Below are 144,179 nucleotides of genomic sequence, written 5' to 3'. Positions count from 1 at the left end.
TCTGGTCTCAGTATTCCCTCCTTTCCCTTTCGCTCTGTTGGTTTGCTTGGATGTGCTTGTTGTTTGGGCTTGTGTCCATTATTTGCCTTTCTCTTTTTCAAATTCTTCCTTAGTTTTCTTCTTGTAGTTTCGAGCGAAATGGCCATATCCGTGACAGTGTCGGCACTTGAAGGGGAGGTGTTCATAATCAAGTCCTTGTATGTGAGACCAACCAGCTATGGTTAGCTTGATCGCCTCGGGCAACCCTATCTCCAAGTTGACTTCGACACATATTTTGGCACACGAGTATTGTTCTCTCCTTTAAGCCCTATCAATGTATTTGCTTAGTTTGTTCTCGGTGGTTTCCATAGATTTCGAGTTCCAGCAATGAAGAGGGAGGTGGGGTAACCTTACCCAAATAGGAACGGCCGAAGGAATATCCTAGGAAGGATCAAAGTCCGGCTTCCATTTATTTAGATAAAGCCCTTCGGGGCCCATGAAATATGGATTGTTTCAGAAAATAAGGTCTCGATCTTCAGCTTGGTCGGAGACAAAAACATAATAGCCTCTGCTTACAAGATGATTTTAGATTCCTTTAGAGACAATGAGGCCTCTAGTTTCACTAGACCCATCCATCGATAGTTTTGGGAGAGGGCCAGAGGCCCGTAAATTGACCAATGAGCCCGTGTTCTGCTAGGTTCAACGCAGTCTGGCACAGGCGTTCCGCAGGCAGTTCAACAGAGGGGATGGGTTTGGCTTTCTTTACAAATTTCTGCAGATTTGGTTTTTCTTTCCTCTTGCCACAGGAGGCTACCAGACGTTTGAAGGCATTGATCTCAGGAGGGAGGGGAGGGGGAGGGGCATTGATCTCAGGACGGAGGGGAGGGGGAGGGGCATTGATCTTAGTTTAGTTTGAAAATCCTATCCTCATTTATGCTCCACTGAACACAACACTAAATGCTAAACAAAAAAATGTTGAAAATAGTTTAGTTTCAAAAAATTAGTATTTACAGACAGCGAAGTAAATGCTAAAAATAGAAAACGTTTAAAATAGTTTAGTAGTAAATGCTAAACTTAAAAAAATTCAAAATTGTTTAGTAGTAAATGCTAAAATAAAAAAATTTCAAAATAGTTTAGTAATAATTTATAAATGTTCAAAATAGTTTAGCAATAGCTGCTAAAAATAATGGGCGTGGAGTATGTCTTAAGGCTGCATCTGCCTTAAGACTGCATATGCTTGGCTAAGAGTTTGTCTTCCTCTGAAGTAAAGAAACAAGTTAACAACCTAAAATATAGATGCATTGGCCTGAGTGAAATCCTATCCCCTTACAGACCACCAGTTGGTTATTCCACCCCATAGGCATTGGTTGGAGTGAAAGCCCATCCTCTTACAGACCACCAGCTTGTTATTCTAGGTGGCTTGGTTCTCCTTGAATAACCGGGATGAGTCATCCTTCATTCCTGGATAGCGGCCAAAGATGGTTGTCCTCACTACTAGTTTGACAACTGAGTTGTGATAGATTTTCCCACCCTTGAAAACAAACTACTAAAAATAAAAAGTGTTTAAAAAAGTTTAGTAGTAAATGCTAAAAACAAAAAAAATTATGCATTTCCAATTTCCTGCATCTTATTCAGGATCTCTGCCATTGAGGGTCTGTTATCCTTGTTTCTTTGTAAGTAACGATTAGAAATTTCGATCATTTGCAACAGTTTGTTCCTGTTATCACAGTCAAGCAAACTTCGATAAAAAATTTTCATGATGTTGTTCGTTTGTCTACTTTGACAACCACTGTAAGTGCGAACTAACAGAGCCTCTATTCCAATTAGTGCTTTTGTAATTTATTGTAATTTAATTATGGCATCTTTTTCATTTATTATAGTACCTCCCCCCAACTAAGGGATGATCGTCCTTGGTCATATTGGGTCATGTCAATTGAATTATCAATCAAATCCATAAATTCGATTGGGGACATACCTGGCGACTTACCTTGGCGGAGTAACAACAGTAGAGGAGTAACATCATCGAAGGAGTGACAACACCCGAAGAGTAACAACACCGATTGAATACTTGGCCAAAATTTCCACAGAGTAACAACACTAGAGGAGTAACAACACCAGGGTACTTAGACAGAATGACCATGGAGTAACAACACCAAAGAAGTAACAGTATCGGGGTACTTAGACGGAATCACCATGGAGTAACAACACCAGAGAAGTAACAACACCAGAGGAGTAACAACACCAGGGTACTTAGACGAAATCACCATGGAGTAATAGCACTAGAGGAGTAACAAAACCAGGTTACTTAGACAGAATCGCCATGGATTAATAACATCGGGTTACATAGAAGGAATCGCCATGAAGTAACAACACTAGTAGAGTAACAGTACTAGTGAAGTACTTAGAGTCACCACGAGCAGAGTAACAACACCAAAGGAGTAATAACACTGGAGGAGTAACAGCACCAGTGATGTACTTGCAAGAAAAATATTGATAATGTAGTAACAACATTTTATTATATATATATATATATATATATATATATATATATATAGTATTTCTTCTTTCTTTTTTTTAGATCAGGGGTGTAGAGGAAGAATCCCCTACACTAATAGTTTCAAAACTAGAGTTATCAAATAGATATTTAATAAAGGAGTCCCTTGAAGCTGGATGGTGATATAATCTGAGGTGATGTCCATTCATGATCAAAGGAGTATGTCCCCCATCAATTTTTATAATTCTAACAGTCCCATTATCAAACACCATGTCAACTTCATATGGTCCCATCCACTTGGAGCAGAGTTTTCCCTTAAAATCCTTGAATCGAGAATCATAGAGAAATGCAAAATATCCTCTTTGAAACACCTTTTTCTTAATGAATTTATCATGCCATTTAGTTCATTGCTACCTGGTGGATCGCTCAAAAGAGTCTTCTTGAAAAGAACTAGGGTTGTCTATCAGCTTTTTCTTTTTGATCATTTCTCCATAAGAGAGTGGGGATATGGTGCCTGTTGGAGAGCCATGGGTTTCCTGCAGGGTTGTGTCTACACAAGGGATTCCTGAGGTGGCTACTCCAGTTTGTTCCTGAGATCCTGAGTTTATTTCTACATCTGCTATTTGTTCAATAAATTGTTGCACCTCTCCTTCTTCAAGATCTGGTTGGTTTTGATCTTCTGGAGGGTTTAGAACAGCAAAAGGATTTGTTGAAGTGGTGGCATTTGCTGTGGCTTGAACTTCATGTAGTCTCTTCCCAGAAGAGGGTCCTCCGTTCTCAGTATTCCCTCCTTTCCCTTTCTCTCTGTTGGTCTACTTGGATGTGCCTGCTGTTCGGGCTTGTGTCCACTGTTCGCCTTTCTCTTTTTCAGATTCTTCCTCAGTTTTCTTCTTGCAGTTTGTAGCGAAATGGCCATGTGATAGTGTCAACACTTGAAGGGGAGCTATTCATAATCAAGTTCCTGTGTATGAGACCAGCTAGCTACGGTTAGCTTGATCGCCTCGGGAAACCCTATCTCCAAGTCGACTTCAACACATATTCTGGCACATGAGTATTGTTCTCTCCTTTAAGCCCTATAAATGTATTTACCTAGTTTGTTCCCAGTGGTTTCCACAGATTCCAGGTACCAGCAATGAAGAGGGAGGTGGGGTAACCTTACCCAGACAGGAACGGCTGAAGGAATATACTAGGAAGGATCAAAGTCCGGCTTCCATTTATTCAGATAGAGCCCTTGGGGGCCCATGAAATATGGTCCGTTTCGGAAAATAAGGTCTCGATCTTCAGCTGGGTCGAAGACAAAAACATAATAGCCTCTGCTTACAAGATGATTTCGGATTCCTTTAGAGACAAGGGGCCTCCAGTTTCACTGGACCCATCCATCAATATCTTTGGGAGAGGGCCAAAGGCCCATAAATTGACCAATGATCCCGCGTTCTGCTAGGTTCGGCGCAGTCTGGCACAGGCGTTCCGCAGGCAGTTCAACGGAGGGGATGGCTTTGGCTTTCTTTACAAACTTCTGCAGATTCGGGTTTTCTTTCCTCTTGCCACAGGAGGCTACCAGACGTTTGAAGGCATCGATCTCAAGAGGGAGGCGAGGGGGAGGGGCCCCTCCAGCATCCATGCGGGCAGAACTCGAATTTTGGTTGCTGCTTGTTCTTGCCGCTCACTCTTGTTGTTCACTATTGCTTGTTCTTGTTGTTCATTCCTTGTTGTTCACTCTTGTTGTTCACTCCTTGTTGTTCACTCTTTCTATTCACTCTTGATGTTCACTCTTGTTGTTCACTCTTGTTGTTCACTCCTTGTTGTTCACTCTTGCTATTCACTCCTTCAGTGGATGCAAAGTCGAAACCTGTAAGAACCACCTGCAAACGAGACAACCTCCCGTGAACGAAACCCTCCTACGCCATGGAAACCAGACCTGCAGGTTGCAGAGCGCCACTGTTAGGGTTTGACCAGAAATAGATTTGTTCAATATTTTAAAAAATAACTCTAATTCAAATATATATATGTATATGTATATGTATATGTATGTATGTATATATATATATATATATATATATATATATATATGTGTGTGTGTGTATATATATAATTTAATTTAATTTAATTTATAATACTAATACACTCATTACATGATATGAGTTTCGTAACTCCTCATATGATAATGTATTGACAAAACAAAAGAAAGTCACAGAATTATCCAGTTCTAGTTCACAAATCATGAAATTATACTTGTTCATAGTAAAATCTTAACCTATACGAATTAAAAATAGTTTAGTTTGAAAATCCTATCCTCATTTATGCTCCACTGAACACAACACTAAATGCTAAACAAAAAAATGTTGAAAATAGTTTAGTTTCGAAAAATTAGTATTTACAGATAGCGAAGTAAATGCTAAAAATAGAAAAGGTTTAAAATAGTTTAGTAGTAAATGCTAAACTTAAAAAAATTCAAAATAGTTTAGTAGTAAATGCTAAAATTAAAAAAATTCAAAATAGTTTAGTAATAATTTATAAATGTTCAAAATAGTTTAGCAATAACTGCTAAAAATAATGGTTGTGGAGTATGCCTTAATACTGCATCTGCCTTAAGACTGCATATGCTTGGCTAAGAGTTTGTCTTCCTCTGTAGTAAAGAAACATGTTAACAGCCTAAAATACAGATGCATTGGTCGGAGTGAAATCCTATCCCCTTACAGACCACCAGTTGGTTATTCCACCCCATAGGCATTGGTCAGAGTGAAAGCCTATCCTCTTACAGACCACCAGCTGGTTATTCCAGGTGACGTGGTTTTCCTTGAATAACCGGGATGAGTCATCCTTCATTCCCGGATAGCAGCCAGAGATGGTTATCCTTACTACTAGTTTGAGAGATGGTTGTCCTCACTACTAGTTTGACAACTGAGTTGTGATAGATTTTCCCACCCTTGAAAAAAAAACCACTAAAAATAAAAATTGTTTAAAAAAGCTTAGTAGTGAATGCTAAAAACAAAAAAAATTATGCATTTCCAATTTCCTGCATCTTATTCAGGATCTCTGCAATTAAGGGTCTGTTATCCTTGTTCCTTTGTAAGTAGTGATTAGAAATTCCGATCATTTGCAGTAGTTTGTTCCTGTTATCACAGTCGAGCAAACTTCGATCAACAATTTTCATGATGTTGTTCATTTGTCTACTCCGACGATCACTAAAAGTGAGAACTACCAGAGCCTCTATTTCAATTAGTTCTTTTGTAATTTATTGTAATTTAATTATGGCAACATGGGTAATAGTTTGATGTTTCTCATGTAAAAGTTGTAGTCCTCGAATAGATCTTTCTAACGAGGTATTGTGCGTGTCAAACGAAGATCGTATGCCAAAGTTACGACCCCGGGAAGTTGATGTACCAATTTACCCAAATGGGGCCCATAGTTTGGCGCTTCATCTCCTAGGGTTAGGTTTTTGGATGTTTAGGGTTTCCCATTGTTTCTCAATAATAAATAGGCCTTTGATCCTCATTGTAACATAGTTCAGAGGCATGTAGCCACCACATCTCTTTTCAGAGAAAAGCTACCATTGTCCGAGCTAGTATTATTTCCATTTCTGTTTATATTTCAGTATTTTACATTAATGAAATGAAGTATCATTTATGTTGCATCTCTATATTTATGGTTATTTATGTACTTTATTGCGTTCTTGCATAAATCTGGATCAAGAATTTTTACTTTGACTTAGTAGTTGTAGGCTTGGTGCATGTTCGATTCTTCTTTGTGAACTAGGCTTGAGATGTCATTTGCAAAATTTACATCTCAACTTTCCAAGGTAATCAATGCTTTCCTTCTCTTACACAACATTTAGAACTAGTGATTGTTGTAAATGTCACGTGTTCAATAAATTTCATTTATTTGCATTTCACTGGATTGGTATGGTGAATCTCATCTTGTGATTCACACCTCATACCTTAAGTGTTTAGAAGTACTAATGGAAATATTATAGGTATAAGTAAGCGCAAGCAATAATTGTTTTATAAATATCTCAAAAGAATATCCAATTTATTATAGTTTTCAACAATTTAGGATTGAAGTAAATGCATGTGAAAGACATATTGTTTGCAAAGAAAGACTTATATATGTAAACAATGCAAAAGAAGATGAATATTGTAAGTAAACAATAAAAAGTCACGTAGGATTCCATAGTTTTTCTTGTGACGTCTGTATGTCCACTCATGAAGAATCATTATGAATGCAAATATAAGCCTGCATGCAACTAAGTCTCCAATTAGTTTCTATAGATAAGAGAGGCCATTTAATTAATGGACAATGTTATTCCATATTTTTTAATACACATGGAGATTTCCTAGACTAAATAGGGAGAAACAATTACCAACATATGAATATGGCCATACTTTCCATCAAATTAACATAACTGCCTAGCTTAATTTGGTGTTTGATTTCATATTGTTGTGGGTGTATTGGTTCCAATTTTCTACATTGGCTCAATTGAGTTGGAAAGTTATACAAGTGGATGAATATTGTGGTGTTCAGGAAATTTGTAAATACGATATGAAATTAAGGTGCCTTATTTAGGACTGGGAGGGAATTCTAAAATTTAAATTTAAGCATACAACTATGGGTTTGAATTCATTTGAAATCAAACTCCATTGGATGGATAGAAAGTAATTGAACTTTGATTTTTTTTCATGTCTTTTGGTAACAGTGATGATGTATCTTTTGTCTTGAAGGAGGATAAGGACCTTCCATGGGTATCAAAGTTCCATAGGCGATAATGTATCTTTTGCATTGAGGCAGGAATTGAAGAAAGAGGAGAACAATAACACTGGAGTGGAAAATGCAGAAAGAGAAAGAGATGAAAACCGGTCTAGTGATACCCTTAAAGCCAATATCCCACATGAGACACACACATACAAAATGATGGTCAAGTTTTTAAAGCTGGTAAATCCACCTGCAATGCCTTGGTAACATAATGATAATGTTTTGAAGTCACAAAACAATATTTCACATGTAAATTGTAGTCCAACCAATATTAAGTTGAAAACTCATATTATAATACTTGACATTTCATATAATATAATTTTTGGTTTAAATTAATTTATAGTTGTACTAGTTATTACTTAGTATTGTGATTAACACATGTAACTTTGTATTTTCATATTAGATGAACATGCACATTGTATGCCATTTTTTTAATTTAGTCACAAAATCATATTAATTAATTTGTGTTGATTAATAATGAACACATAAAATCAATCTAAAACTATTAAATTAGTAGTTTATATTGATTAATCATGAACACAAATAAAATGAATATACAATGACTAAATTAGTCATTTATAATGATTATTAATGAAAGTAAATGAAATGAATATAAACTACCAAATCAATCATTTATATAATGAATATGAGACTAACAAAAAAGGATAAATGGTTGTTGTAAATGATAAATTTGTGATTACAAGTGACGACTAAAATTTACATATATATGACTATTAGTAACTAATTTACAGTATCTTATAACACAACCAAAATTTAGTCATGTTTCTTTGGTTGTTAATTTGTTTCAATTGATGCCTAAAATTTACATATATATGACTAATAGTAACTAATTTATAGTATCTTATAATGTGACCAACATTTTGGTCCAATTTCTTTGGTCATTAATTGGTTTTCTCAGGCAATCATGTAGTACTATATTTTTTGTGTATTTGGTAATTAATTGTGACAATTAATGACCAAATTTATGACTAAATATACTACTAGATGATAAAATTGAGACAACCAATTAATGATTAATCTAAATATGACTAAAAGTTGGTTGCGTAATAAGATACTGTACATTAGCCACTAATGGTCACCAACTGAAAAATGGTCATTTATATGCACATTTTAGTTGTGTTTTTAGTAACTAATTATCCATTTTTTAGTAGTATAGAGACCAAAAAGGACGCAAAATTGGTTGAAAAAGTGGACGTAAATAATGGTGCAACATTTGACACATAATTAGACACAAAAAAATGGTGCAAAATTGGTCATAAAAATAGCACAAAATTGGATGTAAATTGGGATGCAATGTTGTATGCAAAAAGTGATGCAAAACTTTTTGCAAAAACAAATGCAAAAGTGGATGTAAAAAAGATTCAAAATTGAATGTAACATTAGATACAAAATGGGATGCAAAGGTGGACACAACACATGGCTTAATATAGGATGCAAATATAGATACAAATTTTGATGCTCAAAGGATGTAAAATTGTATGCAATAAATGGTTTTAAAAACGATGCAAAATTGGATGCAGCAAATGATGCAAAATATGGTTTAAAATTGGATGCAAAAAAGGGAGACAAATCAAATGTAAAAGTGGACATAAAAAATGGTAAAAAAAAGATGCCAAATTGGACACAAAAATAGATGCAAAATTTGGCGCTAAGTGAAATTCAACATATAATGCAAATATAGGCACCAAAGCTGATGCAAAAATAGATACAAAAATAGGTACAAAATAACAAGCAAAAATTTGCGTAAGAGTAGATGCAAATCCTGATGTGAGACTAAATGTGAAAACTAGCACAAAATGGATGCAAAAAAAGGCAATAAATTGGATGAAAAATATGGTGCAAACTTGATGCAAATGATGGCACGAAAATAGAAGCAAAGAATGGCACAAAATAGGAAACAAAAAACGATGAAAAGTCGATGCAAAAAATTCACAAAACTAAAAGCAAAATCTATCCTAAAATCAAATACAAATCATGGTGTAAAATTTGATGCACAAAATAATGCATAATCTAGTGTTAAAAAGGATGCAAAATCAGCGTGAAAAGGATGCAAAATCAGGCACAAAAAAGGATGCTTTGAAAAATGTACAATAGATCCAAATTTAGCATGAGGTTTCTCATCCCAATTGTAAAAAAAATGCACTAAAATCTAAATTATGCTCAATCTTATGCAAATTGCCTATTTTGTTGTAGTGTTAAAGATTAAGAAAGAACTAAGCACATTGATATCCATTTCCATTTCACTAATAAGAAAAGACTAAGGAAGACAAAAGCACATTGTCATCTATAAATCACATTTAATTGAGGATCATGGATTAGGGTACAGATTAGCACATAGCTATCCAAAAAATATTAAGTAATAGCATAGCACAAATAAGGAATAATAGAGATCATGTTGAGATTGATAAGGAAGAAAAAATTACATAGATATCCATTTGGATTTCATTTTGAGTTGTGACTAATAAGTTATAATAAAGCAGGTAGCTATCAATTTCCATTTCACTCATAAACATAAGAGTAAGCAAGAATAAATCACATAGGTACAATTTTCCATTTCATGTCACAAATTAGGAGAGACAAAGGAAGAAGAATGCACATAGGTAGAATTTTCTATTTCCTGTCACAAATTAAGAGAGAGAAAGGAATAAGAATGTAATAAATATGCATAATTCCACACTAAATAAGAGAAAATCACATAGCTATCCATTTCTATTTCACCAATGAGAAAATATTAAGAATGAACAAAGCATAATGATATCCATTTCCATTTCACTAATAAGCAAAGACTAAGGAAACGAAAATCACATTGCCATCTATAAATCACATTTAATTGAGGAGCATGGATTAGGGTACAACAAGGCACATAGCCATCCAATATATATTAAGTAATAATATCACAAAAATAAGGAAGAATAGAGATTATGTAGACACTAATAAGGAATAACAAATCACATAGCTATCCATTTGGATTTCAGTGTGAGATGGGACCAATACGTTAGAACAAATCATGTAGTTATCAATTTCCATTTCAATCATAAACATAAGAACAAAGCACATAGGTAGCATTTTCCATTTCATGTTCCAAATGAGGAGAGACTAAGGAATAATAAAGTAGTAAATATCCATTAATTCCACATTAAAGAAGACAAAAGCACGTACCTATCCATTTCCATTTCAATAATAAGCAAAGACTAACGAAGAGAAAAGTGCATTTCCATTTATAAATCACATTTAATTGAGGAGCATGGAATAGGGTAAAGCAAAGAACATATATATCCAATAGAGATTATGTAATAATAAGAGAACAATTAAGTAAGAACATAGATTAAGTTGAGACTAATAAGGAATAACAAATCACATACTTATCCATTTTCCTTTTAGTTTGAGCTGAGACTAATAAGTTAGAACAAAACAGGTAGCTATCAATTTCCATTTCACCCATAAGCATAAGAGAAAGGAAGAACAAAGCACATAGGTAGCAGTTTCCATTTCATGTCATAAATGTGGAGAGACTAAGGAAGAAGAATGCAATATCTATCCATTAATTTCACACTAAAGAAGTAAAAAACACATAGTTATCCATTTCCATTTCACCAATAAACAAAGATTAAGAAAGAAGAAAGCACATATATATCCATTTCCATTTCACTAATAAGCAAGGACTAAGAAAGAGGAAATTACATTGCCATCTATAAATCACATTTAATTGAGGAGCATGGATTAGGTTAAGGAAAAGAACATAAATATACATCAAATATTAAGTAATAATAAGAGAAAAAAACTAGAGATAAATCCATAGCTAGGATGAGGTCCAATAACCAGAGCCACAAGTGAGAGCTAGTGCTAAAACTAGAACTATAGCCAAGGGCTAGAATCATAGGCATGAGTTGAAGTTAGAGATGTAGCTAAGAAATAGAGTCAAAGCCACTTTTACTAGGTTTCAATATCTTTTCATAAGATTTTTCTCAAAGGAAAGTAAATTTAGCTTACAGGTATCAAAGGGAAACCAAGTAAAGTGATAAGCTCTAATAGAATTACAAAATTTCTAAAAAAGTGACACCAAGGTGTAATTGTGCAATTATGTTCACTGTATTTTCAAACATCTATATCCTCTATTCCAATGGATCTCTAAAAATTACTAACAATCATTCTAAGGTATTTGTAGAGATTCCTAATTGTCTTCCAACTACACGAGATCATGACCATGTTATTCATTTGCAACTTGGAAGTGTACCACCTAACATTAGGCCTTATAGGTATCCACATGCACATAAGAGTGAGATTAAGCGTATGTTTAGATAAATATTAGAGGTGAGCACTATTCAACCTAACCAGAGTGATTTCTCTTCACTAGTGGTGATGGTTATCAAAAATTATGGTTCATGGCATATGTTTCCAGATTACAAATAGCTCAACAAAGTGACAATCAAGGATAATTTTCTATTCTTGTCATTGATGAATGATTAGATGAATTGCATGGAGAAATTTTCCTTACTAAGTTTGATCTTCATTCTAGATATCATCAAATCATAATGAGGGAAGACGACATTCCCAAAACAACCTTTAGAATACATGAAGGTCATTATGAGTTTTTGGTTGTCATTTAGACTTATAAATGCACCTTCAACATTTCGAAGCTTAATGAATTCTTTTTTAAACCCTTCCTTATAAAACCTATGTTAGTATTTTTTGATGACATATTAATCTACATCAAATCTTGGGAAGTGAATGTACAACATGTTGACAGGATCTTAACACTACTGGAAGAGGAAAAAACTATATGCAAATCCTTCAAATTATGCCTTTGGCATGTGTATAGATTACAAACAACTCAAAAAAATGATGGTTCATAGCATATGTGTCTAGATTACAAAAAACTCAACGAAATGACAATGAGATATAGTTCATATTCCTATAAATGATGAATTATTAGATGAATTGCATGGAAAAATTTTCTTTGCTAAGTCGGATCTTCATTCTAGATATCATCAAATCATAATGATGGAGGAAGACATTCCGAAAACAAACTTTAGAAAACATGGAAGTCATTATGAGTTTTTGGTTATGCCATTTAGACTTGCAAATGCATCTACAACATTTCAAAGCTTAATGAATTATATTTCCAAATCCTTCCTTAGAAAACCTATGGTAGTATTTTTTTGATGGCATATTGATCCACAACAAATCTTGGGAAGTGCATGTACAACATGTTGATAGGATATTAACACTACTTCAAGAGAGAAAAAATTGTATGCAAATCCTTCCATTTGTGCCTTTAGGGGTTCAAGAAGTGGAATATTTGGGTCATATTGTATCACACGAGGGTGTCAAGATGGATCCTAACAAAATGAAAGTTATGAGGTAATGACCAATTTCCAATACCCTAAATAAATTAATAGTATTCTCAAGATTGATAGGATATTACTCTAACAAATTACCGCAAGTGTTTTAAGAATCGTGGTCAAATGGTATCAACTCTAATAAAATTTTTGAAGACATTTTCTTGAACTAAATAAGTAACCAAATATTTTGAAGAACTTGAAGAGACTTTGTGTACAATTCCCATCTTGGCGACACACCTGACTTAACAAAAACCCTCATTGCAGAGTGTGGTGCCTCATGCCATGACAATAATGTTGTTTTGATGCAAGAAGTAAGGCCCCTTGCCTTTGAAAGTAGTGAAATTAAAGGGAAGAACTTACTTAGACCCTATATTAAAAATAAATGTTAGCCAAATGCATGAGTTAAGAAATGATGTCCATACCTAATAGAAAGGCAAATCAAAGTAAAAATAGATCAATAAAGTTTGAAGTACTTCTTGGAGAAAAGACTATATTCATAAGAGCAATAAAAATGGGTCAAAAAGATGTTTTATTATGACTTTAAAATTATCTACTAAATAGAAAACAAAATATTATGGCAGATGCACTCTCAAGGAAAGAGGAAGACAAAAATGGTTTACCATGCACTATATCAATTCCATAGTATGTCTGGGTGGAACAAGCAATGATAGAATGGGAGAAAGATGAGAAGATATGCAATATCATTTAATAATCACAGGTTGAAACAAATGCTATAAAAAAATTATGTGAAAAAATATTTTTTGTGGTATTAAGATTGCTTATACTTTTGTAAAAATATCAACTAAAATAGAGGGTCTTTTTGCAATTACATACTTATCATCTAGGAGGACATTCAGGGTTCTTGACGAAAAACCATACGATCAAGAAAAAATAATTGGAAAGGTCTTAAATTAGATTTGCAAGATTTTGTGGTGGAATTTGTGGCATGCCAACAAAATAAGGGAGAGATATATGGATAGAGGTTTTTGTAAGTATATTTATTTAGAGATCTATCTTTTGAATTCCTCAAATAAAAAATTTTAATTGTTTACGTGCTTCGAACCAGCTAATGTGGTTCATCCTCAGGACGATTAAATAATCAAGACCCTAGAACTCCTTCAACCATCATCCATACCAAGTAAGTGTTGGGAAGAAGTTTCAATAGATTTTATTACAAATTCACCCAAATCTTAAGGAAAAAGTGTCATTATGGTAGCAATAGAATGAATGACAATGTATGCCCATTTTCTCTATATTTCTCATCCCTTTAAAGCATGTACAGTGATAGTAGCATTCATGGAAAGAGTACAAATGCTACATGGAATACCAAAGATTATTGTAAGTGAAAGAGATTCAATTTTCACTAGAAATATTTGGACATAATTATTTTCTTGTTTGGATACTCAATTTAATAACAACTCATCTTAGCATCCTCAATATGATGAGAAAACTGAGATTGTGAATAATTGTTAAGAAGGATATTTATATTTCTTTGCATATGATAAAACAAAACCCGTCACCATTTATGGACCTTTATGGATATCATCCTCCATCCATCTCATCAACCTTGAAAGGGAATATAAGGTCTCAAAAAGTAGAGAGAAACATACAACACCAACAAGATGTTCTCAAACTATTGAAGGACAACTTGGTTATCATACAAAATAGGATGAAACAACAAATAGATGAACCTCATAGTGAAAAGGGAATTTGAAGTGTGGGATTGGCTATTTGTGAGACTACAACCATATAAATAGATGCCCTCAAGAAAGAAAAAAAGGAAAATAAATTAGCACCAAATTATTATTCTTTAAGGAAATCTATGATAATATCCTAGTCCAAGATATTCTACCAAAGATTAATGAAGAAGGAAAAATAATATTAGAACCAAAAACAATCTTGGAAACAAGACTAAGTAGCTAAGAAATCGATCAATTATTAAGTATATCATCAAATAGAAAAACCTACCAATGGAAGAAGCTACATGGGAAGATAAGTTGTTCATGTAGAAACACACATGGATAGTCAAGTGTTGAGGAATAATAAAGAAATAATTATCCATTAATTCCACATTAAAGAAGAGAAAAACACTTAGCTATCCATTTCCATTCAGCAATAAACACAGATTAAGGAAAAACAAATCACATAGATATCCATTTCCACTTCACTAATAAGCAAATACTAAGGAAGAGAAAACCACATTGCCATCTATCAATCACATTTCATTGAGGAGCATGGATTAGGGTAAAGTAAAGCACGTAGCTATCCAACAAAGACTAAGCAATAACAAAGCAAAAATAAGGAAGAACAAAGATTAAGTAGAGACAAATAAGGAAGAACAAATCAATAGATATCTATTTTGATTTCAGTGTGAGATGAGACTTATAAGTTAGAACAACGTAGTTAGCTATCAATTTCCATTTCACTCATAAACATAAGAGTAAGGAAGAACAAAGCACATATGTCGAATTTTCCATTTCATGTCACAAATGAGGAGAGACTAAGGAAGAAGAATGCAATAACCACCCATTAATTCCATACTAAAGAAGAGAAAAGCAGATACCAATCCATTTTCACCAATGAACAAATATTAAGAAATAACAAAGCACATAGATATCCATTTCCATTGCCATCTATAAATCACATTTAATTGAGGAGCATGGAATAGGGTAAAGCAAAGAATATAGATATCCAACAAAGGTTAAGTTATAATAAGATAACAAATAAGGAAGAACAAATATTATGTAGAGACTAATAAGGAAGAACAAATTACATAGCTTTCCATTTCCATTTCAGCGTGAGCTCAGACTAATAAGTTAGAACAAAGCATCTAGCTATCAATTTCCATTTCACTCATAAACATAAGAGTAAAGAATAACAAATTAGATAGGGAGAATTTTCCATTTCATGTCATAAATGAGGAGAGACTAAGGAAGAAGAATGCAATAAGTATCCATTAATTCCACACTAAAGAAGAGCAAAGCACATAACTATCCAGTTCTACTTCAACAATGAGAAAAGATCAACAAAGAACAAAGCACATAGATATCCATTTCTATTGCACTAATAAGCAAAGACTAAGGAAGAGAAAAGCACATTTCCATTTATAATCACATTTAATTGAGGAGCAAGGATTAGGGTATATCAAAGAAAATAGGTGTCCAACTGAGATTAAGTAATAACATAACACAAATAAGGAATAACAAAGATGAGAATAATGAGTTAGAACAAAGGATATAGCTATCAAATTCCATTTCACTCATAAAGATAAGACTACAAAAGAGCAAAGTAGATAGGTAGAATTTTCCATTTCATGTCACAAATGAGGAGAGACTTAGGAAGAAGAAAGCAATAACTATCCATTAATTCCACACTAAAGAAGAGCAAAGCACATAGCTATCCATTTCCATTTCAACAATGATAAAATATTAAGGAAGAATAGAGCACATAGATATCCATTTCCATTTCACTAATAAGCAAATACTAAGAAAGAGAAAAGTGCATTGCCATCTATAAATCACATTTAATTGACAAACATGGATAAGGGTAAAGTAAAGCACATAGCTATCCAATTAAGTAACAACAAAGCACAAATAAGGAAGAATAGAGATTATGTAGAGACTAATAGGGTAGAACAAGTCATATAGCTATCCATTTCCATTTCAATGTGAGATGAGACTAATAAGTTAGAACAAAGTAGGTAGCTATCAATTTCCATTTCATTGGTAAACATAGATAGAATTTTCCATTTCATGTCACAAATGAGGAGAGACTGAGGAAGAAGAAAACAATAACTATCAATTAATTCCACACTAAAGAAAAGCAAAGCACATAGCTATCAATATTCATTTCACCAATGAGCAAAGATTAGAGAAGAACCAAACACATAGATATCCATTTCCATTTCACTAATAAACAAAGACTAAAGAAGGAAAAAGCATATTAACGTTTATAAATCACATTCAAATTAAGAGCATGAATGGATTAGGTAAAGCAAAGCACAAACTATCCAATAGAAATTAAGCATTATCGAAAACACAAATAAAGAAGAACATAGATTAAATAGAAACTAATAAATAAGAGCAATTCACATAGATATTCATTTACATTTCAAATAAGACTGATAAATTAGAACAAAACAGGTAACTATCAATTTCCGTAAGAGTAAAGTAACAGTAAAGGGAAAACATAGCTAGCATATTCCATTGCATTCCTCTCTGCCACAAGTATGCTCACGGATAGATTGTGAGCATCTTGACCACCTTCGTCTTTTAACTCCAGTGATTCTCCCTCTTCCTCTTATTTTACAGAGTGATTATCTTTATTGTAATTGAATTGTATCTGGGCCTATCTTTTATTATCAGAAACTTTATCAATATCATCTATATTAACATTGGAAAATTCTCGCCCAAAGTTTTAATGTTCTAAAATTTCCAACATTATTTTAAGGAGATTTTTCAGATTTTTCAATATTTTTAAAAATAACTCTAATTCAAATATATATATATATAAGAATTTAATTTATAATACTAATATATTGATTACAATATGAGTTGCGTAACTCTTCATGGAAAGAGTACAAATACTACATGGAATACCAAAGATTATTGTAAGTGAAAGAGATTCAATTTTCACTAGAAATATTTGAACAAAATTATTTTCTTGTTTGGATACTCAATTTAATAACAACTCATCTTACCATCCTCAATATGATGAGAAAACTGAAATTGTGTATAATTTTTTAGAAGGATATCTATATCTTTTTGCATATGATAAAACAAAAGGTGTCACCATTATGAACCTTTATGGATATCATCCTCCATCCATCTCATCAACCTTGAAAGGGAATATAAAGAACTCAAAAGTAGAGAGCCACATACAACACCAAAAAAATGTTCTCACACTATTGAAGGACAACATGGTTGTTGCACAAATTAGGATGAAACAACAAGTAGATCATCCTCACAGTGAAAAGGGAAATTGAAGTGGGGGATTGGCTATTTTTGAGACTACAACCATATAAACAGATGCCCCTCAAGAAACGAAAGAAGGAAAATAAATTAGTACCAAATTATTATTCTTTAAGGAAATATATGATGAGATCATAGTCCAAGCTATTCTACCAAAGATTAATGAATAAGGAAAAGTAATACTCGAACCAAAAATAATCTTGGAAAAAAGACTCAGAAGCTAAGAAATTGAGCAATTATTGAGTACCTCATCAAATAGAAAAACCTACCAATTGAAGAAGCTACATGGGAAGATAAGTTGTTCATGCAGAAACACTCATGGATATTCAAGTGTTGGGGAAGAATAAAGCAATAACTATCCATTAATTCCATACTAAAGAAAAGAAAAACATTTAGCTATCCTTTTTTTTTCAGTAATGAGCAAAGATTAAGGAAGAAAAAAGCACATAGATATCTATTTCCACTTCAGTAATAAGCAAAGACTAACGAAGAGAAAATCACATTGTCATCTATCAATCATATTTAATTGAGAAGCATGGATTAGGGTAAAGTAAAGCAAATAACTATCCAACAAAGACTAAGCAATAACATAACACAAATAAGATAGAATAGAGATTAAGTATAGACTAATAAGGAAGAACAAATCATATAGCTATCCATTTCAATTTCAATGTGAGATGAGACTCATAAGTTAGAACAACGTAGGTAGCTATCAATTTCCATTTCACTCATAAACATAAGAGTAAGTAAGAACCCCCCGATCGAGGTGCGGTAGGTACAAAGCAGTGATGGCAGGTGAGGTGGGTGAGGTGAAAACAGACACCCAGCTGGCTCGAAGGGCGGACGTGGAAGTGGATCTGGTGTGAGGCCATGAGTGCAGGTGGGGCAACAGACAGTATAGGGCTAAGGTAGATGTGGACGAGAGCAGAGGTGAGAGACGACGAACCGGTGTCAAGTGTAGGAGCGGGAAGGCAACAATAGATGGCAAGCGGTAGGGCAGAAGGAGTAAGCCCATGGCAAGAGCAGCCGACAGTAAGAGTGGAGTTATGAAAGGAAATTATGGCAGTGTCAGGGAAACCCCATCCCGAGTAAACCGAACGAGGGAATGGGCGGCAAAAGGAGGATGAAGGCACGTGGAGTGTCCTTCGGATGGTAGGCGAGGCAACTGAACAGAGACAAAAAGGCAAGAAAGTTAGGAGATGAGGCATTTGCATGCAGAGTGCGAAGGCAAGATGTGCTGCAGAAGGTGGTGGAAGTGGGATGGAGGACGTCATGCTACAACTGAGTTTCGTCGACAATATTTGGTATATTATCTCGGCTCCCATTCTAGACTGCCTAGCAAAGAGGATTACTAGTTAATGGCTATGGTAACTCAGGACTCAGAAAGAGTAGAGCCTGTTTCTTCTGGGGCTCTAACCTGTTAACCTGGAGTGATTTTGTCTGGAATGTCATTGGGGTGAGCAGGTTCAGGAACTCTGTAATGGTTCTCTAGGTAGAAAGGTCCCGAGGGACTGTGGCCCACTGGGACATCCTTTGGGTTTTTCACAATGGAGGTAGAATGAAACCTGTTGCACCAGTATGGTGGAGTCTGTGGTCTGGGAGGGAAGGAGTTATTGTCATGGGTGGGGGATCAGTTGCCTTCTTGGACCCAGCAACAAGGCTGCATATTTTCTGACTCAAGCCGAGCCCAGATTTGGCCTAAGGCCGCGGGTTCAAAGGTAGTATTATGGGTAGCAACTAGGATAGGGAAACAACAGGGAGAAAATCCCAATCTCACCCCTCTAATGGGACCCATAATAGGGGTTCCTACATAATTGTTCATTCTTAAAAGCATTATCTCATTTGTTGGGGTGGGGATAAGCAGGGGGGAAGAAACTTCAGTGGGGAGGAGAAATGAAGAGACCCCGTGGGAATTGGGAAATTGGGTTCTTCAAAATTCAACAAAGAACCATTGTAACGAAGTGGAGGACAGAAGCCTCAATTTCCCTGAGGAGGAAGGGGGGAATTCGGGCGTTAAAGAGGGCCACTACAATTCTCCAAGCCAAGAGTGATTAGAAAAGCTCGGGTCAGAGAAGCCTATGTTTGCTATGTTCAAAATAATTTTGACTTATAAGGAATTTTCACTAGTTTATGTTTTAGGTAATATAACTACCAGAGTGCAGCGAATCCCAGAGTATCGGAACTCATATAGTGCTCCAGCCCAGGAATAAGGGAGCAGCCCGGAACAGGTGAGCCACCCGAGAAAAAAGGAATTAAGCTGGAAGGAGAACGGGATGGAAAAAGAAGGAAAAGAGAGGAAATAGAGGAATGGGCAAGGTAGGAAAAAAGACGAAAGGGTTGGAAGCAACCTCTAGCAGAGGACCAAGTAAAAGAGGAAGGAAGACCGGGAAAGAGAATATGCAGAACCTGATAAATGTGTACGTGGTTGGCACATCGCCAGAGGTGAAAGCACAAATATCCGAGTGGGAGAGGGAGCTAAACGATAGTATAACAAATCAGGAAATCGAGGCAGAAGAATGGGAAACCATGGTTAAAAACCCCGGAATACCAGATGACGTCAAACGATGTTCTGGCAAACAATTCAACAATACTGGGTTATGAGGAATATCTTGGCCATAGCAATGACATCATATAAGGAACGAGAGGAACCAGAGGAGGTCAGACTAGCTGAGCCTAGTATGAAGGATCTCCATAGGGAGATTGTTGTTTTCCAGATGCAATTGTATTGAAACAACCTCACGGTGAACAAGATTGAACAGAGCATACAAGACACGAAGAGAAGTGAAATCTTGGGATCTAGCGCGAAAACCCCAGCCCTGCTGGACTCATCAGATGAATGAAGCAAGTCTTCAACTAGAATTTTGTTTATATGTCGGCTAGCATTTACTATTTTAATTTGAATTTTATGGTAGATAAAAATGCCAATGCAGCCTGGATCGTCATGAATGTAAACAGGTGGCCAACAGACCTGGTTTCCTGTGGGCAGGTTGAGGCCACCTGCAATTTTTGTTAAAGATATACTTATTTTCAAAAAATATTAATAGAAAAAGGATCTACCAAGCTTACACTAAAAAAAAAAGAGTAAGGAAGAAGAAATCATACAGGTAGCATTTTCCATTTCACGTCACAAAAGAGGAGAGACTAAGGAAGAAGAAAGCAATAACTATCCATTAATTCCACACTAAAGAAGAGAAAAGCATATAGTTATCCATTTCCATTTCACTAATAAGAAAATACTAAGGAAGAGAAAATCACATAGCCATTTATAAATTACATTTAATTGAGGAGCATGGATTAAGGTACAACAAAGAACATAGATATCCAACAGAGATTAAGTAATAATAAGAGAACAACTAAGGAAGAACATAGATTAAGTAGAGACGAATAAGGAAGAACAAATCACATAGCTATCCATTTCCATTTTAGTGTGAGTTGAGACTAATAAGTTAGAACAAATCGAATATCTATCAATTTCCATTTCACCCATAAGCATAAGAATAAGGATGAACCAAGCACATATGTAGCATTTTCCATTTCATGTCACAAATGAGGAGAGACTAAGGAATAAGAATGAAATAACTGTCCAAAAATTCCCTACTAAAGAAGAGAAAAACACATAGCTATCCATTTCCATTTCACCGATGAACAAAGATTAAGAAAGAACAAAGCACATAGATATCCATTTCCATTTCACTAATAAGAAAAGACTAAGGAAGAGAAAAGAGCATTGTCATCTATAAATCACATTTAATTGAGGAGCACAGAATAGGGTAAAGCAAAGAACATAGATATCTAAAAAAGATTATGTAATAATAAGATAACAAATAAGGAAGAACATATATTAAGTAGAGACTAATATGGAAGAACAAATCACACAGCTTTCCATTTTGATTTCATTGTGAGCCGAGACTAATAAGTTAGAACAAATCAGGTAGCTATCAATTTCCATTTTGCTCATAAACATAAGAATAAGGAAGAACAAATCAGATAGGTAGAATTTTCCATTTCATGTCAAAACCAGGGAGAGACTAAGGAAAAAGAATGCAATAACTATCCATTAATTCCACACTAAAGAAGAGAAAAGCACATAGCTATCCATTTCTATTTCAACAATGAGCAAAGATTAACAAAGAATAATGCACATAGATATCCATTTCCATTTCACTAATAAGCAAAGACTAAGGAAGACAAAAGTGCATTGCCATCTATCAATCAAATTTAATTGATGAGCATGGATTAGGGTTTATCAAAGCAAATACGTATCCAACAGATATTAAGTAATAACATAGCACAAATAAGGAAGAACGAAGATGAGACTAACGAGTTAGAACAAAGCATATAGCTATCAATTTCCATTTCACTCATAAACATAAGAATAAGGAAGAGAAAAGAAGATAGGTATCATTTTCCATTTCATGTCACAAATGAGGAGAGACTAAGGAAGAAGAAATAAATAACTATTCATTAATTCCACAATAAAGAAGAGAAAAGCACATAGCTATCCATTTCCATTTCAACAATGAGATAAGATTAAGGAAGAACATAGCACATAGATATCCATTTCCATTTCACTAATAAGTGAATACTAAGAAAGATAAGTGCATTGCTGTTATGAAACTAGCTCACAAAAAGATAGAAAAGATAGTTGAACGCCTTAAAATTCAGCCGCTTCAAGGGGGCAACCTCCTTTACATTACACAAATGAATAATTCTTAGATGATTCAAATGAAAAAACCTCCTTTCTATATATAAGAGTCTAAGGGGTCACAACATAACCAAGCCGACCTAACAATAATAATATAAAGGCACAAAAATAACAATAGAGAGATTCTATGGGGCACAATAATAACAATATGGGGACAATGGGGGCAAAACAATATTAATAAGGGATACAACTACAATATTAATGGGGGCATCACTAGTATTATAGGGACCTAACATGCCCCTCTCCTTCAAAAACGTGTTGTCCTCAACGCTTGAGTAGTTCTGGATGCTTCTGTATAAAATTCTCATCCTCCCATGTGGAATCTTCAGCGGATAAGTTCTTCCACTTGATGAGATACTCTGAAATGGATCGATTTCGTAGTTGTCGAGTTCTTGTTTCTATGACTGCTTTCGGTTCCAATATAATTTTTCCTTCCTCGTTAAGTTCTGGAAATATTGTTTGAACTGGGAGCTTGTCGCCTATAACCTTCTTTAAACATGAAACATGGAAAACTAGGTGCACTCGAGAAGCTGCAGGAAGCTCCAATTTGTATGCCATAGTACCAATATTTTGCAACACCTTGTACGGACCATAATACTTTGGTGACAATTTGTTATCCTTCTTAGCTTGCTTGAGGGACATTTGTTTATATGGTTGTAGCCGTAGGAATACCCAATCACCTACATCAAAACTTCTTTCACTGCGATGTTGATCTGCCTGTTGTTTCATTCTATTCCGCACCAACACGAGGTTATCCTTTAAGAGTTGGAGAACTTGTTGTTGATGCTCGATGTGATGTTCCACTGCTTGAACCTTAGAATTTTCTCTTAAATATGATGTGATGGATGGTGGCTGATATCCATAAAGTGCCATAAATGGGGTCATTTTTGTTGCAGTATGGAAGGAAGTGTTATACCACCATTCAGCCAGAGGCAACCATTTGACCCATTGTGTCCGTTTATCAGATACAAAGCAACGAAGATATCCTTCCAAACATTTTTTTACTATCTCTGTTTGCCCATCAGATTGCAAATGATAAGATGAGCTATGAGCTAACTGAGTACCAAGACAAGAAAATAATTCTGTCCAAAAATTTCCTGTAAAAATGGGATCTCTGTCACTTACAATAATCTTTGGGTTTCCATGTAGCTTTTGAATTGTTTCCATAAATGCCGTAGAAACTGTACTGGCTTTAAATGGATGTGATAATGCACAAAAGTGTGCATACTTGGTAAGTCTGTCAACTACCACCATGATGACACTCTTTCCCTCAGACTTGGGTAAACCTGTGATAAAATCCATTGAAACCTCCTCCCAACGTTGGCTTGGAATGGATAAAGGTTGTAATAGACCTGGTGTCTTAATTGTTTCAACTTTATTTTGTTGGCATACCAAACATTTCGCCAAAAACTTTTGAATATCTGATTTAAGGCCATCCCAAAAAAATTCCTTCTTAACCCTGTGGTAAGTTTTTAAAAATCCTGAGTGCCCTCCTAAGGGAGAAGTGTGCAATTCCAGAAGAATCTTTTGTTTGAGTTGGGAATTCTTACAGAGGTATAAGCGATCTTTGTACCATAACGAATCATTTTTCCAGCTAAATGTATCAGATGTACTGGAATCTTGTTGTAACTTTCGAATAAGTTCCCACACTTCTTCGTCATTCTTCCATTCCTCCCTTGCTTCGTTTATCTAATCTGGTTGGATAATAGAAATGGCACACAACAATGCTTCCACATCCTCATCCTTTCTTGAGAGTGCATCTGCCACAACATTTTGCTTCCCTTTTTTGTATATGATTTCAAAGTCATAACCCAACATCTTTGTGACCCATTTTTGTTTTTCTTCAGAGGATAATCTTTGTTCTAAAAAGTATTTAAGGCTATCATGATCCGTTTTTACCTTGAAGTGTCTTCCCATTAGGTAGGGTCGCCATTTCTTAATTGCATGTAGTATTGCCAACATTTCCTTCTCATAAATAGCTTTGTGTAAATACTTTCCCTTGATTGGACGACTTTCGAAAGCAATGGGTCTTTCATCTTGCATTAAAACAGCACCAATTCCATTTCTGAAGCATCACATTCCACAATAAAGGTTTTTGTGAAGTCTGGTGTAGCTAAGACTGGTGCTTGGCACATTGCCTCTTTAAGATATTCGAAGGCCTTTGTTGCTTCTGGAGTCCATGAAAATGGATCTTTCTTCAACAATGTTGTTAGAGGTGCTGCTATTTTCCCATAATTCTTAAAAACTTGCGATAATACCCTGTCAACCCGAGAAATCCTCGCAAATGCTTTATGGATGTGGGGATTTCCATTCCTTAATGGCTTTAATTTTGCTAGGGTCTACCTTAACTCCTTCATGAGATACAATATGACCCAGATATTCCACCTCTTGTACTCCAAAGAAACATTTGGATCTTTTTGCATATAATTGTTTCTCCTCCAATAGTTGTAGCACCCTGTCAACATGTTCAACATGATCCTTCCAAGACTTGTTGTAGATTAGTATATCATCAAAAATACTAACACAAATTTTCTAAGGAAGGGTTTGAAAATGGAATTCATCAAACCTTGAAATGTAGAAGGTGCATTGGTAAGGCCAAAAGGCATGACCAAAAACTCATAATGACCCTCATGAGTTCTAAATGTTGTTTTCGGAATGTCTTGAGTCTTCATTCTGATTTGATGATATCCTGAACGAAGATCTAACTTGGTGAAGTAAATTGATCCATGCAATTCATCCAATAATTCATCAATGACAGGAATGGGAAACTTATCTTTAATAGTGAGCTTGTTGAGCTCCCTATAATCCGGACACATGTGCCATGATCCATCCTTCTTGTGCACCAATACTACTGGAGCAGAGAAAGAACTTTGGCTAGGTTGAATTATACCAGCCTCAAGCATTTCTGCAACCATACGTTCAATTTCACTCTTTTGGGCATAGGGATATCTGTACGGCCTGATGTTTGGAGGAACACTTCCTGGAATGAATAGCATGATCATGATCACGAATAGGTGGGAGACCTTTGGGAGTCTCAAATACCTTGGAATGATTGTCCAAGACTTTTTGGAGATCTGGAGAAATAGATGATTTCAATGTGGAAACATCTAGCAAACATAATTGTGCAATTACACCTCGTTGTTCCTTTTTTAGAAGCTTTGTCATACCGTTAGAGCTTATTATCTTTCCTGGTTTCCCTGCAATACCCCTTAATTCAACTTCCTTTCCTTCCACATAAAATTTCATGAAAAGTTCTTGAAAGTTAAAAGCTATTGTACCCAAGGATTGTAGCCATTGGACTCCTAGTACAACATCAACACCTCCCATTGGAATGGAAAGCATTGGGCTTTTCAATACATATTCTCCCATGGATAGCTTGATATTATGGCACTTTCCAGAGCAATTTATCGTTCCTCCATTTGCAACCATCACTTGACACTCTGGTGCTGGATATAGGAAGCAATTCAATTCTTTTGCTATCTTACAATGAATAAAATTGTGGGTACTTCCTGAATCAATCAACACTATTACCTTTTTCTTCTTGATTTGTCCTTCTATCTTGATGGTTTGAGGAGTGGTAATTCTAGCCAATGCATTACAAGATATGGTTGGATTCATTTCTTCTTTATCTAGGCTTTGTTCCTGGAGTATATCCTCTTCTTTTGACCTTTCTTGCTCCTTTTCTTCTTCCTCTTCACAATCTATGTAGAATAATTTCTTCTCAGCACACTTATGACCTTTAGTGTATTTGCTATCACAACTGTAACAAAGCCATTTTGCTCTTTTTTCTTCCAATTGTTGTGGTGTCAACCTTATAGGTTGTGGAAGGCTAGGGGCAACAACACTTCCATCTTTATAGTTATGAGTGGTATGCTTTCTGGTTGCCATAATTTTGCTTTCCATTTTTCTTGCTAACCTAAATGCCTTCTCTAATGAATCAGGTTCCCAAAGGCGAACATCATGTTGGATATTATCCTTTAAAGTCCCTATGAACACATCAATCCTATGGTCCTCTGGAATATTTTTCACCCTTATGTTTAATTTTTGGAACTCCTCAGTGTGCTCCATTATTGAACCCTTTTGTTTGAGACTTATCAATTGGCTAAAAAAAATGTTGCTTTTTGTATTCTCATAATGTGTTGTCAATTCTTCCGTAAAAATTGCCCAAGTGATAATTTGTTTACGAGAGCAAAGCCATTGATACCATACAAACTAATTTGGTTCCAAATATAAAGTTTCAATATGTACCTTTTGTGTATTTTGCACATTATTGAGATCAAAAAATTGCTCCATCTATAATATCCATGTTGCGGGATCCTTACCATCAAACTTCCTCATATCGATTTTTGGAATATGGTGGGTCTTCGATCTAACATTAGAGTCTATGGAATCATGATTAACATTTCTTTTGTTCTCAACATGAGTTTCCTTTACTACCCTTTCACTATTAGTGACCATTTCTTGTAGCAACTTACTCAATTTTATCTTCAATTCTTCCATCTTATCTTCCATGCCATCCATTTTAGCGTCCATGCCATTCATCTTAGATTCCATGCCTTTCTTTAAACCATCCATCTTAGCTTCTACACCTTTTTGTGCAAGTGACACTTGTTGCACTTGGTCTCATAATTTTGATATATCATGTTGCATTTCTTCCTCTTCTTCATGAGTCATGCTAGAGCTTTCAGGTTGCTTACTAGGTGTTTGCATTTTCTTTCCTCAGGGCATCAATTACTGATAATAATGCTTTACTATGCCCTTTGAATTCCTTCAAACTAATTTTTCAAACCAAGCTTATGCAAAAATTTAAAAAGAACTACACACCTTTTTTCACTTTGTAGGAGCTTGATATTGAATCTAATGTATCTCTGTAATTTTGGATCATCCAGTTCTGAAATTGTGACCTGTAGTAGCCCTCTACGTCCTCTTTCCAATGCCACCAGTCTGATCCAAATTAGATTCTCCAAGGAAGAGTTATGCACAATCTCCCAAGATGACCTAATTATAGACCTTTCCAGAAGAGAAAACTTGTATGAAGTGCCACGTGTCATTGTTTCGACCTTTGGCTCTGAAAAATATATATAAGAAACTACAGTCCGTCCTCTTTCTGTACCTTCTTACAAAATTTCAATCCGACGCTCAGAGAGAAAGTTATGACGATTTTCCCCAGGTCAACTGTTTGGAATGTAATTTAGTAGTCTGCAAAAAGATCAATTTCCTCAGATCATATCTCAGCAAATATAGCGCGAAAAGCTCTGAAATTTGGACCCGAGGTTCAGTGCGACTTCGTCTCAAATGGGTTTTTTTTTTTTTTTGCTTCTGAAACATTGCAGAAAAAAAGTTATAGCGAAAATGCCACGATGACCTATTTGGAGCAGCGAAACCCTAGAATCCAAAGCTCTGATACCAAATGTTATGAAACCAGCTCACAAAAAGATAGAAAAGATAGTTGAACACCTTAGAATTCAACCTCTTCGAGGGGGCAACCTCCTTTACATTACACAAATGAATAATTTTTGGATGATTCAAATGACAAAACCTCCTTTCTATATATAGGAGTCTAAGGGGTCACAATATAACCAAGCCGACCTAACAATAATAATATAAAGGCACAAAAATAACAATAGAGAGATTCTATGGGGCACAGTAATAACAATATGGAGACAATAGGGGCACAACAATATTAATAAGGGATACAACTACAATATTAATGGGGGCATCACTAGTATTATAGGACCTAACAATTGCCATCTATAAATCACATTTAATTGACAAACATGGATTAGGGTAAAGAAAATCACATAGCTATCCAACAGAGATTAAGTAATAACAAAGCACAAATAAAGAAGAAAAGAGATTATGTAGAGACTAATAAGGAAGAACAAGTCATATAGCTATCCATTTCCACTTCAATGTGAGATTGGACTAATAAGTTAGAACAAAGTAGGTAGCTATCAATTTCCATTTCACTCATAAACATAGAGAGAATTTTCCATTTCATGTCACAACTGAGGAGAGACTATGGAAGAAGAAAGCAATAACTATCAATTGATTCCACACTAAAGAAGAGCAAAGCACATAGCTATCCATTTTCATTCACCAATGAGAAAAGATTAAAAAAGAACAAAGCACATAGATATCCATTTCCATTTCACTAATAAGTAAAGACTAAAAACGAAAAAAACATATTGACATTTATAAATCATATTCAATTTAAGAGCATGGATGGATTAGGCAAAGCAAAGCACATAACTATCCCATAGAAATTAAACATTAACAAAAACACAAATAAAGAAGAACATAGATTAAATAGAAACTAATAAGGAAGAACAAATCACATAGCTATTCATTCACACTTCAAATATGATTGATAAATTAGAACAAAGCAGGTAACTAGTAAAGTAAGAGTAAAGGAAAAACATAGCTATCATATTCCATTGCATTCCTCCCAGCTGCAAGTAGCCTCACAGATAGATCATGAGAATCTTGACCGCCTTTGTCTTTTAACTCTAGTGATTCTCCCTCTTCCTCTTATTTTACAGAGTGTTTATCTTTATTGTAATTGAATTATATCTGGGACTATCTTTTATCATCATAACCTTTATCAATATCATCTAATATTGTCAATGGAAAATTCTCGCTCCAAAGTTTGAATGTTCTAGAAATTCCAACATTAGTTTAAGGAGATTTTTCAAATTTGTTCAATATTTTTAAAAATAACTCTAATTCAAATATATATATATATATATATATAATTTAATTTAATTTATAATACTATTGCACTGATTACCAGATATGAGTTTCGTAACTCTTCATATGAAATAAAAGCATATCACCAACAAGATGTTCACAAACTATTGAAGGAGAACTTGGCTATTACACAAAATAGGATGAAACAACAAGTAGATCAACCTTACAGTGAAAGGGAATTTGAAGTGCGGGATTGACTATTTGTGAGACAACAACCATATAAAAAAATTCCCGTCGAGAAACAAAAGAAGGAAAATAAATTAGCACCAAATTATTATTCTTTAAGGAAATCTATGATAAGATCCTAGTCCAAGCTATTCTACCAAAGATTAATGAAGAAGGAAAAATAATACTAGAACCAAAAACAATCTTGGAAACAAGACTAAGCAGCTAAGAAATAGAGCAATTACTGAGTACCTCATCAAATGGGAGAACCTACCAACAGAAGAAGCTACATGGGAAGATAAGTTGTTCATGTGGAAAACACACATGGATAGTCAAGTGTTGAGGAAGAATAAAGCAATAACTCTCCATTAATTCTACACTAGAGAAGAGAAAAACACTTAGCTATCCATTTCCATTAAGCAATGAGAAAATATTAAGGAAGAACAAAGAACATAGATATTCATTTCCACTTCACTAATAAGAAAAGACTAAGGAAGAGAAAATCACATTGCCATCTATCAATCACATTTAATTGAGGAGCATGGATTAGGGTAAAGCAAAGCACATAGCTATCCAACAAATACTAAGCAATAACATAGCACAAATAAGGAAGAACAAAGATTAAGTAGAGACTAATAAGGAAGAATAAATCATAGAGCTATCCATTTTGATTTCAGTGTGAGATGAGACTCATAAGTTAGAACAACGTAGGCAGCTACAGATATACAATTCACTCATAAACATAAGAGTAAGGAAGAAGAAAGCACATAGGTAGCATTTTCCATTTCATGTCACAAAAGGGGATAGGCTAGGGAAGAAGAAAGCACATAGGCCGCATTTTCCATTTCATGTCACAAAAGGCGAGAGACTAAGGAAGAAGAAAGCCCATAGGTAGCATTTTCCATTTCATGTCACAAAAGGGGAGAGACTAAGGAAGAAGAAAGCACATAGGTAGCATTTTCCATTTCATGTCATAAAAGGGGAGAGACTAGGGAAGAAGAAAGCACATATGTAGCATTTTCCATTTCATGTCACAAAAGGGGAGAGACAAGGGAAGAAGAAAACACATAGGTAGCATTTTCCATTTCATGTCACCAAAGGGAAGAGACTAAGGAAAAACAAAGCTCATAGGTAGCATTTTCCATTTCATGTCACAAAAGGGGAGAGACCAAGGAAGAATAAAGCAACAACTATCCATTAATTCCACACTAAAGAAGAGAAAAACACGTAGCTATCCATTTCCATTTCACTAATAAGCAAAGACTAAGGAAGAGAAAAGCACATTTCCTCTCTAGATCACATTTAATTGAGGAGCATGGGTTATCGTACAACAAAGAACATAGATATCCAATAGAGATTAGGTAATAATAAGAGAACAAATAAGGAAGAACATAGATTAAGTAGAGACTAGTAAGGAAGAACAAATCACATAGCTATTAATTTCCATTTCAGTGTGAGTTGAGACTAATAAATTAGAACAAATCAGGTATTTATCAATTTCCATTTCAGCCATAAGCATAAGAGTAAGGAAGAACAAAGCACATAGGTAGCATTTTCCTTTTCATTTCACAAATGAGGAGAGACTAAGGAAGAATAATGCAATAACTATCCATTAATTCCATACTAAAGAAGATAAAAACACATAGCTATCCATTTCCATTTCACTAATAAGCAAAGACTGAGGAAGAGAAAAGTGCATTGCCATGTATAAATCACATTTTATTGAGCATGGATTAGGGTAAAGCAAAGCACATAGCAAAAATAAGGAAGAATCCATATTAAGTAAAGATTAATAAGGAAGAACAAATCACATAGCTATCCATTCTGATTCCAATGTGAGCTGAGACTAATAGGTAGCTATCAATTTCCATTTCACTCGTAAACATAAAAGTAACAAAGAAAAAAGCACTTAGGTAGTATTTTGCATTTCCTGTCACATTTGAGGAGAGAATAAGGAAAAAGAATTCAATAACTACACATTAATTCCACACTAAAGAAGAGAAAAACACTTATCTATCTATTCCATTTCAGCAATGAACAAAAATTAAGAAACAACAAAACACATAAATATTCCTTCCCATTTCACAAATAAACAGAGACTAAAAAAAAGCATTGCCATCTATAAATCACATTCCTCGAAAATTTTAATGTTCTAAAATTTTCAACATTCCTTTAAAAAAATCTTTGAAATTTTTTCAATATATTTAAACATAGACCTATAAAGATTTTTCAGATTTATTATGTATATATATATATATATAAACTCGTTATATCCTAATGTATACACAAGACAAAAACAAATCATCATTATTCAGTCCCATTTCACAGATCGTGAAATTAAAATCTTAACCTCTACAAAATAGTTTAGGCTCAAAAGTCTATCCTCATTTGTGCTCAACTGACACCACAGTAAATGGTAAACATAAATCACGTTCAAAATAAATCTAATTCGAAAAATTAGCCTATGCCGAATGTGAAGTAATGCAAAAATAAAAATCAGAAATATATTAATGTTATTTCTGAATATGTCTATAAAAATTTCAAAATACAGTAATGCCATGTCTGGATATGTTTACTGTATAGGTCAAAGCCTATATTTTCAAATTGTATCATATTCATGAGTCATGCTATGCCTGGATATGTTTACTGTATAGGTCAAAGCCTATATTTTCAAATTGTATCATATTCATGAGTCAGTTTGCATTACGAAATAACTGCTAAAAACCCAGAAATAATTAACCTTATTACTGATTTAACAACAAAATTATAAAAAATTAATAATAAATATTAAAAATAAAAAATAAAATTATGCATTTCTAATTATATCCATCATATTCACGACCTCTGTCATTGTGGGTCTCTTCTCCCTCTTTCCTCGTAAGCAGCGATTAGCAATTCTGATCATTTCCAGCAGTTCGTTCCTGTTATTGCGGTCGGGCAAACTTTGATCAACAATTTTGATGATGTTGTTCGTGTCTCTACTCAAACGATCTGTGCGAGTGCGAATTACCAGAGCCTCTGTTCCAATTAGTGCTTTTGAACCTGTTATAAGTTCCAGCAATAGCACACCAAAGCTATACACATCACTCTTAGCCGAACATCTGTGTTCACTCACGCATTGCGGATCCATGTAACCAAAAGTCCCACGAGGAGTGGTGCCTGTAGATCGGTTGTTTTTTGGGCCCAACTTTGCTATCCCAAAATCAGCCAATTTAGCAGAGAAATCATTCTCCAGCAGGACATTTTTAGACTTAACATCACGGTGAATTATCGGGGGATTTGCTTGTTCATGAAGATGTCTCAATGCCTCAGCAACCTGACGCGCTATCCCCTTACGATCAGCCCAAGATAGTGGACTTGCGCCACCCTGGTTCTCGTGCAGACGACTAAACAAGGTCCCATTGGCAACGTATTCAAAGACAATCATTTGGTTACCTGCAAATGCGTTATCCATAGAATTGTTAAAAGTACATACAAAGCAGCAACTCAAGTGGATTTAATAGTTAAGAGCATGCAAATAAGTTATTTATAGAATTGTTTTTTTTCAGCATGCCTTTTTACCAAATGGGAATTGGATCTTGCTCTTATCAGCTTCCTCATTTTACCATTATTGAAGTGCACTTTTGTTGCTAATTGAAAGATACAAACGAACTGTTGTAAAAGAAAGCAGTAAAACATGGCTCTTTACGGGATAGGCGCCCACAGGATTTCCTTATTTTTGAGAATAGTTCCAGCCTCTAAGTGAATAACCTTGTTTGCCTGAATGTTTGCTGCTTTATTATTTGTTCTTAGTACATGAAAATAATTCAAGTGTAGAGACTTTGACATGCTTTTAATCCTTGTAATTAACCTTGCTAGCTGTAGATCTGCTGGGTTGGAGTTGGTCGCCACTGCTCTTATGATTACTTGGGAGTCTCCAAAGACATTTGCTTCCCGAATTCCCAGCTCTTTGAGGAAGTTTACTCCTTGTAAGAGGGCCAACGCCTCGGCTTGTATGCTAGATGTATGGCCTAGACCCCAGGCGAAATTGTGTGGAGATATGTTGTCTGGCATAATAATGTGACCTCCCGCACCGGCCTTCCCTGGATTCCCTTTTGCTGCCCCATCAAAGAATAGGGAGGGAATTGGTTGATTGGACAGCCAATCCTGAAAATCTTTCTCATTTTTCCTAATTTGCCAATCTTCGAGAGTTGGAGGAGAGCTTCTTGGCTTATGGAAGTTAAACTTAAGGACCTCTCCCAGATCTCTGTCTTGTTGGCTGAGATTTGAGTCGTCTCCTATGTCTTCCAGCCACTCGCTTAGTTGGCATTTCACTGTGTTGGCTACTATTCTGTGGTCCTGATCTTTGCTCCGGAATATCCTCCTGTTCCTTTCCAACCATACCTGCCAGCTGATGAATTTTGGCAGTGCACTCCAAGCTGACTTGATCGATTTGTTTCTTGGTTGTGCGCCTGGATATCTGGCCATCCAGCCCACGAACAAATCCTAAACAGAAGTAGGAAAAATGAAATCATAATTCCAAGGATCCAGCAGCTCCTGCCAAACAGAGATTGTAAAGTTGCATTCAATCATGAGATGAAGGGCAGTTTCTGAGTTTGCCTTGCAAAGGATGCATCTGGAAGGTCCATTGAATCCTCTTTTCTGGAGTCTGTCCTCAGTGAGAATTTTTTGGTGACAAAGGATCCAACAGAAATGATCTATTTTGGGAATAGAGGGGAACTTCCATATGCCTACCCAAGGGGCAGGGTTGGGAGGCACGTGAGGGTGCTCAAGACACTTGGTGTATCCCTGCGTGACTGTATAGCCTGCCCGATTTCCCCCCCAGCCCCTCACGTCCTTCCTGCGTGCGTGGATGGGGGCCAGCCCGTGAAGAAGAGATCTGATCATTGCCCACTCAAGTTACAAGGCATTGGGCACAGGGAGTTGTTTCCAACCCGCCCAGATATCCTCTGTCCACAGTGAAATGTCCCACAAGGTGTGGACGTTTGCTGCAGCAAGCCAATTCTTTAACTCTGTAAAATCTCCCAATTCTTCCAATGGGAGTCAATCCAGTATTCTATCACTCCATAACTGAATTCGCTTGCCATTACCAGGAATCCAATGCAAGTAGTTTTTTATCATTGGAGCAATTCTGTTAATGAAAGTGCTAAAGTGATTTCTCAGTGTGTTTTTAGGCTGATCCAAACATCTGAGCCTCATACCTCTGAAGTATTTCCTCCACAATGCAATCTGTGCCCAATTTGGATTAGGAGCAATGATTTTCCAGATTAATTTGGCTCCCATAGCTAGATTTTGAGCTTTGAGATCTTTAAAATTCAATCCCCCTTCAAAAATTGGTTTTGTGACAGTTTCCCAATTGATTAGGGAAAATCTCTTATCATTTTGTTTGCCACCTTTCCAGAAGAAGTGCCTGATTAATTCCTCCATCTTTTTGATGATTCCCACAGGTGCCAGGAGGACAGAGAATTTGAAAATCGAAAGACTGCTGAGAACTGCCTTAATGAGCACTGTTTTGCCGACGATGTTGAGCCAAGAGGATCCCCAGGCTTGCATCTTTGCTTTGAATTTGTCTAGCTGAGGAGACCAGTCTTTGCTTGATGCCCTCTTGTTGAAGATTGGCAGACCAAGATATTTGAATGAGGACCAAGTAGTGGAGGCTGCAAATCCAAGGCATCTAGCTATGGAGTTTGCAGAAGAAGCGGGGATGTTCCAGCAGTATATTTGACATTTACCCTTGTTTAACACGCTACCTGAGGTCTTACAGAATTCGTCCAGAACTGCTTTGAATTTAATAGCTGAGTGCGGTGTAGTAGCTCCCAGCAGAAGGGTATCATCAGCAAAGAGGGCATGATTGATGCATTTCACCCCTCTTGCAATGCATAGTCCAGCAATGTCTTGTTCTTGCTGCTTTTTATTCAAGTAGAAACTGAGAACAAAAGCCTAAATGACGAATAGGAGAGGTGAGAGAGGGCACCCCTACCTCAGCCCTCTAGAGGCTTTGAAAAATTCAGCGGCCCTTCCATTCACCAGAGGGGCAATCCAAGGCTCTGATATGCAAGCTTTTATCCACTTTATGAGGCTTTGCCAGAATCCCAATTTATACATTACATCAAACAAAAATCTATATCTAACATGATCAAAGGCATTAGCTAGATCTAATTTAATAACCATACCTTTTTCCTTTAGATGTTTCCTGGAATGGATTGCCTCTTGTACTAGCACAAAATTGTCCACCAGCTGCCTGCCCTGGATGAATCCCCCCTAATTGTCCGGAATGATTTTAGGGAGAAATCTTTTCAACCTGTTTGCTATCACTTTGTACCCAATATTACATAATGAAATTGAACGGAATCTATTGAAGGAGTTTGCCCCTTTTTCCTTAGGGATGAGGGCGAGAAATGCCGAATTTGTGTAGCCTCCAATCTTCTGATAGTCCTGGGATTTCTGAATCATTTTGAGGAATTCCTTCTCAATTATCTGCCAACAAGTTTGTAAAAATCTCGGTGTGAAACCATCCGGTCCCGGGGCTTTATCCGGATCCATGGCGAAGAGGGCCTCCTTGGTTTCCTTGAGCGTGATTTTGCTTTCTAGGACCTGGTTCATCTTGGGGGTGATGAGGTTAGGGACAGCGTTCAGCAGGCTATCATTTTGCTCAGCTCCTATTTCTTCCCTGTACAGCTTCTCAAAATGATCTGAAGCTGCCTTTTTTATGCTTGCAAAGTCCTTTAGAACGCTGTTTTCTTCTTTTATTTCAATGATGGAGTTCTGTCCTTTCCTAGCTTGAGCTTGTTTATGAAAGAAAGAGGAGTTTCTGTCACCAGATTTGAGCCAAAAACTTCTATACTTGAGTCTCTAATACTCCTCTTCTGCCAGGCATGCCTTATGGAAGTTTTGTTGAAGCTTGGCCTCCTTTTCCAATTCCTCTTTTGTGATTTCAGCTGTTTCAAGATGGAGATGCTGGTTTTCTAGATCTATTTGAGATTTTTTCCTTTCGGCAACTGGATTGGGCAGGGACTTGGCCCAATTTTTTAGCATGGTTTTAACTCTTCCAAGTTTTTCCTCCCACACAAAGAAGGCAGAACCCTTAACAGGGTCTTTCCAGCAGTCTTTGACCTTGTCCATAAAGTCTGCTTCTTTGATCCAGAGAGAGTTGAACCTAAATGGAATAGGCCCCAGGTCCTTGGGAGTCAACAGTTCCAAGCTAATAGGCTTGTGATCTGATATGCTACTGTGAAGGATGTGCGATCTAACTTCTAATCCTAGAAGCAGGAAGGAACTTTGCACTAAAAATCTGTCCATTCTTGCAGCTATGTGTCCCAGGCCAACCCTCTTGTTTGACCACGTGTACTTGCCGGTGGTTGGCTTGATATCTATCAGATCCCAATCTTGCATGAGATCTTCCACTGATTCTCTTGCCGGATCTCTAACAATACTGCCTCCTCCTTTTTCTGACGAAAAGAGGGTGAGGTTGAGGTCTCCAGCTATGATAATGTTTACCAAATTTTCCAAATCTGCCAAGTTTTTGATGGAGTCCCAGCATATTTTCTTTTCACCTGCATTGTTAGGAGCATATACGTTGACCAGACTAATAATTTCCTTAGATTATAAATGCTGCAATTTTAACAAAATCTAATGAGTGTTCAGGGACTCAGAGATAAGGGAGAACTTATTTCGATTCCAGAGGGACCCAAGTCCTCCTGATGCTCCCCAGGCAGAGGTTTCATGCGCTCCGTATTTTTTCCAAAACTTTCTACTTGCTTGGAGGAAGGCTAAATCCTCCAGTTTGGTCTCCTGGATGAGAAGGATGTCAGGGGCTTCCAGTCTTATTAGACTATTCAATGCTTATTCATTGGCTTTGGAGCCTAATCCCCTACAATTCCAGGAGACTATCTTCATCATTTACTTTTGTTGTGATGAGCTCCTTTGGAGCTCTGGGTTTGGATCCTCTTCGTCTTCGGGGTTTTTGCTAGGAGTTTCTCTAGCGTTGGTTGGCTGCCCTGGAGCTTGTCTTTGTATGTTTCTTGCTCCCTTTTTTCCTTTGTTGACATTCGACCTCTTGTAGATCTTTTGGGGGTAGACTGCGATTCCCCTATTTCCCCTTCTTCCTCTGATTCCTCAGACTCTTGGGTTTCCTCCTCCTCTTCCGACATCTTCCCTTTGGATCTCTCTGGTTCACTTTTAGATTTAGGCGGAGAGACTTCTTTCGGAGTTTTTGTCTCCTAGGTATTCATGGCTTCAGATCCGAGGATCTCAAATTTGGTCCCTTGGCTCTCCAAGGGTGAATGCTGAGCAGGGCCTATTTGGGGGCTCTGGTGTTAATATTTGCAGCCTTCCTGAAAGAAGTTTTGGGTCTTTTTTCCTGATTCCATCCTTCTTCCTTCCCTTTTTCCTCTACCCCTTTGGACGGGCAATCTCTAGCGAAGTGTCCGTAGACTTGACACTTCCGGCATTTGAACGGCAGCTGTTCATAGTCCAGCTTCTGGACATGCGTCCAAGGACCTACCTTTATTTTGATGGCTTCTGGTAGTCCGACCTCCAGATCTACCTCCACACAAATTCTGGCGCAGTCATACTGATCCTTGTTGTTGGCCTTGTCTATGAATTTCCCGAGAGTGTTTCCGATGTGTTTCAGAGAGTCCCAGTTCCAACAGTGAACCGGGAGATTGGGGAGCCTTACCCATACCGGGACCGCAGAAGGCACATCCACCGCTGGATCGAAATCTGGCGTCCATTTATTCAAATACAGCCCTTGAGGCCCCATGAAGTAGGGGCCATTTCTGAAAATGAGATCCTTGTCCTCTTTTTCTGAGAATTCAAATAGGAAGTAACCTCTTCCGAGGAAGTAAGATGTTACCTTGTTCTTGATCAGCGGAGCCCAGTTTCTAGCAACCCAGTTCTCTGTTGATTTCGGGGAGGGCCAGAGACCTGTAAACTGACCAACCAGAGCGCGATCTGCCAGAGATAAAGCTACTTGAATCAGACCTTCAGGAGGAAGAGCGATCTCGGGGATGTCTTCTAGCCTTTTCACGAACTTGGCGGCTTCCACAGCTTTCTTCTTGGGCAGAGAGGCCAACAAGGATCTGAAGGCCTCAGCAGCGGAAGGTGGAGAAGGGGAGGAAGGTCCTTGGGGGGGATCCGGCTCCTCCATGGAAACCCTAGCCGACCGCAGCCAGAAGCTAGAGCCTTCGGCGGACAAACCCTAGCCGACCGCAGTCTGACGCTAGAGCCCTCGGCGGACCCGCCCGCAGGGATCGGAAAATGTAGGAGCCGGCGCGCGCGCAGTCTTCTCGATCTACGGAGTGCGGATCTCGCAATTTGCAGGGTCGAACAAGCGCGCGCAGCAACTCAGCGGGTTTGGATGTTTCATCCCAAGTTATTCATAGAATTGTTAAAAGAATATAGAAAGTCATAATATATATATATATATATATATAGTTTGAGTGGTTTTAATGGTTAAGAGTATGTGTTCTTGCTTTGATAGAAATAGCTGTCGGAAGTGGGTCCTTGTCCCACAAACAAGGGGGTCTCATACACCAATTTGATGTTAGGTTAGGTGTGACCTTAAAATTAGATAATAATAATAATAATATAAACAGATTGAATGTTACGAGCACTTTAAATATTGAAAATGAGATTGGAGTATAAGCTTGTGGAAGAGTCGCTGGAAAGAGCATTAAAAGCAATACAATTTGTTGAGGGCAACTAGACTTTGAACCCTGTTGAATGATTAGAATTATAAAGATCATGGTTTGGTCAATAACCGTGGAGTTTCAATACAGAGTAGTCTCACCACAATTTTGGCTTGAAATTAGTGGAAATTCAAATAGAAATTTTGAGACGATTTTGTTAAAATTAAGATAGAAATTTTGAGAAATTGAACTAGCTTCAAAATATTAATCTAATTGTTTTTGATGTTGCTAAATCTATTTTGCTATTAAAAATATATTTAAACACTGGTATAATTAAATTAAAAATAAAAATGTAACCCTCAGACCAGACGGTTTCAACGATAGTTAATGTGAGCATCATTTACCGACCGCCCTGAAACATGGGAGATTATCCAAATTAACTATGTACTGTACAAACGATGCATCATCAAGGAATTCATTAGGAAAAGCCAGGAGTGCAAAAGAGACAATAAAAAGAATCATAAAATAGATGCACCGAGTAATTAGTTAAGAATGCAAAAGAGACGATAAAAGGGTTCATAATTTAACAGTTGAAGTCACCAGTATACATCCATGAGAATTGTCTAAACATGCGAGTAATCTGCTAATTGAACCATTTTTGTTATGTACACAGAAAGGGAAAATGACCTCAAAATACAACTACTGTAAAAAGCAAAAGATTTGCAAAAGGAAACACAAATATTAAGATTATAATATTTGAAAAAGGAAACACAAATATTAAGATTATAATAATATTATAGTTTGTAATTAAAGTTTATTAAATTAATCATATTAGATTTTATAATATTAGAGTTTTTATTATGATCTATGAATAGGGTTTATAGTATTTGGATTGATAATATGGGTTTATATTAGTATAATCACATTTATTAAAGTAGTTGTTCATAATAGGTTTGTGTCATGAGATGGTTGGCATGTCTAATGTGTTGGAGTCATCTAAGGACATCCCAAATCATTTAGAGGGCATCTAAGCCCTCAAAATCAGCTACCACACTAGCCCTTAGCATGATTGTATTTTCTCAACATCTAAAGGGCATCTAAGCCCTCAAAATCAGCTAGGGATGACACCCTTCCTAGACCACACTAGCCCTTAGCATGATTGTATTTTCTCAACCAATAAGTTTTACACCATAGAGTGTATTAATAGAACACCTTATCATGTTTATTATTAAGCCCAATAAGCATTATTAAATTTAATAATTAAAGAGCATTTTTCTACCCTTTAACATAGAGTGCCTTAACAATGCACCCATTCACCCTCAATCCCAAACCCCATAAACAATGAAAAAATAATCAAAAATAAAATAAAAACAAAACTTTAAACACTTACAAATATTAAATTCAATTTAAAATTAAAATATGCTAATTTTATAAATATAAAAAAAATTAAAAAATTAAATTAGAATTTAAATTTTTTTAGTTTAAATAAATAAAGAAAATAGTGGAGAAAAGACTATCTTAACCTTTCTAATGGTTCCCATGGATGGTTACTCCAAATGAGTATGAAAGTTAAACAATATATAATAATAATAATAAATAAATAATAAAATGTATTGTGAGCATTTTTTCTCATTCAATTTTTATTGGTGTCTATATAATCATTCTCTTAATTGAATGAGAATTTAATCTCTTTTAAGTGTTCACTTATATTGGTTTTCAACACAATTGTTATAACATGCAGAACTTATTGAGAAAAAAGATAAGTTTTTATGTTTTAACATAATCATCATTAACCAAAAATATGTGCAAAAAAATGCTACAAATTTACAATAAAATAAAATTTAGATTTAGACTTTTTATTACAAAATCTATAAACTTTTTATTTGATTTCCCAATTTAAACAATAAAGTTTGCAACTTCCATAACATATTTGAGTATTTTAATTCAAACCTTATCCTATAAAACTCCAAAAGTCATTCATTCAATTTTAGTACTTCCACCATACCAACATCAAACTTTATGAAAAACAATAATCACTTGTATCTAAATCTGTATTGTATCGAAATCTAAATGTTTAAATAAATTTCTATAAGCTCATCTTCTTAATATAATGTGAATTTAATGTTCCACAAAACCAAAGCGTTTTACAGTAATTTTGTACTCTTATGTTATAATTATTTATTCCATATACTAAAAATATTAAAAGCTTATTCAATATACTAAAATATATTAAAAACTTACTTAATTAAAGCACATTTAATATACAGAATGGAAGGAAAAATGACTACCAAAAACAACCACTTTAAAAGATTAAAGACTTTCAACGACTGTAATGCGTAATGCGTGGGTTAATTTAAGTGATGAAAAGGTTTATTTAGTAATTTTATGGTATAACATATATTTATCAGTATTAAATATTTTTAATTATTTTTTTATTTTTTTAAATTTAAATATAATTAGGAATCAAAATTTATTTCATTTTTAAATCTTTTTATTATAAAATTTTTGTTCAGTTTCATTATTTATGAAAAGATTTTAGTGGTTTATTGAAAATTTACATAAGGTACAAAAAGTAGAGATATATATTGTCTTAGATTTTAGTGACTTATTGAAAATTTATATAAGGTACAAAAAGTAGAGATATATATTGTCTTATTTTTTTTGAGATGTTTTATTTCTTTCAAAAAGAAAATTAGTAAAGGGAATTTCTTATTCTCTTTTTTCACCCACCATATTATATATATATATTAACAACTTTTTCATTTTATTAATAATTTTTTTGTTGAAATTTTATGGCAAGTGCAGCAAATTCTTGTTTTCATAATTACTTCCTAATGATTCTCAACCAACATTTCTAATGCCACTCATATTATTGAATAATTACACACATAAAATCTCAATAATTACACATATAAAATCTCAATAATAAATGTAGTAGAAAAAATAAAGATCAAAGAAAGACAACCATGCACAATAGAGACAATATTTTTACCCTAGGAAACCCAACATCGGGAGAAAAACCCAACAATCTTTTCTTGAGGATAAATTGTCTATTAGCAAGCTTACAAATCAAAAATTTGTCTAGAAACTAGTGCTAATATACAAGTCAAAATACTAGTCAAACCTGGCCAAACATTTGTGGCTCAATGCTGGCGAAACTAGTCAAACACTCCAAAGTAAATGATGGTTAAACTGCCAAACTTTGCAATCCACTTGACCTAGTTAGACTTGGTCCTCTAGTCAACCCGGACCTACAGTGAAATCCACACATGCGGTTGTGGTCAAACCCACACATGCGACCTCTAAAACTCGGTCAAATAGCTCAGTGAAATCTCAATCATGTTTGATCGAGATAGCTTAGTCAACTCTTAGTCAAATTCAGTCAACTCATTCAAACGTGCAACCTTAAGAAGAACTAAAACAATGATGAAGATGATTCTCCAAAACAGGTTTCTCCTTAGTTGAAAATTTCTCCTCCACTATAAAAGGTCAATTGAGCTTGCTCTATTGATTATTTTCCTCTCACATGCTTGTCTATTTATATAGAGCTCTAATGTTTAGTGCAGACCCATTAAGGTAGCTCCTGATCACAAGAAACCCCTTCAATAACGGAGCCTACATCACAACTCAACATTAGACTAGAATAGTTTACCTCACAGTTGGGTGAAAAACCCCATTCAATAAACAATTCAAACCCACTCTATAAAAAATAGATCACTCCAATCCATCTCAGAGCACAATGTGAGCATCGTGCGCCAATCTCCCCTAGCCAAATCAGCATGGCCTCATGGGAGAAAGAATGTCTTTGGACCATTCACCCCTAACCAAATGAGCATGGTCCCATGGGTGAATATATCATTCTCCCCTATTCAAATCAGAATGACCCCGTTGAAGAATGTTTACCCGATGCTACAAAAACATCAACGCTCCCTCTCAGCAAGGGAGACATTATGCTTCATGCCAAGCTTGTCTCTAAAGTATACAAACTTCCCCCTAGGAAGAGGCTTGGTGGGAATGTCTGCAATCTACTTGTTTGTGGATATGTACTAGAGTGTTATGAAACCAGCTCACAAAAAGATAGAAAAGATAGATAAATGCCTTAGAAATAAGCCTCTTCGAGGGGGCAACCTCCTTTACTTTACATAAATGAACAATTCTTGAATGATACAAATGACAATACCTCCTTTCTATATATAGGAGTCTAAGGGGTCATAATATAATCAAAGCCGACATAACAATAATAATGTAAGGGCACAATAATAACAATAGTGGGCTTCTATGGGGCACAATAATAACAATATGGGGACTACATGGGCACAACAATATAATAAGGGGGTTGTACTAATAACAATAAGGGGTTACACTAGTAGTATAGGGACCTAACACGCCCCTCTCCTTCAAAAAGTGTTGTCCTCAACGCTTGAGTAGTTCTTGATGCTTCTGTATAAAATTCTCATCCTTCCATGTGGAATCTTCAGCGGGTAAGTTCTTCCACTTGATGAGATACTCTAAAATTGATCGATTTCGTAGTTGTCAACTTCTCGATTCTGTGATTGCTTCAGGTTCCAATATGATTTTTCTTTCATCATCAAGTTCTGGTAATATTGTTGGAACTGGGATCTTCAGAAACTTTTGAATGAGTTACCACCCTGCTTCGCCATTCTTCCATTCATCCCTTGCTTTGTTTATCAAATTTGGTTGGATAATTATACCAACCTCTACCATTTATGCAACCATATGTTCAATTTCACTCCTTTGGGCATATGGATATCTATAAGCCCTGATGTTTGGAGGAACATTTCCTGGAATCAAATGAATAGCATGATCATGATCATGAATACGTGGGAGACCTTTGGGAGTCTCAAATACCTTGGAATGATTGTCCAAGACTTTTTGGAGATCTTGAGAAATAAATGATTTCAATGTAGGAACCATTAGCAAACATAATTGTGCAATTACGCCTCGTTGTTCTTTCTTTAGAAGCTTTGTCATTATGTTAGAGCAGATTATCTTTCTTGGTTTCCCTGTGATACCCCTTAATTCAACTTCCTTTCCTTTAGAAGAAAATTTCATGAAAAGTTCTTGAAAATTAAAAGCTATTGTACCCAAGGATTGTAGCCATTGGACTCCTAGTACAACATCAGCACCACCCATTGGAATGGAAAGCATTAGGCTATTCAATACATTTTCTCCCATGGATAGCTTGATATTATGGAACTTTCCAGAGCAATTTATGGTTCCTCCACTTAAAACCGTCACTTGACACTCTGGTGTTGGATGTAGGAAGCAATTCAATTCCTTGGCTACCTTACAATGAATAAAATTATGGGTACTACCTGAATCAATCAACACTATTACCTTTTCCTTCTTGATATGTCCTTCTATCTTTATAGTTTGAGGAGTGGTAATTCCAACCAATGCATTACAAGATATGGTTAGATTCATTTCTTCTTTCTCTGGGGTTGGTTCCTGGTGAGTATCATTTTCTTTTGATGTTTCTTGATACTTTTCTTCCTGATATTTCACTGCTTGAACCTTCTTCTTCTTGATATTTCCTTCTATCTTGAGAGTTTGAGGAGTGGTAATTCCTGCCATTGCAATACAAGATATGTTTGGATTCATTTGTTCTTTCTCTAGGGTTGGTTCCCGGTGTATATCCTCTTCTTTTGACATTTCTTGATCCTTTTCTTCATTAGGAGGCCTTTCTTGTAGGAGATTTTTCCCACCTTCCTTCAAACCTTCCATGTCTTTCTTCAAATTTTCCATGCCTTTCTTCCAATATGCTTTCATACCATCGATATCGGCTTCCATGGCATAGATAAAACTATTTATCTTTTGCTTCTCTAGAATATGATTTATCCTTATATTCAATTTTTGAAAGTCCTCAATGTGCTCTTCCATTGAACCCTTTTGTTTGGGATTTATCAATTAGCTAAATAAGGTGTTTCTATTTGTATCCTCATATTGTGTTATCGCTTCCTCCATGAAAATTGACCACGTGACAAGTGGTTTACCAGAACAAAGCCCTTTATACCATAAAAATTGATTCGCTTCTAAATAGTTAGATGCAATACGTACCTTCTGTAACAGTGGTACACCATGTTGATCAAAATATTTCTCCATCTATAGTATCCAATTTACCAGATCCTTTCCATCAAACTTCCTCATCTCGCTTTTTCTTGATTTTAGGAGGTCGATCTTGAAACGACTCTAACTCTGTAATTTTAGATCTTTAAGTTCTGAAATTTCGGCTTGTAATATCCCTCTGAGTCCTCTTTCTAACTCCACAATTTTGATCGCAATTGGATTCCCGAAGGAATATTTATTCCCAATATCCCACGATGACCTAATTATAGACTAGTCCAGTAGAGTGAACTTGTACGACGTGCCACATGTCATTGTTTTAACCTTAGGTTTTGTAAACTATACCGAAACAAAATACATTCCATCCTCTTTCTGTAACTTCTTACGAAATTTCAATCTGATGCTCAGAGAGAAAGTTATGACGATTTTCCCAAGGTCACCTGTTTAGGATGTGATTCAAGAGTCTGCAAAAACCCTAACTTCCTCATATCATATATCAAAAAATATAACGATCCAAGATCTGAAATTCGGAATCCTAGTTCAGACTGATTTCTTCACAAATGGGTTTTAGTTTTAGCTTCTGAAACTTCGTAGCGAAAAAGTTATAGCAAAAATTCCACGATGACCTGTTTTAGATGAAATTTTGGAGCTTGCAAAGACCCTAACTTCCTCAGATCATATATCTGAAAATATAGTGAGACAAGATCTAAAATTTGGACCCGCGGTTCAGTGCGATTTCGTCTCAAATGGGTTTTTTTTAGCTTCTGAAACATCGCAGAAAAAAATGTATAGCGAAAATGTCACGATGACCTGTTTGGAGAAGCGAAACCCTAGAATCCAAAGCTCTGATACCAAATGTTATGAAACCAGCTCACAAAAAGATAGAAAATATAGATAAACTCCTTAGAAATAAGCCTCTTCGAGGGGGCAACCTCCTTTACTTTACACAAATGAACAATTCTTGGATGATACAAATGACAAGACCTCCTTTCTATATATAGGAGCCTAAGGGGTCATAATATAATCAGAGCCGACATAACAATAATAATATAAGGGCACAAAAATAACAATAGTGGGCTTCTATGGGGCACAATAATAACAATATGGGTACTACATGGGCACAACAATATAATAAGGGGGTTGCACTAATAATAATAAGGGGTTACACTAGTAGTATAGGGACCTAACATGCTTGTCTATTTATATAGAGCTCTAATGTTTAGTGCATACCCATTAAGGTAGCTCCTCATCACAAGAAACCCCTTCAATAACAGAGCCTACATCACAACTCAACATTAGACTAGAATAGTTTGCCTCACAGTTGGGTGAAAAACCCCATTCAATAAACAATTCAAACCCACTCTATAAAAAATAGATCACTCCAATCCATCTCGGAGCACAATGTGAGCATCGTGCGCCAATCTCCCCTAGCCAAATCAGCATGGTCTCATGGGAGAAAGAATGTCTTTGGACCATTCACCCCTAACCAAATGAACATGGCCCCATGGGTGAATGTATCATTCTCCCCTAGTCAAATCAGCATGACCCCGTTGGAGAATGTTTGCCCGATGCTACAAAAACATCAATGCTCCCTCTCAGCAAGGGAGACATTATGCTTCATGCCAAGCTTGAATATAAAGTATACAAACTTCCCCCTAGGAAGAGGCCTGGTGGGAATGTCTGCAATCTACTCGTTTGTGGATATGTACTAGAGATTCATTGCTCCCTTTTGCGCAATGTCTCGAACAAAGTGATATATGATCCCAATCTGATTCAACCTGTCATGAAAAAATAGATTCTCCAAAATCTTGATACAACTTTGATTATCACAATATATCAAGGTCATATCTAGCACCTGATCAAAGAGCCCTACAAGAAACTTTTGAACACTACTTCTTGACTTGTGGAAATGACTATGATATACTTTGCTTCTATTGTACTGAGTGTGACATAATTTTTCTTCCTACTAAACTAGGATATCATGGTTGATCTCAAGTTAAGGTAGCACCCCAAGGTGCTATTTCTGTCCACTACACTCTCAATCCAATCAAAATCAATATATCCCTGCAGCCTCACTTCACCACCAGAGACATATCTCATACCATATCCAATTATACCATGTAGGTACCTCAACACATACTTCGATACAACCCAATGTACATACCTCAGCTCAACCATAAACTAGCTCAGGGTGTTCACTGCAAAACAAATATTTGGCCTGGTGTTAACCAAGTACATCAAGGATGCAATCAACTTTCTGTACATTATGGGATCCTCCAAATCTAAATCTGAAGTGGAATCACTCAACTTATTCAGATTTGTCTCTATGGGTGTATCCATGGACTTTTAGTCCATCATATCGAATCTCCTCAAGATCTAAATTCTATACTTTTCTTGTCCTATAAAGACCTCACCAAGTCTCTGCCACACCTCCAATCCCAAGAAATAATGCATCAAAACCAAGATCCTTCATCTCGTGTTGAAAATGTAGCAAGGAATGGTTTGTTTGACTTGTGCCTTAGTCAAAGATGTTAATTCAAATTCAATCTCATAGTTGCTTGAGTTAGCTTTCAGTTAACATGTGTGATGTGGCCATAGAAAATTTTAGGGGCGAATGTTCGCCCTTTGGCGAAATTAAGGGGTTTTAAATTTTTAGTGGGCGAAGATTTTGTATCATAGTACATTTTTACAAATCACCTCAAATAGTCCACCTTATTTTAAGGGAGAGGGTAAAAAAGGTAAATTTAGCCCTTGAAATTAGGAGTTAGAACCTTCCATTCGCCCATTTTCAAGAATAGGTTTTATTTAAGTGAATCCATTCGCCCATTTTGAAGAATAGGTTTTATTTAAGTGAATCCTATGGGCCAAAGGCCCAAATACCATATTTATAAAAGAGGTATGGTAAATTAATAAAAATATAATTAAAGTGGAGGTATGGTAAATAAATAAAACGTCTTTTTATACTTACTTAAAAGGTATGGTAAATAAATAAAAATATGAATAAACTAGACGCATGGTAAATAAATAAAACCTCTTTTTATATTTAGTCCATAACCCTCATTCTATTTACGAAGGCTCAAGAAAGAGGTTTTATTTAAGTGAATCCTATGGGCCAAATACCATATTTGTAAAAGAGGTATGGTAAATTAATAAAAATATAAATAAACGAGAGGTATGGTAAACAAATAAAACATTTTTTTATATTTACTCCATAAGTCACCTTATATTTACGAACACTCAAAAAATGCGTTATATTTAGGTGAAACCTATGGGCAAAATACTATGGGACAAATACCATGGACTAGATTGTTATTAATACCATGCAAAAAAACATTATTAAACCTAATATTAGTATTAATAAAAATAAAAATGGTACATGGTATTCACCTGGAATGTAGCCTATTTAAATGGGGGAATTAAACCAGCATAGATCCATCTTTACTCTGGATCTACTAACCCCCGAGAGGTATCAAATATCATGATATGCAAACTAGCATAGAGTGAAAAAATATTTGATCCGATCAACAGTAAAAATGGATGTTGTAATTTAATGTATGTTAAACATTTTAGCTTGGTTAAAATAAAAAATAAAATAAAAATCAACTATTAATTTTATTAATTTTTATAAATTACTCATAGTAATTTTTAAGCTCCAGGTTTATGATAACCCATGGTATTGACCCATGGTAATACCATGGTATTCATGTGAGCATAAACTATTTAAAGGGAAAATTCTATCATCTTAGATCCATCTTAATTTTGGGTCTACCAAGTGCTCAGAGGGATAAATAGATTTCATCCCCCTAAGAGTGGTAGATGTGGGGTTAAGATGGATATAGGTTGGTTTTTATGATAATGAAGATATTAAATAGACTTAGGAAATTATATTGTAAAAACATCTTAAGGTGAATGGTTAAAGCATAGACATTGGACAAGTATATTTGTATAGTTCTGTTTTAAACTGAAACAAATCCAGGGCTAAAAGGAATGGATTGATTGCACTAGTCATCCTTCTATAACTTTCCAGCATATGTTGGAGTAAACAAATTGTAATTTGAGTAATTTTTCTAATTGCAAACAAGAACATACTTGTGTATTGGCAAGGTGGTTACGAGGTCCCTAGAAGTGATGAATTTGAATTTTTCTTGGTTTTATATATAGCATTAGGTTTTTTCTCATGCTTTCTATGAATGGCACGGGTGAATTTTACCCTACACCCACTAGGTTATGGATATGTAATTTGGGTAATTTTGATTTCAGAAGATATTTTAAAGAAATGCAATGATTTCATTTGTGTATTCAATAAACACAAGATTTTATAATTGAGTAAAATATTCGCCATTGCTAGTGAGAGATTCGCCAAAAAATTATATATACATATCATATTATTGATAAAATCGCCTTCCATTTTTCCTATATACCATGGAGATTCGCCCATTTATTATACATGTATATTTGGGGGGGTTCTTAAAATTTTCCCTGGATGTGGCCTATCACTGAGTTATTGTCAGTTAATTTGAGTTAGATGGATTTCAGTGAGTTGTGTACTAGTTGATGGCTAAAATTATTTATTTAGTGGATTTAACTCTAGTGTTTGTCAATTAACTGATCTCTAGTTCTAGAATAGAGATATTTTTTATTTTAGTTGAGTAGTGTACTTTTAGTTAACTCATCTTACTCTCAGTTAACTAGTTGAAAAATTAACCCTAGTGGGTCATGTAATTTGAATTTCCTATTGAGATTGAATGAAGGCACAAATTGTATTTATTATGGCACATAGGTTTTTGTGTGTAGAGATTGAGAAGCAAGTAGAGCAATTCTTGTTATGCAACCAGATCACAAACAAAATAAAAAATAGATCGATGACTTGAAAATTGGCCTCTTCGAGGGGGAAACCTCCTTTACATCACATAAATGAACAATTATGGGATGATACAAATGACAAGACCTCCTTGATATATAGAGGAGTCTAAGGAGTCACAATATAATATGAGCCTACATAAAAATAATAATATAAGGGCACAACAATAACAATAGTGGGTTTCTATGGGGCACAATAATAACAATAATGGGGCCACACTAGTATTATAGGGACCTAAAGTGCCCCTCGCCTTCAAAAAAAGTGTTTTTTCTTAAGGTAATGTTTCGATTAGGATGATATTTAGGTTAATGTTAATAATATTTATTATAATATTATCTAATATTAATAATCTAAATTAACATTATCAGTAAGTGACCATCAAACTTCCTCATATATATCTTTGGAATGTGGTGGGTCTTAAACCCAACATTGGAGTCTCTTAAATCATAATTCATATTCCTTTTTTCCTCATCATGATTTTCATGGATTACCTTGTCACCACTCAGAAGTCTTTCTTCTAGAAACTTTTCCAAACCTTCCTTCAACCCTTCTATATTAACATTCATCATTGCTTCCATGTATCTTTTAAACCATCATTCAAAAGTCCGATTTCCCTTTTAATACCATATATCTTAACATTCATCATAGATTCCAATTCATTTTTTGTTACTTTTTGCAAGAGCGAAATTTGTTGCACTTGGTCTCCTAATTTTGACATATCATGTTGCATTGCTTCCTCTTCTTCATGTGTCATAGTAGAGCTTTGTGGTTGCTTACTAGGTATATCCATTTTTTTAGACATTATGGAATCAAACAATGATATCTATGCTTCACTATTCCCTTTGAATCACTTCAAACTTATTTTATGCAAAATTTAAAAAACAATACACACATTTTTCTTTCTGTTAGGAGCTCAATCTTGAAACTGTTGTATCTTTGCAATTTCGGCTTCCAGAGGTCTAAACTTTTGTGCTTTGATAGTCCTCTAAGTATTCTTTCTAATTCCGCAAGTCCGACCAAGATTGGATTCTTCAAGATAAAATTATGTCAAATCTCCCATGATGCCCTGATTATGGACAGGTTCAGTAAAACAAACTTGTACGAGATTCCAAATGTCATTGTTTCAGCATTCAGCCCTGAAATTGATACAAAAGAAACTACAATTTGTTGTCTTTTGGTTACTTTTTATGAAATTTAAATCCCATATTCGATGAGAAAGTTATGATGATTTTCCCTATGTTACCTGTTTGAGACTGGATTTTGGAGCTTGCAAAAACCCTAACTTCCTCAGACCATATCTATGGAAATATAGTGAACTAAGATCTGAAATTTCTACATGAATCTCACCACAATTTCAGTTCATTGTGGTTGAAATTTCGGCGTCTGAAGCTTCGTAGAAAATAAATTATAGTGAAAAATCCAAGATGCCTTGTTTGAAGAAGCAAAATCCTAGAATCCAAAGCTTTGATACCAAATGTTATGCAACTAGATCATAAACAGAAGAAAAAATAGATCGATGACTTAGCCTCTTTGAGGGGGAAATTTCATTTACATCTCATAAATGAACAATTCTTGGATGATACAAATGGCAATACCTACTTGATATATATAGGAGTCTAAGGGGGCACAATATAATCTGAGCCTACATAACAATAATAATGTAAAGGCACAACAATAACAATAAGGGGGCTACACTATTATTATAAGGACCTAACAATTCTCTTGGGAATTGTGCAAGGAAATAGGAGAAATTCCTATTTTTTAGGGGCTAAATTCCACAAGAAAATAGGAGCTTCCTTGCATGTTTATTTGGCTAAGTGTTGGGCAATTCTTGAGAGGAGTTCATCAGTGTTGCAGGGGCTTCTAATTAAATCAGATTCTTTGTAATTGATCATATTTCTCAATTGATAATACAAGCAAGAAGGGCTTTTCCCACTTGGGTTCCCTAGATAAATTTCTATGTGTGATTGTGTTTCTATTCATTGTTTTTTTCACGGAATTTTGGTAGAGAAATCCTATGTCTATTGCATATCAGTTTGCTCCCATTAACGGTTGCAAGATTTCAAGAATTTTCCACATGGTATTAGAACTAAAAACAAGATAGAAATTGAGTTCCTTGATCATATTCAAAGTGCATTGAAGGGAGTATCAGTTGGTGCAGTAATTCTACAGTGTAGGAATCATGTTAGTCTATGGTTTGAGGATAGAACATGCCCTAGAAGGGACATCGAATTTATCTGCACAGAATGAAAAAATGGAGGTTGTGTTAGGTGATAATGGGGTTTTGAAATACATCAAGACTGATATTCCTAAACCTCATGCATCACATGCACAACAACTGAATCAATGGAGGAAGGACAGTGCTAAAGCTAGGAGTATGATCCTATAAGAAGTTAGAGACCATATTATTCCAGATTTTCTTGCGAAGGAAACAACATTCCATATGTAGAAGGCCCTTACTGATCTATTTGAGAATATTAGTGATGCTAGAAAACTCGCTTTGAAGGAAAAAATGAGGAACATTTGAATGGGAAAAATTGATTCCATTGTTGCATATCTATCCAGGTTTGCTCAAGTGAGGGATGAACTTGGAGGTGTTGGAGAGATAGTTCCACTAGTAGATATTGCGAGCCTTGCTCTTCGTGGACTTCCTAAATCCTAACATGGTTTCCAATATGTAGTGAATGGCAGAGATAAGCTCCCTAATTGAGAGAGATTGTGATCAGATCTTGTGCAGGAAGAGATAAGGAGGAACACAAGGGATGAAGTCTCATTTGGTATGGAAGATGATGAGAACCTTGCTTTAGCTAGAAAAGAGAAGAAATCCAAGGGTGAGAAGGCCCGAGGTAAAACCAAGTCTAATCAGAATGGAGGCAAGGAAAAGAAGTATCTTAGAAATATCAATTGTTTTCATATGCAGTAGCAGGAGGAGAAGCAATATTTTTTGAGTTCGAATTGGATTTCTCTTTGATATCTTGCATGGAAAGCTCAATTCGAGGCAGAGTGTGGTACATTGACTCAAGGGGTTCATTCCACATGAAAGGGAACAAAGATCTCTTCAATAGTTTGGAGGAGAAAGACATGCAATTCCATATCGAGCATGGAGATGGTGGCAAATACTTCACCAAAGGAATTGGTACAGTGACCTTTAATAGGGAGTTCAATTCCCTTCTCCATCTCAAGAATGTGATGTATGTCCCAATATTGAATAAAAACATTATCTTAGTAGCAACCATTGAAGACAAAGGGTATGATGTTGTATTCAACACAGGGAAGGCCTATCTCAAGCATTCTGCTTCAGGACAAGTCAAGCAGATTGGTGTTAGGATCGTGAGCCTCTACAAATTGGAGGTCAATGCATTTGTAGCCTTGGGCAGCAAGGCAGAGACTTCCCAAAGTAGAGATGTCATGGTTGAGCGAAAGCAAGATAGAGATCTCAAGATGGAGCCTCGGCCAGTATCTCAGTTTCAGTCGAAGCTAGTGGGTAGTTGGGATGACTAGTAGGATGATGACAAGGACCATAGCCCAAGACGAGTGGAGACAACCACTCAGTTAGAGACTTCCAGTATAGGGAGATTTCGAGGAAAGTGGTAAAATTATTTGGTTAAGGGAGATCATAAGAGAGTTGAGTCTCCCAACACCAAGAAGCAGACACCTAGATACACAGGGTACATCGATCCAGGTGGATATTGGTGGCCACCCGCCAAGTCCACTTGGACCCCCACCATTGTTTCTTTCAGCTTTTCAATTTCCGTAATTGTAGCACAGTTTACTATTTTTAGCAGTTTTTTGGGTCCTGAACTTCCGGAGCCGTTTTGAGGCCCTAAACAACGTTTTTTTGGGAAAATTGGGAGCAACACTTCCCAAATTTGTAGTTCTTGGATAGATCTTTCTAACGAGATATTATACGCATCAAATGGAGATCGTATGCCAAAGTTACAACCCCGGGAAGTTGATGTACCAATTTACCCAAACGTGGGCCCAATGTTTGGCATTTCATCTTCTAGGGTTAGGTTTTTGGATGTTTAGGGTTTTCCATTGTTTCCCAACAATAAATAGTCCTTCGAGCCTCATTGTAACACAGTTCAAAGGCATGTAGCTGCCACATCTCTTCTCAGAGATAAGCTACCATCGCCCTAGCTGGTTTATTTCCATTTCTGTCTGTAAGCATATTTCAGTATTTTACATTAATGAAATGAAGTATTATTTCCGCCGCATCTTTGTGTTTATGGTTATCTTTGTAATTTGTTGCGTTCCTATTTAAATCTGGATTAGTGGTATGAGAGCGATCTGCTTTTTTTCTCTGTTTTTCTTTGCATGTCCCCAACGAGGTCAGGATATAAGGAGTTAGGGATTGAACTGGTCGAACCTTTGCAAGACTAGCCTTGCAAATCCTGACGGCCTCCCATGGAAGATGAAAATAAAGACGAGGGAGTAGGAGATCCTATCAAAATCTTGCTCAAAGAAGCCCTCGAGCGACAAAGGAACGCAATGATGGACAGCTTTGCCGAGATCCTTCAGCGGCTAGCCAAGGGCGACGCATCGGCTTCCAACAGCTACTCTGGAAATGTCACACCGTTTAAGGTACAAGTTAATTTTGAAATCTCCATATTTGAGGGTCAGATAGATGCAATTACCGTTGATAGATGGTTAATTCTGCTAGAGGGTTATTTTTCTGTTAATGGATTTTCCAGTCGGGAAAAGATTATTTTCACTCTTCTTAAAGCAGCCCCCCATGTCAAGGACTGGTTGGAAACCTACTGCGAGCAGAAGGATGAAACTACAGGCTCCCTATTTTCAGCCGCATCCACTTGGAATTCATTCCGGGATGCCATCAAGGAGCAATACTACCCTGTCAGAAGTTATGAGGATCAATACATAAAGTGGACCACGCTGCAGCAAGGAAGGGACCAAGACGTGTTGGAGTTTACCAATATTTTCGATACCCTTCGTACAAAGTTGGGTATCAAAGATTCGGAGCAGCAGTTGGTACTCATATATCGCGGCTTCCTGCACAAGTACATCCAGGAAGAAATATAATTCCTAAACATCTCCTCGCTCGGCACGGCATACTGATATGCCATCAGGGTCGAGCAAAAGTTTAAACAAAAGAAGTGAGACTTTGGATCTGCGAATCCGAAGCAAGGGAAAGGTGCCCCCAAACCGCAGAACAAAGGACAAAGCCAAGGTGGGGTGGCCCAAGACAACCTGCCAAAGCTGCAAGCAAAGAACAGTGTCGTGAAGCCAAAAAAGGACACAGGAAAGTGGTGTGAGTTCCATAAGAGCTCCACTCACAACACAAGTGAGTGTTGGGCCAAGTAGTCACTGGTGGCCGAGCTAAAGGTTTCAGAATTAGATGCATGTTTCGACTCTGAGTCAGAACCCGACAAGGGGAATGACAAAGGGAAGCAGATTATCAATGCAGAGCCCAACGCCACTGTTGCCACCACGAAGATCCAGAAGGAGGAACCCGAAGATCCAGAGGAGGAGGAGCGTCTCTTCCACTCCCAGATGTGCATAAAGGGTTCCCCGCTACAGTTCATTGTCAACAGCAGGAGCCAAAAGAACCTCATTTCGGTAGAGGTCGTGAAGCGGCTGGTCTTACCAACCACAACACATCCACAACCGTACACCATTGGGTGGCTTCACCAAGGACAAGATCTTCACGTGAGCAAGCAGTGTCGCCTTCCATACAACATCAAGCCCTTCACAGATGAGGTATTTTGTGACATTGCTTCCCTTGAAGTTTGTGATGTATTATTAGGGCAACCATACTTGTGGAAGCAACATGTTGTGTATGAATCAAGGCCCCGTGCTATTATTGTTACATTTGGAAATAAGTTGTACAAGATACTGGAGGTAGCACCGCCTACTGCCATCTCTTTGGTTACTGCAAAACAATGCAGTAAGCTCATTTCCAAAACTGGGAAGTTCGTTTTCCTGATGATACACCCTCAAGGAAAGAAGAAGACGGTGGCCACAACCTCCAGACAGGGCCCCTTCGCACGACAACTACAAATTGACAAGGTTGTGGAAGAGTATGAGGACATCTTCACCTCCCCCGCAAGGATTCCTCTACATTGTCAGGTCAAGCACTCCATCGATCTAAACCTAGGTGCGTCGCTGCCCAATGGACCAATCTATCGACGCTCCGTTTAGAAGAACGATGAAATCAAGAGGCAAATTTAGGAGTTGCTGCAGAAAGGTCACATCCATCCGAGTTCATCACCCTGTGGGAGCCTGATTGTGTTGGTACGGAGGAAGGATGGGACTTGGAGACTCTGTATTGACTATCGGGCGCTGAACAAGATCACTGTCCGTAATAGGTACTCGATCCCACGGATTGATGACCTCTTGGACCAACTAAAGGGGGCAAAATATTTCAGCAAGATCGATTTGAAGTCAGGATATCACCAGGTACCAATCAAACCCTCCGATGTGTGGAAGAATGCCTTCAAAGCCATGGAGGGCCTTTTCGAATGGTTGGTTATGCCTTTTGGATTGACGAATGCTCCTGCAACCTTCATGAGGATAATGGATGACATCTTGCGGCTATTCACCAACTCATTTGTAGAGGTATACTTGGATGACATCCTGATCTTCAGCCAGAGTTGGGAAGAGCACCTCCACCACATCCGATAGGTTCTCCAAACACTGTAGCAACACAAGTTATGTGCCAATTTGGAGAAATGCACTTTTAGCATGACCCAGGTTCAGTATCTGGGATACATTATTGACAAACAGGGGGTGCATGTGGATCCAGCCAAGATCCAAGTCATTCGGGATTGGCCATCTCCAACCACTCTGACAGAGCTCACAGCTTTTTAGGCCTTGCCAACTTCTACCGCAGGTTCGTGTTGGGATTTTCTCATATCACTTGGTCCTTGAGTCAAGTCACCAAGGGAGGAGCAAAAGCAAACATCTTTTGGTCTGAATCTCAATAGTAAGCATTCACAGAGTTGAAATATCGCCTCTGCTCGGCACCAGTGCTTGCATTACCAGACTTGCGACAACCATTTGAGGTCAAGACAGATGCCTCTGACTATGTTATTGGGGCAGTCCTTACTCAACACGGGCATCCAGTGGCACATCATAGTGAGACACTTTTAGACACAGTCCGGAAGTATCCCACTTATGACAAAGAGATGTATTCCATTGTGCAAGCCTGCCGACAATGGAAGCATTATATTTTGGGGAAGGAAACAGTCATCCACACAGACCACCAACACCTGCAGTTCATACAAACCCAAGGGAAATTGTAGAATGATCGACATCAGAAGTGGTCCACATGCCTGCAACAGTTCCATTTAAATATCAAGTATAAGAAGGGCAGCACTAATAATGTTGTAGATTGCCTCAGTCGACCACCGATCATGGCGTTAACCACTGTGCTCAACTCTTATGGGCACGAGACTTCTGATTGGCCACTTCTCTACAAAAGCGACCCAGAATTCGGCCACACATACCAAAAACTCTTTGAGGGTCAGCATGTTTCAGATTTTCACCTCCAGGATGCCCTGTTATGCCACTTGGGTCACCTTTGTGTTCCTTCAAGTGAGCGTGCCAAGATGATTTGGGAAGCACACTATAGTCTGGCTGTTGGGCATTTCGGGGTTGAGAAAATGGTGGCAGTACTGCAGAAGTATTTCCATTCGCCGAATCTTTGACAGGATGTCGGGAAGTACATCAGATCATGCACTACCTGTGCCACTGCCAAACCGACCATCAAGAAGCAAGGCCTCTATACCCGGTTTCCTACCCCTAGTCGACCTTAGGAATCCATCTCCATGGATTACATGTCAGGCTTTCTTTCCACTAAGCATGGAAACGACTGTGTTTTTGTGGTCATCGACAGGTTCTCAAAGATGGCCATTATGGCGGCCTGCAAGAAGAATATCACAATAGAAGCCACTGCTAAACTCTTCTTTGAGCGAGTGTGGGTACACTTTTGGATCCCATAGTCTATCATCTCAGATCGGGACAGCAGGTTCCTTAGTACATTTTGATCCAGTCTCTAGTCGATGTTGGACACCAAACTCACTAAGTCCACAGCCTTCCATCATCAAACTAATGGCCAGACAGAGGTTGTCAACAGGATGATCGTACACATTCTGCATGTACAACTCAAAGCATCCACGCACAAGGGATGAGAGCCTCCCCTATGTTCAGCACAGCTATAACTGGGCTCTCCACAACTCGACTGGCCACAACCCTTTTCAAGTGGGCTTGGGATTCTAGCCACTATGTCCCATTGATGTGGTCATGCCATTTTCATCTACTCACGCAGATTCGGCTCACGTCCAGTCCAAAACAGATAAGGCAAACAACTTCATTGAGCACATCCAACATATTCACCAGCAGGTCCATGACATTTTGGAGAAATCAAATTCCAGGTACAAGCAGTGACATGATCAACATTGGGTGCCACACAAGTTTCAGGTGGGCGACAAAGCCTGGTTGTATTTGCAAAAGGAACGCCTTACCGAAGCCTATCGGAAACTCATACCACTCTGATATGGTCCTTACACCATTACGAAGGCTATGGGAGACAATGAATTTGAGCTCAGCATTCCCCCATTCCTTGGCCTGCACCCAGTATTCAATGTGGACCGCCTTTAGCCATACTTTCCACCATTACTAGACACATCCGACATTGCATAACAACTCACACCCACAGAGTTAAATCTAGATTGCATGGAACAAGCTACAACTAATCGGATCATGGACACACAGATCAAGCGCACTCGCCAACAGAATATCCAACTGTATCAAGTTGTCAAAGCAAACAACTCCTTCACTAGGGCAAGTGGATAACAGAAGTTTCCTCATCTCATGGAGGAACTCAATGCAATGGGGACCATTGCTTCCTAAGGGGGAGGAATGATCTAGGTGGATATTGGTGGCCACCCGCCAAGTCCACTTGGACCCCCACCATTGTTTCTTTCAGCTTTTCAGTTTTTGTAATTGTAGCACAATTTACTATTGAACTTCAAGAGCTGTTTTGAGGCCCTAAACAACGTTTTTTGGGAAAACTAAGAGCAACATGGGTCCATGGACCTATGATTCTCTTCCCAAAGTTGTAGTTCTCGGATAGATCTTTCTAATGAGATATTTTGCACATCAAACAGAGATCGTATGCCAAAGTTACGACCCCGGGAAGTTGATGTACCAATTTGCCCAAACGGGGCCCACAGTTTGGCGTTTCATCTTCTAGGGTTAGGTTTTTTTTATGTTTAGGTTTTTCCAATGTTTCTCAACAATAAATAGGCCTTTGAGACTCCTTGTAACACAGTTTAGAGGCATGTAGCCGCCACATCTCTTCTTAGAGATAAGCTACCATTTCCCTAGCTGGTTTATTTCCATTTCTATCTGTAAGCATATTTCAGTGTTTTACATTAATGAAATGAAGCATTGTTTCCATTGCATCTCTGTGTTTATGGTTATCTCTGTAATTTGTTGCGTTCCTATTTAAATCCGGATCATACATAGCTCTTTCTAGTTCAGAGGGAGCAGCTGTAGCAACCGAGAACTTGGTACAGCTGAAGAAAGATCCGAATGGATGAGGTTCTTCCAAGAAGCCCTTCCTTGCTAAGAGGGAGTGTTGAAAATGTAGCAAGGAATGGATTCTTTGAATTGTGCCTTAATCAAAGATGCTAATTCAAATTTAGTCTCATAGTTACTTGAGTTAGTGTTCAGTTAACATGTGTGTTGTGGCCTATCACTAAGATATTGCCAGTTAATTCGAGTTAGATGGCTTTCAGTGAGTTGTGGACTAGTTGATGGCTAAAATTAGCTATCTAGTGGAGTTAACTCTTGTGTCTTTCAGTTAATTGATTTCTAGTTCTAAAATAGAGATAGTTTTGAGTTTAGTTGAGTAGTTGACTTTCAATTAACTCAACTTACTCTCAGTTAACTAGTTGCAGCTACTAAAATTATCCCTAGTGGGTCATGCAATTTGAATTGTCTATTGAGATTGACTGAAGGAAAAAATGTATTTATTATGGTACACATGTTTTGTGTGCAGAGCTTGAGAAGTGAGCAGAGCAATTTTCTTGGGAATTGCACAAGGAAATAGGAGAAATTCCTATTTTTTAGGGGCTAAATTGCGCAAGGAAATATGAGCTTCCTTGCAGGTTTATTTGGCTAAGTGTTGGTCAATCCTTGAGAGGAGTTGATCAGTATTGTAGGGGCTTCAGGCTTGAAGCAAATTCTTTGTAATAGATCAGATTGCTTAGTTGATAATACAAGCAAGAGGGGTTTTTCCCAGTTGGGTTCCCTAGATAAATTTCTATGTGTGACTGATATATGTGTGATTGATCTATGTGTGATTGTGTTTTTATTCATTTTTTTCTTTCCGAAAAATTTTGGTAGAGAAATCTTGTGTCTTTTGCAAATCAGTTTGCTCTCATTAACAGTTACAATATTTCAAGGACTTTCTACATCTCGAACTCTGACGCAAAATCCCTCTTGCACCCAACAATGAGCCTCTCTGCCCCAGTAAGGAATAGATCATCAACATACAAAACCAAGATCAAAGGATCACCATTAACAACCATGAAGTATAGGTTAGGATCTACATCACTCTTGGTGAAGCCTAAACTCATCAAGTATCCATTAATCCTAGAATACCATACCCTGGGTGCCTTCTTGAGTTTGTATAAAGCCTTATTCAATCTGCAAACATGGGACCCCTTCCCATGTACCAAAAAGCCCTGAGGTTTCTCTATGTACACTTCCTCCTTAGTCACACCATTGAGGAACGTGGTCTTTACATCCATCTGATATAAAATCCAACCCATAACTGAAACAACAGAAACAATAGTTCTGATAGAAGTGTACCTAACGACTAGAGAAAAAATCTCCTCATAGTTCTCTCCCTCTTTTTGGGATAACCCTCTCCCCACATGCCTCACTTTGCACTTCTCTATGCGACCATCTGTTGCATGCTTGATCGTACAGATCCACATGGAAGTCACTGTTGACTTCCTCTTTGGTCTCTAAACTATCTCCCACACATCATTCTTCATGATGGACTGATATTTCTCCATCGTGGTGTGAAATTTTCACTATTGCAGCTGATGGAAATTATTCTTCTAACTGAATAATATTATGTGCATTTTATTTACTATTACGGAAAACAACAAATAAAATTACTATTGCAATTTTCACCAAAAATAAAATGCACTACAGAAATAAAATTGGAATTGAGAACATAGAGCACACACACACACAATAAAATTGACATTGTTATTTTTGGACAGAAGTCCCCGAAAAACCCAATGTGGGAAAACTGATGCAACAGATGAGGGTTATATTATTATATGTAGCAGTGAAATTAGATTACATTATTTGGATGCTCAAACTAGAAATCCTTAGCAAAATACTCTGGCCAAAAATTAGTGAAACAATTTTTTGTCTCACCCGACATTGATCTAGCTCCAAAACTAGCACAAACTAGGCTGCTCAAAACCCCTGCATCAGCCTCTGTGTTGCCTCTACGCACACCAAACTCACACTACCTATGGAACTGCTATGAAGTTGTCGTTCTTCCCAACTCAACCTCTGAAGATGACTCCCTTGGCCTTCTGGAATATTTTTAGGCCACTGGCAATTGAATCAAACCTCTCTCTAGTGAAATCAAACGCCCTCTGAAGTTTCCTTCGCAGTCCCTGCGCAACCTCGCTAAGGAAAACTTGGCCCTCTTGGTGCTGACTCTCTGACACTGGAAAAATCCATCAGAATCATTTTCTCTGCTCCCTCTAGCCTTTGTGTCCCTTCTGGCTTGAACTCTTCTTCCCTGCTCGACCTCTGTAGTTGGATAGCTCGATCTACCAAGGAACTCGCTCTCCTGATGTGTCTTCTCCATCCCTATCTTCTGCTCTTATAATCACTCATTGGTGAACCAACGGTCATGATTGGATCCCCATCAATGGCTAGGATCATCTCAAACTCAATTTGCGTGAGTTTCTAGAGCATTCTCACCTTTCCTTAATTAATTGCTATTAATTAACCAAATTTCCTAAGTTAGGAAAAATTTAAATGATGGTTAATTAATTTAATTAAGGTTTTTCGCAAGCTTATCTTACAAAACATTTTTTGGGTTTTGAATATATCGCGTTCTTATCCTCTCTAACACAAATCGAGACTATAACACCTCCCTGATGCTACAAAGACTAACACTCCCTCTTAACGAGGAAGGTGTTCTCTCCCATAACATCTTCCCTCGCGTTATTAATGTCTAACAACTATGACCACCTCTCACTGCCTACCAAGCTACTATGAATACTCTGATTCACCTGTCAACCCTATAATTGAACCATATTTCATCTACGTTGTTACTGACATTGCATTGTACCACCTTGTATAGTTGTAGTCTCATGTTGTTGTTGCTGCAATTGAAAAATCTAAATCAATTGTGTCCCTGTACTGGCTCTGCATTTGTCTCATGAGTCTCTAACTACAACTAGCCTTTGCATTGTCTATTGAGTATCTGTCTACGCCCTGACTATTTCTACACCCCTTAATAAGTAGTTGCAACTAGTTCTGCAACTATCCCTCAAGATCTGGTTGTGCCATGTTTAACATCGTGATCCATTTGCTACTAAATAAAAAATAAAAAATTGGGCCCTTATTGATAGGGTAATTATTCAAGAGGAAACACTTGTTCGATGTAGTCCTCCTTAGACATTGCTCAAATGTCTGCAACTCTAGGAACTAGAGCTCAAGATCTCTCCACCACTCTCCTGGAGGTATAGTTGAATACAAAGTGAATTCATCCTCAAACTTGTTGGAAAAATTATCGATCTTTGCCGAATATGCTACCTGCTCATGCTTCTCCTTCTTGTCCTTCTTCTTCTTGGGACACTTGGTACTATAGTGACCAAACTCACCACATCTGAAGCACTTGATCTTCGATAGATCTTTCTTCTTCTTTTCTTATCCCTTTGAGCTTTGTCCCTAACTGTGACCTTTCTTCGCCTTCCCTTTCGACGCAAGAGCTACATTCTCCTCGTCTTTCACACTCTTCGGTCCTTTGCTACTGTTGCTACCGATAGTACTCTCGACAAGAGAAAGCCTCATCTCTTCCTGAGTGAAATCACTCCCCAATTGATCCCATCTAGGTAGTTGATCTTGTCCAGTGATACCTTGGATGAAATTTTCCCACTCCTTGGTGAAACCGTTGAGAGTTGTATGTACTAGTTCACTCTCGTGAGGTGTCTCTCCAACTACTGCAAGCTCATCTTATACATTCTGAATTCTAGTGAGATAAGGAGTGACTCCACCCTTATGCATCCTAGTGGTCCTCTACTTCTCTTTCAAGAACATCTTCTAGTTCTCGAAAGGATTATGGAAAAGTGTTGCGACTGCATCCCACATTTCTTTGGCCATATTCTTTGCAGCTAAATGTGAGACTATAGGATCTTGAACTCCATCGAGGATCACTCTCTTCGCTTTGGCCATCTCCTTATTGTAATTCTATATCTGTTGTAGATATGTAGGTATGGGTATAACTCTTTTTACATAAGTCTTCAAACCATGCTCATCTAGAAAAAAGTCATTCTGGCTTTCCAGATACAATAATTAGAGGCTCCTTCAAGCCTATCTTGATCTTGAAGTCCTACTGAGGCCATTTATGTGAAACTCAAATATGGGAAAAAAACTGGAATATCCTACTTTTCTTGCTTGGTTGCCTGCTCTACTACTCGCACTCCCTCCTGGAATGCACAGATCTGTCCTGCTACTGCCTTATTCTATGTAAATCTCATATTTCCTCCAGAAAACTGGATCTGGAAACCCTCAGGGGAACTCTGGAAAATTCCTTTATGTGTGTGCTTTTTCTCTTCTGTCTAACGCTGATCTGCTCCTACAAAACTTGTTGCAAAATCACTGTGCCCAAATTTTCTCAACGATCTAACTAATATGCTCACCAGAACTGCTTCTCAGAAACACCACTTCTTGCAAATCACTACAACTAAGGCTTTTTGCATTTTCTAATATCTGCAAAATGAAAATCTAACCCCTACCTCTACTAATTTACAGACATGGCCAGCCTCTACGTAGATCCAAATTTTTTTCCTAAAGAATCCCTCTGAAGCGGAAAAATTTCTCCCTCGTTACTAAGCCATTGATCTGTCTTCAACTCTTCTCTGATACCATGTGAAATTTTCACTATTGCAGCTACTGGAAATTATTCTTCTAACTGAATAATATTATGTGCAGTTTATTTTCTATTATAGAAAACAAAAAATAAAATCACTATTGCAATTTTCACCAAAAATAAAATACACTACGGAACCAAATCTGGAACTGATTAAAACAGAGCACACACAAAATAAAATGGACAACAATATTTTTGGACAAAAGTCCTTGGAAAAACCCAATGTTGGAAAATGTTGCAGTAGATGAGTGTTCTATTATTATATGCAACAGTGAAATCTGAATACAATATCTGGATGCTCACACTAGCAATCCTCAGCAAAATAATCTGGACAAAAACTAGTGAGACAATTTTTTGTCTCACTCAACACTGATCCAACTCCAAAACTAGCACAAACTGGGCAGCTTGAAACCCCTGCGTCAACCTTTGGGCTTCCTCTACGGATTACAAATTCTCACTTCCTGTGGAACTTCTCTGATTCTGTCATTATTCCCAACTCATCCTTTGATGATGACTCACTTAGCCTTATGGATTTTTTCCCAGCAACCAACAACTGAGTCAACCCTCTCTCCAGCTAAATCGACTCCCTCTGGAGCCACCTGCGCAACCTCACTGAGGAAAAATCGTTCCTCTTACTGTTGAATCTCTGGCACTAGAAAAATCCACCAAAATCATTGTCTCTACTACCTCTAGCCTTTGTGTCCCGTTTGGCTCAAACTGTTCTTCCTTACTCAACCTCTACAACTAGATAGCTCAATCTGCCAAGGAACTTGCTCTCCTAATGTGTCTTCTCCATCCCCATCGTCCTACTATTATAATCTCTCGTTGGTGAACCAATGACCATGATTAGATCCCCATCAACAACTAAGATCATATCAAACTCAATCTGTGTGAGTTTCTAGAGCATTCTCACCTTTCCTTAATTAATTGTTATTAATTAACTAGTTTTCCTAAGTTAGACTTAGGAAAAATTTAAATGATGGTTAATTAATTTAATTAAGGCACTTCACAAGCTTATCTCGCGAAACCTTTTCTAATTTTTGAATATCTCGCATTCTTAGCCTCTCTAGCACAAGTCGAAACTAGAACACATGTCTGTTGCTAAAAAAACTAACAAATGGCATCCTTGCAAACCCATTGGCCTACTTCCTCCTCATAACTGTAAGGCTCATAATTAATGATGTGGCTCATCAATGTTATATAACATGAGAACCTATATGGTTGTTTTCTCCCCCTGAAAGTACCTGTTAGAGTCGGTCTAGTCAGCCCTCCGTCAGAGATCAAAGCTCTTTGTGCATTTCAATTTTAGGTGTCCCGCTCCATCCACTCAGCTGCATTTCGCTAGGGACATGCCATGATCTGATGGAGATAGTCATGCTGGTCATTTTCCCTCATCTCTGGCCCCTGCTGGTTCAGGTCTTGGTCCATAATCACTGAAGTTCATGATAGTCAAGGTCTGGTCATATTACAGGACAAAGTCATTTTTATTGTTGGGTCTAGGAAATCATCAATGTGGTCCTTGAAAAACATGTCCAGAACAAGCCATGCAGGCCAGAGGGAGACCTTATACAGCTACAGTTCAGAAAGCTTCATCATCACCTGAAGAGACATCGACTCTTCTTCAAAACTCTGTTTTGAAGAAAAGTCAAACAAGGTCAACTATGACAAAATTTTCCAAAAATCGACAGTTGACATTTTCAGATGCAGTCATGGATTTCAAAGCCAGAGGCCCAGTCACACAGTCCCCGCAAAGAAATGCCAAAATTTTTATCATGAGAGCAAAATTTCAAAGAAAAAGGGAAAAAGCAGAGTGTTTTAAAGTCAATAAAAAGTGCAAAACATAAACATTATAAAGTGGGTTTTCAAAGAAGAAAAAATTGAACCCAACTCTCTCAAAGCCTATATATATTTGTTTTAACCCAAAACTAATTCATTGTGATAAGGAAAAGCTTGAGAGAGGCATTGTTGAAGAAAAGAGAGCTAAGGAGGAGGAATTCGAGTAAGGAGGGCAGATTTCTAGGTGGCGCGGTGCATACACCAGGGCGCGCGACGCACACGGAGGGCGCGACGCACCGGCAGCCAACCCACAGTGAAAAATCGACAAGGGCGCGACGCACTCAGGGCGCGCGACGCACTGGGCTTGGCGCGCGACGCACAAGGCCAGGGAGCTCAAAAACACTTGCAAATTCGTTCTATATCCCAGTTGAAAGCTAGCAAACAAGAGGTAGGCTCGAATGAAACCCCTCCTCTATGAATTTGGTCAATGTTGGTTTTTCTAAGATGTTGAATGAGATCCAAAGCATATTGGCCATCCATGCAAATAATCACCAAAGCAAAAATGATAAACAGGGTTTGCAAATGTGTGAAGACACCACCAAGGTTGCTCCCATTCCCTTGTCCCCTCACTCCTCGTCATTTGCCACCTCCATTCCACCTTGCCTCCTAAAGAAACCACCCAAAAACGCCCTAAAGCCCTCTCCCCTGTTTTTCCAAGCAAATGAATGTCGTTTGACAGTGCGCGGCGCACACACAAGGTGGCACGGCGCACTCAGGGCACGCGGCGCATTGGGAACCCGGCCACAGTGTTAACACTGCACTGGCGCGGCGCACAGGCCTGTGAGCCTAAAAAAGCACCGAAATCACCCAAATTTTTGTAAATGGCTCTCAAATTTGCAAAGGTGGCCATAGATCTTTAACCATTGATCCTTAACTCAAAGAAAAATATGTTTTGGTGACCATGAAATCGAAAGCAAATTTTTTTTTATTAACCAAACCCAAAAATGACACAAAGGAGGGCAAAAAGCTAGGGTTTTTGCTACAGTAACACAATTGCTAAATAAGCTCCTATCCTACCTTGATAAGCTAATTTCCCTGTAGCATTTTCCCCTTACCATCACCCTAGCTATATTGTAATCATATCCATTCATCCCTTTTATCCCTATAGCCCAAAAAAAAATCCCAAACCATACCCCTAACACTCCCCTGTTTTATTGTCCCCTTGGTGACAGATTTTCATAACATTCATCAGTGTCATTGGATTCAAAGGGCAGCGTTAAACTCAGAGTACAAGTAGTAGTGATGGCATCAGAAAATTCATCAGATTATGAGGGGGATACACACAGTGACACATCTTCAGGAGAGAGGGCCCATAGGAGACATCACCGAAGTGGCAGACATCTCAGAGACGAGCCCAACACCCTCACAGAGCTACAGGCATGCCCACTTGCCATGTCTTGTTTCCAGCACTTGGCATGTTATGAATTTTGCCAAAGGGTGGCAAATGTCAGAGTACATCATGAGTTGGCCCGCCTTTTTTCACTTCATCTACAGGGAGGCCAGTCTGTCCTGGCTGGGGTCACTTTCACCTTGACACCGGAGGCTATATCAGTGGCAGCAGGGATACCTAACGTTGGGGAGCAATGGCATAAGAAAAAGAAGGTAGAGAGGCATCACTATGAGCCCTACATCAAGAACAGCTGCTTGAGCCAGCTCACCAGAGTTTTTCCATTCAGGTTTTTGAGGGACGAGTATGCCCCACTCATGAGATTGATCATGAAATATTTCAGTTGCGAGGGGAGGTTTTCTCGCCTTTATGCCTATCACATCCGCTTACTCATGCACTTCACCAGGGTGCGGATGATGAGCCTCCCATTCTTCATCTGCAACAACATTGAGAAGATGAAAAACTTCATGCAGCGCAAGACCCCACAACAGCAGCTAAACAGTGTCTATCATTTTGCTCTCATCCGGATTTTAGTGGACCATCAGTTGGGATTGCAGGGTATTGCTTGGGAAGACTTCATCTCCCGTGATTTCTTCAGCGCTCCACCGGTGATATCAGAGGCAGAACATGAGGTGGGAGGTCCTTCACATCAGTTTGAGCATGACACAGGAGGTCCTTCACATCAGTTTGAGTGTGAGGTGGAGAGTCCTTCACATCGGTTTGAGAGTCATGAGACTGCACCATCCCAGTATACATCACATACCAGAAGGGCAGTAGACCATTGTTCGCAGCAGCTAGGCGAGTGTTATCTCCACCCGGGGTGGAAGGGGCCTCGCTTTCGACATCAGCACCCTAGGAGCAGGGTAAGGGCAAGGATTCAGTGCAGGAGGAAGGGCCATCAGGCGAGCATGAGACCGAGTTTGTTCTCCTCCAGGATGATGAGACAGATGCAGAACCCACCAATGAGGAGCTTATAGAGATCATCAAAGAGCAACAATCAGAGATTGAAGACTTGACCATTGATTTAGAAAGGGCCAAGTGGAACATGAACTACCTGGAGCGGAGAAACAAACAGCTTGAAGACCAACAGACGATCATGGAGCTGCAGAGCATCCGTGAGCAGCGCCAAGCTGCTCAAAGAAGAAGGGTTCCGCTCACATCTTTGGAGCAAGAAATCAATGAAGACCGGGAGTCCAACCTTGAGAGGGTCAACATGCATTTGGAGAGGCTGTTGGACAAAGCAAACAGGGAGAAATACATGCTGAGGTGCATGACTTATCACTACTAGGCCCGCAACATGAGTTCCAAGGCAAGAATCAGGAGCCTAAAGGCAAAATTGAGCAAAGCAAGAAAAGAGGCAAAAAAGGCAAAGGAGGCAAAGAAGCAAGATCGGCTTCGAATCTTTGTGGAGGCTTCCTTGGCACAACAAAGCACTTCATAGGGAACCTCCAGCCCAAATTTCAAAAAATTTGGGCAAATTTTGGTCACAGGCAAAATTTTTGGGCACAAAACAGGAAATTTCTCCCTGTGTGCTGTGCCACTGGCGCAACGCTAAAATTCTAGCACTCCAATCGAGGAACGGCTTGCATATCTGGATTCAGCATCGAAAAATACGTCTAGTGGTGTCCGGGCTAGAAATTTTGACAAGTTTTAGATCTCCTAAAGGTAAAAAAAAACCCAAAAATGGCCTCTCTGCCACTTTTTGGACACACAGAAAGCAGTCTTGGGAGAATGAAGTTTTGGAGGGGCAAATGAGCTTCAAATTCAGAAATTCTAGTTGGGTTGGAAAGTAGATAGGACAGGCTTTCCAACAAGCCCACTTGGGCACATTTTGGACACCTGCAAGTGCCCCAAAACAGGCTCCAAAGTGGCGCGACGCACAGGGAATTTGGCGCGGCGCACAGGGGAAAAAACTGCCAAATTGCTCCCATTTCGCGAAATTTCGGGTCGCGACTTCTCCAAGTGGGCCCGGTCATCTACTCTTTGGTTTTTTGGCACCAAGGGTGGCTTTTAAAGAATTTTCTCTCCAGGTGGGCATCTATCCAAGTGGCAAAAGAATGCAAAGGGTCACCCCAACCAAATGTCATGCTTGAGAGCGCTGCACCTGTAGCTGATGGTTGGCTCTCCATCTCCTTTTCGAAATGATTTGAGTAACTTCCCAACCCCTGGGCATTCCATCTCTTCTCTACACTTTCTATATATTGTAAGCAAGTTATTTGCAAAGGGTTGGCTGGCTTGTAACTTCTGGGAGACTGTGGGAAAGAAACTCTGTTTCTGCACTGTGTATTTTTGACAGAGAGTTAATGAAAGGCAGTGGCTCTGTTTCATGAGATTCTTGTGGTTGTGAGTGTAGCAAATGTGTTCTTATGTTCCATATGTATCTTGTTATGTTTCATAATTCATTTCATGTTTCATTTCAGTGAAACTTTCTAAGTGAGATTAGGTAGAATTCAATTTATATTGCTCTGTCTGTGGGAAAATTTCATGTGCAGTGTCATTCTTCTGTTGAAAAGGATTCATGCGACCATGCCCTTTTCACTATCTTCAGCAATCTTTCCATTCCGTGTCACCTTAAGTTGAAATTGTTGCGCTTCCCGCCTACCTTGCCTCACAGAATAATCTGTGCCTTCATTCTCAATTCTCTGTTCTTTGCTAAGTGCCAGTCCCATATACATCCCAGAAGCTCGGTCACTTTCAAAAATCTTTTCCAAAATCCCTTTTCACTTACTAGCCTAAGGTAAACATCACATTGTAAGTCATCTCAAACCATTTTGCTTATCCATTCGCTGAGTGTGACTCGGAGAGAGCCCTCTCCTGCTCTGGTAGGGCTAGCTACTAGACTGAGCGTGGTTTGTGGTTACCCTAATTTTTGCCTTCCTTCAGCCTAAGGCAGATTTAGGTGCTAACAGTACCCTTGGGAGCTACATGCTTCTCTACATCCTACAAAGTGTCACAAAGCCATGCCAGTCTCTTCCACGTCACTGCAATATTTCTAGGCAGGTCAACTGGCTTTGCTGGCTCTACAGACTCCTCCTGATAGTCTAAAGGATGAATAATGGTACTAGATCGATCCACATCCTTTGGAGCCTCTTGCTCCTCACTATCAATCTCCATATGAGACTCTTTAGACCTCCTAAAGGCTACCTTCTCATCAAAAGTGACATCCCAAATAACCTCAATCTGATGTTGTCCTAGAATATAGATCCATGTCTTCCGTAAGAAATCGTTAATGAATGTCACATAGTGTATGAAACCACTCAAAGATGATATTTTCATCAGTCTGCATACAACTAAATGTAATAGATCCAAGATTCCATTTGATCTCCTATCACTGTTCAGAAAAATCCCTTGGCATTCTTTCCAAGTGGAAAACCCTTGCAAACACCCTCAAGCTTTGCCTAGAGATCTAGAAGACCTATAACCATCTTCCTCAATGTTGGAAAATCCTTGTAATGTAGGTGAGAAAATCTCTGATTCCATAGCTCACATAAACAAATATTTTCATGCACCAATTCCTAAGGTTGACATCCTAACAATCTATATAGTCCTCGCTCTCGAACACCAATCACTCCTACTAAGTCTATGCTCAAGCCCTTAGGCCATACAAGAACCCGACCATCAACAAATGCAACTTTGCAACCTTTATCTTCCAATGTTGAAATAGAGAGCACATTCTTCTTTAATCCTGATACAAACAATACATCTCTCATGTGTAGAGAATCTCTAGACTCTAGCTGAATTGATGTTGTCCCAACTCCTTTCACTGCATACTTGGAATTATCTCCAAGTTCCACCTGCAATGTTGAATCCTTCTCTGACAAATATGTGAGAGAATCTTGTGAACCTGTCATGTGCCTAGAAGAACCACTGTCCACCAACCAAATATCACTATTGTCTGTAATAGTGCCTGTAAGAGCGGAGACAAAGAAATATTCTTTTCGAAGTCCATTTGTAATCTCATCAAGTTTATATTTTGTTGTCTTCTTCTATGATAAATGCTCATCATCAACATCAACATCAGTTGTTGATGCATGTTGCTTCCCCTTCCTTTTCTTATGAGGGAACTGGGAGGTATAGTGACCAAAAGTATGACATTTGAAACATCTGATCTTTTAAAGATCCTTCTTCTTCTAATCTTGAACTGGAGCTTATTTTCCACCTGTATTCTTCTTATCAAAGTTTTATCTTCGTTTTCCTTTCCTTGCATGAGCTGCAAGGGCTTGAGTTTCTTCATCCTAAGGTCTTTGCAAGTTGTTATTGGACAACAATCCGGCCTCCTCTTGGACACAATCAGTGCAAAGTTGACCAAAATTGCGCATCTCAGCTCATGCACAAATACCCCACACAAATGGATCCCATGAAGAAGGAAATCCATTAAGAGTCACTATAACAAGCTCTGCATCATCAATGGTATCTTGAATGCTCTAATTTGATCTCTCAACTGGAAGACTCTCATGAGATAAGAGGCAATTGAATCTTATCTCGTCATCATGATACTATGGAGTTGATGCCTTAAGACTAATTTCCTACTAGAGTTCTTACTTTCAAACAATCACACCAAGACATCATACATCTCTTTGGAAATATTCAACTCAACAACATGTGGAATCAAGATCCTCTTAGCCTTTGCTTCATGCTTCTTATGCTTAGCTTTCTCCTTAGCATCTTGAGGTTCTGAGACACTTTCCTTCACATAATTTTGAATGCCATTTTCATCCAAGAAAAGGAATATCCGATCTTCCAAGATCTAAAACCAGTAGCACCATACAACCTATCTTCTACTCTGAGACTGGGAACCATATTGACAAGAGATATGAAATATGATCAAGTTGTTGAATACTGAAATATTAGGCTTGTTCAATGGATGATCTTTCAACAAAGCTCGGATAACATGTTGAAATTTTATGCCAAGTGCAATATAATACAATTTTTTACTATGATAATTACTTCATAATGATTTTCAACCAGTATTTCTAATGCCACTTATATCATTGATAATTACACATAAAAAATATCAATAGAAAATGTAACGGAAACAGTAAAGATCATAGAAAGACAACCATGCACAATAGACATAGTATTTTTACCTTGGGAAACCCAACCTTGGGAGAGAAAACCAACAATCTTTTCTTAAGGAGAAATTGTATTTTAGAAAGGTTTACAAATCATAAATTTGTTTAGAAATCTATGCCAATATACGTTTTAAAATACAAGTAAAAAATGGCCAAACAATTGCTAGTCAAAACAAGTCAAACACATAGAAGTCAATGCTGGTCAAACTGTTAAACTCTATGGTCAACCAGTCCTGGCCAAACTAGATCTCGCGATCAACTCGGATCTATGGTGAACTCCTGCAGTCAAATCCGCATGTGTGGTTGCGGTCAAAGTCTGCAGTGAAACCCGCATGTGCGACCTCCAAAATTTGGTCAAACAACTCAGTCAACTCTCAATCAAATTTGGTCAAGACAACTCAGTCAACATCTATTTTGAAGAGCATATAATGCTTTCTACCCTCCTAAAATTCTCTTCTTTCTGTAGTGCTCCCAATTAAGCTTATTGTTGAAATCAATCTCGAGGTACTTGTATTCATTTACTTCTTCAAGAATGTTTCCTTCAAATGAAGAACGTATGCCGGCTCTGCGTCTTTTTATTTGAGAAAATCATTATTTTGGTCTCGCTGGTATTGACTTGCATCCCCACTGCTTCACAAAAATGCTCAAGGGCATATAGATGCATCTGCAATCCCTGGGCCGATTCAGCAATCAATACAAGGTCATCAACATATAAAAGAAGCTTTATCACGAACTCCCCCAACCAAACACCATCTCCACCTTGCAGATTTAACCACTCTTCCAATTTATCAATACATAAACCAAAAATAGTAAGGGATAAAGGGTAGCCTTGCTTGACTCCGATGTCACTTCTAAAACTTCATGAAATACCTGTTGAAGTTCTAATTTTGAATTTCATCTCTTCATAAAGCCTATGGGCAACAATTCTATAATGCAAAGGAATTTCAAGTTCTTCCATTCTACTCCATAACTTATCTTTAGGGACAGTGTCAGATGCCTTTTTGAAGTCAACAAAGCAGCAAAATACTTCTTCTTTGCCCTCCCAAACCTTTTCAACAACATGTCTCAACGTGATACCATGATCTATTGTAGAATGGTTCGGCCTAAAACCTGCTTGCCCTTTTGCCCACTTTTCTTTGACTTCCACCCACTTACTGATTCTATTTTCCACCATGCTGCTGAAGAGCTTTGCAAACAAATGATTGATCATAATGGTTCTATAGTTGGAAGGATTATTAATGTCTCCACTTTTGAAAAGGGTATTGCTAGACTAGTTGTCCAATCTCTTGGGGATCCTTGCCAAATGACGTTGTTGAATATTTCCATGATGTGCGGTGCAAGAATGTTCATTCCCTATTTTAGATATTCCGCTTGAAGTTCAACCAAGTCCTTTGCCTTTCCTATTTTCAACTTCTTAATTCCTATCTCTACTTTCTGTAATGTGAAAAGCTTTTTGGTTGTGTTGATCCTGGGAGGAGGTTCTTCCTCTTATTCTTTCTCGTAGAGTTGTCTTGCATAGTCAAACCATTGATTTGCTGTAATATTATTTTCAATTTGCTTCTTCCTTGGTTGAAGTTCCTGCCAAAAATGCTTTGGGTGACTCTTGCCTAGATATATTAAGTCTTCTCGCCTTGTTTGCATGAACACATCTTTTTTCTTTTTTAAAATCTGCTTATATAACTTTACATTCATCTCCTTTTCAAGATTTTCCTTGCCATTTTGCATTCCTCATCAAACCAAGCATTTACAGGAAAACACTAAGCATATATGACACCCTATAATAGAGAGTTGGTGACCGTTATACATGGTATCACAACTAGGTTGCAACACTAAGGTTGTATGGGCTAAAAAGAAAATACAAAGCTGAAAAGCAAATTTCACTCCATATTTGTTACTGCACTTGCATGGGGTCAGGATGGAGGACAGGAGTGAAATTATTAACATACAAGCTTATGCAACAAGTAAAATAACCAGAAATATAAGCCAAACCACGTTGGTGGGAATGTATATGTGGTATTTGGCTCTTGAGAGGATGAACGTAAAATATTTGACAAATCACGCCAACAAAGCATATTTATATACATATAGAATGAGATGATTAAGTGCCATGTCAGGAGGCATTTTCAATTCTAACGCCAAAATGCAACAGGTAGTCGTACAACCGACCTATTGACCTTTCCTTTTGTTTTTTAAAGCCTATGAGGCGCTTTTGGCCTTGCAGCGGGGTATGAAAGTCTGGGCTGAAATAAGTCGAGGGCATTGTATTCAAATATTTATGAGAGAACTCTCATAAATACGACATTGCCCGTGATCTAGGAAGGATGTGGTTTCAGGCAAGCAACAGCGTACATAAGGGAAATGTGCAGAGTAATCCTTCAAACTGTTTAACAAAATACCTCAATCAGGTGTTATTTCTTGGACTTTTATAATCTCAGAGGAAGGGCACGATATGTTTGACAATATCCTTGAGTGAGATACAGTCTCCCGTGCAATGTGATGATAGCAGGGTATGGCCATATTGGGCTGCGTGAGCATGCTCTGAAAATGTTACATGAAACGCAGAGATGGATGATTTCAAAATATTTCGAAACTGACAGCCGGGCCTTTAGCATCATGGTTAACTCTTACATATTGATAATCCAATGAACATGGGCTCTAAGGGGAATCAACGTGGAACAAAGCCTAGAGTTTGAGCTTTGGTGAGAGATAATTAGATGCTATGGCTTCTTCCATCTTGTGGCAATCATAATATTTGTGCTATGGCCTAGACTGACTTCATAAGTTTAAACCAGCAAGAATACTGTTGGGTATAATCTACAGAGCAGAGAATGACTTTATCAGCAAAATTCCTTCTAGGCGGCTTGTTTTTCAGGGGGATCTCTTTGACTCCATGGATTTCTCCCCTCTAATTCACGCTAGACGCCTCTTTAAACTCCCCAATTTTCGAACACTTGCAGAACATAAAATGGTGTGCAAATGACGCGGAAAGGGCCCAAAACTATCAAATATCTTTCATATAGCGACGTAGTTCATTTAATAACTGAAGAACAAGACTGTTAGAAGATCGTTAGAAATCTTCAACAATGCCGCAAAACGGAAAGGGTTTTAGGGAAGCTCTGAAGAGGACCAACAGATAACTCTGGAATTGTAGATGGTGGAGGCAGCAGGATTTTGCAACTATAGGGCCTCTGTATTTAAGGCCACTGGCTATTAAGGTTTCTAGGGTTCTTCCCTTAGAGTATCAAACCAATGGTGAATAAGCTTATCCCATTGCTTAATATGGTTTTGATAGAGAAAATGTTGCTGCAAGCAACACCGCTGGCAGCATCTTGCTTCCCAAGAGCACTAGCAAGGGTTGATGGAGAGCAGCTTGTTTTCCATGTCATACATAATATGGTAAATCTGCTGTTGAACATTCCAAATATGGACATGCCACAGTTTGACAACATCCCAAGGCACAACAAACCGCTCTTGTCTAAAACCATGTAATTCTCTTTGGGTAAATGGTAATCCGCTCCCCGGAAATGAAATGTAATAATGGGAAATTTTGGCAGAGACCCCCTCGATGCAGTCGGTTTATGGCACAGGTCCAACGCAATTTGAGAGCCATCCGCTACAGGAAGCTTAATTAGAGAATTCAATTCCTGCTTCACTGCATCATAACCGGCTAGTTTGAGGTATGCTACTGTCATCCCAGAATCGATAACAAAGCCGCCAGGGTCACCAGATTGAAGGCTGAAAGTATCTTTCATAATATTCAACAATTTTCCAACAACACTGATGTCGTCCAGAGAATGATTATAGAAGGTTGACTCTTGATTGTTTTGGACAATGGGAGTCGAACTCGACACCTTGCCCCTCAATCTTGCAGGTTCTCCAAACATCAGAGGCTCGTTTTTGACTGGGAATCCTCGATTGTTATCAGACAGTAAGAAAACTTCCTGGGCATTGAAGCAGAGAGCTGTGAAATTAACGAGAGGGGACCTTGTCCCAAGCCCACTATCCCGGCTCCTTGATCGAAGCCGTTGCCTTCATTATTTGACCGCATACAAAGGCAATATTTGGGAATGTTTGCTTTGTTCCAGATTTGGAAGTTAATGTCAAGGTCTCGTATGAGAAAATCCCCACAGTAATTGAGAAATCGCCATACGTATACTGGTATTCACTGCTAGCTATATTCTTGCTTTCAAACTCTGGCAGCGCGTTGCAAAGAAGGCTTTTGCATGGAACCTTGTCGTAAGTGGAAGAACGCGAAGGATAATAGATTGAAGTTGGTTGCTTATAGAAATAGTGCAGGGCTTGCACTGCATCCATGTTAGGTCGCTTCCTGTGTCAAGAAATCGTAGAATAGGATAAGCTGGCATGTTGATTGCCAACTTCATGAGGAATTCTCCACTTCCTGTATTTACAGAAGTTCGAATTTCTGTGGCTTTTACAAGTTTTGATTACCGAACTGGTCCGGTATGCATCGCAGCCTTTGCTTGCTTCGTCCGAATGCTCTTTGCAGGAAATTAGAGAAACTGATATTCCCTGGACTATACGGAGACGACAACGAGGTATATGTATCAGATTTTCTCTGAATCCAGAAAGTTGTCTGCTTGGTGGCTTCTCTCCATTTACAAGAGAAGTGTATCTGGCTGATACAGGAAGCAATAAGAACAGAATGAACAGAATCCCCATGCTAGCACTAAACATCAAATGCTCTGCAAAAATGTATGTTGTTTTAACCATAAATTGCATATATAGTCATTGAGAAGATCAGAAGGAATATTGAACTTGAGCAAACCAATAATTCAGCCCTGGGTTGGCATTTTAGTTTATTGACGGATGCTGATTCATTCTCTTCAAGTAACACATCAACAAGGTTGCTACAGAATGGATGACTGAATTGGTGACTGCAACACTCAAGCTTGAGGACATGTGTTACAGACATATTAAACAGATTGTTGCAGCAGTTGAAATGCACATTCCAGATTGACTTATTGCTTCTAGGATGAAGCAAGCAATATTGTGAAGGCATCTCAAAACTTCATCTTGGCATCTCCACTCCCTCTTGGTATGAGATATGATGGTATTTTGCAAATTTTATATTCAGATTTGAAGATCTACAGCTACATCATACATGGACTTGAACATATTAGATTGGAGATATCCTGAGGGCTATGCTGCATACCATGAATTTGTATGGGCAGGAGTAAGAGAATTTTGCTCCAATTTCTTCTACTCGACAAACTCATTGAATCATGCCATACTGCTAGTCATATGATTCCCCATAATATGGTTATGAAGCAGCTCAACCATCCACGATTTCTGAATTTCCAAGACTTGAGTTTGTGTTGCTCATACTTACATTTCCTTAAGAGACAGTAACACTGCAGGCATTGGCGTTGTTGGGATTCTTCTTACAACAATCATTCTGTTTTAAAAACGAAAAGGATAAGATGATAGCCATGCCTATAAGAGGGCACCACCTTTGAGGAAAAAAATAAATCTTGATCAATGCATCATCAGTGACCAATTCTGCTTGTTCTAAACTAGGCAGAGTCCTTGTCACTGCTACAGCAATATGAAACATAAAGAAGGATCCTTTAAAAGGACAAAATCGTGGCAGCTACCATCTCACATGGATATAGAGGAATTTTTTTATCAAGGAACTTGGATGATTGCTTTATAGCGTGGCATCAATAGGAATGATGTACTCCTGGCCCCTTATGCTTCAAAAAGAAGAAACATGCCATGTCAGGACCTCAGAATAATTCAAAAGATGAAACGTGCCCTGCCAGGATCACTGGAGATGATCCTTTGTCAGGATGCTGCTAGGTTCACCGGACTATTCAAACTCAGGCTGACCACCCATCGCATCTTCTGGGTATATCTATTTTCTATTTGCTGGTGTAAAAGGCAGTTGCATGGCACCACTATACCAGCAAGTCTTCACTCGACAGGGTTGCAGTATTTTCCAGAATAGCCACAGCCCCAGTATGATTTAATGTGCAGCAAGCCTTGGGTATGAAATAAAGGCCGTTACAGTAGCTAAAAAATAAAATTCCAAATCTGAAAATGCCTTCCTCAAAAGCAAGGGAACGAGTTACAGTATGGGAAGATCAATGGTCAAGGATCAAGCATTTCAAGAAGCATTTTGGAAGCTCCTGATGAAGGTTACGTTTCAGATTTTCTTGATTTCACTAGATTATTTTATGGACATCATGCTTCATCCTTATTATTTATTGTATCTTTCATTGATGCAAGGGCAAAATTTCATTTTGTTCATGAAACAGTGTGTTCCATATTGTCACCAATGATGTCAATTATAGGGCTATGCAAGCTTGGTTTGCGATGAATGACTATAAAGGGGCAGCTAAATAAAGTAGATGTAACTAGAGATGGGTGGTGAGGGGACTCCCTTCTCCTAGAGGTCCCAGGGAGCTGAAGGAAATGATAATTCTATAGACTTCGCTGCACAGTTAGAGGACTGCTCACAATTTGAGATTGAGAATTTTCAAGGGGCAAAGCCTGAATCTCTACTATTTAGTGAGTTTATAATCACTATTAGAAACCCAGAAGGAGCACATGGAAGGCATGTAAAGAAGCCATCAAGAGATAATGGAGTTAAAAATCAAGTTTGCTTCACTCACATAAGGAATGGCGCTAATCTTTACGGTCTGATGCAGTCAATCAAGCTGTCCCAGAAATTTCCAGTTTAGGGCAATGCACTACCTTCCCAAATGAACATAAGTGATGTTCTGAGAGAGTGCAAGCAGCTAAACCAAGGAATGATACAGAAATTGGTGTTCCTAAGCAATAGCATGTCTTCTTCAAAAGATGTTCTGGTGGGAAATTTTTACACATTCAATGTTCAGCACCTTCTTCCTATTGCATTGACATGTGTTTTGGGTGATTTCTGGGTTTTTATCTCCAGATGTTGATATTTCAGTTTCCTGGTTGATGCAATACAATGATGAAAAAAATATCAACTATTCTGTAGCACTTTGCATGTGTTTCCTATATTCTTCAATGAATATTCAGGAGTGCTAAAATTCAGGTCAGATAGTTTCAAAGCAAAGAAAAATGAAGCAGGACTTAATTAATGACCTGCCTAGTGTGAAGCAGATACTACGTGCTGCAAAACAATGTCCATCATGCAAGATGGCTATCTCCAAAACAGACAGCTGCAACAAGATGACTTGCTATAATTGTGGTCAATATTTTTGTTATAGGTGCAACAAAGTAGTGGATGGATATGACTATTTCAGTGGTGGAAATTGTATATAAGTTGAGCAACAAGATATTCAAAACTGGGAGAGGGAAATGAATGATTGCCGACTTGAACATCTAGCTCGAGTGGAACCTTGGCCTCATCTTGGTCGTCCATGTCCAAACTATGGTCAACTAAATCTAAAGCTAGGAAATAACAATACATATTCTGTCGGTCTGGTGAAAACCATTACAACGCTTTGTGTTGTAAAGTTGCACGATGCAGCTCTGAACATTATGGACCACAAGGGTGTGAACAACATACAACAGATTGACAAGTATAAATATAGTCTGGTGTGAAGAAGTAAAGTCTTGTGAATTGGTCAGCAATTATTGACCAGTCTACCTGAATGGTGGCCACAACTGAATACAGAGCTTCCTAAATTGTTTCATCTACCTGAGATGCCAAGTGGTATTACATTTTATAGTTTGATAAAATCATCAGACACCCACAGAAACTTGTACCATGGACGGTGATTCATCAATCTACAGATTACACATAAGGCACATTCATGGAAGAGGCTATGACCTGGTTGACAGGCTGTTGAATCTTTTGAAGAGGTGGGTAATAGCACCACTAACAACAGAAATTATGAGCATAAGCAATAGCATACAAACAGAAACAAAAATGAAAATTATTCCTACTTAACAGCTGCATTCATATAGTCTTGCTCTCTCCAAGATAGCATGGCAATCAACACATCCTTAGGTCCATAATCATAGGAAGGCTGCATACCTATGAAGACATGGTTAAACTTAGTAACAGTGCATTTCTTGGATGATGATTAAGCATATTACCTTCAACAATACAATGTGTGTAGGAGCTCTCTATCTGCAATCAAGGAGAGAGGATTATCTTGCACTCAAGTATGTTCTTAGACAGAAAAGGGCAGGCTTTTAAGGTGTCTATTTCAAATGAATTTCCAACATTTGAACAGAGTTCTTGGATATCTAAGTTAGTCTGGATTACTCAAAATTTCCAGGATTGAGGACTGGGAAAATAGCACATCGAGGCTTTGCAACCTAAAAGCAGGATTGCAAATCATGGAAACAACAGTAATGTTATATGCAAGAGTAGTGCTCATTGAGGAAGCACTTAAATGCCTGATGTGGTTTGCTCATTGATTGTCATGTTACCTTGAGAGTTAACCTCTTGCTGCTAATCATGTGTTATATGGAGGATTCTCTGTTCAAGAAAGAACAATGACAGGGCACTAATGTGCAGAATGTGCCTTAATTATTCACTAAAGTTTTACCTTGAGAATATTTCTTGCTGTTAACTGTGCAGTGTGTATTATATGGTTGTTTTTTCTCATTTGGAGCAGAGTATGTCCGTGAATTAATTATTGCAGGCATTAATCCTATTTGATTTCATGTCTTATCAGGTATAGTGGTTATTGTGCTGGGCTGCACACCCTTCAATGTGGGGCATGATAAAAACCTATGGATCTTGTTTATGCACAGGGAATTGAGGATGCCCTGAAATAAAGACATCGGTGTAGCATATGAACAATGCACCTACAATATACTGACTGCGAACACGAAAGAAGGGAGGATAAATCGCATGGGACAACAGTTCTTGCATGTTTTGACTGTAATTTAATGCATTGAGGACAATGCATAAATAAGAGGGAGGGGAATGTAACACCCCAATCAGGATCCCCTGGATAGTGATATGCAAGTATAGGTGACATTAGGTTAGTGAGCCAGAATGTGGAATAGGCTGGTTAGACTGAAACTCATTGAGGCTTGTATGCCTCTGTATATATATACATGTTAGGTCAGTGGAGCCAAGTTATATATATGGTTAAGGCTGGTGTGCCTATGTAATGGGTCTGAGGACCATGATCATTAGGCTGGTGAGCTAGGGAAAAATTAATTAGGCTAGTAAGCTGAGAATTGCTTTTGGGCGGTGCGCCCATGTGTATGTGTGTGTCTATGTGTCGGGGCCGAGATGCCCGTGTGTATATGCTTTTATATGCTATGAGGTTGGAAAGCATAAGTGTGGCAAGTATGTTTAATTTATGCATAGTAATAAACACATAATGGTTGTGGACAGACCCAGATGAAAAGATTTTGGGAAGCCGAGAATCCATGGCAAGAAAAGGCATCTGGATGAAAATGTATATTATAATATTATAATAATAAAAAGAGAGAAACATGGCTATAAAAGGGGTATTCTCCCCTAAGAGGGATCAGGCAGTTAGATAGTGAATACCTAGGATGGCAGTAAGACTCCTGGAGCCCTAGAGGACCATCCCTGTCCAACAATAAGACACCCTATAGGTGATGGCATGAGACTTGAGGTACTGCAGGTGTAGAGAAGGGTGTGCACCACTTGGGCGCAGGTTGATGGGGGATGTGAGCTTTGTGGTTGGAGGGGTTTGACACGAGAGCCTAGAGGGTACTTGGAGTCCCAGGAGGGCAGCAAGAGCTCCTAGAGCCATAGAGTCGAGACCATCCTTTTCCGACAGTTAAATGCCCTGAAGGTGGTGGCACGAGACTCGAGGGAGTGAGGGTGCAGAGAAGGGTGTGTACCACTTGGGCGCAAGCTAATGGAGTGTGTGAGCCTGGAGGTTGGACGCTGATGGGTTTGGTACCTTGGCTCTTTCATGTATGGTATGAAGCATGTACCTGGCTCGAGTAGTTGACGCTGAGTGGAGTCATAGCCCTAGCTCTTGGGTGACCTGTGAAATTTCATCTATTGCAGCAACTAGAAATTATTCTCCTAACTACAAATTTAATTATGCAGTTTATTTGCTACGAAAAGCAATGAATAAAATCACAACTGCAATTTTCACCATGAAAATTACGTGGAAAATAGAATGTTGGAAACTAAGAAATTCTAGCACACACCCAAGAATTTTAACACCGTTATTTTTGGACAATTATCCCCGAAAAAACATAATGCAAGAAAACCGGTGCAACAAATGAGGGTTTTATTATTAATCTGCAGTAGCAAATATGAGTACAATAATTTCAATGCCAAACTGGCAATTCAATCCGAGAGAATCATTGGAAAAAATATTGTGAGGATTTTTCCTCACCCCACAGTTGATTTCAACTCCTGAAACCGGCCCCTCAACAATTCACACTTCCTTCTGCGTCAACTTTTGCATAGTGCTTGCGTAGTTATTGCTGTTATTTCCTCCAGAAACTTCTAAAATCTACAACTCTTCTTCTATCTGGCTCTAGAACTATTTCACTGGTCCACCAACGACTGAATTGATTGCTCCTCTAGCTAGATCAAACTTCTTTGCTATTGCTGCTTGCGCTATCCTTGCGTAGTCCTTCTTGGCAAACTCACACTCCCTCAATTTGACTCTTCCGACACTGGAAACCTCCACCAAAATATTGCTTCACTCCTTTGCCACCTGCTACTCGATCTCTGGCTCTAATCCTCCTGCTGAATCACTCTGCTACTGGAAAATCGATCTGCCTAGATCACTGAGTGTCTGCATTGGTGTGTTCATCTACCCATCGACTTCTTCTTATAATCTTCTTTTGGACCTCCAACGACGAAGATTAAAACTTAATCAAAGGCCAAGATCATATATCAGAGTCAATCTGTGTGAGTTTCTAGATGATTCATACTGTATCTCAATTAATATTGATTAATTAATCAGATTTCCTGAGTTTAGACTTGGGAAATATTTAAAAATAGGCTAATAATCTAATTGAGACACTTATAGGTGGAATTTCCAGAAAATATTTTTGGGTTATGAAGAACTCATGTGTTTTAGCCTATCCACTAAGTTTCAAGGTTAGAACATCTCCGATGCTTCAAAAACTAACACTCCCTCTTAGCGAGGAAGGTGTTCTAGCGCTACACCACTGCTGCTACAACGATCTGTCTCTGTATCACCTCTCTGTCACGCTATTGATGTCTAGATACTGCCCACCAACCACTGCGCAACTTTGACGCTACATATGTGCTGCTACTGACATTGCCATACTGCTACCAACTCTGCATCTGACTGTAACTCTCTCTCATCTATTGCTGCTACAGCTGCAACAATTGCAACTAAGAAGCATCCAAAATAGACTGTCCCTACTACTAAAATGGGTTCTCCATCCTACCCATATGTTCTCTAAAATAGATGAACTTAGCTCTACCTAGAGCTTTTGCGAGTAACTTGCTTATCTGTGGGAATATACTGTAGCTGGATTGCTCCACGCTGCACACAATCTCTGATGAAATGAAACCAAATATCTATGTGTTTTGACCTGTCATTAAACACTGGATTCTCAGAGAGCTTAATGCAACTTTGATTATCGCAGCAGACACTGGTCGCCTCCATCCTCTGCATGAACAAGCTTACCAACAACTTCAAAATCCATATAGTTTCGCACGTAGTTGTGCTTGCTGCCATATACTCTACTTCAGTAGAGCTCAGTGTTGCTGACTTTTGCTTCCTTCTACACCAAGAAACCATTCCTGATCCAACGTTGAAGCAATACCCATAGATACTTTTCCTATCCACTAAATTCCCTGCTCAATCTGCATCTGTGAATCCCCATAGTCTGATGCTATCCCCTTGGGTGTATCTCAACCTATGCTTGATTGTGCCATGCACATACCTCAAAATATGTCTCACTGTTACCCAATGTACTCTCTTTGGTTCTACCATAAACTGACTGAGGGTATTGACTGCGAAGCAAATATCTGGCCTAGTGTTGACCAGATACATGATAGAACCGATGAGTTGTCTATAAAAGGTGGGGTTAACATCCTTGTCGTCTGACACATCATTCTTCTTCCAGTTGGTGATCATGGGTGTAGACATGGGTCTACAATCCTGCATTTTGAACCTCTTCAGAATATCTATAGCGCATCTTCATTGCCTAAGGAAAATCTGCCCGTCCTTCTGCTACACTTCCAATCTTAGGAAATGGTGCATCATCCCCAAATCTTTCATATCAAATTCTGCTGCTAGGTTCCTCTTGCAGTCTTCTATGAGCCCTGATGATCCTGTAAGGAAGAGATCATCCACATACAATACTAGGATGAGTGGCTCGCCCTCTACCATCAAATATTAAAAGTTTGGATCAATGTCACTCTTGATGAATCTCATCTGCTGCAAGTAGCTGTCAATCCGACCATACCATGCTCTGGGAGCCTGCTTAAGCCTGTATGGAGCTTTCTTTAGTCCACACACATGAGTGCACCTCTCATGAGTCTTGAAGCCCTCTGGTTGTTCTATGTACACCTCTTCCTCTCTCACCCCATTCAAGAATGTTTTCTTGATGTCCATCTGGTGAATCTGCCATCCCATTTGAGTTGCTAGGGATATAACTGACTGAATAGAAGTGTATCTAGAAACTGGGGCGAAGGTCTCATAATCTATCCCTTCTTTTTGTGCATACCCCTTTGCCACGAACCTAGCCTTGTACTTCTCCATGTTGCCATTTGCAACATACTTGATCTTGTAGATCCATCTAGAACCTACAACTGACTTGTCCTCAGGCCTTGGCACCACCTCTGAAACATCATTCATCATGATAGAGTTGTATTCTTCTACCATGGCATCTACCCACACCTGATGTTGTGTGGCTTCCTGAAAGCTAGAAGGTTCTGCAACCTAAGCTACCAATGCTTGATATCTATCAGGTTTCCTGTGCTCTCTCTTGTTCGTTCTAGGAACTCCAACGAGCTCCTCTACATCTCTCAATGTCTGACAAACTTCTCTGTTGGTTCAGGAGGTTCAACTAGCTCCTGCTCATCTTGCCTCTACTACCCCATCTTCTAAGATCTCATTGGATCCCCTACACCCGAGAAAATGCTAGTGCTGGTCACTATATTGGATCCCTTTCATTGTCCCATTGGTGGTCCCATTGGCTACCCCTGTGGTTGGACCAATGGAGCTTCACCTGGTTGATTTTAATCACCTACAGGTATCTCACGAGATCTCTTGAAAGCTCAATCTTCAATGAACTTTATGTCCCGTCTCACTACAATCTTCCTATTTCTAGGAATGTAGATCATGTATGCCTTGGTGGTTTCACTATAACCAACGAGAAACCACTTCTCTGCAGTCTGATCCAATTTGGCGTGCTTCTCATCTGGCATGTGGCAATAAGCAACGTTACCAAAGATCTTGAAGTGACTAACTTCTGGCTTCTTCCCTGTGAAGACCCCTTCTAGCGCTTTTTTCCCTAATGCTCTATGAGGAGTCTTGTTTTGAATATACACTTTTGCGTTACATGCCTTTGCCCACAGAAATCTGGGCAAATCCTGGTCATATAACATTTCTTTTGCAACCCCAACTATAGTTATGTTTTTTCTCTCTGCTTCCCCATTCTGCTATGGATTGTAGGGAGTTGTCCACTCTCTTTTGATGCCTTCCTTCGCAAAAAATCTGTAAAATCTTTATGAATATACTCTTCACCATTATTTCAGCGAAACACCTTGATCTTGTTCCCTGTTGCATTATCTACGAGAGCCTTAAACTCCCTGAAACGATTGAAGACCTCATCCCTGGTCTTCAAGAAGTAGATCCAGGTTTTCCTAGAATGATCATCAATAAAGGTGATGAAGTATTCGGCCCAACTGAGAGCTCTAGTGGACAGCAGGCCACAAATATCTAAATGTATAAGTCCTAACACGCCAGTTGCCTGCTATCACTTCTTGGGAATGTTGCCTTAGCATACTTCCCAAGCATGCATCCTCTGCACACATCATCGTGTTCCATGCCAAGTTCTGAAATCCCTATTACTGTCTCCCTAAACATCTTGAATGCTCCATGGTGTAGATGTCCCATTCTCCTATGCCATAGCTAATTTAGTTCCTCCCCACTACTGTTGTAACTTCCTATCAATGCCATTGGAGAGTCAAGTTGCAACCTGTACAACCTGTTGCTTCGAACTCCAATACGTCTCACCCTCTTCCAGCTCGAGTGTTTGACTAACACTTTCTTCCCTACAAAGTAGATATCATATCCCTTATGTTGTAACTCGGACATTAAAATCGGGTTCATACCCAATCCTGATACATGTAGTACATCTGTAGTGCTGATACTTGCTCTTGACTCCTTCTGAAAATTGATGGTACCTCTCCTTACTGGAGTACACTTCGTTCTATTTCCCATCGTAATCTCGAAGTACATATGCTCCTCCTTGTAGCTAGACAAATATTCTCTAACCCCTATCATGTGAGCTAACACTCCACTATCTATATACCAGATACCCTATGAAGTTGAGCCTTATAAACAAGCAAATTCATCCTCCAACCTGGACGACAAATTTGAAGCTCCCTAAATTTCAATTCTGTCCATGGTCATACTGAAATTTACTAAAGACAAATTTGTGTTATTTCTCTTCCACGGATTCTACGCTAGCAAACTGCTATAAAAATTCTCTGTGCCCAGACTAGAAATATGCTTAGCGAAAACATTGAGCTATTGATGCTCCCTCTACCTGCTGGAATTGATTTTCTGGACAAATCTACTTTTCTTGCAATTGCAACTCGAAAATCGAAGCCTTGCCCAACACTCCGCATTGCCTGGCTAGGCACCGCACAACACCATAAAATTTTGCCTTGCTGCTCCCTCTGAAGAGAGAAGTTTTTTATCTTTGCTTCTAAGCTTCCCTACTTGATCAATCATGCTCTGATACCATGTGAAAATTTCATTTATTGCAGCAACTGAAAATTATTCTCCTAATTGTAAATTTAATTATGCAGTTTATTTGCTACGACAAACAATGAATAAAATCACAACTGCAATTTTCACCATAAAAATTCCATGAAAAATAAAATGCTAGAAACTGAGAAATTCTAGCACACACCCAAGAATTTTAACACTGTTATTTTTGGACAATTGTCCCTCGAAAAACCCAATGCGGGAAAACTAGTGCAACAGATGAGTGTTTTATTATTAATCCTCAACAACAAATCTGAGTACAATAATTTGGATGCCAAAATGGCAATCGAATTTGAGAGAATCATTGGAAAAATTATTTGGAGGATTTATCCTCACTCCACAACTGATTTCAACGCTCGAAACTGGCCCCTCAAAAATTCACACTTCCTTCTACGTCAACTTCTGCGCAGTGCTTGCTCAGGTCTTGCTGCTACTGCCTTGAAACTTTTGAAATCTACAACTCTGCTTCTCTCTGGATTTGGAACTGATTCACTGGTCCTCCTGATCAAAATACCGACTGCCAACTACTGAATCGATTGCTCCTCCAGCTAGATCGAATTTCTTTGTTGCTGCTTCCTACGCAATCCTTGCACAATCCCTCTGGGCAAACTCCCACTTCCTCAATCTGACTCTTCTAACACTAGAAACCTCCACCAGAATACTGCTTCACTCCTTTGCACCTGTTACTTGATCTTTGGCTCGAATCCTCCTGCTGAATCACTCCACTACTGAAAAATCGATTTGCCTATATCACTAAGTGTCTGCACTGGTGTGTTCTTCATCTACGCATCAACTTCTTCTTATAATCTTCTGTTGGACCTCCAACGACCAAAATTAAAACTTAATCAAGGGCCAAGATCATATCAGAGTCAATCTTGTGAGTTTCTAGATGATTCATACATTATCTTAAATAATAATGATTAATTAACCAGATTTCCTACATTCATACTTAGGAAATATTTAAAAATAGGCTAATAATATAATCGAGACACTTATAGGTGGAATTTCCATAAACAATTCATGGGTTATGAAGCACTTGTGTGTTTTAGCCTCTCCACAAAGTTTCAAGACTAAAACGCCTCCAATGCTACAAAAACTAACATGACCGATTGTTGAAAGAACTAGAGCAACGCAGTCTATGGCTGGGAGGAACAACGAAGGATTGTAACCAACTCGTAGAATTTATAGATAAGTATTTGAAAACTAGTTATGTGCTTATTCCATAGTACTCTTACATGGTTTGCATATTTGTGGTTTGAGTGTTATGGTTAATTTCTAGAATTGCATGTTGTGGTTAATTTATGTATATATTATGGTATATGTTTGACAATTTTGTAATTTACAATATAACAATGGTTAAATATATATGTGGTTTTTGATCACGTCAGTATTGTGTGAGTGATGCCCCCCAGCGGAGGTCTGGGGACATTTTAGGCAGAGTTAGATTGTCTGCAACGACTTCTTGTATAACTTGCAATCTGTGTGGACTTGGATTTTGAGACTATGTCCTCTTTCTTAATTTTTGAAGGAGTAACTTGGACCCTTGTTCGTTATTGGTTGTGGCAAGGCACTATAAGGGCCATGGTTTTGGCACTTGGGAAAAGTATCTCTACAATTGGCGAGTAAGATCTCCCCTCATGTCATTTCCATTCATTAATATTTGAAGTCTAAGAGCATGGCCTCAAACCATATCACCCCAGAGTCAGGCTCTCGACCTTAAAAACATTAGAATGAGGTAAGTGAAGAAGAGGGCTGATGGGTCCTAACGCTGAAAATTAATGGGGGTGGGGCCATCAGGCTCTCAAACTTTATGCCACTAGGTTTGTAGAGAAGCGATGTGGAACACCACTCACCGTCATTGCTATGGTTAACTTTGTATTGGATGAAGTGACAAGAGTTAGGTCGATTCAGCTGTGGTTTCAAAATAGAACACTATCGCTACCCACCGCCAATCATTGTGAGTTTTGGCATGTTGTGAATGTGATACATGCACGTTAATGGAGGGTGACTCTGATCCAACCAAGGTTCCAATTCACAGAACCATGTGGTTGGGCCATAATCTACCACCATAGATTTGATTGCTGAGAACTTAAAGGGGCGATGTTGAAGATGAAATGGCTAGTCTGGCTAAGGGTCTAGTGCGAGAACCCTGCCCATTGCTCATTTTTCGTTACTTGTTAGCATCCATATGTGGTGGGTAGGAGTGTGTTGGAACACTACTCTAGTGTGACATGGACTGCGGTGGGCCCTACTAGGTTCTTAGACTTCGAGCAATTTGGATAAGAAATGAGGTTTGGGTTAATGTGTTCAGGTGGGCCTAGTAGAACGGTGCTGGCAGTTATCAAGATAGTTCTCGTCGGTTGGATTCATTTAGTGACAGGACCACCCGTCGCCCATTGACACTGTTGGAGTGATATGTTTCTCAATCGAGTAGTGGCGGTTGTTGACGAGAAAGTTTCGGTAAGTTGGGTCCATCCATTGCCATGGAGGCCCTTGTTAAAACATCATCACCTCTGAACAACACAATCGTAAGGTGCTCATATCAACAATTTATGTTGATCCCAAAACCCCCTTGGTTTGCCAAAAGTTATTTTGGGGAGGGGGGGGGGATGTCAACATGGGGTTTCCCACCATCAGCGCCCCATTATATTATGCACCATTTTTGACAATGTATCTAGGGTGTGGGACTAATCAACTATCCCTATTCACCCTAGGGCCCGCTTGGTCTACCGTGGGGGGTTTCAAAACCAAATGCCATCAACACTAAAATTTGTCGGGTTTGATTAGGTCCACTCGCGTGGTGCAACACAATCCCAGGATGGAGCCACTGGTAGCCATGTGTTGATGTGGCGTTATATAATTGGTTAGACTTCAAAAGGGAATAACTCTTAATACGAGAGTTGAATTGAGATAAAATTTATATCGCCAAACATTTCTTGATGAGCAGAACACAAAGTTAGTGGTGGTTTCGAGTTTTAACAACATTGGAAAAATTAAAAATTTTGTAACTCCATCTGCATGACAAACTATGGAGGTCAAGTCATAGGTAACACCTCGCACAAATCAGGATGGTCAAGGAGGTGGGAGGAGTGTTACAAATTGATATCAAAGCATGGTTCAACATTGGACTTGGATGGGCTAAAAAACAGAGAAAATTGGAGCTCAAAACTAGGTTCATGTTATATAAAAATAAATTATTCCTGTAACTATTAGTTTAATTAAGGCAAAGGGCATGATCAAAGATCATGTCCATTCACCAAGAGGCACTTAGGGCTATATTTAAGCGAGGGGCTCTCACTTTGTAAACCATCCATTCAATCATTTATTAATAAAATATGTATCATTGCTAATAATTGCTAAGTATTTCACTGCATTTAGTATTAGAGCTAGTTGCTCCTCGGACTCGGTTGTTGTTTGACCCCAGTGCGCACCTAGTCACCAATTTCCCTTGCCCTCTTCTTCGTCGTCAAACCTGTAGCTATCCCCACCTTCTTCTCCGTCATCGAACCACACCTGTTCCCTGCCCTCTTCTCCATCGTCGAACCCTCTAACTCTATGTGCCTTTGTTGTTTTCGGGTATTTCCATTGGTTGTTTTCACTCCAACTGTAGGTATTGGTATCGTTCTTAAAAACTAAACAAACGCCCTTATTTATTTTAATTGGGGATTGTGGCATATATATATATATATATATATATATATATATATATATATATATACACACTAAAGAAACACCCTTATTTATTTTAATCGGGGATTGTGGCATTAATATTACAATATATATATAGTATAAAAAATAATTTCATTATATAATTAAATTAATTAATTTAATTTAATTATATATATATATACTATTAGAGTCAAGTTACGCTGGATATGTATACTTCACCTTAGACCCGCTCAATGGCTTCATCAATGTCAATGGCCGATTTCAATAAAAGACTAGTAGACCTTAAGACTAAGGTGACCGGACAGGGCGATAAAATCGAAGAGCTCCAGAATACAACAAAGATAATAGAGTCAACTTGAGGAGAACAAGAATGTTTTTAAAAAGGATCAGGCAGACCTTTCAGTTAAGGTGGATTGAGCGATGGTGATGTTGACCTATATTTGTGACAATATGAAGATTACGCCCAATCAAATACTCCATAATAATGAGGTTACTCAACATCTCAATTCTCTAGATTCGTCAAAATCGTCAAACGCACATTAGAATCTCGAGTCTCTTAAGGCATCTTCCACGCTTAATTAAGGAAATAGAAACACGGATGTTCAAAATAGGCAACTATGGAATCCATACACCAATATGCGTTTTCAAGTCAACACCCTTTCCTCACCCCGACGATAGCTACATATCAACGAAGAGAAAAACTTGAGCTATCCAAGTTTGACGGTAACGAAAAATGAAGCATTGCTTGGTTCAATAAAGCAGAATAATATTTCGAGATTTACAGTATTGACAATGATGACGGAAAGATCAGGCATGCTTCCATGCAAATGGAAGGCGAAGCATACAATTGGTATATGTGGTGGAAAAGGATGACACTTGCAATCAGTTGGAGGAAATTCAAACATGCGTTCTTTAAAAGGTTCTAAGGTGTCAAGGAAGAAGAATTGGTTTTAGCACTCACTAGATTACAACAAAAGGGAGATGTGGACGAATACACTCGAGAATGGGAGACTTTAGCAACACGAGTACTTGGATTATCAGAAACTCGTCTCATTCAATCGTACACCACAGGACTTAAACCCCATCTACAAGCAGAATTTGAGCTTCATGACATTACCTTGATAGAAGTAGCAAGACAAAAAGAAAAAGCTGCTGAAAAGAAATTTGAAAAGATGTTGTGGTCAAAGGATGAAAGAGTATATTCGAGACGAATATTTCCCCAGTCTATGAACATGGATAATACAAAATATGTTCCACCACATCTTCGTGAAGGAGACAAAACTAATGTGGAAATGCAAAGGATGAAAGAGGGAAAGTGCAAACATTGTGGTGAAAAGTGGGACCCTAAGGATAGGCATGCTAGAGGAAAAGAGACCAAGAACCTATATAAATGTGAAGCAACTAATGAATCAGAAGTAGAAGAAATCGAAGATGCCCCATAATTCTCTCCAGATCTAGATGACGAGTGCATTCCAAAAGTATCATTATCGACTATGAAAGGTATATCACAGCCCCAGAAATTAAAATTGAAAGGAGATATCAAGAAGAAAAATGTAATGGTTCTCATCGATACCGGTAGCACCCACAATTTTTTGGACTCAACCATGGCGAAGAGACTCAACATTTTCACATTTCCCATGCCCAACATGAACATTATGGTATCTGACGGTAAGAGAATTGAAAAAGTAGGGAAATGACATAAAGTCAAATTGTAGATTCAAGAGTTTAATTTAGAATATCCGTTCTACATAGTACCATTAGGAGGAGTGGATGTGGTCTTAGGTATCCAATGGCTACAAACCCTCAGTGCTTACTCTTCCAACCATCAAAAGCAATTTATAAAATTTAAATGGAATGGGCAGAAATACAAATTATATGGGTTCTAGCCACCTGAGAACCAAATTGTATCATCATCCCAGATGATGAAAATGATTCAGAAGGGAGCGCCAGCCTATGTAGTACAGTGTCATCAATTAGAAATGTTAACTTTGAATCTAGTCAACGAAGAAGCACCAAAAGTCCAAGAGCTAATTCAAAAGCATGAAAAAGTATTCCAAGACCTTCCGATGAAGATGCCGCCTAAATGAGATATTAAGCATACAATAAAATTCAAAGCAAGATCAAATCCCATCAACATCAAACCATATCAATATCCACATCATCAAAAATCTAAAATTGAGAGATTAGTCCAAGATCTTTTAAAGTGTGGCATCATCTCAAAAAGTAAAAGTTTGTATGCTTCTCTAGTTGTATAGTTCGAAAGAAAGATGGATTGTTCAGATTATGCGTCAATTATCGAGGACTAAACAAAATAACAATTAAAAACAAGTTCCAATTCTTTTTATCAATGAAATGTTGGATGAACTGCATGGCATTAAATACTTCTCAAAATTGGACCTAAGGTCAGGGCATTACCAAATCAGAATAAGATTGGAAGATGTAGCAAAAACTGCGTTTAGAACACATGAAGGTCATTGCAAGTTTAAAGTAATGGCTTTCGATTTAACCAATGCACCGACAACATTCCAAGCTACTATGAACGAGCTATTCCGTCCATATTTAAGGAAGTTTGAGTTAGTGTTCTTTGACGACATTTTAATTTACAGTAAAACTTGGAAGGAGCACCTACAACATTTGGAGAAAGTTCTTACTCTATTGGAAGAGCATCATTTATATGTCAAGAAGTCCAAATGCACTTTTGGGAAGGAAGAAGTAGAATATCTTAGACATATAATATCCAAAGGAGTAAAAGTATATCCTATACAAGGGAATGGCCCAAACTAGTTAATATCTCCAAGTTAAGAGGATTCTTAGAATTGACAGGGTATTATCGAAGATTTATTAAAAACTATGCCCATATAACCGCACCCCTATTGAACCTTCTTAAGAAGAACTCATTTCGATGGAATGATGAAGCAGAACAATGTTTTGAAGACTTGAAGGAAGTCATGTCTAATTCCTCTGTATTTGCAACTCCAGACTTCTCAAAACCATTTGTAAGTGAATGTGATGCTTCGGGTTTTGACATAGGAGTAGTACTAATGCAGGATGATCACTCAATCGCGTTTGAAAGCAGAAAGCTCAATAAGCACGAATGTCTCAAGTCTACATACAACAAGGAAATGCTTGCAATTATGCACGCATTAGCCAAATGGAGACAATACCTCTTGGGAAGTAAGTTCTTAATACAAACAGATCATAATAGTCTTCAACATCTACTCCAACAAAAAAACACCATCTACAGAACAACAAAAACAGATAGAAAAAATCGCTACCTTTGACATGGATATATTACCTAAGAAAGGGAAAGATAACATAGTAGCTGATGCGTTGTCAAGGAAAGACGAAGAACCATCATTACTTGCAGTTTAAGTGGTTGTGCCTGAATGGCTTAATGAGATTTGAAGTGAATATGAAAAAGACCCTCAGAATTCAAAATTTGAATGGAAGAATGATATTCTATGGTACAAGGGAAGAGTTTATCTAAATGTAGATTCCAAATTTAAAGCCAAGGTTCTCAAAGAGTAGCATGATTCACTGTCAGCCAGACATGTATTATTTTTTAAAACCTACTATAACGCACACAAATCATTCTTTTGGAAGGGAGTGAGTAAGGATATTCAAAAATATGTAGCTAAATGCAATAAATGCTAGAGAAATAAAAATGAGAATATTATGACACCCAGACTACTTCATCCCTTAAACGTCCCGAATCAGAAATGGGAGGAAATATCCATGGACTTTATTGAAGGTTTACTTGTGTCTGACGACAAGGATAAAATTCTTGTAGTAGTCGGTAAACTCACAAAGTATGCTCACTTTATTGCAATGAGGAACTCAGATTCAACAAAACAAATCATTGAGATATTTTGCAAAAATGTTATTACATGGATTTCCCAAGGTCATTGTGAGCTATAGAGATGCCAAATTTAAGGGTAATTTTTGGAAGGAATTTTTCAATCATATAGGAATGTATCTCAACGTGAGTTTTGCTTAGTACCCTCAAACAGATGGTCAAACAGAGGTTGTCAATAAATGTTTGGAAGCCTACCTACGTTGTTATGCCACAAACAAACAAAACAAGTGGGTTCAGTGGTTACACCTCGCTGAATGGTGGTGCAATTATACTTACCACACATCATCTAAAATGACTCCATTTCAAGATTTGTACGAGTACAAACCTCCGAAATGGAAGGACTTTGCTATCATCCAGATGAAACTACCAGTTGTTAAAAACTAGTTAGAAGAAACCCAAAAAGTCGTCCAAACTCTAAAGAAAATCTAAATAATGCAAGAAACCGTATGCAACAAGCAGCTGACCAAAACAAAACAGAGAGAGAATTTGAAGTTAGAGAATGGGTGTTTGTCAAACTTCAACCATACAAGCAATTGTCCTTAAAACAAAAAGGAAAAAATAAATTGGCACCAAGGTTTTATGGACCATATCAGATCAACAAAAATATTAGCCAAGTCACATAGAGTTTAAGCCTACCTGAAAAAAGTCGTGTTCACAACATATTCCACGTATCTTGCCTAAAAAAGGCACTTGGTGAACATCACTCAGCACGGACAACACTTCCAACTTTAGATGATGAAGGAAGGGTTATTCTAGAGCCAAAAAGGTATCATATCCAACAGGGAAAGGAAGTTGTGATAGCAAGTAATCAAATAATACTTGATCAAGTGAAAGGAATTACCAGAAAAATAAGTTTCTTGGGAGACTGAAGCGTTTTGTCAACAAAATCGGTTGTATTTAAGCAAGGGCTTCTCACTCTATAAACCATCCATTCAATCATTTATTAATAAAATATGCATCATTGTTGATAATTGTTGAGTATTCTACTGCAGTTCAATGCTTGGACTAGATGGGCCTTGAAAGAGAAAGTTAGAATAAAATCTAGGTTCAACATTGGACCTGAAGAGGCTCGCACGCAAATGATTAAAATTTATTCTCATATATATGTTGACCTTTAAATTTACAGATGTCATGTTTGTTAACCTTGGTAAAATGTTGATTTCAAACATACTATTGGTATGGTTACGAACTTGCTGATATGCCCTTTTTATTTCTTGGAATATGTGACTGACATGGGTTTTAGATATATGTTGACCTTTAAACTTACAAATGTCGTGGCTACTAACCTTGGTAAAATGTTGATTTCAAACCTACTATTGATATGGTTATGAACACGCTTGGAATATGTGATTGACATGGATTTTAGATGTGTGAACAGTAGTAGATCAACATGCTTCAAATCAACATACTTAGTGTTGGCATGACAAGGTAACAAGTTAATATCATCGTGCTTGATATAACTAACAACCATTTGTGTGTGATAACATAAGAGGATACAACTTGCAACAAGAAATTGAGGAATGGACAACAAGATGGTGTAGTACAGGATGGACCGAATCCATCCTAAGCAAGAAGAGGAAGGTTCCCCTAATGGACCTGACACCCTCAGGATGTTAAGAGATGAATTGGAGAGTTACAAAGTAGAGAATGAAAGGCTCATTAGAAAGAAAGAAGAATAAGCAAAGCTAAACACAACGCTTCTATAACACCTGTTTGACATGCAAGGGCTATTGCAACATGGACCAACCTCTTGAGATATGGAAGGGTGTCATGCTAACAAGATCAGAGAGGAACCTCCTAGGGTTGGGAAGAAGAAAATGTCATTGACAAGTAGAGTTTGCAGAGAAGAACACCTAATTCTTGAGTCCCCTAACAAACGACAACAAAAGAATAGTTCATACAAGCTCCAAACACATGAGCTAGCAACCAACAATACCGAAAGAAGTAACTCAAAGAGGAAGAGAGATGAGGGAGCATCCCCACAAGCTTTCTAAAATAATGAAAAGTCCTCTTGAACTATTTATAAATATTTTTGTGATCTTGTAGTTGTTGGGGAAGACTAATAAAAGTCTTGTGCATGTGCTAAGTGCTCTTGTTTAGATGTGTTGTGAATCGAAATGTTTTTCAATTCTTCATGTGTGATTGGCTACATGTTTTTTTTGTTTTGTTGACTTTGAGCATGGCCATGCTGCGTCGTGTTTTCTATCATGTGTTGTCGTTGTTTCTCTTTGCTTTTCAATTTTCTTTCCTTCATTTTCTCTTGGTTTGGTTTTTCGGCTGTGGGAAAGGGAAGGAAAGGAGTTGATGGAGAGAAGTTGAGTAAAACCAAACTAAAAGTTCAAGACCCTGATTAAATTTTGTGGATACGATAAATCACAATAGGGGGCAAATGATGATAATAGACCAACCAATGGGGCTTGGATGGGTCCACAAGAACAAAATAGATATCAAAGTGACAACTGTGAAAATAGCATAAGAAGAAAGTTTCCTTAACTAAAATAGTGCTTGGCTAATATATGTTCGACATTCTATGAATATGTGAATAATGAGAAAATGAGAAAGTATATAATGATGCCATTTCATTTGAAATTAAATTTGTTGAGTGCCATCAAAGTAAGAAGATAAGTGATTTGATTTTTAAAACTATTATGACTATGTGAATGATATACTACTTGCTATGTTTTGTCTCTTGAGTAATGTAGAGAAGTTATTTGATGGATTCCATGCTACACGTAGGATCCATTGGGCAAGTATGCAAGAATGACCTCTTGTTGTTAACTACCATTATTAATGCACTTATACTTATGCTTATGACAATTTTTGTGTGGATAAATGAAAACAATAGCAAGTGAAAGTTGACTCTAAAATTAACAGTATATGAATAACGTGGAATATGTGCATGTATGACACATGATTTTCAAATGAATATGTACAAGTTTGGGATCTTGGATGTAGACATGCTTTAATTGGATACATAATGAAAATATATTTATAAAGTTTCATTCAAACCTACAAGCAACTGAATGCATAGAGTTATGGCTAAAATGTCAAGCTAATACCATTATAGGGACCACTAAATATTGCAACAACGGGTATGCTAAAGGCCAACTGGACTCTTGCAAAGAGACTTTAGCTAAAAGTGTTGGTAATGACAACCAAGTAAGGCAAGCAATAAGCGAAGATTAAAAGGTAAAGGGAAGGAATTTGATAAGAATTCTTTTCCGCTGAATTTGATATATGTTGTTTCAAATTAATGAATGATTTGCATCGATGCCTAGAAAGGGTACGGTTAAGGCAAGTAGCCTTTAGTGCGAAAATATTACAATGACTTTGTAACACATGCTAAATGAAATGGAGAACTAAATCACTTATGAATTTAAGATATGCATTTCTCATTTTTGACTCGTTGGTCTGGTAGAATAAATGTTTGGCTACATTATCAAATGTTTGGAATAAATGTGATGTACATATGATGTTGCGATATGTTCACTTCAATCTAATTGAAATCAGATGGACTAATAGAATCGTTATATGTGCAATAATCCTAAGATCACTTTGGGATGATTTGGATCTTTGAAATGAAATGAATATATGTATGAATACTAATAGTGGTTTGGTTGATTGAACAATCAGATTGTAGGTAGAGTGCTCGAATGGGATGTGAGATAAAAGGCACCATGACATAATAACACCGCCTATAAAGGATTCCAACAACATGACTACAAGTTTCACAATTATGAGATTTGGCGTTTGAATGAAGCAAAGTTGAAAAATTAAACAAAAAAAAGGGTTGAATTTTTTAGTACATCTCATGGAAATTAAATGTTGTGACACAAGTGAAATGATGGAGCATGGAGCTCAAGAGGAAGAATGTTGTGGGGACATGGCAGCCCTGTGACACTTTGTTTATTTCATGGGGACAAGTCATAACCAATACCTTGACTATAAGACTCCGTGAGTAGTGCAATTGAGCATGCTAGACCATCAATTGGCCATAAGATTCCTTGAACATTACATTAGAGCATGCCAGACTGATACTTGGTTCTAAGACTCTAATTATTAACCCATCTGGGAAATCCCTTGGATAGGTAGACTATCAGGAATGGAGGTTGCCTAGGCCCAAAAGGATGAGTAGTTAATGGGGAACCCTGTGTAGGAAATCCCTTGGACAGTTAGACTTCCTAGAATGGGTGTTGCATAGGCCTAGTAGGGTATAACTGGCTGGGCAACACTAGATTTGATTATCAAGCTTATAACTTGGAGTTGGTGCTTAGTGACTTGGAGTTTGTGCTCTATAACACTGGGTGTCAATCCCTGTGATTGTGTTTGAGACCATGCAACTCCTTGTCTAAGTCTATGTGGTTTATATGAATCTCGGTGAATGACCAAACCCCTGGTGTAAAATTCCCTTGAACAATCATCACCTCAAACTTTTTGGTTCGGGCTCTAGGGTGGTCAACTACAAAAAAAATTACAGTGTAACTGACCTATGATTGGATGGAGAGTTGAAGTCCCTCCTCCAGTTTCTAGCTTATTTAACTCATTCAAATAAGTATAAATATTTATGTATAGTTTATTTGTGAATGATAAGTTATGCTTAATCTGATAACGAACTAATATATGCTTCTATATGATTCATGAATGAATGCTTAAATATTTTTGTTTCTGTGCTTGACATCTTCTTGATATGTCCATGGCCATATGAATGTCTAGTGTTGTTAATTCTGTTGTAGAGCTTGGAAATTACAAATTATGTCATATGTCGAGTGTTATATAAATGTCTGCATAATGCTGAGATACTTAGTTTATGAATGCCTGAATAGTGAACTCCACTGTTTACTCAAGATTGGAATGATGTCTTGTATGTCCATGAAATTTAATGAATCTGGATTGTGCTTTCCAATATTGTGTTTATGGTTGATATGTTAACAGTGTCTAATGTCCTCTTTCACTTGGTTGGTTTGCTTAAGGAATGGAATAAGATATGCATTTTGCAGACTTATGTTGTTTTACTAGAGGATCTATAATTGCTCACGCAATATTATCATCCTTGAATACTTGGATTATGGAGTTTGTTTCCCTATACATGAATTACATATATCTTGCATGTCTTACACCTAAATGAACATCTGGGTTGTGCTAATAATTACTTAGATCATAAAAATGTGGTAAAATGTAGGTTTACATATGCTCATGTTGCTATGGATGAAAAATGTGGTGTTGAATGTTTAGAGATAATATATCGTTTAATGATTGGAACATAATCCCCCTTGAGTAGACATGCATCCTTGCATCTTTCATGATTAGTTAATTGGTCAATTGAATGTCTTTGCACTTGTATACTGGCCTACAAAAGGTCAACAAAGTTGTATTGCCTATAGAGCCTTCTCATACAACTTGCAACATTTGTTGACTTGGATTTTAAGACTATGCCCTCTCTCTTAAATTCTTAAAAATTACTAACTCAAACCCCTATTCATGGTCGACTATGGCAAGTCACTGTGAGGGCCATGGTTCTAGCCCTTGGACAAAGTATCTCTGCAAATGGTGAGTAGTATCTCCCCTCACGTCATTTCCACTCATTGATACTCAAATTCTAAGACTACGAACTCAAACCATAACACCCTAGAGTTGAGCTCTCAGCCTTCAGGCCTTTGGAACCTTAGAATGAGGCGAGCGAAGAAGCTGGTTGATGGAACCCGACATTGAAAAGTGTCGGGGTGGGTCCATCGAGCTCTCAACCTTTAGGCCACCATATTTTTAGAGAAATGACATGGAACATCACTTGCCACTAGAGATATGGTTAAATTTGGATTGGGTGAAGTGACAGGAGTTGGGTCGATCCGACCGTGGTTCTGAAACGAAACCTTGTCTCCCACTGCCCACTACCATGAGTTCTAACATGTTGTGAATGTGATATGGGCACATTGGTGGAGAGTCAGGCCAATCCATCCAAGTTCCAGTTCATGGAACCATGTGGTTGGGCCATCACCTACTTCTATATATTGGATCATTGAGAATTTAAAGGGGAAATATCCAAGATGAAAGGGTTAGTTTGGCTAAGGTTCTAGTACGGGAACCCTTCCCATTGGGAGACCACCCACCACCTGTTTTTTGTTACTTGTTAGTTTCCATATGCGATGGGCAGGAATGCATTAGAGCAATACATTGGTGTGAAATGAACTGAGGTGGACCCTACCAGGATCTCGACCTTTGGGAATTTTGGTTAATAAATAAGGTTTGAGTTAATGTGCTCTATTGGGCCAAGCAGAGTAGTGACAACAATTGATCGGAAAGTTTTCATCGGTCGGATTTGTTTAGTAACGGGACCGCTCGTCTCCCATCGATGTTGTTGGAGTTATATATTTCTTAATTTAGAGGTGTCGAAAGTTGACAAGAAAGTTTATGTTGGGCAGGTCTACCCACTGTTATAGAGGCCCTCGTTAAAAGGTCGACACCTATGGATGGTGCGATAGAAAGGTGCTCAGATCAATGTTTTATGTTGATCTCAGACCCCCTTGGTCTGTCGAAAGTTAATTTGGGGTGGAGAGGGGGTCCAACATAGGGTTTCCCACCATGGGTCCCCCATTATATTATGCACCATTTTCAACAGTGTGTCTATTGAAATTTGTAACTAGGTTTGGTCTTCATAAATATATTGGAGTCACAATGAAATGTACTTATCAAAAGAATGAATAAAATAATCTCATTATTATTGTTATGACTTATTAAAGCATGGGTTTCATGCTTGGGACATCATGTTTTAGGTCAAAGTCCCCACTAAGGACTTCTAGGATTTATTCTGAGTTCTTAGAGTCAACGTACAGTAAAAAAGACCCTTCTTGGGCTTTCGAATCATGTGAAAATAATTATTTTTTTTCAAAAATAAATTTAGTCTCCTCCACACCAAGTTAGCCTCAAGAAGATCAAGTCGACCTCAAAATAGGTAATTCGACCTCACTGGAAGGCTATATATAGAAGGCAGTTTGAATTCATTTGGAGCATCTCATTCTCTCACACATAGTTCAATATCTGAAGTTGGAAGCTGAGAAAGTGCAAAGTTGGAAAAGGGCTAGAAGGAGAGCTAGAAAGGAGTGAGAGGTTTTGGAGGAAGATCGAAGACCGCAAGATCGAAACTTTTTGACAACGCTCACTCACTTTTCAGGTGTATCAAGGGAGATCGAAGTTTTCCTAGCCTAGTGGAAGTTGTTGCTGCCACTGCTACTGGGTTGAAGCTGCTACTGCATGTTGATGATGCTAGGTCGAAGTTGTTATGAAAGGGTTATCATCTGCAAGTAGAATTGAGGGCTAACTTGGTGTGGAGTAAGTCTTTGTCTAGGTCAAGAGTCTTGGATTATCTGAAGAAACTATTGAAGGAAGAATTGTTGACTGGGTTTTCCCCTAGATAGGGGTTTTTCCCTAGTTGTCCGCCTACATCTATTGTCCTTGTGTTATTGTTTTGGTAATTTCTTGATGAACTAAAAGATAAAAGGAAAACATAAAGATAAAAGAATCACAAGTAATTATCTATATAAGATAATCTTTCTACCTTTCAGATTTTCTAACATGGTATTAGAGCTAAGGTGAAAGGACGAAAAATGCATTTTTGAGTGTCCACTGGAAGGAATCTAAAGGATTTATGAAGGGATCATGTAAGGAGATCTAATAATAAAATAAGCTCACTACCTTCAAGGACAATGTCTAACACAGTAAAGAGAGAAAAAATTGGAAGGAGCATCAAAATACAAATCTTGGAAGAAGAGAATTGAGCTCATTCTTGAAAAGAACAAGGTCTTGGATTTGGCCAAAGGAAAGGTAAAGAAACCTAGTGAATAATCCAGTGATGCAGACAAGGTGAAGTATAGAAAGTCAAAGATATTGGCCATGACATTGATGATAGAAAGCATAAAGGGCAATCTTGTCCCATACATTTCCAATATAGACCATGCTCAAGAAATGTATGAAACATTGTCAAAATTATTCACTATCAAGAACCTCAGTCAAGTAGCAAGTTTGAAGAATGAGTCAACAAATACAAAAATGGCAAAGGATGATATTGTGGCTTCTTTATTTGTGAGGATATCTAGAATTAGAGATGAATTTCAAGCCATAGATGAAATTGTACTGGAAAAGAAGTTAGTAATCACTGCACTATTGGGATTACCACCTACTTGGAGTTCTTTTGCTTCAGGTCTCAATAGTTGGAAATAAGCTCATACCTTTGAGAAATTGTGGAATGTTTGCAACTAAGAAGAGATGAGAATCTCATTAGTATCCAACAATGGATAAGAAAAGGTTTGAAATGCATATTCTGCTTCTCACAAGAAAGGACACTCCAAGAAGTCAAGAGGGCCAAGAAGGAAGGTTAATATGTCCAAGATAGAATGCTACCAATGCCATAAAATGGATCACTATTGAAGTGATTGTCCTGACAATATGAAGAACAAGAAAAGAAGCAAAGCCGATTTTGCTGAAGAAGGATCTCCAAAGAAGATTACGCCCGAAGAACTGGATATAAAGGACTTACACTACTAAGACCTTTGATCTATGCTTTAGTTATTTCATTTTTTATTTTTACTGTTTGTGGGTTTAACATATTTTGGAAAAACAATTTTATTTGTTCTTAAGGTTATAGGCTTCCCTCAAGCATGGAGGTAGCCCTCACCAACCTCCAAAGATAAGTATCTTATTACTATTTTTTCATTCTTAGTCTTCCTTACTTATCCAATTTTGTTTGCATTAAATAATAATCACATTTCTACTCTTATTTTCCTTGTTAATAGGAAAAAATTGTTGAATACTCAAGGAAGAAGGCCTCACAAGACAAAGCATTGGAATTACAAGGTTTGTTAAGAAACAAGAGGTATGTTTTGAACTACAAGTGTTTTCTCTTTTCATGATATTCATTCTTCATAAACTATTACTAACATCTTTGTGTCTAGCTTTCTTGAATCTCAAAGATTCTTGTTTGGATGATTCATCATTAGATAACTTTACCGTCCTCGTACCTTTGATTACTCTTGTGGAACCCTAGAAAGGTTAGTTTGTGAAAACCCGAATTGAAGGGTATGTTAATTGATTATGTGTGAAACCCTAACCTACTTAGGGTTATTGTTGAAGTCAAAAGAAAATGTCTGATGCTTTGATGGTGTGGGGAGCGAGGGAGGGGTGGTGTGGAGTGGAGAGGGGAGGAGGGCTAGGGTGAGCCTATAACGGATGGGGAGCGAGGGAGGTGGGGAGGGGGTGGAGAGGGGGTGGGCGAGGCGATGGGTTGGGGCGGACGGAGGGAGGAGAAGGGGCAGAGTTTTTTTTTTTTTTTTGTTAATTTAAATATCTTTTAATTTTAATTTTATTATTATTATTATTTTTAATTTTCACTGTTTTGCTTTTTTCTTTTCTTTTTAACATTTTTTTTTTTTTTTTAATTTTGCTTTTAAAAACTAATTATTAAATTTTTATTTTTAATTTTTAATTTTGTTTATTTAAAATTATTTAATTTAAATATTTTTTATATTTTATTTTAATTGATTTTTTATTTTTTATTTTTTTCTTCTCAATTTTTTTTGTAATTATTTTAATTCTTTTTCCAATGAGGTTTTTATTTTTTGTTTTTTTTTTTTTTTAACTTAAAAATGGTTTTAGATTTTTTTTTTTTTGGTTTGATTTGTTTTTCTTTAAATTATGTATATATATATATATATATATATATATATTTATATTTTTGAAAATTTTTCATTTTTATTTATTTATTTATTATTATTATTTTTTTTAACAATAACGGTTATGGGACGATTGTATTCATCTTGGCCTGAATGTCGGAAATCTTGTTACATAGGGGAACTCATTGCCCTGGAGCCACACTCTGAAGTGACTGAGTGTGCAGTTGGGGCATGCAGAATTCCTGAGTACCATTGGGTCCATATATTCCAAATCAGTGATTTCCCCCCCTGAAGATGCAAACAAATTTATTTAACAACCAGCAATAAAACATGACGATGGACTGGCTATGGAATGGGTTCCCATGTTTCTTTTCCGTCTTTCATCTTGATTCCAGCAGGGAGGAGGACAGCTTTGTTGGCTTCTCTGTCCGCCTCTTTATTGTGATTTCTCAACACATGGTAGTATCTTAGGTTCTGGAAATGGCTTTCCAAGCCTATGATTCTGGTTATCAATCTTGCTAGATTAAGGTCCGAAGCTGAGGATTTGGTAGCCATTGCGCTGATGATGATCTGAGAGTCTCCTATGACGATTGCTTCTTTTATGTTTAGATCCTTGAGGGTCTGGAGACCTTGAAGGAGGGCTAAGGCCTCCGCTTGAACGCTGGAGGCATGTCCTAGACCCCAGGCATAGGAGTGAATTTTTTCTCCTATCTGATTTAGAATGACTCCTCCTGCCCCAGCTTTGCCCGGATTACCCTTTGCTGCCCCGTAAAAAAAAAGGGCATGCCTTACATGCATTTTGATCCAGCCTTGCATTTCTTCTTCAGTTTTCCTTATCTGCCAGTCTTTAATGTTTGGGGTGGAGTTGGCGGCTGGCTGGAATCGAAGGCCTAGAGTCGATCCCCAATCGATGTCATGCTGACTCAGATTTGAGTCATCTTTGATATCTGCCAAGCACTCCTTAATTTGACATTTAATTTTATTTTCTAAGATCCTGTGGCTATGATCAGTGTTCCTGAAAATTCTTCTGTTTCTTTCAAGCCATATCTGCCAACTTAAGATCTTAGGGAGTATCGCCCACGCTGTTCTGATTACCTGATTTTTAGAAGCTGGGCCAGGGTAAATGAATGCCCAGGTTGCAAAGAGTTCCGCCATAGTGCCTGGAAGCTTGAAATTCGGCCTTGATATGAGGGAAGTCCAAATCTGCTTGGTAAAACTGCAATCCAGGAATAGATGAATAACTGTCTCAGCATTATCTCTGCACAGCGCGCAGATGGAAGGGCCATAATAACCTTTTTTCTGGAGGGTATCGTAGGTAAGGATTTTGGCATGACAAAGCTGCCAGGCGAAGAAATCCACCTTCGGCAGTGATGGGATACGCCATACGCCTCTCCATGGAGCCGGATTGGGAGGAACGTATGGGCGTTCGATCAGCTTATTGTAACCCTGCGCGACTGTGTATCCTTTTACACTTGTGCCCCAACCTTTCTGATCTTTGTGCCTCGTATGAGTGGGCGCCAAACCGTGCAGACAGTCCATGAGCGTGGCGCAGTCTTTTAGCAGGTGATCCGGCACGTTTAACTGCTTCCAACCTGCCCAGGAGCCATCGTTCCACTGCGAAATGTCATACAGCGTGCGCAGGCGTTCACTGTCCATCCAGCTGTGCAGTTCGATGAGGGAGACTCTGCTGTCTATCGGCTCCTGGTTCATGATTCGATCACTCCATATTCGGACCTTTTTACCGTTGCCTGGGATCCAATATGAATGCTCTGTTATTAACTGTGCGGCCTTAGCATGGAGTTTCAGAAATGTTGAATTGGGCCTGTGGATGACATTTGCAAGACACCTGGTGCGGGGGCCCCTGAAGTATTTCTTCCAGAGGGCGACTTGGGCCCAGCCCGGATTGGGGGAAGTGATTTTCCAGAGGTTCTTTGCTGCCAGTGCCACGTTCTGATGGCAGAGGTTCTTGATCTTTAAGCCCCCCTCCCACAGCGGCTTGGATATGGTTTCCCAGCTAATGAGAGGGATTTTTTTCTCATTGTTCTTTCCTCCCTTCCAGAAAAACCTCCGGATGTGCTCTTCCATTTTTTTAATGATGTTTGCTGGAGCAAGGAGGCCAGCAAATTGAAAAAGGGGGAGACTTTGCAGCACTGATTTGATCAATACAGATTTACCAGCAATATTTAGCCAAGAGTAACCCCAGGCTTGAGTTTTTGTTTTGAATTTATCCAGCAGAGGTAGCCAATCTTTACTTGTGAGTTTCTTGTGATGTACAGGCAGTCCCAAGTACTTAAATGAAGACCAGGTGGAGGAGGCTGCGTAACCCAGGCATCTTGAGATATCAGCAAGCACTCTTGGGGTAATGTTCCAGCTGTATATGTGGCATTTGCTCTTGTTGACAGCGCTGCCTGTGGCTTTGCTAAATTCATCCAGAACCACTTTGAATTTTGAAGCAGAGGAAATTGTGGCAGGTCCCAGCAGCAGTGTGTCATCCGCAAACAAAGCATGATTTATGTTCTTTGCCCCTCTTGCGATGCACAATCCTATAATGTCCTGATCTTGCATTCTTTTGTTTAACAGGAAGCTGAGGACGGATGCTTGAATGACAAAAAGCAGAGGGGAGAGAGGGCACCCCTGCCTAAGACCTCTCGATGCTTTGAAGAAATCAGTGGCTCTTCCATTCACTAAAGGGGCGATCCACGGCTCCGAGATGCATGCCCGGATCCATTTAATGAACTTTTCTCCAAACCCAAATTTGCTCATAACATTCAACAGAAAACTATGATTTACTCTATCAAATGCATTGGCTAAATCAAGTTTAATGGCCATACCTTGCTCTTTTCGAAGAAGACTGGAGTGAATAGCCTCTTGGACGAGAAAGTAGTTATCCACGATCTGCCTTCCTTGGATGAAGCCTCCTTGATTCTCAGGAATTATTTTGGGGAGGATTGGCTTCAATCTGTTAGCAATTATTCTGGTGATTATTTTGTATCCGGTGTTGCATAGGGAGATCGGGCGAAATCTGTTGAAGGTGTTGGCCCCTTTTTCCTTTGGGATGAGGGCTAAGAAGGCAGAATTTGTGCTACCTCCTATTTTCTGGGTATTCTGAGATTTTTGAACCATTCTGAGCAAGTCCTTTTCTATGATCGGCCAACATACTTGGAGAAATCTAGCTGAGAAGCCATCCGGTCCCGGGGCCTTATCCGGATCCATGTCAAAGAGGGCTTTTTCCACTTCCTCTTTGGTGATTTTAGCCTCAAGCTTTTCCTTTGTTTGCTGAGATATCACTGAGGGTACCACATCTAGCAGATTTGTATTTTGGTTCTGATCCTTGTCCTCACTATACAAACTTTGGAAGTGTGAAAAGGCAGATTTCTTTATGTGCTCAAAATCTTTATAGATGTCATTCTCTTCTTTGATCTCTGAGATAATGTTGAAACATTTCCTCACCTGGGTCTGTTTGTGAAAAAAGGCAGTGTTCCTATCCCCAGCTTTGAGCCAGAGATTGCGGGATTTCAGCCTCCAGTATTCTTCTTCAGCAAGGCAAGCCTTGTGGTATCGCTGCTGCAGTTGAGATTCCTGATCCATCGCTTCCTTAGTGATTGCGTCCTTCTCCATGCTCTTTTGATGGGAGTCGAGCAAGGTTTTTAAGGATTTTCTTTCAGTGGCCGGATTGGACAGGGTCTTGGCCCATCTTTTAAGAGCTCCTTTTACCCTCCTGAGCTTTTCTTCCCATACATAGAAAGGCGAGCCTTTGACCGACTGGTTCCAACTATCTTTGACAATTTGCATAAAGCCTGGCTCCTTAATCCAAATCGGGCTAAAGCGAAACGGGATAGGGCCCAAATCCCGATGAGCTAAAAGCTCAAGCTTAATTGGCTTATGGTCCGAAGTGCTATTAGGCAGGATGTGCATTCTTGGTTCTAGTCCTAGCAGCAAGAAGGAACTTTGAATGAAAAATCTATCTAGCCTGGCAGCTATATGGCCAGGGCCTAATCTTTTGTTAGACCAAGAGTACTTACCGGAAGAGGGCTTGATATCCAGCATGTCCCAGTCCTGCAAGATGTCCTCCACCCATTCCCTAGCTGGATCTCGCACTATGCTGCCTCCCCTTTTTTCGGAGGAGTGAAGGGTGAGATTGAGGTCTCCGGCTATTATTATATTCTCCATGTTTGCCAGCTCTGCTTGCTGCCTTATGGAATCCCAACAGTTCTTTTTTTCCCCAATATTAATTGGAGAGTAAACATTGAATAGACAGAAGGTTTCCTTGGTGGCTAGATTCTGCATTTTCAGCAGTAACCAATGGGTGTTTCTAGCCTCAAATTGAACTGCAAATTTACTCATATTCCAGACAGTGCCAACTCCTCCCGAGGCCCCCCGGGCAGAGATGGCTCTTGCTTCACTTTTATACCAAATTTTCTTGCTTGACTGGAGGAAGACAGTGTCTTCCAGCTTTGTCTCCTGGACAAGAAGTATGTCTGGGCCTTCGGTTCTGATTAGGCTTCTGATAGCTTCTTCCTTAGCTTTGCTCCCCATACCTCTACAGTTCCAGGAGATGATCTTCATTATTTGTGTTTCTGGTGGGCTCCCTTGGAGCCTTGGGTCTGATTTTTCATCATCTTTGACTTTGGCGCCAGCAGTTTTTCCAAGGTTGGTTGGCTGCCCTGTAGTTTTTCTTTGTAGGTCTCCTGCTCCCTTTTTTCTCTGTCCGTTTTCCGTCCTCTTGTAGATCTTCTTACTGAGGATTGGGATTCTCCTATTTCTCCTTCCTCTTCTGACTCTTCAGATTCATGCTCTTCTTCCGCCGCTTCTGGATTCTTTTCGTTGGGATCTACAGCTCCTTTAGAGGAGGTTGAGGGGGTACCTTTTTCTGGTGAGGCTGATTTGTGGACCTCGGTCTCCTGAACCATTTCTGTCTCTTTTTCGAGCTCGATCTCCTGGGTGCCCTCTGTTTGCGAACTCAGAGGGTCAAATTTATTTGCATGCACAGTCTTAATCGGTATCTGATGGGCAGTAGGTTGATGAGTCGCTTTGCCGGTAGGGCCTCCCGATTTCTGGTTTTTAGATTGAACTTTGGTTCTCTTGACCTGGTTCCATCCTTCCTCCCTCCCTTGCACCGTTTCTTTGTTGGTCGGGCAGTCTCTGGCGAAATGTCCATAGACATGACATTTCCGGCATTTGAAAGGTAGTTGTTCATAATCTAGTTTCTGGAGATGCGTCCAGCTTCCGACCTTTAGTGTGATGGCCTCTGGTAATCCCACTTCCAGGTCAACCTCAACGCAGATCCTGGCACAGTCATATTGATCCTTGTTGTTAGCTCGGTCTATGAATTTCCCCAGGGCGTTTCCGATGTGACTCAGTGAATCCCAATTCCAACAGTGAACCGGGAGGTTTGGGAGCCTGACCCATACCGGGACTGCTTTTGGTACATCAACTGTCGGATCAAAGTCCGGGGTCCAGTTGTTTAGGTATAAACCCTGAGGACCCATGAAGTAGGGTCCGTTTTGGAAGATCAGTTCCTTATCTTCCTTTGATGTAAATTCGAAGAGGAAAAATCCTCTCCCCAGAAAGTATGAGGTGACATTTTCTTTGATTAGCGGCGCCCAGTTCTTATTGACCCAGCTCTCAGTGGACTTTGGAGACGGCCATAGCCCTGTAAACTGGCCGATGAGGGCCCGTTCAGCTAACGACAGTGCAACTTGGATCGGGGTTTCTGGAGGAAGGGAAATCTCCGGGATTTCATCTAGTTTTTTGACGAACTTCGCTGCATCGGATGTTCTCTTCTTTGGCAGGCCAGCCAGGAGCTGGGAGAAGGCCTCAGCAGGCGATCTCGGTGGAGGAGGCGGGGGAGGCGGAGGAGATCCCAACCCCTCCATTGAATCAACCCCAGGGTCTGAAAGATCAGCACCCGGCAGGGTCCATATGGCGGCCTGTTCTCTGCATGCAAGACACAGGATCAGGAGGCTGAGGATCAGGGCCGATCCGCTGAAGCTGGTCTCGCAGGTCGAAGTCGCAGTCCCTCAGGTGCAAACGATCCTCCAGATGCTAGAATTCTAAGGAGATGATGAGTCGAGGGTTCAAAGATCGCCTATTCTCTGCATGCAGGATCAGTCCAGAGCCGATCCGCTGGATTTATTTATTTATTATTATTATTATTATTTATTTTATTTTTTCCTTCCGTTTTTCTTTTTTTGAATTTTTTATTTTTATTTTTACAAGTTAATTTTGGTTTTTTTTGTTTTGTTTTTTTTTTTTTTTTTTTTTGTCATGTTTTTTCATTTTTATTTTTATGTTTTATTACCAACATGAAAATCACCAACATTAAAAAAAAATTATCCACAGTTAATTCATTAGAAAATTTAAAGTGTAAAAAATAAGCCCTCTGAACAAAAAAGACTGATGCTCATCAACACTTTTCAAAATCAAGATGAAAATCACTAACAAAAAAAAATACTCACAGTTGATACATTAAAAAAAAAAAAAAAATGTAAAAAAATAAGCCTTCTAAAAAAATGTGTTGATGCTGCATCAACACTTTTCAAAATCTGCGTGAAAATCAATAACATTTAAAAAAATTGTTCATACTTATACATAAAAAAATTTAAACTACCAATAATATGCTCCAAAAAAAAGGTGTATTCTGAATCACCATTTTTCAAAATCGAGTGACTTTTTCCTACCCCAAAAAAAAGGGTACTACATAAATTTTTTTTTTGATCAGTAACTATGTTGGTCGCCACCCCTTGGTGAGAGTGATCTATTTACCAAGTAACATGTAGTATCCACTGCCTCTACCCAAAATTCTTGTCTTAACCCAACACCACCGAGAATGGTTTTTTCTCCATCAACATCATATTCATCCTTTCTTCAACGCTATTCTGTTAAGGTGTGGATGGAGTCTTTTGCCTTGCTATACCACACTTCTTATAAAATTTTGTGAATTTATTCCCACAAAATTCTTCACCGTTATTTGTCCTCAATACCTTAATTCTTTTCTATATTTGATTTTCCACAAGAGCCTTAAACTCTTTGAATTTGTCAAAGACTTCAGATTTGTTCTTAATGAAATAGTCTATGTATTCCTCGAGAAATCATCCATGAATTACGCATAGTACATAAATTTACCAAGTGATGGAACTGACAGAGGTTCAAACAATTCATTGTGCACAAATTGTAATATTCCCCCTAATCTTGTAGCGCTAGAAGAGAATCTTACATAATTATGCTTCCCATATAAGCAATGTTCACATAAATCAAAATCCAGGGAGAAATTAGACATACCTTAGATGGTACCATTACCATGTAGTATTTGAAGGCCCTTCTCTCTAATATGTCCTTGTCTTTGATGCCACAACATAATTTTTTTCATTTTTGTATTTGATTTTTTTTGTTATGTTTTTTTATTTTTATTTTTATGTTTTATTACCAACATGAAAATCACCTACATTTTAAAAAAATTATCCACAGTTAATTCATTAGAAAATTTAAAGTGTAAAAAATAAGCCCTCTGAACAAAAAAGATTGATGCTTATCAACACTTTTCAAAATCAAGATGAAAATCACTAACAAAAAAAAAATTGTTCACACTTGATACATAAAAAAAATTTAAAGTGTAAAAAATAAGCCCTCTAAAAAAATGTGTTGATGCTACATCAACACTTTTCAAAACCAACGTGAAAATCAATAACATTTAAAAAAATCGTTCATACTTATACATAAAAAATTTAAAGTGCCAAAAATATGCTCCAAAAAAAGAGGTGTATTTTGAATCACCATCTTTCAAAATCGATTGATTTTTTGCTACCCCAAAAAAAAGCGTACTAGGTAATTTTCTTGTTTGATCAGTAACTATGTTGGTCGCCACCCTTTGGTGAGAGTGATCTATTTACCAAGTAACATGTAGTATCCACTGCCTCTGCCCAAAATTCTTGTCTTAACCCAACACCACCGAGAATGGTTTTTTTCTCCATCAACATCATATTCATCCTTTCTGCAACGCCATTCTATTAAGGTGTGGATGGAGGAGTCTTTTGCCTTGCTATACCACACTTCTTATAGAATTTTGTGAATTTATTCCCACACAATTCTTCACCATTATTTGTCCTCAACACCTTAATTATTTTCTCTATTTGATTTTCCACAAGAGCCTTAAACTCTTTGAATTTGTCAAAGACTTTAGATTTGTTCTTAATGAAATAGTCTATTTATTCCTCGAGAAATCATCCATGAATTACGCATAGTACACAAATTTACCCAGTGATGGAACTGAAACAAGTTCAAACAATTCATTGTGCACAAATTGTAATATTCCCCCTAATCTTGTAGCAGTAGTGGAGAATCTTACCCAATTATGCTTCCCATATAAGCAATGTTCACATAAATCAAAATCCAAGGAGAAATTAGACATACCTTAGATGGTACCATTACCATGTAGTATTTGAAGGCCCTTCTCTCTAATATGTCCCTGTCTTTGATGCCACAACATATTTTTTTCTCCAGAGATTATAAGACTTTTTCCTTCTTTTGCTCAACTCTTAAGGACAATGGAATTGTTTCACCCATCACTATTAGTGTTTCTTACCAACTTATATAGAGTCCCAATCCGAACTCCTCTTAGCAATATCATTGCTACATGGAGATTTCCACAGTCATGAAATTGATAATGATAAAAGCTTTTGGTATGTTGCGTGTTATTCTTACTGGAATGCTCGACATTTTGGGTGAACACTTCACCCATATTTTGGGACATAAAGCTTTATGTCCCTAAAAATGGCTGAAGCGTTCACCCGAAATGTTGGGAATTCTGGTAAGAATAACACACAGTATACCAGAATCTTTTATCATCATCAATATCATTGTTCTTCAAACCATCCTATGGGTATGCACCCATCCTTCCACCCATGAGCTTCGACTTGACCTTTCTCCATCCTATAATTATGACAATTGATTCATCTCTTAGTAAAACATCATCACCATCATATCTTTCTCATTCACAAAGCCACTCACTATGAGGAGTCATATGAAAGGATGTTGTCGAGTCGACAAACCATGCCTCATCATTTACATGTGTACTGAACAAGCTAAGTACACATTTCCTCCTTCATCTGAGGGGGTTTTTTCTTCCTAAATGGAGCATCATCAAATCCCTTCTCTTTCTCATTAAATTTGGATTAATAATCTTTCTTGTAATGTCCTTCTTTTCCACATCTTCAACATACATTTATGAATTTTCATAGAGATTTAGATCTTCCTCTAGATTTAGATATCCCACCCGACGACTTTATTTTATTTCTATTGTGGAATCGTCTTCTTATATACCAAGAATTTGTGTTCTAACCTTCCATATTTTTCCATGTCATATCCTATAGTAACAGGGATGAGACAATATCATCAAAACTTAAAGTACTTGCATTACTACCTACCAAACTATTCCACGAGTCTAGTAAAGAACACAAAAAATGTATATACTTATCTTCATATGAAATTTGAATATCAACATATAATAGTTGACTTACCACAGTATTGAATGTATTTAAATGCTCTGCCACCAAGTCTTTGTCTTCCATCCTCAGGTTATACAACTTTTTATGTAGTAACAATTTGTTCACCAGGGACTTAGATTGATACAAAGTCCTTAACTTGTTCCATAATGCCTTAGTTATAACTTCTTTTAAAACATTTAGTAATACTAAATCTAAGAGACACAACCATATTGTGTTTTTTACCTTTCAATACAACTTGGTCCAGTCTTCTGTAGACATTGTTGTTGGTGCAATGTTTGGATTCACTGTAATCCACAAATATTTTCCACCAATAGATCTTCCATTTTGAGATTCCACAACTCAAAACTTTGCCCCATGAATTTATTGATCTCCATCTTTGAGCTACTCACCATTTCCTTTCACCACAAGAATTGATTCTACAGATCTTCCACTATGACAGGGTCTAGTATAAGATTGAGCAAAACCTAGTAGCCACAAAACATCCCCTTGAAGCTAAAACCCTATGGAAACAAACATAGGTTTTAACCATAACAAGCACACATTAACATAGATATTTTACCCCCAGAAACCCAAACCAAGAAAACCATAAAGGTTTTTTCAATGTATACTCTCTCTCTCTCAACCAATCCATTTACCCTGGATTAGAATATAGTTGTAGTTCCTTAATTAGAACTACAAAACCATGGGCTAAACCACAATGCGCCACAAAATTGCTAAAGGTTAAATGGATTAGAATATAGTTGTAGTTCCTTAATTAGAACTACAAAACCATGGGATAAACCACAATGCGCCACAAAATTGCTAAAGGTGAAAACTATGTGTCAAAAAATATCAACAATGACACAACTTACAATACATGGAAGAAATCATGCAAAGAATATAATGCAAAATGACCCTGAAGTTTCTAAGAGGGTTTTAAAAGCCCAACCTAACCCTAATTAGACTATCAAAAAGCTAGTAGGAGGGAAAATTGTTCACAGTTTCACTCGACATGATTGTTCCATGGTATGAGTACTAAAAGAGAAAAGAGACATAAGCATATTGTAGATGAATTTATAAGACCATAATGCGTCATAGCTTCATAATAAGATTGGAAAACTTTGTAATTTCTATTATAATCTCCATAATATAAGAAAACAAAAGGAACAATCCTTCATTAAATGTTGGTTTTCTTAAATGTGTCTTTTAAGTAAATATTTGTGTTACATGTATATTTATGTTATTGTAGTCTATTTCACAAGTCATACTAGTCATATAATCTAAATAGCTTTTATTTTAAATCTAAAAAAATAAACACAAAGTTGAGTACACTATTAAAAAAACAAAGTTGAGTACACTAAAAAAAAATAAACACAAAATTGAGTGCACTATTTTAAATATGTTTTAATAAAAAGACCATTAAAATATCCAAAACAATATATATATATATATAAAAGTTGTAAACTAAAATAAACTAGCTATGAAAACTAAAAATGATTTCCCTCACCGACCACCAATTTTTGAGTTATAAATAGCTCAAATATTTCAATTTATAGAGCAGCTATTCCAGTTTTTTTACATATAAAAGGATAGACACAAAATCAAACATAGATTCACTATATTTGGTTTAAGTTTAAATATGTTTCAGTGAGATTCACTATATTTACAAATTATATTTCTTTAATTTAAATTATAAGATGTATAATAAATAAATTATAAAATCAAATAAATAGACTATAAAAACTTAAAAAATAATTCAGTGCTTACCATCACCAAATTTTGAGTTATAAATAGCTTAAATATGTTTTGATATATAAATAACTTCGTTGAATTATGTTGCCAATAAATTGTGGCAGCCATGGAAGGGGAAAGGGGTGTGGGGTGGGTTGCAGCTTGTGGTGACAGGTGATTTTTTCTAACTTCCATTGGTGACGCTTCAGGATCCGGACAAGTTTTTTGTAGTCTTTGAAGCAGATTGTTGGAATGAGTGTTTTGACAAACATATTGAATTAACTCATGTTTACAGGCAGTGGTAGAGATGTTGCAAGAAATAAGAAGAGGTCTGTGGGACTCATAAACTTTGGCCAAATTGAAGAACTGTCATGGTCTATCCGTGGAATGTGTCTGGGACTAGATTGTATCTGAATAATTATGATGTTAGGAGGGTGAATGATACAAGACTGAATTCTAGGTAGGAAATCAGTGCGCACATGATAAAGGAGAAGAGAATGATGCATAAGGACCCAAGTGATGCCTATCAAGATTGGCCTTTGCTTAAGGGCCCAAGTGATGCTTGACAAGATTGGTCTTTGCCTAGGGCCCAAGTGATGCAAATCAAGAATATAGAATCTAGGATAGGAATAGAGATGAGATTTTGTCAAGAATTATTAGTCCAAGAAAAGATGATATTTCTGTATGGGTTGAAAACATTTAAAATTTTCTTAAACAATTTTCTTATATAATAGAATGAAGATTTCCACAGTTATTTCTAAATAAAATTATGTATAGAATATTAATCTTAAACAAACAAACAAACAAAAAATTAAAAAAAATAAATTAATTTAAAAAAATCAAATAAAAAAGTTAAAAATTTAAAATTGAATAATAAAATTAAATAATTAACAAGGGAGAAAAATGAAAAGAAAAAATCAAATAAAAAAATTATAATTTTTCCTTTTAATTTAAATAATAATAAAATTATATTAAATAATTAAAAAATGATAAAGAAAGAAATTTTGTCTACAAATTTTATTTCGTTAGATAAAATTTTGTTTTGATGAAAATAATAATAATCACTTAATTAAATAATAAAATATATAAATAAAAATTTAATATTAAAAATAACAAATTAATTCAAAAGGTAAAGTAAAAAAATTAGATAGATGAACTTTTAGATTTAAATAACAATAAGAAAATGAGAACTCTCTCATATCTTTTTTGTTATTTGCAATCATTTAAATGTGATTCTTCAGAAACAAATATTTTTAAATGAGGGTTCAGAAGAGTTACAAAATTCTAAATGGCCAAGTCTATTGAGGCGGAGGAATTGCTTGAACGGTTATTTTTGGTAGGAATTTGCAAAAGAAATTTAACAAATCTTGCAGACTCAGTGTTTAAATCATGTTTTTAAAAATGGTAATAAATTCAGCACCATCAAAAACATCTAGAATACTCAAAATCTTGAATTTAACAACTTTAATCTATCTTTACAAAAATCCATTTCTAAAATTTATCAAAATATTCATGATCTTAATGGCAAAAAAGACATTGTAGTTAAACTAGGGCATTCTAAACTACCACTAGCAGACATTTATAAGATTTTAGTTTGACTCTCAAAATAATAAACTTTGGCGAACATTACTTCCAATCTTGAAGCAATCTCAGAGAGTATCATTCAGAACAGTGGTTAAATTTGACGCTGTATATCTGTATTTGACTTTTTTACACGTAAAATACTTTCTAGTTCAAAATCTCCACGTCATGTGTAACTTGCCAATAATTTTTAAGAACGTCAATATGACCTGCATATTTAAAAATGAAAAGCTTTAAATTTTTATATATATATATTTAACCTTCCCGAGAGTGAATCACTACGCAGTACAGTAAAAAAATCCAGCGCACATACACCCGATTTAGGATTCTTCTATTCAGATAAACCCAAATTGGGATCTTACTATATCTCTACACCCGAATTGGGGATTTAAAAAGCTCGTGCTGCTCAAATGAGGAATTTCCAATATCTCTGCAAACTATATGGATGTTATTCAATCTAACCGATATCCAGGTGCGGCTTTTTCAGTAATCCCAACCCAAGTGTGGATTTCTGAAGCTGTTTGTACCCCAATGAGGGTTTTGCAGTGTTCCAATGACCCACCATTAGTATTTTCAGAGATGTAAACTCAAAATGAAGATTACTCACCGTTTTATGCTAGCAACCTCACAATATACCAGATCCAGACATACAACTACTTATAAAACTGTTTCAATGGCGTTCATTGACCTTCCACGCTGAAACCATCGGTCCAAGACGAACGGTAGAGTCGAAAGTGGAGCTCGCCTGTCTATCGGATTTTATATATCACTGCTTGAAATTTTGATCATATCCATTGTATTGCTAAAACCCTTTGTCCTTGATGTGTTTAGAAAAATCATATGTGGGTTAAACCAAAAAACACAGACACACAACTCTTGGGGTCTCAACGCTTCTGAGTGGCCCGAACTAAACCTAACACATGAAAATCTCGTAGCAAAGCCGGAAGAGTAGGAATAAGTTTATGAATTGCATACTATAATTCTATAATTCAAGTGACAGGGGTCAGCATATTTCCAAATTTGTAAGTCTCGGTTTTCACACTTGTGTACACACTCGTATTCAAATATCTGTGACATAGTTTCATAGTCAGAATGACTTTTCTAAAAAGTTGATGGCATATACCCTGCTTTCAGGATGCCATAACCGAAGATTCAAAGCATGAGGGCATTTCAGAGATTGTGTTGCCGAGCATCTCGTCCAAAAGCGTAGAAATAAGTTTGTGAAATAATTATAATATTATAATGTGCAGAGCAAGGTGTGACGGGAGGGGGTATATTTCAAACTTGGTAGGCTAGTGTTTAACACCACAGAGATTCTCATGCAAATTGATCTGCACTGTTGACCCAACAACACAAGAAATATAATTATTTTCTGCTTCGCCGAATTGACCATACTTCGGTCAATTGATAATGGACGCGCTTCACTGAAATGTGATGGATACTGTGGCTTTTCCCTCTATATAATCATATTCAAAACTAATTCCATAGCGTTGTGCAAGAAATTGAGTGGGGGGTTTTCGCTGAACTGGTGTTGCAGTTTCTTTTTAGTGATGGGGAAGAGCTTTTCTAGATTATTAGTTGGGTAATGCGATAATGTTGGCTCTGATTTGGGATCCCCTAATTTCTAAATAACTCTGCTATTTAGGTGGAGCATGATTGATTTCTTATATATTTCACTGTTCCATCAATCATAAATATTTTGTTTTGGCTATTATTTTTCGAAGCTTCTGTTTTACTTTTTTTCAGTCCTCCCATACTTTTTTTTGGGTAGGGATTGAATATAGTCACAATGCATCTCTACTCACTTTTCAAAATCTTTTTAGCCAACCATTGGAGTATTTTGTTCATAACTGAGAACATAACTTGAAAAAAAAAAACTCAGAACATTTCAATTATCTGAAAAATTTGCAGAAAAGTTTGATCAACAGGTCTCAAAACAAAGTGTAGCAATAAGACTTGAGCTGAATGATACAACAGAGAATGAAAAACTTGCAACAATTATGAATACAATTTGAAATTAAATGAAACTTGTACAAATAAATATTAGAATTCATATGATGAGCAGTTTAAAAATAAAAACGTTATTAAAAATATTCCTTACTGGGTAAAGTGACCCGTCAAATTTAACCCCTACTTCAGAGTCTCATTAAAGTAGCGCACATGTCTCTCAGAGATACGGAATAATAACATACCTGGGTCTGAGCACATTCCGAGTAGATTCACGAGATTTGGATGACGTGGCAGCCTTAGAAGGATAGATAACTCTGCGTCGAAGAGCGTGGAATCAACTTTCAGGAGTCTTTTGACGGCGCGGATTCTATTCCCTCCCAAATCGGCACGGTACACACGTGCAAAGCCGCCCTCGCCAACTAGATTTGAATCTGAGAAATTATTAGTGGCCCCAAACAGATCTCTCACACGATATGTGACCCACGATCCAGGGTTCGATTCTTCGTCTATACGCGTCGAAGGCCGAGCTTTCCGACAGTACCACCAGCATGTCCCTAAAATCAGCAGTACTACCACCACCACCGCAATCACCACCGCAATATGGTCGGCTATCCAGCTTGGTATTACCGATTTGTTATGGGTTTCGTATAATAAGCGAGATGGAGCCTTTGCAGGTGATTGAGGGAGACGAGCCAGATCCGTGCCAGATGTGAACGAAAGGAACAACACAATGTTGAACATCGTACCATAATCCATCCTCGAAAGGAGCAAAGCAATTCTGCGCATCGTACCAGAGAGAAGTTCTTTGTAGCTTTATTTTTAGCTGTGCGTTAATAATTATAGTTTTTTCCGCCCGAAAGTTATGGAAATTCCAATGGACTGTCCAGACAATTTCTCGACATTGATAAAGACTCCTTATTTTTGTATTTCCAACCGGCATGCCAATTTTCAACGAAGCTTTGAATTTTTTATTTCCAACTGGCATGACAATTTTTAACGAAGCTTTGAATTTTTTATTTCCAACTGGCATTCCAACGCTCCAATCACCCGCCATGGGCATGTCCACTATACGACGGCTTTCCGACAGTACCACCAGCACGTCCCTAAAATAAGCAGCACTGCCGCCACCAGTGCAATCACTACAATATGGTCGGCTATCCAACTTGGTATTACCGATTTGTTATGGTTTCGTATAATAAGCGAGATGGAGCCTTTGCAAGTGATTCAGTGAGACGAGCCAGAAGCGTGCCAGCCTAGCAGGCTTTAAAATTGACGCCCGTATGCCCGTTTCTCTCATTTTTAACCGTAAAATACAGCGAAATTTAAAATAAAGACGTCAGAGTTGATTGGCAAATAATTTAGGAAAATGTCAAAATTACAGGCATATCAGAAAATCGGAAGTTTGAAATTATTTATATATATATATATAAAAGGCTGGAACTAGATATCTAGAGTCCTGATTTTTTAGGGTGGTATTTTTTTTTAAATAAATTTTATTCAAATGCTTTAATGTGCACCACGGGAATGGTTGGGAATGGTTGGTGAATGGTGACTGGTACGCTCTCAATTACTCATCCACACCAGCAAAGTTTAAGAGGTTTTGGACAAAAATCCAAAATGATTAGATATTTGTCTTATCAAATCTATGAAATAACTCCCATAGGTAGTCGCTACTGGCCATGACATTGAAGTTCTCAAATTTTTAGGTTTGACAATGTTATAGCGGAAGGAAAGTATATGGAGTCCAAATTGCACAAGCTAAGGCAAACTAATGTCCTGCCATATCTAAGTGTGGCCTTGGCATGTTTTGAATGGGATTCCATGAGATTACCGAGGCTTCTGCCACTGTAAGTGATAACAGTGATTAGTTACCTCTTGCTCACCTCTATTATTCATTCATGCATTGTTCACATCCAAATCTGTTGTTGTTGTTTCATCGTCAATGTTTTGTTGCTATGGCATGCCCTACTCCAAGCATTACTCCAAGAACCAAGTTGGTATTGTTCAGTGACATTTTGATATTTTGCGGTCTGCTAAGTATGTGCACAAACACAGTGGCTGCTTCATAGGGTAAAAGTTTATACATTCTTTTATGTACATTTTGTAACACAAAATTTAATGAATTTTATAAAGGTCCATTGAAGCGTTTGGAAATATATTAAACATATGGGTATAACGTTTGAGTATATTGCTTCTGAAATGAAAGAGGTGCCTTCTGCCTTTACACTAGTATTGATATTCTTATGCTCAATATCCATTCTTGATTTTCCCTAGTATTGATATTCTTGCCCTTTGGGTTTAAGCCAGAGCTTTGCATTTCCCCGTGGGTATCCATTAATTTTATTTTGTTTTGCAGTGCTTGTTACTCTACAACGCCTCTTTACGATGGAGGGATTTTTCAAAATCTTGGTTTTTATAATGAAATTGATAGCTGGAATAGTTTTTGCAGTTTGAGCATAGCACTGCATATAAAGAGTCAAGATGATGGCAACAAACGTCTTATGGCATCAAATTGACAATAGATATTTCATTCGCCTCTTCAAACTTTGGAAACAAGATGTCAACTGTAGTTTCTGAGGTAATGTCAAGTATAGTCTCTAATGTTTTTGGTCATGAGAAAGACTTTGGGTAATGTAATATGTTTTTGTTGTGATGGAAAATGAAATAATATGTTTTTCGCTATTGGAAAAAAAAAACAAAAACTAAATCTTGAAAATTTATTTTTGGTCTGTTATTTTTTACTTTAATGTTTTTAATATTCAATTTCATTTACTTGAACACAGTTTTTTCCTTTTATGTATGAATATAATTTGTAGAAGTTAAATAAAACTGGGAAAAGTAAATATAGGAAGTCATGTGAAGGCTAGTTTAAAAATAAAACCGTCATCAAAATTTTCTATGATGGGCAAGCGGACCTGTCAAATTTAACCCCTAGTGCCAGGTGTGAATGAAAGGAACAAGACAATATTGAGCATCGTACCATAATCCATCCTCGAAAGGAGCAAAGCAATTTTGAGCATCGTACCAGAAAGAGAAGCTCTCTGTAGCTTTCTTTTTAACTGTAGATTAACAATTATGCTTTTTTCCCTTGAAAATTACAAAAATTCCTACCGCTTTGGACCGTGCACACAATTCTACCATAAATTCCCATCACTTTTGACCGTCCACACAATTCCACTTCCACCACCTCGATAAAAACTCTTTATTTTTGTATTTCTATTATTTATTACTGCTTTTTCTATACGCACACTGTACAATTTGCCCTCTCCTCAATAAATATTATTATATTTGTTTAATATATTGTAATGACTTAGTCTACCAAGACTATTTCCTGTACCCACCCACATGACTCACCGGCAATATGACGAAAATATAATACGTTTTTTTCTGACAAATTTCCACTTTCATGAGGAGTGGATACGTTTTTTTTCTGACATATTTCCACTTGAATTTTTCTTTTCATCGAAAGCTTTGAATTTTTTATTTCCAACCAGCACGCCAATTTTCAACGAAGCTTTGAATTTTTTATTTCCAACTGGCATGCCAACGCTCCAATCATCCGCCATGGGCACGTTCACTATACGACAATTTATAAATAATGTTGCCAGCAAATAAACTATTGATTATTGTTTATGTCACCGTAACATTACATGACTTGTATTCATGGGCACATGCAGATTCAGGTTCACAACATAAGAACGTATACACCAACTTTGATTAGCTTTCAAACTTAATCAAATCTCTTAGCGTATAAACCTATTTTTAATATAAAATTTGAGAATAAATCTAAACATCTAGATATTTGATAGATCCAAAACCGAATATATATTAGTTACTCAAATTATTTTATTTTAATGATAATAATATATTTAAATCTGAGATTTTTGTGATTTATATTGTAGATAAATGTTTTTATTAATCACATTATAATTTATTATTAATTCATCTAATCTAATTAATAATATTTCATTTTTATTCTTTCCACTTTATGTCTTCTTTTTAATTTAACTTGTTTATATTTCTAAAATTAAATTTTAATTTATTATAATTATTTGACCATTTTTCTAAAACAATATTGTCAAGTTGATTAAAAATAGCAACACTGCCGCCACCAAAAATACTAGTCACTACAATCACTTTCAGAATAAGGGAAATGGGGGCATTGAGTCGAGAGATTTATTCTACACCAAAAATATTAGTTTCTACAATCACTTTTAGAATAAGGGAAATGGGGGCATTGAGTTGAGAGGTTTATTCTACAACCTAGTGTGATGTGTAAGGCCACCACCAAAAATACTAGTCACTGCAATCACTTTCAGAATAAGGGAAATGGGGGCATTGAGTCGAGACGTTTATTCTACAGCTTGGTGTGAGTGATGTGTAAGGTTGTCCATACGTCATCAAAGTTGAAAAATAAAAATAAAATTAAAAAATTAGAAAAAATTAAAAAAATTAAAAATTAAATAATTATACAAAACATTTGCTCATGTCAGCCAATATTTATTTATTTATTTTTTTTAATCTAAAAAAACACTATATAAAACATTTAAATTATGTTGGCTCCTAAAAAATTACATGTGAAAAAATTAGATCCCACTAGGCTCATGTTAGATATGTATTTAAGATTGATCTATACTTGTAGTAATTCAAAAAAGAGTTGTCTTTAGTGCGATTTTTTGGAAGCTTTTATGTTGGGTTTTTCCGATCTAATTTCTCTAAAATCCAGTAGGAATTTATTGAAATCACAAGCTTGATGGGTAATCTTGTGCAATCCAAGTGCCTAGGGGTTTTCGAGGGCGCTCAATCCATATATATAGTCAAAAAACTAGTTTAAATAACACAAATCAAGATTTCACCTCAAATTTTTCCACAAAAATCAGACACCAGAAAATGCAAAAAATCCCACTAAAAACAACTCCATTCAAAAAATTTAAGTAACAGACAAATGAAAAGAATAGCAAATGTGAACAAAAGGAGCAAGACAATGCAGAGCATGGTACGAGAATCCATCTGAATCAGTGCCATCTTAGCCAGACTTGGGACACTAGTTACTGCAGTATACAGAGAAGCTCTTTGATACATCATTTCTCTTCTTCATTACTTTCGCTCGTCAATAAAATATTATTATATTTGTTATTGACATAAAAATATTATCATATTTGTTATTCACATAATCTATTGTAATCAGAGAGCACACAAAACTCAGAAAGGAACACACAAAACTTCAGAACACTTTCATTCGATGGCGAATAGGTATTTATACACAACAAAGAAACTTCTGGAGTTCGGTGGGGCGGTGGCTTCTCCAGGAAGCTTATCCATTTGTCAATGCATCCGCCGAATTCTAGAAGTTGCACTTGAGACATCTGCTGAATCCTCTAGAGGTGTCTAGCTACTGCATTAATGGCGGTGGTTGGAATTACCATTGTTTTCCAACACTCCCCCTTAATTCCAACCATATACTATAGCACAATATACAAGACACTGTAAACATACTCTTAATTGTCATGCCTGCTGGTCTAAGTCTTAGCTAGGCTTACAATATAATCTTGATTTTCTACAACACATAACTTACTTCTACAAAACTCAAATTTTGCCTTCCCAAGAGGCTTAGTGAATATGTTAGCTACATTCTCATTTGTATTACAGTACATTATTAGAGAAATTTCTTTTGATTAGACCTTTTCTCTTACAAAATGATATTGTGTGTCTATATGTTTTGACCTTGCATGACATATAGGATTGTTCCCCAGTTTGATGGTGCTTTGATTGTCACATCTGATCACTGTAGGTTCTTGTTGACCTTCACCAACATCTTCAAGTATTCTTCTGAGCCATATAGCCTCACATGTGCCACTACATAATGCTTTATATTTTGCTTCAGTTGATGACAAGGAAAATGTTGTTTGTTTCTTACTGCTCCATGATATAGCTCCCGATCTTATATTGAAGACGTATCCAATGGTGGATTTCCTATCATCTGGATTTCCAGCCCAGTTAGAATCAGAATGACCTATCAATTCAACATTACAAGCATTAGTATATTCAATACCAAAATTGATAGTTCCCTTTAAGTATCGAAGGACCCTTTTTGCAGCTATCCAATGGTTTTCATGAGGCTTAGCCATGAATTGACTAAGTATGCTTACTGCATAAGCAATGTCTGGTCTGGTGGTAGTGAGATAATTCAGACTTCCCACTAATTGTCAATACAATGTTCCATTCACCTCTTTTGTTCCATCATCACTTCTTAATTTGATATTTTGTTCCAATGGAGTACTCACTGCTTTACATCCATTCATATGAAATCTCTTTAGTACTTCATTTGTATATTTTCTTTGTGTGATTAAGGTTCTTCCATCATTTCTCCATACTTCAAGACCTAGACAATAGTGCATCTCACCAAGATCCTTCATCTCGAATTCCTATGATAACTTCATTTTTATATCTGTAATTAATTTATCAGCACTCCGTGTTATTATTAGGTCATTAACATATATATAAAGTAATACTATATCCCCATTTCTGTCTGTCTTGACATACAAATTAGGATCATTTTTACTCTTTTTAAATCCTTGCTGAAAGAAGAATTTGTCGATTTTCTCATACCAATATCTGGGGGTCTGTTTTAGTCCATATAAGGCCTTTTTTAACTTGCATACAAGATGTTCTTGACCCATTTTAACAAATCCTTTTGGTTGAACAAGATAAATCTCTTCTTTTAAGTCACCATTTAGAAAAGCTTACTTTACATCTAATTGATGTAGCTTCCAATCATATTTAGTCGCCAATGCTATCATTATTCTGATTGTATTCATTTTTGCAACCGGAGCAAAGGTATTTTCATAATCTATACCTTCTTTTTGTGAATAACCTTTTGCAACCAATCTTGCCTTATACTTATCTATGCTACCATCTACATTAAATTTTGTCTTGTACAACCATTTTGATCCTATAAGGACTTTGTTTTCAGGTAATTCTGTTAATTCCCAAGTTTCATTTTTCATTATAGAGTCATATTCTTCTTTCATAGCTTCCATCCATTCTTTATGATTTTTGGCTTGTTCATAATTTAAGGGCTCAAAAACAGTCATTACTTGAGACATTAAAGCATAATCTTTATACTTGATGGGGGCTTGAATCTGTTGTGTTGACCTTCTTAGAGGTTCATTACTTTGTGGAGTACCTTCTCCTTTTCTTCTCTGTCGAGTGCCTTCATTTCTTTGTGGACTTTGATTCCTTGACGTGTCTTTTGGAATTTCCTTGTGTTTTGGTTCTTGAGTTGATTCCACAACTTCTTCTTCTTCTTTAAAGTTTTCATAAGAAGACTGCCATGTATTATGTTCATCTTCTTTTATTTTTTTATCTACATGCTCATGAAATATAACATCTCTACTTGCAAAGACCTTGTGAGTACTTGGATCATACATTTTATATGCTTTTTGATCAGTGCAATATCTAATAAAAATACATTTGATGGCTTTGGCATCTAACTTTCTCCTATCCTCTTTAGGAATATGAGCAAAAGCCTTGCATCCAAATATCCTTAAATGACTAACTTTAGGTTTAAAACCATAAAATGCTTCAAATGGTGTTTTGTGCTCAAGATACTTAGTAGGGCTTCTATTTTTAAGATATACAGCTGTATTAATGGCTTTAGCCCAAAAACTATTAGAAAGTCCTTTACTTTTTAACATACTTCGAGCACATTCAACTAATGTTCTATTCTTTCTTTCAGCTACTCCATTTTGTTGAGGTGTATGTGGCACTGTAAATTGTTGCATAATTCCATTTTGTTTGCAATATTTGATAAAAGCTCCTAAAGTGTATTCACCACCTTTATCTGATCGAATAATTTTAATGTTCTTTTCTGTTTGCTTTTCAACCATATTCTTGAATTCTTTAAAGTATTCAAACACACCACTTTTGTTTCTTATAAAGTATACCCAGGTGTATCTAGTGCTATCATCAATAAATATAAGGAAGTCATATGCTCCACCAAGTGACTTAGTTTGCATTGGACCACATACATCAGTATGCACCAGTTCAAGTATTTCACGTTTTCTTCTATTTTCATGCACAGGAAATTCTTGCCTATGTTGTTTTCCTAGTGCACAACATTCACATTCAAAGTGTTCACCTTTTATAATTGGAAGACCTTCTACCATCAGTTTCTTTTGTAGTAACATTAGGTCATTATGATTTAAGTGTCCATACCTTTGATGCCAAAGTTCTATAGTTGACATGCCTGTTGATGCCAAAGCTTGATGCCCATTCTTCATTACATCCAACTTGTATAAGCCTCCAACTCTCATTCCTTTTGCAAAAACTCTGTAGTTGTCCTGCACATCCTTTACCAAACAATGTGATTCCACAAATTCAACTTTTAAATGTTGATCTGTGATAGTAGAGACTGAAATTAAGTTCTTCTTTAATCCAGGAACATACACCACATTTTGAATTTGTTTTTCTTGTCCATTAGGCATCATAACACTTATATTACCATATCCTTTAATTTCATGTGATCTATTATCTCCTAAATAGATGTGTCCACTATTATTAATCTCACGATAAGTATCAAACATATCTCTTTTGCATGAAATATGGATTGATGCACCAGAATCTATAAACCAAGCATTATCATCATCAGTTTTTGCTGATAAAGCAGCATTGGACATAAACAATTTAAGATTGCTAACATCTTGACTAATTGCTTCATCTCTATCAACATAATTTCCTGAATGCCTTCTTTGTTTAAATTGATCAGACCTCCTTTTTATGCAATTCTTAGCAAAATGACCAGGTTTTCCACAGTAATAACACACATCATCTCTACTTGATTTGGCATTTGTCCTTGGTAAAGGGGTACCTTGAAATGATTTTACTTGTGGCTTTTTGCCTTTATTTTTCTCCCACTGTTTACCTTTGAAGGACTTCTTCCCTTTGGCCATCAATGCCAAATCTGAATTAGGAGATCTCTGTTTAAGGCTTCTTCTCTGCTCTTCTTCCTGCATAAGTATACTTGCCAACTCATCAAAAGTAGGAGCCTTCTCTCTAGCTGAAAGACTAGTTATAAACATTTGATATTCATCAAGCATTCCACTTAATGTCACAGTAACCAAGTCTGTACTAGATACTGATTCACCAATGTCACCTAGGTTATCCTTTAGATCTTTAATTCTAGAAATAAAATCATTAACACTTTCGTTTTCTTCCATCTTAATTGAAAGAAGCTTACTCTTTAAATACAATATTCGATTTGTACTCTTTGTCTCATACAAATTTTTGAGAGTGTCCCATGTCTCCTTGGATGTTTTGCACTCTCTAATGTGTGGAATAATGTTGTCCTTAACCGTCATCCGCAAAAGCACCTTTGCTTTGTTTTCCCGTCACTCCCAATCTTGAATTGCAACATCTGTGGCTTGAGGGGACACTGGCTTAACTTCAGCTCTAGACACAATCGCCCATGTATTGTTGCCTTCCATCAAAGTCTGCAACTTAAACTTCCAATTTGCATAATTTTCACCATCTAACTTGTTAGATTCAGATAAATAAGATTCTGCCAATACATTAGCCATTTTCAATAAGCTTATAAATCCTTAAGTACCAACCACCAAGATACAAATTTTTCACAACTTCAATAAATAATTTCCTTACTCCAAAAACAAACCAAGATTTCACCATTCACCACCATCATCGCTCCTTGTCTCCATTAATTCTTAAAAAAAACTTCATACAAAATATACCCATTTTCATAAACTTAAAAACCACAAAGTATTCTCCCAAATCACAAAAAATACAACCACAAACAACAACCACAGCTATTTTTTTTTACTTAGTTCGAACTTCCAATATATAAAATATCTCACTTTTAGACTACCGGACCTTCAGCTTAAAATCAATTAAAAAACTTCATTTATCACCAGGTATGGTATGGATTAAATATAGTGCAACCAATTTATAAAAAATATTGAGAGTATGGTTTTACCCTTATGTACACCCTGTACCAGCGAAGGCAGTGAAGGCTCCTTTGAGCTCTTTACAGAAACAGATGGTAATCTTGGTCAAGAAGCAACAGCTCTGTCTCACTATTACTACAGCAACTCTTCCCTCCAGCAGCTCTCTCAATCGCACTCTGCAGTCTCTACACAGTAGCTCTTTCCTCCAACAGTTCGGCTCCCTCCAATAGACTGCAGCTACTCTCTCTGCAGTGAAACACTCAGACATGGCGATGTAGGAACCTTTGTCTTCATGCAAGCTGAAACTCTGGCCAGTTTACCCTCTTTTACCATCACGCAAGAAAAATTCTCTTGGTAGCTCCTTTACGAGCGACTCTCTCAAACTTTCAGTCAATGCCCAAGATCACACAGTCTCACGCTCTCAACACTGAACTTTACTCTGATACCAAATCAGAGAGCACACAGAACTCAAAAAGGAACACACAAAACTTCAGAACACTTTCATTCGATGGCTAATAGGTATTTATACACAACAAAGAAACTTCTAGAGTTTAGTGGGGCGGTGGCTTCTCCAGGAAGCTTATCCATTTGTTAATGCGTCCGCCGAATTCTAGAAGCTGCACTTGAGACATCTATTGAATCCTCTAGAGGTGTCTAGCTATTGCATTAATGGCGGTGGTTGGAATTACCATTGTTTTCCAACAATGGTAATGTCCTGGTCTACCAAGACTATTTCTCTTGTATTTCCCTGTACCGACCCATATGAATCAGTGGCATGAATCACTGGAAATACGCGGCATGAATCAGTGGAAATAGGAGAGAAAATATAGTATGCTTTTTACAAAAATATTTGGAGGGTAGATAAGAGGAAATTTATATTTTTTCATATTTATTTTTATTCCACTTTTATGTGGGGTGAGATATGTTTTTCGTGACAAAAATAGAGGGAGTGAGATATGTTTTCCTGACAAAAATAGAGTAAGAGATAGAATTACTAAAAATATAAGAGAAAGTATAATATGTTTTTTACAAAAATATTTAAATGGTAGATAAGAGAAAATTTAAATTTTTTCATATTTCCCTTTATTCCACTCTTATGTGGCTGAGATATGTTTTCTTTGACAAAAATAGTGTGGGTGAGATATGCTTTTCTCACACTCACACACACACACACACAATAAATAAATAAAATTAGAGTGGTTGAGATAGAATCATTGGAAATATGAGAGAAAATATAGTGTGTTTTTTCTAACAAAAATATCTAGAGGGTAGATAAGAGAAAATTTATAATTTTTCATATTTCCCCTTATTCCACTCTTATGTGGGTGAGATATGTTTTTCCTTGACAAAAATAGAGTGGGTGAGATATGTTTTTCTGACAAAAATAGAGTGGGTGAGATAGAATCATTGGAAATATGAGAGAAAATATAGTATGTTTTTTTTCTGACAAAAATATCTAGAGGGTAGATAAGAGAAAATTTATAATTTTTCATATTTCTCCTTATTCCACTCTTATGTGGGTGAGATATGTTTTTCTTACAAAAATATAGTGGGTGAGATAAGTTTTTCGTGACAAAAATATCTAGATGGCAGGGAAGAGAAAATTTATATTTTTTCATATTTGGCCTTGTGGGTGAGAATTCTGGGTAAATATGAGAAAATTTGTCAAGAAGACAGAGATCTGTTGAAATTATAATTTTAAGTGTAACCCTTCACAATCTAAGTTATTTTCTATTTTTTTAAACATTATATTTCATTTCATTTTCAAATAAAAATAAAATTTTAAGATTATTATGTAATCACAAGTCACACTACTTTTATATCTTTTATAATTAATTAATGGTCTAGTCTAATTTATAGAGGAACTGTTTTTTTTTATTAATTTTAATCCAAATCCAATAGAGATTTTTAAAATTTGAGTTTAAATGGTTTAATTTGCATAATTTGAGTACCTCAGGGGTTTTGAGGGTGTTGAATTCATTTATGCATTCAAAAATGCAATTTAAATAACAAAAAATCTTGAAATTGTTTTGCCATATTTTGGTGAATTCAGGTGAAAAAAGCAATTTAGTCTATAAGTTAGACTACGCCTTAATTAATTTGTATTTTCATATTTTTATTTCCAATAAAATAATATATTCAAAGATGATGATTAATTTCATACCGACTTTTACTTCTTATTTTTTTTTATTAATTTGTATTTTCATATTTTTATTTCCAACAAAAATAATATATTCAAAGATGATGATTAATTTCATACCAACTTTTACTTCTTAAAAAAAAAGAAAACTTTATTGTTGCACACCTCTACATCCCAGTTTGAGGGAGATGTTATTATGTAATGTTAATTTTTAAAATAATAAAATAATATTTATATTAACAAATTAAGGAATCATAACAACAACCACACCAAATAAATTGATACTAGCCATAAATAAAATACTTCAATTCCACCTTAAGATAAAACCGTCTACATCAATCGTAACTACAGATCTACCAAATGCATCAAGAATAGTATCAAGAATTTTGATCCTTCTCAGCCCTTGGTAGATCAATAGTTAAGATGGATCTAAATTGGTTTAATTTCCTCATTTAAATATGGTATATTCCAAATGAATACCATGGGTTCTCACTAACATGAGTCATTTTTATTTTTATTTTTATTTTATTTTTATATGGTTATATTAATTTGCATTACATTAATGTTTTTATTTTATTTTATTTATTTAATTTTTATTTTTATGTAATTGACCAAGTCAAAATGTTAAACATTACATTACAACATATATACTATACTGTGTTGGCCATTCATTCTATATTAAGTTAGAATGTAATATGTAAAACAAAAATACAAATATTTCAATATAAATATTAAGTATTCAACTAAAAAAATACATAATATTCATAAAATAAATAAAGAATATTCATAATATAAATATCTCTATTTTTGTCAGAAAAACATATCTCACCCAATTTATTTCAAATATAAATATTGAGGAATTCTCTTGGATAAGGAATGTATGTTTGATTTCTTGGATAAAATATGTACTAAATGAATAAGTCCTTAGAAAATATATATATATATATATATATATATATATATATATGCATAGAATAAAAAGAATAAGTTCTTGAAAGATTATTTGTGCTAATTCTTTGGAAAGAAAAATGTATGAATTCGTGTGCATTGAACGATAAGAACCAAGAGTATTTTATTGGAAACTTGCTTATAAAACATGTGCATATATAAAAGAACCCATGTTTGCTTTTAGAAAATATTATGTGTTTGTATGTATATAAGGAAAGGTGATTGTGTTAAAAGACATTGATTTGATGCACAAAAGATTTAAGAAGACATTTTATTTTTCATAAACAATGTATGTGAGTATTGCTTGAGAAAAGATAAAGTAATTGAGTTGATTTATTAAAGGACAAGAGATTACATGTTAAATTATGTGATTAATTCCTTTGAAGTTATTCACATTATTCCTATGCATTAGATTCCTAAAAGGAATCACTAGACGCTTAAGAGGAATATGTTGTTATTTTATTAGATTTTCTTGATGATAAATGTGCACAAAATAGAACTACCATGCTTGATATTTCTTGAGAAGAAATAAGTTCTTTGCATGCACCAAAATGGACTATTATGCTTGATATTTCTTAAGAGGAAACAAGTTATTTGCATGCACAAAATAGAAATACTATGTTTAATATTTCTTGAAAAGAAACATGCTATTTGCTTGCATGAAAAATAGAAATATTGCGTTTGATCTCTTGAAAAGAAATATAATCTTTGCAACTATGAAAAATATATCTATGATGTTGGTTTATTTAAAAATAAATAATAACTAGTAGGTTAGTTATCTTTTAGAACAGAACATGTAATTGCATGTACAATAGACCTTGTAAATAGATCTATCCTGGAAAGGATGCTTTTGAAAAAGGGGCATGCATTTGCATGCACAGTAATGGTATCTATTGAGTTAGAATGGGGCATGCATTTGCATGCATAATAATAATAGTAATATCTATTGCATTGGAAAGATTACTTAGTTACATGCACTGAGGGGCTAACTTTATTTTAATAATTTTTATTTGATTATATGCATGGAAATAAAAGCTAAGATGTTAGTATCCTTTAAATGAAAATGGATGGTTAGAGTGATTTTTCTTTGAGAAATAATGTGTGCCTGTGTGGGAAGAATCATAGTAATGTGGTACTTACTTGACATGATTTAATAATTATATGTTTATAATTAATGTATGAGCAATATTGTTAGAGGAAGCATGTTGCGATATTTTATTTACATTTCATGTATACGCATGAATTGATGTTGAGGGATCTCTTTTAAAGACTGATTATTGGTTGATTAATGTTTTATCTAATTATGATATCAAAATATGCTAAAGAAAACAATGGCAGGAAATGATGGTGACCTGTGTAAAGGATATATTATGTTTAACATTGTGGCATGTAAAGAACTAATTGTCCATGCAAACGAGAGTGAGCTGCAAGATGGTCCATTGATGAAACAACTAGGCCACAAAGATATAAAGATTAGAGATTTGTAGGTAAATTACATCATGATGATTGTAAGATATGTTATATTTAATGATATTTCTTTGTAAGAATTTATGACAATGGTTAAGGGATGGACTCCCTTATAAGCCATTGAGTGAGGGGTTAACACCCTCATGAAAGTTTAATAATAAAATTAAATGTTTGCTAGTTTTCACCCTACGGGGTTTCCAAGGTATATCGATGTTCAATGATGTGGTGGATTATTTTGTTGGTATGATGATGGTGATTCTTTGCATGGTGTGATGTTTATACTTTCAAGTATGTGATTAATTAATATGATTAAGGGAATCATGAAATAGATGCAAAGTTCATCATACAATTTATGTTAATATACTACAACAATGGTTGTTAATAGTTATGCAACTTACTATTCCTCCATTAAAAGTTATTCTATGTACTGATGAACATTTTATCTAATGGTTAATGAGGATCTAGAATAGTGATTTAGATAATTACTCGTGGGTAATTTGTGTAAAAAAATTATAACTCCCTACATTTTCATGTGAGGTTACCAAGGGATTTTACAAGTGGTATCAGAGATGAAGGTTGCAACACTGGTGCCTTTGGGATTATTAGGAAGAAATGAAATCGAGGTATGCTACTAGTGAGCATCAAATCAGGCATGAGTCTAAAAATCTACATATTGATATACGCATTAGACTACTTTTGGCTTGAGATGCATGATGCATGTTTTTAACTAGATTGAAGAGTAATAAGTAATAAGGTCTACTGTAAAACTGTATTCATGACATTTGAATCTCGATGAGGATAAATAATAATAAAAATTATATTACACCTATGAACAATAGACTTGAAAACTCACTAGTAAAAGTGAAATTTGACTACCAACCTTTGCAAATATGAAAATATTAATGATACATTTAATGAACATGACTAAAGTTACAATGCACTACTTTTAATGAGTGAATGCATGAATGTAGAAGATAGGGAATGTCTTTGAAGAGGACGATAAAATATTTTATAAAGGACATTAAAAGAACCCCTTTAGATGTTAAAAAATAAACAATGAGTCAAGTAGTGAGACTTAACTTTAATAGCTACTTACTGGTTGAGTCTTGTCATGGTTGCATTAAGATGGTTGGTAGAATTGACTAACTAATAAAACTTATATGCATGAATTAGTTTTGATTAAAGATTATTTCAAGTTGTAAACAAGTGATTATGGTAGTTACTTCATGTGTTGGTCTATTGGTAACAATAGACTGTGGGAAGTGGGAATGTTTGGATTGTTACCTAACTATTATTTCCATTTACACATTAATGAATATTTGCATATGCTTTTATGCATGATGGTATTGTACGCGTGGAACTAAAATGATTTTGAAAGTGAATACTTATTTATGTCTAACATTGTTGATGGGATTAAGCAAGGGTAGCTTAATGGAAACAAGAAAAACTATGAAAGTAAAACATTGCAATGTGAATTACAACCGTAAATGAGAAAGTATAATGTTATGATATGTATGATTTTGTTATTTGGAAAAGCCAAAATGCATATCACATGTATGTCATTTATGTTTCCTGACAATCTAAATTTTGTGGAACCATGTTGAGGGTTAAGTATAGATTCATTGTGTACATAAATGTTCCTTTTGTTATGATAATGTGCATATGGTTCGTTATGTAAATCACTATGGGAAAGAGTGCTCAAAGATAATTTTACATTCCAAACAGTTGTCGTCAACTGTGAAAGGTGAGGAGGCCTTGGGTTGATGGCAGTTTCCTGCCCGAAGGGGTTGATGACACTTTCCTACTCGGATTTCCTCTCCCTATAGATAAATGATCTCAGTAAGGGAAAAGAGTTGGCTAATATGATGAAGAGGGGAAAAAGCCTGAGAAAATTCTATTGATTTGGAGCCTGTTGGAGGAGGCCCAAAATTCCTCATAGACGAGACGATGTCAGAGGAATAGGCAGGGCGCTGCCAAGAGGAATCATTTATTGGACCCTTTGTGGTCATTGGAATTCTTGAGCTGGTTGACTAGTGGAATTCCATAATGGACTTAGTATGATGTCTATCAAAGAACTGTTTGTATGTGAAATTAACTCGATCTAGTTAGGGAAACTAGTTCCCATTGGTTGGGAGGAGCATTATTTTTCCATTGTGGTTCTCAAAGTAGAATACATTAACTAATCATTTATGTGTTGTGTTGAAAATGGATTTTATATATGATTGTGTAAATATTTTATGTACATCTTGACAAAAAAGGAGCCTAATGCTCGGTAAGGAATTATTGGTAGTGTAGTTCCTTTATTGTATTACCAATCTTATGAATGTCTCTAACAATGGCTAAGACAGTTTCTACTTGTTGCAATTATTGATCTTCAATGATTGGAGAGCTAGTTGCTCTCTAATTACTTTTAGAAGTATTAGGTGGATGTCTTTAGTGGGAGCTAAGACAGAAGACAATGTGCATGTGGTGCAATGATTTATCATTTTGATGACTAGAGGGTTGGTGCTCTCTGAGTACTTGTGGTAGTACTATGATTGAAATATCGCTTGACATTGCATGAATGATTTATAGTTAAAATTATTTCATTTGATTAAAAATTTTGTGACTAATGTAATTATGTTGGATGTGTTGATCATAGATTATAGGGTGCTTTCCATGGAATACTGAAGGGTTGTCCAACCATTCCTAGAGTGCTTGCATAAAACTGACCATGAGAGTAATTGGTAAGTGACGGTAAGTTGGTATAGAGATTTTGTTTTGTTTTTATGAATTTGAATAATGGTTGAGTAATGGAAAGGATAACTTGCATATTTAAAATGAAATCCTTCATTTTAAATGGGAAGGATCCCCTTCTAGGTTGTTTAGTTTATTATATCATTTGTAAAAGTTAAATTTCCAATGAGAGAATAACACTGAGGACGATGTTCTCATTAAGGAGGGGAGTATGTAATATCTCTACTGTAACTCCCATAAAAACCTAAGTAAAAACTCTCATGTTTATAAAGTGAAAATGTTAATTAATAAGTTTATCCCTATTTCGAGAACATAGTCATGATTTCATAATGTAAAATACTATAGAGTTAAAAAGGTTTGTTTTAGTCGTCAACATAGAATCAGTTAGAGGTAGGTGGTTCTTGGTATCCTTTTATTCTTTATTTGTCAAGGATCAATTCTTAAAAAAAATGTTTACCCACTGATGATGGCACTCATGCATATTTTTTTAAAGAGTATAATGTTCACGATGTTATATATACACATGGCAATTATAATCAAATGTAGTTAATTCGGTTGTAACCACTAGAAAGTAACATCCACGTTCTTTATCTCCCAAGGGTTGTAGATGAGGGGAGGTTTTTGGTATTTCCAATGATTGAGACGAAATGATGATTACAAGAGCCTGGTTAAATCTCCATATTACCTGAGGCGGTCTCTACACTCAATGATTTCAACTTTTGAAAAATACTTGATTCATTTGATAGTGAACCTAGGGTCATCACATCAACAGATTCAGTAAATTCAATATGGAGGAAGGGTTCAACATTTATTTTTCTATGTAAGAGATTGATACTTGAGAGCCGAATGTAACCCATCTTTTTTTCTCATTGGAAACGATATAGGATCTATGGCTTCCTTGGTTGTTGTTTCATCTTGGGTTTTTGTTTTGGTTGGAGCCATCGTGTAAAATCCTGATCCTATGACAAACTCAGTGCAGACCACTCATCTTCTACTTGGCCACCATTAGCTAGAGAAATGTGGTTGAGGTCATTGGTTCAACATACAAAGTTCCATTGGGAGCTCCTTGGGTTAAGAGATTCCAAGTGTTAAAAAGATAAGTAATCCTTGCTAATTTTTATGCATATAATCTTTGTGTGTTGAAAGATAAAAAAAGAATTCATAATATTCTCTTGGATAAGGAAATTGTGTTTTGCAGACAAAATTATTACGTTTGATTTATTTTATAGAATAGTCTTTGTGTGTTGAAAGGTAAAAAAATAATTCATAATATTCCTTTGGATAAGGAATATGTGTTTTGCAAACATAATTATTATGTTTGATTTTTTGGATAAAATATGTACTTACATGCATCAAAAGAATAAGTCCTTAGAAAAGAAAATATATACATTTGCATCAAATAGAAATAATAAGTTCTTGAAAGATTATTTGTGCTAATTCTTTGGAAAGAAAAATGTATGAATTCTTGTGCATTAAATGATAAGAACCAAGAGTATTTTCTTGGAAACTTTCTTATAAAACATGTGCATATATAAAAGAACCCTTGTTTGTTTTCAGAAAAGATTGTGTGTTTGTCATGGGGGCTTCACTAGGGGAGCAATACCATAGCACGTGGGTTCATATTGGGGGATATTTATTGAGGAAAAAATGACATAATATATTGGGGGATATATAGGGGGTAAAGGGTTTTTATATTGGCAGGTATAAAAAATGGAGCTCAAAGTTAATGAAAAATTATAAAGGGGTATAAAAAAAGTTAATGAAAAAATGGATACCTACAATATCTAGTGAAAGTAGGGGTTTTTTAAATTGGGAAGGTGTATTGGGTTTGTATTGGTATGGGGTTAAATAATGTGATTTTTAGAGGTATTTTCCAATATGTAGTCAAATTAGGGGTATTGTTTAGTATGCCATGAATGCACGTGATATGCCATAGGTTCATTGAGTGAGGCCCCCGTGGTATTTGCATGCATAGAAGGAAAGGCGATTGTGTTAAAAGATATCAGTTTCATGCACAAAAGATTTAAGAAGTCATGTTATTTTTCACAAAGAATGCATGTGAGTATTGCTTGAGAAAAGATAAAGTAACTGAGTTGATTTATTAAAGGAAAAGATATTGCATGGAATTATGTGTGGGAAGTTAAACTATTAATTCCTTTGAATTTATTCACATGATTCCTATGCATTAGATTCCTAAAAAGAATCACTAGATGCTTAAGAGGAATATGCACTTATTTTATTAGATTTTCTTGATGAGAAATGTGCACAAAATAGAACGAACATGTTTGATATTTCTTGAAAAGAAATAAGTTCTTTGCATGAACCAAAATAGACTACTATGCTTTATTTTTTGAGAGGAAATAAGTTATTTTCATGCACAAATAGAAATACTATGTTTAATATTTCTTGAAAAGAAATATGCTATTTGCTTGCACGAAAATAGAAATATTGTGTTTGATATCTTGAAAAGAAATATAATCTTTGCAACCATGAAAAATACACCTATGATGTTGTTTTCTTTGAAAAGAAATCAATAACTAGAAGGTTAGTTATCTTTTAGAAAAAGACATGTAATTGCATGTACAATACTCCTTGTAAATAGATCTATCCTGAAAAGGATGCTTTTGGAAAAGGGACTTGCATTTGCATGCACGAGAATGGTATCTATTGAGTTAGAATGGGGCATGCATTTGCATGCATAATAATAATAGTAATATCTGTTGCATTGGAAAGATTACTTAGTTACATGCACTGAGGGGCTAACTTTATTTGAATAAGTTTCATTTGATTACATGCACGGAAATAAAAGCTAAGATGCTAGTATCCTTTAAATGAAAATGGATGGTTAGAGTGATTTTCCTTTGGAAAATAACGTGTGCTTGTGCGAGAAGAATCATAGTAATGTCGTACTTACTTGACATGCTTTAATAATTATATGTTTATAATTAATGTATGAGCAGTATTGTTAAAGGGAGCATGTTGCGATATTTTATTTACATTTCATGTATGCACATGAATAGATGTTGAGGTGTCTCTTTTAAAGACTGGTTATTGGTTGATTAATGCTTTATCTAATTATGATATCAAAATATGCTAACAACAACAATAGCAGGAAAGGATGGTGACCTGTGTAAAGGATATATTATGTTTAACATTGTGGCCGGTAAAGAACTAATGGTCCATGGAGATGAGAGCGCACTGTAGGATGGTCCACTGATGAAACAACTAGGCAACTGAGATATAAAGATTGAATATTTGTGAGTAAATTACATCATGATGATTGTAATAGCTTTTAGCTAGATATGTTTTATTAATTAATGATATTTCTTTGTAATAATTTATGACAATGGTTAAGGGATGAACTCCCTTATAAGCCATTGAGTGAGGGGTGAACACCCTCACGAGTGTTTAATAATAAAATTAAACGTTTTTTGGCTTTCACCCTACAGGGTTTCCAGGGTATATCGATGTTCAATGATGTGATGGATTATTGTGTCGATATGATGATGGTGATTCCTTTCATGGTGTGATGTTTATAATTTCAAGTATCTGATTAATTAATATGGTTAAGGGAATCATGAAATGGATGGAAGGTTCATCATACAATTTATGTTAATATACTACAACAATGGTTGTTAATGGTTATGCAACATACTGTTCCTCTATTAAAAGTTACTCTATGTACCGATGAACATTTTATCTAACGGTTAATGAGGATTTGGAATAGTGATTTAGATAATTACTCATGGGTAATTTGTGTAAAATTTTTCTAATTCCCTACATTTTCATGTGAGGTCACTAGGGGATGTTACATATATTCTTGTCACTAAAACAATTTTATTTTAGTGATAATAATATTTCTAATATAATAAATTATAATTTACTATATTTATAAATTAATTCTATTTTCATAGTGTTAATAAATACAATTTTAAATTGTATTAAAGTTTGCAAAATTAAAACAAATTGTATCTAGTTTGTTTTGATAAAACCAAAATCTCTGTCTCTGCCTCTTTTCATTCCAACCAAGTCATTAGGAAAGCCCTAGAAATTGAAAAACACCCTAACAACTTTAATAGGGAATATGGATACCACTTAAGCCAAGTTTGAATGTCCACTGTCTATCTCTTATCCTCTAAACTCAATTAACTTCCTAACCATTTTTAAACCCCCCTCTCCCCCCTTTTATATTCCTTACGCCTCCCTCCATCTTCTTCCTTCCTCTTCCTTTCCTTTCGTCTATTCCCCCTATCCCTTACTTTTCCTTTCTATTTAATTATTTCCTAAATAAAAGTTTTATGTCCCTCTTCACCCTTTTGTTTTAATTCTATTTTAAGTTCTATCTAATTCTATTTTCATTCTAATTTACTAATTCAACATTTGTTCTTTTTGGCATTCTTTATTACTACTATTCTAATCCAATATTCTAATATTTCAATTCACTTTAATTTTTATAATTAAAATGTCTAGACACAAATTAATCTATCAATTTTATATTGATATTATTTTAACCAAAATCAAATAAATCTAAAACAATATTATCAAATTGACCAAAATTTTTAAATATTGGATCAATTTTAATATCTTTTATTTTTCTTTTTCCCAAATTTCCTATTAATTATTATTTTCATTATTAATTATTAAGACATATCAATGTTCACATTCTTTTCACCTACCATAACAGCCATATTCTAATTTCATCCTCTATTTATTCATGGTATGGCACTCTTCACATCATCATTTAAGCTTTACGTTCATAAAGATAAGGTGAACTATTCCAAAGGGCATCTCAACTAAAAAAACACACAATTTACCATAAATTTTCATGATCATGAAAAATGTTTTCTTAATCTAATAAAGGTGGTGTTAGATCACTCTTTAAAATATTATATTTAAGAAAAATATTATAAAACATGTTTTTAATCTAATGAGGCGTCTTGGATAACTCTTAAAAAAGTTATATTTAAAAATATAAAATACTTTAACGAAAAAAATGTTATATATATATATATATATATAATCATTTTTTCAATAAATTATAGGAGATAATTAATTTGATAAATAAAATATACCAAATTTATTATATTTAATTGTCACAACCTATACATCAAAATCATATTTTTTTTTTTACCATGACTACATAGTGTTAGAAGCTAAAATCATAAACTAGATTCATGAATGAACAAGAGGGGTTGTGCGGCAACTAGTCCCTGCTCTATGTTGTTGTTGGTTGAAGCTGTATCTGGCACAAGCAGCATAGCAAGCAAAAACATCCTATAGAGACGTTGATTAGTCAATGTTCAAAGCAATCCTAAGCATCCTATAGTGCATTGATTAGTCAATGTTTAACCTGCTCTAAGTGGGAAGCAAAAGATTGTTTTTGCCTGGTTGAAGCTTGAAGGCCATGTTCTGGAATGGTGGGAGAGTGATGCAACAAGTAGAACACTGACCCAATCAAATATCAGGAGAACCAACAGAATCATGAAGCAACATATTGTTTTTGCCTAGTTGAAGCTTGGAGGCCATGTTCTGCAATGGTGGGAGAGTGATGTAGCAAGTAGAACACTGACAAAATCAAATAGCAGGAGAACCAACAGATTGTATGGCACTACTTCAGCCAGAGGCAAGGAAAATCAGTGTAGGAGTTCGCGACAAAGTTCAGGACGATAGCAATTGAACTAGGGGTCTCTCTCAAAATCTTAGAAACGTTCATCAAACACCTGGGAGCATTGCTACCCCAGATTTGGCATCAAGTAATGTCGCTCAAACCAAAGATAATTAATGAAGCCAGTTTGCAAGCACAACACCTTGAGGGGTGGAAGCAACAATCAAGCACGCACAGGAAAATAAAACCACAATAGAAAAAAGAAGAAAAAAAGCAAAAATGGAATGAGAAGAAGATTGTGGCAGTCACACAGGAAGCAACACCTTTTGTTAAGGAGTGGAGGTTCCCTCACCCCAACTCAGTTTTTCACGTGCTAGTGAAGCTAGAAAGTAACATAGTCATTTCGAGGCAAGTCTCCCACCCAGGATGAACCTGAAGATAGAGCTATTTGGGCACCAACAACAACATTTATGAATTGAGATCTGCTTCACTAATTGGGACAAAAGCATGGGCAAGGAACCTGACCACCGGATCAGAGAAGATTATGTAGACCAAAAACGCATCTAAGAGACGCTTTTGTTTCGAAGATTTATCTCTATATAAATCCATCTCGTGCATGTGAATCTCTGAATACTGGTTCTGCTGCTCCACATAAGCATATTTTTTTTGTAAGATCCTGTTATGAATAAAGTGCTAGTGCATAGAGGATCTGAATCTTATCAAACTTCTAGTTCTCGTCTCCCAAATCCAACTAAAGCCTAGCTTTTAGTCCCCAGAAGTAGGAGTTCGTCCTCTACAAATGAGTTGGATTGCCTGCTTCACTAAGATCGAGTGAGCAAAGAGTCTCGTGCACTAACTAGAATGTGAGATATCAATTTTGTTCAGTCGAACACTCCATGTAGGCAAGCAACCATATTGAAGGTGTTGGTTCAGCTTGAACTTCATAACTAAACTTGACTTGACCAATAGAGTTCATTAAAGTAGGTCAAGCTAGACATTTCTACTATTTGAAAAGCCTTTCTTGATTCGATCTAGCTATGATAGTGGTTAGTAAACTAGATTACATAGCCTGAACGCATTTCATGTGGGATTCGGTTTCAAGTAATAACAGCTCTCTATCAACCAAACTCCCTCTCCTTTGAGCAACCAACACTTTACAGAACTAGAAAAAAAAACCCAAAAAGATTATTCCAGCTCTATCACCTCTTCCCTTCCTTTAGTGAACTCATCAATTCCAGTCTTTGCGGAACTATAGAAAATCTTTCTGTGAAATAGTTTTAAAACAAACAGAAATTGTGTTTCATGTGGTGAAGTCCTCCCTTCCCGTTGAGTAAATTCTTCGCGCAAATACAATATATCAATTTTTTGAAAAGTGGCCTTCTAGACTGGAGAACGTGGCTTGCATCCAAGTCCACATTTCGTCCAAATGTTTAATTTTCAATTATTTTTTACTTAGCGATAGATTTATCATTTTATTCAAATATATATAAATATATATATATATATATATATATATATATATATATATATATATATATATATATATATATATTAAAAAATAAAAAACAAGAAAATAGAAATAGGTGTTGTATTCATGGAAATAAAAGTAGGTGTTGTATGCATGGAAGGCATGTGTACGCCACAAGGTAATCTGAAAAAATGTTGATGTCTGCGTTAGAGATACCCATTCTGTTCATGAGGTTTCTCCATGATGGCTCGGAATGAGTTCTACTTCATTATCATTTGGTTGCTGGTGGAATCGATGCATGGCTCAGGTACATTTTTTTACAGAGATAATGGCTTCAATTTCATATATAAAGTTTGCAAAAGATATCTGACACATTTTGAGCTGCGATTACATGACACTTAATGTATAACCTCTTCTTCTTTGATGTTTGATGGTCGCTCTTTGCTGTTTGATGGGCAATATTTTCATTGGTAAAGGACTGCTAGTAATTCGGTAGCATTTTTCTGCTTTAAATTCTTTAGCTTCTTTCTGCTTTAAATTCTTTAGCGTCTTGAGTCGGTCGGCAGGCTCCTAAAGATGTACCGTTTTCCATGATAATTTAACTATGAAATGTGCTAACTTTTTCAAAGCTCTAACGCGGATTCATAACATAAATAAATAAATGAAAAGTAGAACCCTAGAAATGAATTTTTATTTACTCATATATTTTCTTTAAAGCTTTGATTCCTTTGGTTGGCCTTTTAAGGGACTGCGATGATGAGAATTCACTGTTTCTGTCTTTGCTTTTTGCTAAATTGTGTGCAGGAAGATAGTTGAGAAGAAAGTAGTATGT

At 36.9% G+C, this 144,179-nt stretch overlaps 1 protein-coding gene and 1 long non-coding RNA gene across 2 annotated transcripts; one reads left to right on the top strand and one right to left on the bottom strand.

Annotated features, from left to right (window-relative positions):
* Window positions 1-31,769: 31,769 nt before the first annotated feature.
* Window positions 31,770-119,826, bottom strand: LOC149161067 (putative serine/threonine-protein kinase PBL7). The gene is made up of 2 exons (XM_089435477.1): window positions 119,267-119,826; window positions 31,770-32,610 (listed from the first exon to the last, which is right to left on the bottom strand). The coding sequence occupies exons 1-2, from the start codon at window positions 119,808-119,810 to the stop codon at window positions 31,982-31,984; spliced, it is 1,173 nt and encodes a 390-aa protein (XP_089291603.1). The 5' UTR covers window positions 119,811-119,826; the 3' UTR covers window positions 31,770-31,981.
* Window positions 73,967-80,464, top strand: LOC149161068 (uncharacterized). Its single transcript, XR_016261830.1, has 2 exons — window positions 73,967-78,360; window positions 78,481-80,464. It is a non-coding gene; the product is annotated as an uncharacterized LOC149161068 (long non-coding RNA).
* Window positions 119,827-144,179: the final 24,353 nt, after the last annotated feature.

Source organism: Pinus tabuliformis, chromosome 5_2 (assembly GCF_031772625.1).
Source record: "Pinus tabuliformis cultivar Carrire ecotype Pingquan chromosome 5_2, CPIR1, whole genome shotgun sequence".
Classification (NCBI taxonomy): Eukaryota; Viridiplantae; Streptophyta; class Pinopsida; order Pinales; family Pinaceae; genus Pinus; species Pinus tabuliformis.
The sequence above is the reverse complement of the archived record's forward strand: the minus strand, read 5'-3'. Positions and strand labels throughout refer to the sequence as shown.

Coding starts and splice junctions, on each gene's coding strand:
- LOC149161067 (XM_089435477.1), bottom strand. CDS start 119,810: ATGCGCAGAATTGCTTTGCTCCTTTCGAGGATGGATTATGGTACGATG. Junction 32,611..119,266: donor CGGAATGTGCTCAGACCCAG/GTATGTTATTAT, acceptor ACGCATTTGCAG/GTAACCAAATGATTGTCTTT.